At 39.2% G+C, this 143,840-nt stretch overlaps 5 protein-coding genes across 23 annotated transcripts in view; 3 read left to right on the top strand and 2 right to left on the bottom strand.

Moving 5' to 3' along the window:
- Positions 1–1,729: 1,729 nt before the first annotated feature.
- DARS1 (aspartyl-tRNA synthetase 1) lies at positions 1,730–44,587 on the top strand. Its single transcript, XM_042808463.1, has 16 exons — positions 1,730–1,912; positions 3,244–3,301; positions 9,336–9,428; positions 14,439–14,541; positions 23,057–23,159; positions 24,436–24,516; positions 24,971–25,030; positions 33,978–34,089; positions 36,081–36,215; positions 37,393–37,540; positions 38,523–38,669; positions 39,665–39,707; positions 40,399–40,479; positions 41,115–41,226; positions 42,108–42,179; positions 43,939–44,587. The coding sequence occupies exons 1-16, from the start codon at positions 1,823–1,825 to the stop codon at positions 44,028–44,030; spliced, it is 1,530 nt and encodes a 509-aa protein (XP_042664397.1). The 5' UTR covers positions 1,730–1,822; the 3' UTR covers positions 44,031–44,587.
- Positions 44,588–48,871: 4,284 nt separating this feature from the next.
- On the top strand, positions 48,872–64,732 carry MCM6 (minichromosome maintenance complex component 6). Its single transcript, XM_033003153.2, has 17 exons — positions 48,872–49,004; positions 49,730–49,876; positions 50,492–50,602; positions 52,014–52,263; positions 52,967–53,132; positions 53,219–53,364; positions 54,265–54,415; positions 55,070–55,211; positions 56,208–56,349; positions 56,494–56,601; positions 57,200–57,355; positions 58,424–58,552; positions 59,625–59,786; positions 60,910–61,045; positions 61,312–61,479; positions 62,408–62,547; positions 63,164–64,732. Exons 1-17 carry the CDS (start codon positions 48,886–48,888, stop codon positions 63,275–63,277), a joined length of 2,487 nt encoding a protein of 828 aa, XP_032859044.2. The 5' UTR covers positions 48,872–48,885; the 3' UTR covers positions 63,278–64,732.
- A 1,274-nt stretch (positions 64,733–66,006) lies between these two features.
- Positions 66,007–87,043, top strand: LCT (lactase). The gene is made up of 17 exons (XM_042783746.1): positions 66,007–66,670; positions 69,236–69,315; positions 70,356–70,439; positions 71,427–71,529; positions 72,178–72,256; positions 73,015–73,702; positions 74,086–74,731; positions 76,031–77,590; positions 77,928–78,196; positions 78,645–78,935; positions 80,032–80,230; positions 80,926–81,128; positions 81,562–81,671; positions 83,542–83,676; positions 84,740–84,963; positions 85,876–86,112; positions 86,818–87,043. Exons 1-17 carry the CDS (start codon positions 66,007–66,009, stop codon positions 87,024–87,026), a joined length of 5,781 nt encoding a protein of 1,926 aa, XP_042639680.1. The 3' UTR covers positions 87,027–87,043.
- Positions 87,044–87,963: 920 nt separating this feature from the next.
- UBXN4 (UBX domain protein 4) lies at positions 87,964–104,793 on the bottom strand. The gene is made up of 13 exons (XM_033003121.2): positions 104,650–104,793; positions 98,066–98,168; positions 97,163–97,191; positions 96,193–96,311; positions 95,561–95,723; positions 95,012–95,111; positions 92,675–92,729; positions 92,357–92,521; positions 91,437–91,564; positions 90,325–90,427; positions 89,844–89,975; positions 89,303–89,511; positions 87,964–88,580 (listed from the first exon to the last, which is right to left on the bottom strand). The coding sequence occupies exons 1-13, from the start codon at positions 104,729–104,731 to the stop codon at positions 88,442–88,444; spliced, it is 1,527 nt and encodes a 508-aa protein (XP_032859012.2). The 5' UTR covers positions 104,732–104,793; the 3' UTR covers positions 87,964–88,441.
- Positions 104,794–111,213: 6,420 nt separating this feature from the next.
- R3HDM1 (R3H domain containing 1) overlaps positions 111,214–143,840 on the bottom strand; it is an 89,155-nt gene continuing 56,528 nt past the window's right edge. For 10 of the 19 annotated variants that reach the window (XM_042783757.1, XM_042783750.1, XM_042783755.1 and 7 more), the window contains 19 exons: positions 142,536–142,644; positions 142,343–142,438; positions 140,868–140,905; positions 140,735–140,785; positions 140,352–140,578; positions 137,357–137,611; positions 133,817–133,971; positions 132,268–132,369; positions 128,252–128,512; positions 127,647–127,767; positions 122,776–122,930; positions 122,041–122,189; positions 119,661–119,764; positions 118,875–119,042; positions 115,606–115,775; positions 115,241–115,391; positions 114,428–114,510; positions 113,585–113,669; positions 111,214–112,632 (listed from right to left, as the gene is read on the bottom strand). In XM_042783757.1, coding sequence (XP_042639691.1) covers positions 112,256–112,632; positions 113,585–113,669; positions 114,428–114,510; positions 115,241–115,391; positions 115,606–115,775; positions 118,875–119,042; positions 119,661–119,764; positions 122,041–122,189; positions 122,776–122,930; positions 127,647–127,767; positions 128,252–128,512; positions 132,268–132,369; positions 133,817–133,971; positions 137,357–137,611; positions 140,352–140,578; positions 140,735–140,785; positions 140,868–140,905; positions 142,343–142,438; positions 142,536–142,644 — 2,857 coding nt within the window. In that variant the 3' untranslated portion in view covers positions 111,214–112,255. The remainder of the gene's footprint in view (positions 112,633–113,584; positions 113,670–114,427; positions 114,511–115,240; positions 115,392–115,605; positions 115,776–118,874; positions 119,043–119,660; positions 119,765–122,040; positions 122,190–122,775; positions 122,931–127,646; positions 127,768–128,251; positions 128,513–132,267; positions 132,370–133,816; positions 133,972–137,356; positions 137,612–140,351; positions 140,579–140,734; positions 140,786–140,867; positions 140,906–142,342; positions 142,439–142,535; positions 142,645–143,840) is intronic. The other 9 variants (XM_042783754.1, XM_042783761.1, XM_042783760.1 and 6 more) reach the window with 9 other exon arrangements.

Below are 143,840 nucleotides of genomic sequence, written 5' to 3' on the forward strand. Positions count from 1 at the left end.
GGTGGAGAATTTCGAGGGGTTTATTTAACCAGCTATGAAATAATTATTGTCAGTAATTATTCCTAAAATTAATTAATTTTTCTGTCTTCAATGTATTGTAGAATTTTATTCAAAAAACCTGTTTCCGCACTGCAAGACAAAAGGATCCTGGACAAATGACCTGAGAGCATGAACTCTGGAAAATGCTTCTTCTGAAAGTTTGGCAACGGAATAATTAACTACAGTGCCCTTTAAAGGGCATATTTTGTTTGGCCATGTTTTGTTTTCAGTTAACACCCTCATTATATTAAAAGTTTTTCCTTCAGAACCACCTTCAGGTTATTTGCCCCAGAGGAAATTCTCATTATGCTGTTCACTATTGGAAGGCTCCCAGCATAAAAATAAGGGCTGGTTTGTTTTGATTTAATTTCATAGCAAAGTCAGTGAAATGCCGAGAATTACAAAGCATTCTGTTGTACAGATGGTACTGTCTACTCTGTGGTGAGGCACAAGATTTGCATCTGTCTGTTAGTTAAGGTTCAGCAGTGGTTCTGCTCAGCCTTGTGTTCTAATTGACAGGTAACAGAAAAGACACAACTGACATGCTGCAAGAAATCCACGTGTTTTGTTACTGTTACATTAACGTTTAAGTACACTTCACAAAAACCTACTATTAGAACTTTGTTTCTTGTGGTGAGGAGGTATGAAAACTGACTGTGATTTGCCTTCCCTGTTACTGGATCTTAATTCTTTTCAACGGTGTTTTGCATAAGAAGAAAAGATTTTGTGAAAGCTATGCGGTCTTATGGTGAAGTGCATAGTTCTCTGAGACAGAGGCAGAAGGGGAACTTTGCAAGGGGATTCCCACGAGAAGAGATGCTGAACCAATGCAGTACAAAGCGCTGTAAAATAAACAACTGTAGGACAGGAAATGAAGAACTCTAATCGATACCGCAAGAGGGATTAGTTAGTCAAATGTGAAAATTTAAAACTGCAGTTTAAATCAGGACAGCCAACTCCTTCTCGTCCTGCACAAAATAAACAATCTATGGCCATTAGATTCAACAGCTGCTTGCAACTCTGATTTCTGTCGTTTTAAAGTTGGCACCTGCATCGAGCCCTGGCCTCAGTACCATAGCATTGATTTAAGCGCCCAGCTGGAGGGAAACACCTGGATTTGCACTAATGTTCATTCTCCCCAAACTACCCGACCTACTGTGGGTTTTAGCTAACTAATAATAAACAGTGAGATTGACGGGAAACTAAAGGGCTACTAGGGTGAGCACTGGCAAGCCAAGTTTGCTGGTGCGACAGAACAAAAGCGCAACTTGGCTCTGCTATCCGAGCCGAGCCCATTAGTGAGCCACCTCACAGCCCAACGTTACCTCAGGCCATAAAACGTGAGGGATTGCGGAGCAGGGCGGGCGAGGACCAAACCCACCCGCTGCCCAGCCTCACAGCCGCGGCCCCGACCAGCGCACCTCCGCTGCGGGCGCGGCAGCCGTTGCCTCAGCTTCAGCGCAGGGCCGGAGGGCGGGATTCATGACAGCGGCCGTTCCCGTGACAACAGCGACCGTTTCGGCCGCCGTTCTCCTTCGGAGGAGGGGACGGGGCGGCGAGCAACAGCCCCACACACCGCCGCCACCCCCTTCCCGCCCAGCCCTGAGGCGGCTGAGGGCAGCTCCCGCCCCTCAGCGGCGGCCGTTGCGCTGCGCACGCGCCGCTCTGTCGGCGCAGCTCTCGCGATAGGCAGGCCGGGCGGCGGCCGGTCTCGCGAGAGGCAGGCGGAGGCGGCGTGGCCGGGCCCACCTGCACCGTGAGGGGCCGTGCCGATCGCGGCGGGATGCCGAGCGCCGCCAGCCGCGGCCAGGGCCAGGGCCAGGGCCAGGGCCAGGACCGCCGCCCCGACAGTGAAGAGTCGTCTGCGTCCGATGTGGGTCTCCGCAGGGAGGGAGGGAAGGGGCGGGCGCGGCGCCGAGGCTGCCCGTCCCCGGAGAGGGGGAAGGGGCCGGGGCCGGCCGAGCGCGGAGTCGGAGCCGCCCGAGGGGCCGCTGCCGCCAGGCCCCTCAGCACGGGCCCCTCACCGGTGCTGATGGGGCTGGTGGCAGCGGCCCCTGCGGCCTGGGGGGAGGCCGGGCCCGAGGAGGGGGTTCGGCCGGGCCCGAGGGTAGCGCTGCTTTTTGTTTTTGCCGGGCCCAGCCGGTTCGCGGTGCGCTGAAGAGCTCTGCGCCTTCCCGGTCACACGACGGCTTCTGAGCCCCGCGGGTGTCCCTTCGCCGCCTGAGCGGGTGGGGGAAGCCCTGCGTGAGCGGCGAGAAACAGCGCAGCCCTGGCCCGCCCCTCTGCCCTTGCCCTTTGCAGCTCCCTACAGAAACATCTGGGCCGCTGCTCCGTAGCGGGCCACTTCTGCAGGGGCACCGGTGGCTTCTGCCGGCTTGGCAGGTGTTTCTTGTGCTTGAAGATCACCGATCAGTGCTGAGAAACTGCGGGCCAGTATTTTATCAAGAAGGGGAAAAAAAAAAAAAAAAAGTTTTAATGCCGAGCATCAGTTCATTCTGTTCTAAAATCAGTTTTGCTTGTTGAAAGGCCAAAAATGCATCAGCAGTAAGAATTCTGAGTATAGATGGCCTCTGCAAAATTATACATGGGCCACAATTAACCAAAAGCAGAGAAACAAAGGCACACACCCCCCTCCCCAATACAGTACTTGGAATGAACTGTGTTTCATATATTGAATACAATAAAATAAATAAACCAAGGCACTTTTTTTTTTTTTTTTTTTTTTTTTTTTTTTAATTTGAAAGTGTGTAGGCTTAGTTGGGAAACTAGAATTGTGATCTTTTTGATGAAAAGGCTGCATCCCCCAGTGTCTTACCTAGCATTCTGTTAGTAGTCGGTCAGGCTTGCTTTGGCTGTCGTAATGACATGCAGATGGCTGGATTTCTTAGTGTGCCTGAATATGGGAAGGAAATTCTTAGCAATGGATATACTTCTGTAGGATTCAAATATTTTTTTCAGGAGTAGGCTTTCTATTGAGATATTCACAGTACTGCATAGCAAATAATGATCCTAATGCATGTTTGCTGTTGTTGGAATTTTTTTTTCCTTACAGGGCACTGTTATGTCACTTGTGTATTTATGGGTCTAAACCACAATTTCTTGTCTTTAATATTATGGATAATTGTATCTCAGTTAACTCTGTAATGCTTTTGTTCATCTTTTTGTGTATGCTTCTTTGATACATATTTCTCACCTCCATTTTAGGATTATGCTAAGGAAAGATATGGAGTGTCATCAATGATACAATCCCAAGAGAAACCAGGTCAGTTAAAAAAAGTTTTTTAAAAGAGGTGGGGAGGAAGAAGGAAAAAAGAAGTTATATACTTGACATCTTCAGTACTTGTTTGAGAAATCATTTACCAAACTTTTTTTTAAAATCCTGCTGCCATTCTTTCCCTTTATTTGAACACATTTGACACTTGTGAGGCTGCATGTGGAGTGCTGTGTCCAGTTTTGGACTCTTCAATGAAAGGAAGACATTAACATTTTGGAGCCAGTCCAGCGGGGAGCTACCAAATCTGTGAGGGGACTGGAGCACAGGATCTCTGAGGAGAGGCTGAGGGAGCTGGACTTGCTCAGCCTGGGGAAGAGGAAGCTGTGGGGTGATCTTTTTACTGTTTAAAGCTACTTAATGGGAGGGTGTAGACAAGATAAAGCCAGACTTTTGAATGTGTGTGTTAATTGGACAGGTGATCATGGACACAGGTCAGAACACAGGAAATTCTGATTAGATAGAAGGGAAAAAAAAAAGAATATGGTTGGATATTGGAGCTGGGTCCAGAGAGTTTACAGAATCTCAATCTTTGCCCTTGCCTGGACTGTGCCCTACAGAGCTTGTCAGTTTTTGTCTCTGCCCATCACCCCAGCCTTGACTTTTTTTGAATTACTATTATTTATAATATACTAAGTCCTGAGATGTCAGGTTTTTTCTTTGTTTGGAGTAAGTTCTGCTACGTCTTGCTGCAACAACACTCTCTGAGTAGGATATCTGTCTGCTTATGCAGCCTTCATTACTCCTGCATAAGAGCCCCAAATCCATTAATATTATATATTAATATTTATGGGTTTTATCATTATTCACACCACTGTGAATTCAGGAAATCCTCATTTTCTACTGATAGGGAATTGGGATTCAGAAAGATTTGTCAGCTAGAGAACAATCTCCCAGGCCAACATCCCAGGAAATGCTAATCTTCATATTATTCAGTGCATGAGACAGGAACGGGGGACGGTAATAGACTGGCTTCTTGTAACTTGTTCGTAGTGAAATGTAAAAAAGGAACATCATCTGTGATGGGGTGATTTTTTTTCTCCTCTGGTTGTTTTGGTTGACCTTGCTTAGGAAGGGAAATTCAGAATGTAGGGAAGAAGAGGAGCCACAAAAGCAATCATAGGTTGAAAACAACTGAAGGGAGAACATTATGTCAAGAATGTAATGGGACAAGAAAATCACTCTAGACTATTAGCAGTTATTATTCAATAAAATACATACTAGCTGTCAAAGGGAACTAAAGTTGAAATCACATTGTAAGCCAGCTCAGCTGCTGGTGGCTGTTGTTTCCCTCACCCTGATGTTGGGTTTTCTGCTGATCTGTTTCCACATGCTGATAACAACTTTAGCCAGCTTAGCAAAGTGAAGGTTGGCTGGGGGTCTGGTGACTGCTGGAAGGGGCAGGAACACAGCCATCCATAGCTATATATAATCCACATTACAATCCATTAATTGGTGTGCAGTTGCAACCTAAAAGGTGCAATATTAAGAAAAAGATAACTTCTCCAAGTTAGCAACTGACTGGTTAACCCACGCTGCTGACTGTAGGATTGCCCTGTTGGATCTCCTGTCCCTACGTTCTTCTGTGATGGCAGTTGGCTCACTGTTTCTGCAAACTGTGTTTTCTCTGCTACTTTCACACCCCATAGCAAACAACTGCGTGGGAGACCCGAGCTGGCAGATTGAGATGGTGGATCACATCCTACTGTCATGGAGAAAGTTTACCCTGCCAGCTCTCTCATACTCTGAACACTCAGAACTACTGTGGAGGGAAAAAAAAAAAAAAGTTGAGAAGGAAAATCGTGAAAGCTGCAGGAAATTATATGAAAAAGGCTGAGTGCTGTGTTTAGATCTGTTGCCTGTTGACTCTCAGTCAAAAAATAGTCTCAGCCAGTGTATGGACAAGACTGAGAAGGTTTTCCATTGGGCTTAAAATACAACATGCAACACCCCTGCTATTCTGTTGTTTAGAAGATGGTTATCCAGAACACCAAAGTTAGGTAACGATAAAAAACAAAATGCCTATAATAAAAAAATTCAAGATCAGCGTAGTCCCTTCCTTGAGACTAATGCCCTCTTAAAGATTCAGTAGTTCCTGCCAGGGAGAGCTCTTACCAAAGGACTCACTGGAGGGTGAAGTCATCACTCAGCATTGGTAGTATACAAGTGCTTTTCCTCAAAGTATTCTGCTTGCACTGAGTGTCTTGGATCTGCTTGGGGCAGGGAATGGTGGGGAAGCACAAATGCGAGTGTTCCCATCTGTCTGTACTGCATTAACTTTGTTTCTGGAGTCTGCGTGAGTACATGCCATTTCTAAGTCAGAATAATGAATTGTGAGATGACGTGCAGATCCACATACCATCTGGTAACTGGAGCCAACAGACAATACAGACAGCACAGACACGGGTAGGAGCTCAGTTGGACATCTGCAGCACTGTTGCTTTTGGGCTGGCTGCAGTTGCTGCACTGTCCTGAGGACACTGCCTATACATGGGAAGTTAGAAAGCTTAGAGTGATCAGAGCAAATTATTTTTCCCTTCCAAGGGATAGGCTTATTGTCCTTTTGCCATACTCATAAATTCTTGTTCCTCTTGCAGGCAAATTAAAACTCTTCACGTATTTACAAAGTTGTTGCATATGTGTTCCACCAGCTCTACTGATTTTGCACACACCTGTGCCTTCATTCTTGGCCCACTTCAATCTTTCTTCTGCTAATGTTGGCTGCCCTGGCTATCTGATGTTCTCGCTTCCTGTTACATCATGTCTTTAAGTCCTTCCTGCCTGCTTGAGGCTATGGTTGCTAGTAAAACTATTTGCCTTTACCTTTTCTCCCTTCAGCCCCATTACTTTAATCTCCCTTCCCTGGAAGCTGCTTTCATCTTCTACTGCTTTTGGCTTTCAGGTTTTTTTATTAAACTTATCTGCTCTTTTTCAAATTTATCCAGCTTTGTAAAGATGATGGCACTTCACAAGACAGAAAAATATTGATCATAGTGTTCAAAACTTCATGATGGAAGATAAATGAATTTAGTGAACAGGTTGATGTGACAGGCAGGGAATAAGGGTCTGGGGGTGGAAAAGTGATTTTGTCTTCTTGTAGAACCCAGGCAGCTTTTTGGGTTTTTATCCTCTCCTCCCATGTTTAGAAGTTAGAGTTCTGAGAGAAAGATAAGGATATTTAATATGTTGAAAAGTGATTGTGCTATACATGAAGGAAAAGAAAAAATATAGTTTCCCCTTGAACATGATTCAAAATGGCAATGAAGGTAAGTGGCACGAATATTGAATTGGAGCTGGAAGTATAATTTCAGACTTATGGAGTGTTTTGTTTGAACTTCCTTTAAAATCTTTGTTCCTGTGTCTTCTCTGCAACTGTAGCACGATTTAAAACATCTTTTATTTTCACATTATTTTATTGTCTTTTTATATGGCAAGAAGACAGAAAATGCAAATATAGCTTACATTTTTGAAAGAGCAAGTAGGTGATAGCCTGAAGATTATGGTGGAAGGACCTTAAAGTTGAGAGCAAGAAGCTTCATTTGTATCATGGAAGAGATAGAAATGAACTGAAAGGAATTCCACATGAAATGATAGATGAGAGTACTGTGGGAAGGTTTGAGCTACAATGTGTTGGTTGGACAAGAGAAAATGAGTGACAAACAGTTGCTTACACTAACAAACGTAGACATTGTCATGAACTACTGGCATTTTAGAAATGAGAGGAAAAGTTTACTAGATTTGGGATGTGTTGAAGCAGAGAAACAAAGTGATGGGACAGTTGCTACATCTAGCTTTTTTCAGTGGAGCACATTGACAGGGTCAGAGACAATGAGCACAAACAGAAGGGCAGGAGGTTTCCTCTGAACATCAGGAAACATTTTTTTACTGTGAGGGTGACCAAGCACTGGCACACGTTGCCCAGGGAGATTGTGCAGTCTGCCTCCATGGAGATATTAAAAAAATGTCAGAACATGATCTCAGACAACTGGCTCTAGGTGGCCCTGCTTGAGCAGGGGGTTGGACCAGATGGCCTCCAGAAGTCCCTTCTAACCTCAGCCTTGCTGTAATTCTGTGATCTGCAGTTGGAAAAAATGACTTTATGATGTCTCTCTTTGGATATTGTTTTATTAACCTTTTTATGAAAGGTGAAATAGTTTTTAATAATTCACACCGTATAAAAATTTTTGTGTTAAAGGTGTCTTGTTTAGTCTTGATGAAACATAAACCATTGTGTATCCAAAAGACTTTAAAAAATATTTATCTAAGGCAGATGGTTCCTGAAACACTAAGGATTCATAAAAAGGGTAACACCTCATTCTGTCTTTATGCTCCTGCCTGAAAAATTTTTTAAGTTTCTAACAATACAGTTGACTGAGGTAATTTTAACTGTCTGAATATCAAACTCTTAGGAATACTAGAGCTTATGGGTTGTGCTGGTTGCATGTTTCCTATAGTGCTATCCTGATAAAGTTTGAACATCAGAAGTTGCTGACAAGTGATAACATCTTTATTCCCCTTTCTCCCTTCTCCAGTGCACTCATGCACATACACAGATTATTAATATATTTGAGTCAATTCCCTATCATGTTTCTGAGTGCTCTTCCATTCTGTTCTGGTCTTGATGTGTGTCTGTGAAGAAAAAACATTGCTCTGAGCATAAGCTAATAAACATTTTCAATCCCCTAAAATTCCTAGTGCGGAATAATTGGCTTGCAGAGCAAGCTGTGACTGGTATTTGGAGACAGAGGGAAGGAGTCCAGAACGGCAGATGGTAACCTGGGGTAGCAAACTTTGGAGAAGTTCTGGCGGGAAGAGTCTAGGGTGGAAGTGTCTTAGTAAATTTAATGTTAGTTTAAAACAAGGGGAAGTCTGTGATGAAAGGCAAAGAGAGTGGATTTGCTTGTGTTACATATCATAGAATATCTTGAGTTGAAAGAGACCCATAAGGATCAGTATCTCTCTTGAAGGTTTTTTTTTTCTAATAAGCAGTGTTTTTAACCACATATGAACTGTAAGTGAGTATGTGTAGCTATTAGAACTACTGAGGTTCTGTGCAATGCAATGTATATTCTCTAACTGATTTGTAGAAAGAAATAAGTGTTTGAGACCATGCAAAAATACATTTGGCCAAAAATCTATGGGAACATAGAATTAAACAAGTACATTTCAAGGAATAGTGGCATGCAGCCAGCATACTGGCAGTTCGTAATGGTTGTTCTGATTTATTTAAAAATATTTTCCTTGATAATTTTTATTTTTTTTCTTTACTATCCAATATCTGTCCTTTCCAAACCATGCATTCCTATTGTTACTTAGCTTTCTTGGATATATAGAATTTGAAGGGTTCTTTCTGATGAATCCTGGCTCCTACACGATGGCAGTGCTTGATCAGGTTGTCAAAGAGATTCTCTTAAAATAAATGTTACTGGTTTTACAGAGTAACACTCTTGTTGCTCCAAAATGCTATTCTTTTTATCAAAATAAATCTTTTAATTTCTAATGAACATTTATTTGTGTTTTCTTTCTCTTTATTTTAAATAATAATTACTTTATGGTGATACTCACCCTACTTAGGTAGATACAGAGAATAGTCTTGTCAGCTCTGAGCCTTTGTTTTGCTGTGTTCAACGTACCAACTTTCACATCACACAGTGGAGCAGGGCTGACATCCCTTAGCTAGCAGAAATCCAGACTAATAAGTGCAGGTGATACAGTGCAACACAATGAAGTCCTATCAAAAATAGTGTAGCCGTGCTGGATTCTGCCATCTGTGAACTACAGTAAGTCTTGCTTTTGTTTTAGTGCAGTTTGACTGCTATATAAGTCAAACAAGAAGCTTGAACCAATTTAAAACTACTTGATCAAGTACAATTCACTGAGAAAGGAAATGGGAATCTTCAGTGTGTTTTCAATACATCTATTATGCTGTAGATGCAAAAAATAATGTATTTGGAGTTTAAAGTGAAAAATGCTTTATTTAAAAAACCCCCAAGTTTGTTTTTTTTTTTTTTCCTCTGTGATTCAGATAGAGTTTTGATTCGAATAAAAGATCTGACAGTGGAGAAGGCTGATGAAGTTGTTTGGGTTCGTGGCAGAATTCATACAAGCAGAGCTAAAGGTGAGATGCCTTCAGGGGTTTTATTTCCTCATATTGTTAGTATAACCTGAATGTTTATTTTGGCTTCATGACCTGTTAATTATGTCTTGCATACAAGAAAACTTTGCCACTTGGTCACTCAGTGTTCACTTTGACTGGGTATTTTCTCTTCTTTCCACCTCTCTTTTCCCAGGAGGGGAAAAGGAAATTTTGTTTTCAGCTGAGTGGAAATCGGATATTACTATTTCACTGTAGTAAAAGTAAATTTTGGTTTTACTATATTACTAAATAATGTGTGGACAATTGTAAATAATAGGAATTTTAAAATATTAGTCATTCTCCTTTGGGTATTAACAACTGTGAGATAAAACAGTTACAAGCTTCTGCTGTAAAATGTACTTTTATTGTAAATGTATCAGTTGTCAAACAGGCTATATTTATTTTGCTGCATGTGAATATTTTCACTGTACCTTTTCTTTGATGTGAAACAAAAATCTGTGTTAAAATTCCAGAATTTTTCTTTCAGTTACCAATATCTGACAATATCAATTTGAACTTAAAATAAGAAACATCATCTTTCTTTAACAAGACAATGGGAAGATCCTTTCATAGGTTCTCAGTAGTGTGGGCTGTCATACTTGGCTGTCTGACAGTCATGTTTCTTCCCCGGAATCAGAAGTTCTCTTTGGAGATCAGTTTGCCATATGCAAACTTAAATAGGCTTTGGCCTTTTCGGTTAACATCAAATGCTGACAACTGTTTTACTGGTTTCGGTTATGTTTGGCAGCTCTGTAGTGAGGTATAAATACCTTATCTTCTCAAGAGTTGAAAGAAAATAGCATAAAGAAATTATCTTCACAAATGAAACCTTACAGTAGTCATAGAATTGGGAATAATGCAAATTAGGGGCAAGAATCCAGTACAGAATATTGTCACAGATACCAGATTAATTTCTATTTTTGAGGCTTCATTTTCTTTAAAAATGTCCCTCTTAACAAGTGTCTGTACTGCAGTCATTTAAAGCAAGGATCTGCATGTAAATATATAAATATAATGCACAGTATTTAATCTGTATTAGAATCTTTGAATTTAGGGAGTCTTCTGTGATTTCCTTAATAGTTCTGTAGTATGGTCTTAAATGGAATTCTCTCTTTGCTATGTATAGAAATTGTTAACCCCAAAAGTTGTGAATGCCTTGGTCATTACAACTTGAGGTTGTTCGGACAGGAGACGCTATCTAATTTAAATGTAACTATCAGTATACAAATAAGAGTATCTTTATGGCTTTTTCTTTTGTAATTGTAGGAAGCGTTCAGACTATTAACAGAATTTAGTGTATTAAAGATAGGTGTCTGTGCAGACTCTAAAACAATGTAAAGTTCAATGGTTGTTTATTACTGTCTCTGTATTGCATTTATATATGATATCTTGCATAATATATGCATTTACTTCAATCAGAGTGACATGTATCTAACATGACTGTTAACTTACAAGAAGCTGTTTGTAATCCTTCACCTGTGACCTCAGGAAAAACTAGTTTTTCATGAAATAACAGTGCTTATTTTCAAAACTCTAACACAACCTGAAGAATGAAAGCAAAAGGAGTTGATCATGGGCATGAAGTGTTCTCAATTTATTGATTGTGCTTCTTTTTCCTTCTTAATCTGACAACAGAGAACAATTCTGACATTCAGGGAATGCTGCTAGGGAATGCCATATGCTTGTTTACTTAGGCTTTGGGGAAAAGAATCTTAGAAGAAAAGCAAATGTTTAAGAGTGAAAAGTAATATTAGCCTTTCCCACACACATTGTGGTGCTATTCCTACCATTATGGAAAGGAAAATCTTGCAGGAAACAGGAAAATCTTATACAAAAATAGCTTTAGTTTTTCTCAGAAGCTCGAATTTGACTCCTAAATAACCAACATATCCTTTATGTAACCCTGTCTAGTTCTGACCAATAAACCAAAAATAATGAATGTGAACAACTGCAGAATCCAGCTGTCTCGTATAGGAAGCCACTCATGAAGTCTGATGGAAATTAACTGAAGGTTGTGTAAAGAATGGGGTGTTGGGAATTTCTGTGGGTTGTACTAAAATTGAAGTGCATGGGGCCCTGTGGCTTTTATCGTAGGTTGCATAAATGTTATTTCTGGACTTATTTTAAAGCCAGCCTAAACTACTGGTCACATTTATCATTGAAAAGCAGTTGGGAAATCAGACTGGGTTCTGCCAGGCTGCTGGGACTTGCACAGTATGTTAGACCTGAACTTGCTTTTTGTTTATGAATGCAAAAGTTTATAAAACATCAGAACAGTATGTCTGAAAATAAGGGTCCCATCAAGAGCAATTTAAATACTGGACCAAATTTTATAATAAACCATATGCAGTGTTCTCTTTGCTGACAGATGTCTGTAACTAGTAATGTGTTAATTTATATGACCAAACATTTTTTGCTCTTTATACAAATTCCTTTCTTACATCCTTTTCTCTCATAAGGTCTTGTGTCATTTGGTACTTTATCCAAGAAAGGAAATGAATTCCTGTTCTGTTTTATGTGCTTACTTTTGACAGGATTCTCTGTGTGTTGTCTTCTCTTATTTGTTTAGTGGCTAAAAGTGGCTTGCTTTAGACTGAGTCAGACCTTTTTAGCCAAATTTCTTTCGAAACTTTTAATCTTTTTAGTCATTCTTGTGGGACACAGTATTGTTTTTGTTTTATGGAAACTTGGAGTAGTTTACTGTTGAATGTGAGTAAAGTTGGTCTTATACTTTTCACTTAAATACCATGTAAATAGTTTGAAACACACGGAGAACATCCCGTAATCCAAATTTTTTTCTCACTCTTATGTTTCCTTTTTTCTGTCTCTTGATCTGGAAAGACATCTAATCATGAACTAGATTTGATTATGGCTTGTCCTTTTGATACTTTATTTTGCATGTCTTCAGCTCTTTTGGGAAAAGTTCTGTTTCCTCCTACAGTCTTTGTAACTGTGATATTTTAACTATTCCTATCAGTGAGGTTTTTTTGATCACTTATCTTCTGTGTGATTAGAAATGGTTGTATTCTACAAAACATCCTCTTTCCTCATGAAAACAGCTACTGTTACTCATGACAAAAAGATTTGAGTCCTTTTATAATGCAGATACTGATCAGACTTCTAGAGTTTAGAATTAAGTACACTGCCAGACTTCTGCTTCTGATTAATATGGTAGCAGGTCCCTCCATTTATTTCACTATCTTCTTAAATATTTACTAATTGAGTGACATTGTAGATGTCTTCAGCTATGTATTTTTTGTTTGAACACCTAATACATCATTGCTGAAACACTGATCATATTTTGCTAAATTATTTGTGACTGAAATCATGGAGACAAATACTATTTTCTAGGAAATATGGTATCAAACCACTTTGTAAGTAAGAAATTTTGAGATGTCAAAGATGTGAGGTACACCTAGCTTATCCAAAGAAACTTAGCATACTGTGTCATATGGAAAAATAGTACTTTGTTGACTTTCTGGATCTGAAACGCAGGCATGTATACCACTGAAGGTTCTGTTTAATTTCTGAAGCCTCTACTTTGCTAATTTAAATCTATGGCTTAAAGTTTGCCTGCAAGAAATACATACATCCATACCATATTAGCTTCTTTGTGGCCTCTGGAATACAGAAATAGTTGTACTGTATTTTCTGAAAATACGGAATTAATTTTGTTGCATGTCTGAAATCACAATTGTAGGATGAGATTAGTTATTTTCAATAATTATAATGTTATTTTTTTATAATATTTTGTAGTAGTTTTGTATGTTTGATTTTATTTCCATCAGATTGCGTGTCAGATGTTCTGCCTTTATCTTCTGTTATTTTTTAAATTATCTGCAGCTATGTGTCAGGAATGGTAATCTACCTAATTACAAATTAAAACTGCAACTGCCTTTTTAGTGTCGTTATTCAAGTTAGATACATATTGATTTTAATGTTTTGTAGTCTTAAGTCAATAATAACTGGGAAATAGCTATCTATAACAAAGCTTCTGGCTTCTTATTCTTTCTTACCATTTTAATGGAAATATAATGTTATGAGTTGGAACTTGGAATTAAAATTATATTGATGCATTTTATCAGACACTGATACAACAATGAAGTGTTTGTTTTTAATTTCTCTTTTTGAGGAAGAAGCATTGAAAATCACCGTATTTCCTTAAATCAGAGTAAATGATTATTAGAGATGTGAGGAGAAATATGAAATGATTGCAACTGTCAGCTAAAGAGATTAGAATTAGAAAGAGCTTTGTTGACTTGGAAATACTAATTTTAAAAGTCAACAAAGTGCATTATGTTCTTTGTAAATTATTATTAATTCCTATTAAGTTCTTTTTCCCAAAGCTGTTCATGAATAAATGCTCTTACAGGAATTTTGACTTGGGTCTTTTAGGTTCTTGTCATTCACCAGAATCAATACTCCTTTTGTTCCCCTTCATTCTGAATGTGTGGTGTGTTATAGAATGAACATTGTTGGTTTAGTCCCTGTGGTGCAAAATCAAGCCTATTCCTCTCAGAGCAGCTTTGTAAAGTGAACTGTACAGTTTTAATTTGAGAAGATGAGAAAAAGCTTCTTTTCAAATAATGTAGACTTGAAGTAGTTGTGAGTAAAGCAACGAGAAAAAGTATGATTTACTTCTTGCAGTTGAAGAACAATAGATACTTTAAAAGTTGTGATTTCTAATTTTTGTTTTGTCTAGTTATTTATCTTGAAAGGCTTATTGTTATTTTTAGAAAATGTCCATTCACATGTTTATAGATGTAAGGCAGAATGATTTGAATATCTTAGTGCTTGGTGTGTGTGTGTACATGCAGAACTGACTGGTTTGATGTAGTTATTGGGGTGGACGGAGGGAGCGGCGAGAGGCAAACACACACACACCTCAAAAAGATAAATTTAATATTAAAGTAGTAAAGCATTTTTTCTCATTCGTAAAGACCTCGAGTCACTTGTCCTTAATACACCTGCATTGTTTTTCTTTGTATTCAGGGAAGCAGTGTTTCTTAGTTCTGCGTCAGCAGCAGTTTAATATCCAGGCTCTTGTGGCTGTGGGACAGCATGCAAGCAAGCAGATGGTAAAGTTTGCTGCCAAGTAAGTAAGCAATTATATCCTGTTGTCAGAGTAAACAGTGGTGGGAACCAGGACTCCCAGGGGTTGGGACCATTTTCACACATTAACATCAATGCTTCGTTTGTTTTAAAATGTAGTTATTTAAATTGTCAGCTCACTATTGCGTTGAATACATTACACTGACAAAAGATAAAATAGAGAACAGGCTTGAAATTCATTCTGAACTGCTGAAGCAGCATTCTCTCGCCATAGACAACCTACATTTACTTTCAAGTTGTCTAACAAAAAGTCTGGCAAGCTTAGCTGAGTGGGACACTTCATTTTGTGTGTGGTGTTTGTGTGTGTATGCACATGTCCAGGGTTTTTCTTCTATAAGATGTGTAGTTTAGTAATACGTTTTATAGCTAGAACTGATGTGAAGAAGTTCCATACTGCAACTGGCTTACAGAGTTGAAGAAATTAAGAGTAGCTTCTGTGTACTGAATTATTCTTATTTACACCTTATTTTTGGCATTAGAATGTTTAATGAGGCATTTAAGTTACTTTTTAAAATATTTGGGGTGGGGGTTAGTAGTTAGACTTGCCAGTTAAACAGGTCTTTGTGGCAGCAACTTAAATTCTGGTATTGGTTTTGTTTATTGGTTTGGTTTGTTCTTAAAGATCAAAATTTACCTTTCCCTGCTACTTGCCTCAAGATTGTGCTTTCAGGTTGTCCAGTTCTAAATATGTTTGCATGACAAAGGAGTTTTTATAGTAGAGCTTTTAATAATGTATATCTACTTGTTCACAAATAGAAATGTGGATCGATTCGGTGCTTTAATACGTTTAACATGTGGCACTTGAGTTGCTTCTGTGTAGTTCTTGGCACTACTCTCATGCCTGGGAAGGGAGCCCCCACTAATTAGCTTTTGCAGCTACAGCCTTCAACCTTCAATATGTCAGGGAGAGGAGGGATTCATTATAACATAGACTTCCAGAAGCCAAGTTAAGAAGGTTAGGATAATGCTTCTGCTGATGAGGTTCAAGGCAATGGGAAAACAGAACCATCAGTGTTTGTTGTTTGGCGGTGCTCAGTGTTGGCAGTGCCAGTGTGAAGCATGCTGTTTACAGGTGTTTATGAGCCAAAGTGAAGTGTTCTGTTTCTTCATGAAATAGTTTGTTCTCTCCAGTACTTAGAATCTTTGAAAAGAATTAAGTGTATAATCCACTCATTCCTCAATTCATCTCCCACTAACCTACCAACAGTCTGCCTTACTCTCTTGATGAACTTATGCTACAGAACAGTGAAACAACTCTTACAGTTGTGATACTCTCCTATTCTTCATTTCTCTCCAAAATCTCTCTTTTTTAGTTTTCTTTGTGGTTCTTTCCTCCACAGCTGAATCTCTTCTGTTTTGTGAGTGGCAGAGCTGAGTGGTTCAGAGCCCATGACAGGGCCTTACTCTTTCCTTCCATATGCTGACTCTGCCACTTGTAAGCCTTCCGTGACTTTTTTTTTTTTGATCACTAATCTTTTTTTACTCAGTTTTCTGTCAGGTTAGTGATTTAAACTAGGTCATGGAGGTCCAGAGCTAACAAGGAGTGGTAAATAGTGGAAAAGGGTATCTGGAAAGAGTAGAGGGCAAAGCTCCTTTCTCCTCTGGCAGCAATGAGCTGTTAAATCAGATGGGAACTTATCCTTAGGTACTTTCCAACCTCCTGTTATCTCCCCACTTTCCTTGTTGTGATAGACCTCATTTCCTCTGAGTAGCCAGACTCATGATGTTTGTACTTCATTTTGACTTTTCATTCTGCTCCATTTTGTGACAGCATTTGCTAGCTCAAGCCTCCCTAATTCATAGCATGCATGTTTTACTCATATGTGCTTCTGAATTGCTTACATGCTTATCGTCATGTTCTTTGAATGATAGAACTTTCTCTGCTACAGCCTTCTGGATTTCTGGGTTTTCTTATCGGGGGTTTGCTTTTGGTTTTCTAACACCATTAGTTCAATCATCTTCTCAAGTTTCCTTCCCACCAACAAACCTATTTTATTAATATCCTGCCATGCTCTCACTTTTTCCAGTGTTTTACCTTCTACAATTTATTCTGATGTCACCATTGCGGCTGCCTCTTGTCCTTTAGAGGCTGCTGCTGTTCCCCAACTTCTGTGTGTAGTGTTGCTCACTGTGCCAGGAACACCTGAAGCACAGCAACAGTATGTGCCTTATCTTTTTACAGTAATTTTCCTGTTAGTTTTCACCTGCTGTGGAATGATGCCATTATCACTAGCAGATGAGGCTGGTCTTAGATGTCTAAAAATAACTATACTCTTTCTCTGCCTTTCTCAGTGTCTTGTCTTTTTTCATCTCCTCTTGTTTCCTACACATTAAATGAGGAAATACACATTTATTGAAGAAAACATTTAACTTAAATAGCTTAAATTTCAATAAAATTTTTAGACTTTTTCACTGGTAGTACATAAACCTTATTTTTCATGTGCTACTTTTTCATATTTTGATACTGGCTCTGAAACTTTTTTAAAAATAGTTTGTGAAATTCTGGATCTTGAATTCTTAATGAGAACTGATTAAATCATGAGCATTTTTTGTAAAAATTTTCATAAATAATAAACAAGCCAGTTCCTCCTTTAGATATTGGCACATGGAAACCAAGAACTTTCATAACTTTTTGTGGTCTAGCAACATTCATATACTGATTATCTCCAATATCATAAAAATTTGAGTTCTTTTTGGTGAAAGATACTTAATACTGGTTTAACTCAATTTTACATGAAAATTTCTGTGCGTTTAACTATGAAGAGTTTCTAGTTGAACTTTCATAACATGCATAGCCAGCAACATAGAGCCAGTCAAGATACTGGACTGGCAGCTGTGGAGTTCTTCTTACGTCTTTCATCAGTAAAAAAAATTCAGCCTAGTCCTGCAAGGGATGCTGCATAAGAGAAAAAATTAATTGTCTCTTTCAGCCAGCATGCCAAGTGGTGCAATTAGTAAGTTATGAACCTGCTTTTTTTCCACTGATTATTAGGTGGGGTCAGTTTTGGTTTTATTTCTATTTTTTTTTTTTTTTGTATCAGCATTGAGCCTTTCTTCCAGCCTGCTACCATAGCCACATGATGTGATATAGCAGTTGGGAGAGGTGGTTAACAGTTTCTAATTTAGCTGCCCAAACAATGTGCCCTCGCTCACGAAGTGATTTGATGACTCTTTATAGTAGGCTGGAGAATGAAAATCCAGAAAAGAGAATAAAAATGGGGGGGGAAAAAAAAAGATGGGTAAACCTGTATGAATACACTTCACAGTGTAGAAAAATATACATAAACTCATTAGCCTGATAAATTGGTAATATCAGGAAAACTGCTGGATATTGCAGAAATATTTTCTTTATGCATTTCTGTTTAATTTTTATATTGGTGATCTGGAAGAAAATGTCGAATCACAGCTGTTAAGTTTGCTGGTGATACAGAAATTGAAATGGTGAACTAGGGGCTAGGAGTATATAGTAACCGGGGTTCATTTAGAATAATCACTTTGGTGGTCTTCAGAGTGAATTTGTACCTTTGTGATCATTAGTTCAGATTTTGTGTATGTTCAGGATTAATGTGTAGGAACATAGGTGATGAGAAATGTGAGCTCATGATAGGTAACAGACTTAAATCCATGCAGTTCTCTTACCTACTGTGCTAGGAGATCTCTTGAGTTTTGAAATGGAGGAATAAAATGCTGTTAGAATAATATATGCCAGTCATTAGACCATTTATGGAATATTTTATCCGCTTTTGTTGTCTTTGTGTCTGAATATATGTCAAATTGGAAAAGGTTGATGGTGAAGCTGAAAGATGAAATTATGTGTAGTCAGGAAAATCTGCCTCTGTGAGACTAAAGAAAACTCTATTCTAACCAAGAGAAATTAGTAAATAATTTAAATCCTAGTCTGATGGTACCTATGCAAGAAGATTTTCTGCCAGTAGAGGGTTCTGTACTTTGCATATACAAAGGTATGACAAGAGTAATGAACAGATGGTGAAGCTAGGTAAATTAGGAAGGGGAACAAAGTGGAATGTTTTTTCAGTGAAAATGATTAAAAATGCGTAGTGGATTTTGTTAGTTAAAATCTTGAAAAGAAGACAGGCTTTTTTTTTCCCTAGGAGATCCTCAGGTTCATCCAGGTGTTAGAATGTTGGTATAGGAAACAGATGATTGTATTTTTAGAATGAAGAGAATAAGAATAGGTATTTGCTTGGTCTTTATGTATACAGTGTCAGTAAACTTTCAGAGGGTTTAATGGATGCTTACTGTATTTGTGCAGACAGTATTACAGTTGCTCTTATTGAGTTATGTATAAAATGTTTATCATTTCAACTGTTTACAAATTGAACTCACTTTTTTATACTATTGCCTTCAGCTTTCACTGACATCCAGATAAAGGAACATTGATTATTATGTTTTACATCAATTATTTAATATTTTTAGATTTAATAATGTATTAATACAATAATTTGTGCAGTCTTCTTACAGAAAACAGTGTTGAAGAAAACCACAAGAAAATGTCTGAACAAGTATAATGCTTCCATTAAGTAAAAACATTTTCTATTTAAAGTCTATGAATAACCAGGTTTCTTCCAATTCTTCAGACTTTTGATCAAGAAAATGTTGATTGTGATTCACTTAGGGAGGCCCGCATGGGGTTCAGCTTGCAACATGAAGCTGTTGATGAAAGATGTTGTCATACAGACTGCAATAATGCAATCCTGTGGTTAAAAGAGAAAGTCTTGGCTAATAGACATGCAGATAATTAAGAGGGACATAGGCAACTAGTGGACATTTTAGCAATTATATAGGAACATTACATATAAAGAAGCAGTTTGCTCTACAGAGGAATTTTTTAGCACTGGGCTTTATGAATCTATTGCTAAAATAGCTTCCTAAAGGATTAAACAATATAAAGATGTCATCTATCTTTTCTTAATGCATCATGCATCCCAATTTAGTTTCTAGTCCTTTGTAATATTAATTACAGGTATAAATATTGTTGTCTTTAAGGGAAATGGTGATAGCTTTGGCATGCTTTTCTGCTACTTGTTCACTTTTTTTTAGTTTCTATGGGGGTTTTTTGTTACCGAGGGGAATTTTATCAAAAAATCACCTAGATGACTTAGTGCTGCTGCTGCAGAGAGTTACCAGCATTTAATTAAAGCATCTTTTTTCTTGTCGTGACTTGAACTGAAATTACCATTTCAGTAACATTCTTGGAATTGTCTGTTGGGATAAGAGCAGTACCTTCTAGGTTTCTGTAGTTTACATTTGATGCATTATATTAGGGACTTCAGATTTTTCCAGCACTAGATCTTGCTGAGCATGGTTCAAACAGAACTCAAAACACAAGTTTTTACTTCCAGATTATACCAGATTAGATAAATAGTCTGAACGAGCAAAAGCACATTTTCTAATTATCAAATGAAAGTTTAGAGTACATGGTGAACATTTGTAAGTACAAAAATGGTCATATGCAGTAGAAAACTTGGTAGTGCTTTTGTATGCCCAGGCAATTATTTTTTGATACAGGAGTTTACATAGGTAGAAGCCAGGTTGAAATACATCTTAAAATTATGGCAAATTTAATGACTAAGGGATGTTACAGTTTTAAAGTGTATTCTAGACCAAGAAACATACCATTTTAATTGCAACTCCAGTTTAGAGAGAGAGAGAAAGCACATTTAATCACAAGTGCAAAGTTTTAAAGTTCTGTTATGCAAGTTTGCATAGTCATATTACAGTTACAATGATGTAAAAGTCAGTTTCTTCCTGTATTTTTAAACTGATCCCGTTTTGCATGTTTTTAATGCTGTGCAGGTTCTGATCAGGGCTCTATAATGGCTTCACTAACACCAGTTTTCAGCCATGGGATCAGTAATCTTATTATGAATCCATCATACAACACATTTACATTTGACTGTTATTTTCTTTTTCACAGTGCAGAGAATTTGCTTCAATAAGTTTAAAACATTATTTTTATTTGCAATTATTAGTCAGAGGGCTTTTACTCAGCAGATTAGAAACTTCTATTTTCAATGAAGACACTGCTGTTTGTGTCATTAGTAGTGTTTTCTGGTCATTTGCCAAAATGTTGACATGAAAAAGGAAGCAGGAAAAATAGAAGAGAACTGTTTAGGGAAAAAAATAGCACAAGAGTAAAACTTTTATTCTTTTAAACATTTACTTGTTTGAAAAGCAAAGGGAATTTATAGGTACGCTTAATAGTATTTTAGCATGATATATTCTCTGTGCCTTTCTTATCATCACATTGTCTTGCATCCAAGGCGTTGTATTGCAGCCTCAGTCTTTTTAAGGAGTTTTAAACAGATTCATTTAGAAGAGAGTGTACTTCTAAGCACTTAGTGTCATTTCTCCTTGTCTTTCTTGAATTTCTTGCCTCTGCTTAAATAATGGAGATGAATGGAGGCTCACCCTTAACTAAATGAATTCTGATTTAGGTCCTACTGTCGACCTCTGCTTTGTACAAATTTAGTCATTTGTTCATTATACTGATTTGAGCAACTGTAGCTCTTTTAAAGTGTAAATGTACCAGAAAAACATAGTATTCACAAATTTTATGCAGTATGTGCAGTTATCTAATGGTTAAGCAAGTCAAGCATATGAAGCACCACGGTCTGTAGAACTTTTAGAGCAGCTGCCAATGAGTTCTATCACCTGAAAGTATTACCATCAAAGATATAGTATAATCAACTGAAATGCTCAAATGTGGCTTTTTTTAGTTAATTGTAGTTTATTTATAGTGATGCTATTAGGTTTTGAGAATTATGATGCTTGAATTTTCCACTGTTACTTTAGTATCATCAGATTTTTCAAAACTTTGACCATTTTTACTCAAAAATCCTGTTGGATAACTTAAAGTTTGTCCCAGGTTAGACCAAAGATCCATCTAGCTTTTCATAGAGCTGATATGGATGCTTCAGGAATAGTAGAAAGCAGAGCAAGCAAGCAGTCCTAGTTAGGAACACTTGGTGATTTGTATCTCAGCTGCTTCTGGGTTATGCCACTCGGGCTTTGTCAGAGAAGAAAGCTGTTTCCCTCATCCACTAAAAAGAGAAACTTAATTGTTTATCTGGGTAAATCCTACTTGAAAAATGTGAGAATAACTAATTCCAAACATAGATACTTCAAAAGAGAAACTTCTAAATAATAATAATAAGTTTTTCATGTGGTTGTACTGTAGCTGTACAAAAAGACTGTAGGGCTAAATACCTAAATTTTGTTCACAGCTCCTTGACTTGGTCCAGGCAGTGCTAGATAAACTGATGGAGATGCAAGTGATTAGGGCTATAGTTACCATCAGCAGTAGCTTGTACCTACTTGTACTCTGTCCTTACCTCCTTTAACTGAAGGTTACTGCCCCTTAGTAACACCTCCTGTGCATATAAATATTTATCTCACCACCCTCCAACTTAGCTGTATGGGTTTTGTGGGTCAGGTTTTTTTGGGGCATGGAGAGGGGAGGGGTTTTACTAAAAAAAAAAAAAGCCAACCATGTAATCTTGAAGATAGTTAACTGCTCTTCGCTTTACCGAGATCAGACCTGCTACTTTCCTGCTTTCCAAGGGTTTATGTGGTCAAGTGATGTACATACAGTGCTTTCCAGTCTTTTCAAGAAGGCCTAAGAAGTGAAAGATAAAGTTAATTGTAACTGTTACTTTTCATAAAAAGGAAGGAAATATTTTCTGATATCTGGCCTTTCATGAGTAGGCTAGCAAAGAGACAGAGTGAAAATATATTTCTAGTAGGGGTGAGATTATCTGTAGATAATTACTGGTTTAAAGTCCAGTGCCTTGAATACCTAAATAAAGACTTCTCATACAAATTATTTTCTCACCTATGACCCTTGAGGCTTTTCTTAGTGTTTGCTTATAGCACACATACTTCACGTCATATTTTTGGAAGACTTTCAAGATGTTATATGGTGTTTTAATGTACTATTAGTGACTGTTATTGGAGAGCAATTAAGATGTCCTCTGTTGTAGAGAAATGACTTACAAGCATCTTGCATCTTTCAGTAACAAGTCATATAGTTTAAACAAGCTCAATCAGTTTTGATTTTTCCCCTCCAGATCTAGGGCTTCCTTTCAGTTTGTTGTTCTGCTGGTTAGGACACATCTTGCAGATAATTGCATCAGCTGACACATACAAGAGTGTATGTGGCCTAGAAAAAGAACTAGGCAACTTGTCAGTTTGTGTATACACACACAAAGAATGAGTAAGCACTAAGCTTAATCATAATCCTTTCCCTCCCAAATCTTCCATGCCCGTTTGAATTTATTGTGGCTGGGAATATTTTAGTAAAGTCCTTCACTACTCACTTATTATATATCTATAATAAGTAACTTTACCTAAATCCTTAATTCTGTTTTGTTGTTCCAGCAGTTCATACAGTACATGAACATCCTAGTGCTCAGTACTGAGTCTGGTGCAGTGTGCAATGAAATTTAGTAAGCCTCCTATCCTATCTTTATTGACAGCATCAACAAAGAGAGCATTGTGGATGTAGAAGGCGTTGTGAGGAAGGCACATCAGAAAATTGGAGGTTGTACTCAGCAAGATGTTGAGCTTCACGTTCAAAGGGTAAAATTTTGACCAAATGGAGCACTAGTTAATTGTTTGAGAGGTTATCTGCCTAGGCTGTCTGTCTATCTACATATATAAACTGTCAGTTAGCAAAGAGCATATAGAGAAATACAGAGAAATAAACTGCCTAAAACTACAAGTTTCAGTGTATTATATGTAAACATGAAACTTATCTGGTTTTAAGAGATCTGATTTTTAGAATTTCCTATTTTTATCTGCCATTTGAATTACAGTACCCAGGAAATCAAAGTATCTCACTAGAATAATTTGGCTAGGAATGCTTCTAATTCTACTTTTTTATTCTTAACTGCAGCAAACACTGTAAGAAAAAGTCTGCTTCTTTTTATGTGCAAGTCAGAAGTTTCTTCTTTATCAGAAAGTTACAATCTTCCCCTTAGTACAATGGGATGGAATATATAACTCTTAGCAAAAGTAAAGCACAGGCTTAACAGTATGGAAGCTCTTGAAATCTAAAATTCCTGTAGCTTGTGCTGTAGAGCTGGAGGAAGTGCAACTTTGTAATTTGTTTAAATAGAAAGCATATTTAAACCTTTATGTAATATCCTTTCCTTCTAAAAGTTTTCAACTAAGCTGTATGCCTACAGTACAGCTGAAACACAGTCACCTCAGGAGTAGACTACAATGGTTATTATGTTTATAGCGGTAAGGTAAATTTTAGCTAACAGCATTGGGGTAAATCTGCAGATTGTGAAGAAACATGTTTTAATATATGTGCAGATTACCATGTTCTTGATTTTCCTGAAAGAATGTAAAATTCACTACACCTAGACTGTAAAGCAAGGCAAGGTGTTTTTCATTCGTTGATGGTATTTTAGGTATGTCACTAATTTTGAACCTGAAATGGCTCTTTCAGATAAAATCAGACTGTAAGTAAAATAATATATTGACAACGAGAGGAACAGGATGATCTTGCTGGAATCAGAATCTAAAACTCTGTGAAATCTAGTAGTTTCAGACCTGGCATTCATGCCAATAGGCTTGTCCCTCAGGCAGCGTGTACTTGTTCAACTCAGTGCTTCCTGGAAGAAAAAAAGATACTTTTAATCTTTCGAAAGGAAAAGAAGAACTAAGCACTTGCAGTATTGTCATGAGAATGCACCCACGTATCTCAAGTATTTGAGTAAAATCACAGTGTTACAGCTAACAGTCTATGCAAACAATGTTTCAAGTCTATGCCAGAAATATCCTTTTGTAAATCACACCTCCTTTTGAGCTGAATCTCTTGCTATTTCTGTTCCTCTCTCAATTTCAGATCTATGTGATCAGTTTAGCTGAACCCCGACTGCCCTTACAGCTGGATGATGCTGTTCGTCCGGAAGTGGATGGAGAGGAGGTGAAAACTTTGCATCCTTAAATACTTATTATTATTTTTGTGATTTAACAAAAGCATGAAAGCCAGACAACTTCCTTAATGCAGGGATTTTGAGGGTTTGTTAGGCTTGCGTTTTACTTCCCTTACGTTATCCAGAACTGTTTAGGAATCTCTGTAGCTTTGATGTCTGCTGAACTGCGGTAGAAGGTCAAAACCAGAGGGTTTGCAGTCTTGTATGTGTCTCCTGGATCCTCATAGTTGGGTTCTGCCTGCGACCTCTGGGAGAAGTTAAACCTTAAGCTTTGCTATGCTACCAATGTGCTGTATGTTCTTTCTAGAATGAGCAAGAAATTCTACTGAACTTAGAAGTAGACCTTGGCTTTTTGCCAAAGGATGTTTGTCTCCACTAATTTTGTTTTGTTGGTGTTTTTTGGAGGTATATGTATTTATTATTTATTTTTGCACAACTGTTTAGGATGGAAGAGCTACTGTGAACCAAGATACAAGACTGGACAACAGAGTCATTGATCTGAGGGTAAGGAACATGTTGTGTATGCTTTCCTGCAAATGTTTATTCTTCACACTTCTAATCCATGAAGCAATAAAAATTGTGGATTTGGTGGAAGTGAATTGTTGACCAGAGGAAAAACAAACAACGTATTTTTCTATTTGTGAGTGGCATTGTGAAAACACAGGGTTTTTTATCCTAAATGTTTACCTTTGCTGACATTAATAGAAGAACATGTTAGTAGTTTAAAGGTGAGCATTTAGGATTTGGCACATGGATGTGTACATATGGGCTTTTTTATTTACAAAAGTCAGAAGTGACTGAATAGGGACATTTCTTCTCAAATGTTGTCTTTGATACCCCAAAATTAGTAAGAGCTTGGTTTTGAAATATAAAATGGAGGTTTTGAATTTAATGTGTAGTTGAGGTGCTGTAATGAATGTCTTGCAAGTGAAATAGTACTACTTCTACTATACAGGCTATGATACCAATCTTATTCTCTTTGTTTCTTCCACAGCTTTCATATATTTTTCTTTTTTTTTCTTAAACACCTTTCTTCATCCAGGTCATAGGGACACAGCCTTCTGTGAATTCATATACCTCCCAAATAATTGCTCTTTATGATCAGCAGCAAAAAACTATCTACTGAATCACTTAGAGAACTGTTGTTCTTTTTTAATGAAACAGCAATTAACACTAACTGTGTAAGTAACTAGCCATTCATACTGACATGAGGCTTTCTGGTCCTTTCCCATATTTGGCTCTCCACAAAAACTTTGATTAACTTTTCATTGAATGAGGAGTGTGCTTATCTTATGGTGTATCTAGTACTGCCTTCAGAGTTCCAATAAAGGCAGTTTCTCAGAAATGAAACAAAAAAGTCAGTTACTGGAAAATTTGGAAGAGTTCTGGCACTTAGATGCTTGAAGCATTTGAACACCTGATCTCCTTATTTCAGCAACTAAAACTACTTATGCAAATTATTTTACTTGGACCAAAGTTAATTGCTTTTCACTTGACCTTATATATAATACTGAGCAACTTCAATTTCTGATTACTTTTCAGGATATTCAGTATCTCATCATATTGGTCTTTTCATCTGTGTCTTAAATTAAGCCTTTGATTAAAAGAATTCTATACTAATGGTTGAAAGTAAAAATAATTTAAAGGATCAACGGCTTATGGTAGAGTAAGGCAGTGTACTAAATTGAAGGGAGAACTCTGGGATGCTCAAAGTGCAGGTTTTACTTGAACTTCTGGTGATGAACTAAAATACTCAACAGCGTTCCAGAGAAACCTAAGAAAATCCATTAAATTAATTAAATACCTGCATGATAAACTGGGAAGAGCCATGAACCCCAAAGAGAACAGAGCAATAATACAAAGGGAAATAACAGTTAAAAATACTGGCTGAAAATAATGTCACGAATGTGTCCTTGGATGTAATTCAGATGAGGTCATCTGCAGAGTAAAACCTAAAAAGGTGTACAGTAATGGAAAAAGAAGGAAAACCGTTACACCAGAATAAACACGAGATGGAACAGAAAGGGGTGAACTAAAATTCTTCCATCCCTGTACACATACAGCAGTCCTGCAGGACTCTCCCAATAGAATATCAGTTGTCAGTATTCTGCCTGGATGGTACAGCTATTGAGCTGAGTGGATGCTGCTGTAACCTTTTCTAACTTATTTGTCCCAACCATTGTTGGTACACCATTTCTTCAGCAATATTTGGCACCTTGTTTTGAGGTCTGAACTTTATTTCTGCCTTCTATAGAAGCTATTTTTCTCCTTGGCTCCAACAGCTGCCGCAGTGTGGTGCTAAACACCTCTTTGATGCTGAATGGGAATTCAGGTTAGCTTTTGATTAAATTGATGGAAGGATGAAATGTGAAAGCTCAGTGGCACTTCAGTGCCTTATGTCTCGTCCTCTGCATGCATCTGTGGCTGGATGTAATCTGGCCACAGCTTTCCCTTGATTAGGCTCAGGTATCTCTTGCGTTTCTCCTATGTACGGGAAAAGTTTCTAAGTTTCTCTCTGACTGTCACATTTCTGTGTGTCTTTTCTGTTGCATGTTTCTTATTTGTTTCAGAACAAAAGCAGATTATGTTGGAACAGTAGACTCATGCCTTTTCATCAAGTTTGCTTTGGAAAAGAAGATTCTAAATAATTATGTGTTACTTCGACCTGTTTTTTTTTTTTTTTGAAAGGGAAAGCTGAATAAGCAGAAAAGGTATTTAATGGAGAAAGGGTAAATCCCATTGAGAATACAGGTGCTTATATATAAGTATGTCCTAAGCACTATATGCAGTGGAATCACAAGAGCAGGGATACAAAGGCAGCTTGTTCTTCAGAGTAACTGAAAAAATCTCCCTCCAAAAGGTAGTAATTGATTTTCAGTTATTTGGTTGCATAGGCTAGAGCTGTAGTACAAATGGGACTTCAGAGAGCCCCTAGTGTTTCAAATGCACTGCATAAGTAGGCATGTTCTAAGGAAGATTAGAAGACATGATGTGTTAAAAATTCAGAGAGATATCTGAAACCATTGTTAGCCACTGCTCTCCCATACCTCTTCTTCCTTCTAGGAACACCAAATCCTGGGCAGCAGGGAAGAAATGTTAACAAAACAGTTCTAACAGAGATGCTGTGATGATCTGTTCCTGCAAGTGTGGGAGGAAGTCCAACCACAGATAATGTACCGTATAGTTCTGGTTTCCTCAGTGCCCCAGTTTTTTAAGGAGGTCACTGAACATCAGAAATAGCGATACTATTTTTTGGAGAAAGATTTAGCAAACTAAATGCGTAAATCTTGGCTAGACTCAGACTAAAAAAAAGTTCTTAGTATGGAACTAAAATTATTTTTGTCCATTTAAATATAGTTTTTAAAGTAATTAGGTAGTTTAACTAATTTTAAGTAGTGATTAACCAGTGAGCTCATTGAATAGGGCCAAGTCATGATAAAGTGGAGCTGTGAAACTCAGTTATTGCATAAATGAAAGGGACTGGATTTCCAAAAATAGCATCACTCCATCTGGCTATGATGTATACCAAAGAGAGTTTGATTATGATTCAGTAGAAGGGAGTGCAGTTAACAATAAGGAAATTACATTGGTGTAGAAGTAATATGCAAAATATTCTACAAAAATTGCGAGACTTCCATTCTTGTGTACATGTGAAAATAGACCAGATAGTGCACTGGATTTTTAACAATCTTGCATTTTGGTTGCTAACAAAGATCTCCCAGAGGCGTCCAGTGGGGTTTTTTTAGGTTAAGGATGGAAGTACTTAAATGCCAAGATCCCAAGCTATTGCTGTAGTTGTTATTCTGATGGAGGGAAAATGGTGATTATTTAGGGTGGATGTGTTTTAAAAACCCTTTCCAAGGAATGATGACTGAGGAAGAATTAATCTGTTTCTGATGGGTTAATTCATAAAAGACAGATGACATACTTGTGGAGTAGAAAAATTGGGGGTGTAGAGTCAAGGGAGATGGTGAGAAGAAAGCAGAGTCCTTATATAGACCAGATTTTCTTTCACGTAACCACAGGTGACCGTGAGGAAACCACTGTTGACCTAAGTATCTGTTTTTCATGATACCTTAATGGAAGTCAAACCAGCTGATTCTAGAGATGTTTGATTTACTGTTTCTTTATTGAAACAATTGAAAAAGACAAATGGGAGCACTGATTGTGTTCTTAAATCTTTACTTTTCTGCTGTTCTTAAGCTTAACTGAAGTATTGAGTGATGTGTAGACTTTCCATGTCTGTGAAAACACCTACAGAAACCATATTTCATGAAGATCTGTGGTAGATGAAAAACAATGAAGAAAAGACAAGTGAAACACAGATTTTGGGGTTTTGCTTCTTAGTTTGTCTTCCTCTGAAGAAGAAATCAGTTCAGGGACATCCAGTTTTAGCGATGGACCTGACTGATGTCCTTCCTCTGGCTTTTTTTTGATGTCCAGCAGGGTTTTTATCTTAACAGTATCTGTCCAAATTTAACTTGAATTATATCCATTTTGTAGTCCTGATGCTATAATTGTGTCTGCTAATGCACAGCTCACTGAGATCAAAGCATAGTCTTTTTAGGGTCAATATTACCCTGTTGAAATTGCTCAGGATAGAGCATAAATGTTAAAGTGTATCTTTAGTAGTTTATGGATGTCAAACTATGTTATATGGTAATCCAGCTGTACACTGATCTTAATGAAGTTTTTTTCAAAATACTGGATTACTTCAAGCTTGATTTCATTGTGTTGAATTCAATTTAGTCATTGCAAAAACTGTGTTTTTCCTGACTGAATTCAAGCTGTAATGAACAAGCAGATTTACAGTTTATTGTGGGTAGTGATTTGGTAGTGAAGACATAGTACAATTTTCCAGTTGTTTAGTCAACAAACTTTATGTTCGTATTTTCTAATACTGTAAGTAATATTGAAATTTGTTGAAAAGTTGACTTGAGTCACTTTGGGGCTAAAAACTCATTATTTAACATAAATCCTGTGTCCTAGCAAAACCTTAATTTCTCACATATATAGTAGAGGAATTGCAAAATTATTTACATTATTTAAAATAATGTATATTACTTAAAAGAGCATACATTACATTATTTTCCCTTTTTCATTTAACCTACTTTTATGTATTTAGTGACTGTGCATGGTGGAAGATAGGTAGTTACAGCATACAAACAGAAAAGCAAACCTGAGGTGAGAGTGGAACAAATTCTGTAGCTGAGGTGAGAGTAAAAAGGAAAGTTCACAACTTTGCACCTCAGTTGCACCTCTTTGAGATATGGTCATGTAAGCTGTTAACTGTCCTCAATTCTGTTGAAACACATTTGTTGGTCTCTGGCAACTTACATGGCTGTTATTCTAACACTGGAGCTCGTGCTGAATGAGACATGACGATTGTTTTTATAATCTTGCTTATAGTGTTGAAATAGGGTCTGTTCTATTATTATTAATATTTTCCTTTGTGGTATTTAAGTAATAAGCACACAGGTGAAATTAGAGTGAGATTATGACTGAAACTCATATTTCAGCATTATTAGCTAGACATTTTTTCTGCTCTCTGTAATAAAGGTGATTATTAAAAATAATGAGTTTTCCTGTAAAATTAACTCAGCAGACAGAGTTAAAACATTAACACTGTTAACTGCAATGGCATTTAAGTGGCATAACTTTGTTTCTGTTTCTGCTTAACACTTGAAGGAATGTTTACTGTCTCTGCCACAGTCTCAGATAAGATAGTTTGTCCATATGTATGTGAAAGAGTTCATATTAGAGTAAACACTACAAGAAAAGAATGCCATGGCAAAATCCTTTTTAAGGCAAAGGTAAAAGTCAACTAATTTTGACAGCTGTCTATGTATTTAGTTTGCTGTGTTGTACCTAAGTGTGATATCTCAGATGGTAACTGTGTTACCTACCACTGTGCCAAATGTGGTAATACACATACCAGCATCTCAGTTAAAGACAGGATAGCAGCTTGAATTATTTTCTGTCGTGGTTTGGGCCTGGTTGGCAGCCAACCACAATGCAGCAGCTCTCTCTCCCTTCCCCTCCGGCAATGAGAAGGGACAGAGAGCCAGGCTTGGGGTCCGAGATAGGACTGGGATGGGGAGAAAATTCCTCTTTATGGTCACGAGCAAAAGGCAGACTCGTTAGGGGAAGAAAAAAAGAACATACATTTATTACAGACACTAACAACACATAACAGAGTAGGACAGTGAGAAGCATTGCCACATCTTGAGAACACCTTCCCCCCACCCCTCCCTTCTTCCCGGGCTCAGCTCTGCTCCCGATATCTCTACCTCCTCCCCCAGCGGCGCAGGGGCAGGGAATGGGGGGTGCAGTCAGTGCTGCCACTTCATTCATGTTCGGTGAGGGGAGTGTCCGGAACTTGTTCCTCCTGCTCCATCGTGGTCCCCCTCTCACAGGAGACAGTCCTCCACAAACTTTCTCCGACATGAATTCCTCCCATGGGCCGCAGCGTTCCCCACACTGCTCCGTCATGGGTCACTAACTTCCTCCGACTGGATTCTCTCCCACGGCTGCAGCCCTTCCCGAGCTGCTCCGGCGTGGGACTCCCCCGCATGCTGCAATCCTCCCAGCACTGAATTACAGCAGCGGGGCTGCCTTTTCCCATGAGACCCCGGCCTTCTTCGGGCACAGAACCTTGATCATCTGAGCAGGAGCAACAGGCCATAAATCAACGTCTGCTCCACCGTAGATCTTCATGGGTGGCAGGGGGGGCCGCCCTGCTGTCTCCCCACAGGATACAGGGGGGTCTCTGCTCCGGCACACCTCCCCCCTCCGTTCTTCCTCCATTCCTCCACTGACCTTGGTGTTCATGCAGCTGCAGCAACTCCTCCTTACAAGTCCCCCTGCCCGTCACCACGACCCTTCTTAAATACGTTATCGCAGAGGCGCAGCCGATTGGCTCAATTTCCCAAACAGAAGTGGAGCTGGGGGAGCTTCGAGAAGCTTCTCACAGGGGGCCGCCCCTATAGCCCCCTCCCCTGCCACCAAAAAACTCCACCACTCACTCAACCCAGGACATTTTCTTCAGATAAATTCACTTTCTTTTTGTCCTAAACATTATGCCAGTGCAAAGGATGTAATTAAATTGGAAAAGTTTTGCTCCATGTGTAGATACAGAATCATCTTTAAAATCTTTGGAAAGTTGTAGTGGCATAAAACTTTTGAGGTCATCCATTTGATTCCACTGCACGTTGACAGTTGCAGTACTTCAGGAGCTTATCTCAGATGTCTTGTTGGTCTGTTTAATTCTTACAAGGAGACCGCAGTATCACAAATTCTCAACAGTTATCCTTGCTGGCAGTCCCTGAATGAGTGGGCACTGAAACTCAGCTACCTTTTGTAGAGGGAAGAGTGGTCTTGTCAGATTTGATTTGAGGTACAGAGAATTGCTGCTTGTTCTTTCTTTCGTCTGTAGTGAAGTAAAAGCTTCAGCGTTCAGTTCTGTGAATTTGGCTGTTGTCATAAATACTATTTTTTAAGCATAATTTATCGTTCTAAATGAGATTAGGAAGACAGAATCTGTGTTCTGCATCCTTACTAGAGCCAGGAGGAGTTACCAGCTGATGAATTGTTGTTATTGGAGAACTGTGTTAGTTATTGACTGGCTGTGTTTCTGTGCACACTTTCGGGCCATACCAAGTAATTGCTTTCAGATTGAGTTTAGCAACGGCTTTTCTTTTTCCTAGTGTATGATTTAGGACTGCATTCTTACCTGCTCTGGCACGAAGCAGGTGTTGGTTCATCAGAAGGGTAGAAGAGGCATTGTTACTATCCTGCTTTAAATAAATGTTACACATCTTGTCTCTTAGGATTTTTAGAAATTTGACTAGTTTATCAAAAACTGTATTGGTAAATCCAAATGTGGCTAAGTTATCATCTCTTGGAAAATGTCTTTCACTTTCTAAGTAGGAGATAGTTAAGGGAAAAAAAAAACAAACCACCTTTGAATCATCCCAGTGCTTTGATGTAACAGTGCCAAATTATGCCCAGAGCTCAGGCAAAATGTTAGCACATGTCTGATTCGGGGAGACCTGTGTAAAAAAGGTGAAAAAGTTTGAGGGTACTTTTGTAACTTGCTCAAAGCCTCATTTCCTTCATTTTCAAAGTAGTGGGAGTAGTGGCTGTGGTTAATGCTATCAGACAGTAAGAGCTGCTAGCTATTATTTGCTAGTCTGAACCACTTATACTCCTGAGATATTTTATCAGTCAGCTAAAATTGCGGGTAACTCCAAATTACTACAGATCTGCAATATTGTTACAATTTTCTCTTTTGGTTTTTCAGTGAAATGATATCTTTATCTTGCAGGGATGATGGATGTCGCTTTATTTCAGTGTATCTACTGACTGATTGCCTAAATTGGGTGCTAATATAATTTGTTTTGGTTGGGGGTGTTTTGTTTTGTGGTTTGGTAGGAGTCATGTGAAAAAGCCCACAAGGCTCTTCTTGCCCTAACTGAAAAGTTGGGTACCTTTCAGAAAGGAGAAGTAAACAGTGCTATGACGCACATTGTCGCAAAGAACTTTTCTCTTAGTTGTTTGCAAGAATTCGTTAGGTTTTATATACGCTTCTAGGTTGCTAACTGTCAGGTCTTAAAATGCTGCAGGCACAAAATCAGATATGGGTTCAGTGTTGACGTATTGGAGTGTTTTCAGCATTCACTAAGGGTTTTTTTTTTTTTCACACTAAAGCCCAAGAGTGTTACAGGAACATTTAGTGTAGGTAATTGCTAGCTTAAGTAGCTTAACTGTGTCACGTACATAAACAAAAAGATTATGATCAATTCAGTGAAATCTACTTTTGTTTTCAGCTAAATGTACTTTTAAAATAAATTTTGAAAAGAGAGAACTGCAGTTCATATGATTAGCTGTTATGTGGACTGCTTTAAATGCTGAGAGTTTAGACCTTGGTTTGGGGATGTTTTTGTGGCAGTGTTGTATATGGTTAACAAGTGGCTGCGTTTTTTGCATGAAAAACATTGTATTTGGTAACCTTTAGTACACACAAACATTTCTACCTTACATAAGCTATTGAGGGCTTTGCTTTTATCATGCACTGTATATTACTGCAACTGTTCTGGTTCAGTGTGCTGAAGGCTTTTTAATAGGTTTAGTGTTTTTTTTTCAATTTCTTAATATAAAACCTTTATTTGCAGAAGCACATGTCATAAATCAGTGATTCTTTAAATGTAGAATTGACTGTAGTCGCTCCTTTCTATCTGAATATGCCATAAATTGAAATGAGGAATTTATCTTGCTTCCTTTACTGCTTCTTTTTGTGTGATAAACAATTATCGATTTGCATGTTTCTCTGTTTAGGCAAATACAATAATCAGGTGTTCCTAAGGGAAGATATTTACCCTTCCAGCTATCCAAAAAAAGAAAAGTCAGGAAAAACTAACTTAGGTTTCGTTATTTTATCTTCTTCTTATAGACCTCTACTAGTCAGGCAATCTTCTGCCTTCAGTCTGGTATTTGTCAGCTTTTCCGAGAAACTCTTATTCGCAAGGGATTTGTGGAAATTCAGACTCCCAAAATCATTTCAGGTATTGTATACGTCATCTAGCAGCTACAGGTCTGGTTCTTTTACACTTGCTCAGCGTATCTATCTGCCAAAAATTTAGTAAGTTTTTATTTAAAAAGATAAAATTCTATTTCTAATTTAGATGCAACATAGCAAACTTTTAGCAGGTATCTATCTGAGTTGTTCTTTACTGTTCTCTTGACTTTGGATGTTAAAAGAATGACAAGGCAAATATTACATATATCTGATTTATGTAACGTGCGGTGCATTTACAGTTTTAATTTGGTTAAATACAGTTATCTGATCGTATGCATTGTTCTTCAAACCAGTGTTCTTAGTGTTAAGCACCACCAGTTCCATTCCCAGTATCCAAAAAAACCCAACTCTAATTTAGATTAAAAGCAGATTCCATCATAAAGAAGTTACAGCCAACATATCATGATATACAAGATGATGCCATTATATACAATATGTCACTTCTTTAGCAATAAGCATATGGCTGAATGGAAGTGGTAGATCATTTTTCTGAAAATGTGGCATAACAGCTTTAGCCCAACTAAAAGTCTGGAAATGCAGATTTGGATTCAAGTTCAGTTGTTGATCTGCTGTATGGTTTTCAAAACTCAAATTACTTGACTTACTGATGGATGTCTTTCTTCCATCTTATTGCTGTTCTTTGAAGTTTTGTTGATGTCACAAAGACATACAGCATGGAAAATGTATGGTGCAATATTTGTATTACTCTCACTGTATGTGCACTCATTATATGCATACTTTTGCCTACTGAATTTTATACTTCTGTTTATATTTTTGAAGGTAGTTCTTGACTGAGATAAAAAAAGGGCTTTTTAACAAAATACATGTAAGCAACTGTTCTTTCAACATGGAAAGTACTGTTGAACTGTAAGATTAGACAACTTCTTTCCTACAGAGACAGTTGAAACAGTATGAAACACTAAAGGCTCCCAAGTAGTTTATTTATGTAGGACCTTTGAGGAAGTGTGCTATTCTTACTGTGCAGTGTACCATTGAAAGCAAGCAAGCAAGCATCCTATTGTTTGAATGAGATCATATTTTGTAAAAATAACTAAGTTGATGCATTCCTACTAAACTTCAAATTTAAATATCATAGCTGTTCTAAGATTTGAGATTTTAAAAGTTACCTGTATTCAAGAATAAATGAAAATTTACCAAAACCAGTTCAGTGGGAGTAGGGGTAATGAAAGAAAAGAAACATTAATCTCAGTGGAATGGTTAGTAATAATAATAATTAGTACTTCACCTAGAGTTATCTTAACATTAGAACTTTCAAAGATTATTAACCAATCTTTCACTCCGGCATGCTTTTGTTAGGAAGTTAAGCAACTGTAACTCTCATAGCACACACTGGGAAATGGAAAGGTAAGGTGACTCAGCTGATAGTTTTGGTAGGCAGTTTGCAGTAAGGGATTCAGATACATGTGTTCTCAGTTCCTATTCTCTCAAGGCAACATTCTATGAAAACTGTCTCAAACTGAGAAGAAGCTTTATACCTTTGGCAGATGTCCTCTGGTAAATCTAGTTTTGGCTCTGAAAGATATTTATGCCTTCAGTTAGAGAGGATGGCCCTGGCAAAACAGGATATGCACTTTCATTTTGGCTTCTGCAGTTAACTCCTGGAAGTATCACTGATAAAAGATTGGTTTCCACAGAAATGTTGGGCTGCAGGTAGATGTGGTGGTATAAGCATGCATTCTCTGCTGCTCTCACTCTAAGGTGAAGGACAGCTGGAAATAGTAGCATTTTAAACTACCCCAACTAAATTTGCAGATTTGTAAGACAATGTGTGACAGTCCTGAGCAGCAAAACTTCCTTTAGCATTAATGGATACAAATATATCTTTTTCCTCTAATATGCTTTGAAGAAAAGTCTCCTTCTGGTCTCTGAATATAAGACCAATAGTCTTACTGTTCTACTTCTAATTTATCTTTTGATTTTTTATTTTAATATTTATTGCAAGCATTTGCTTTTCAGCTGCCAGTGAAGGAGGAGCCAATGTGTTTACTGTATCATACTTCAAAAGCAGTGCCTACCTGGCTCAGTCCCCACAACTGTACAAGCAGATGTGTATATGTGCTGACTTTGAAAAGGTTTTTTGCGTTGGGCCAGGTAAGAAAAGCATTGGTGTATCCAAAGTGTGAAGTGTGCAGTGATGGCTTTTAGCAGATGTGGTAGAAATAAGATAACATGCACACCGAAAGCTTTGAATGGTTTCACTTAATATAGTTTCGCTTACCAAACACAAATTTCAGTTGGGGTGACTAATGAGAGTAAACTTGACAGAGAAGTTGCTGGAAAAAAATTAAAATGCTGAAATATGGGTGGAATACTCTTCTGCAGTGCCTGCTGTTCTGTGAGGAGAAAGAATAGAGTTGCATTGGAAATTGATAATATGATGAAGTTAGTAAAACATGGAACACCACTGTGATTGCTGAAGCCACAGTTCCCTATTAACTGTGCCCAGTAGTTGCCTAGTTGCCCAGTAGTAAGCAGTTAAAATAGGCAAGCTAGGTTTTATGTACTTCATGTTGCATATCAACATATACTTATCCCTTGCTTTGTATGTGTACCAAACAGCTTTCTTTAGAAAACGGGTACTTTTTATGGGCAGTCAGTAAATAATAAAAATTATTAATTTCCAGTCTCGTGCTCTCTCTTTCTTAAAAGCTGATACGACATCGCCTCTTTAGGTAGTAATACAGCATTTTTTTCCTTAAGACCTCAAAGACAGGTTTAAAGATACAAAAGCTGGGAATACTGGAAAACAAGTTAATAGCAGCTTCTAAAATATAGAAAATATGCAAGTAATTCAGAAGATCTTAAATTTCTTGTTAATTACTAACAAATGAGTCATGGTTTATAGGAAGACATGTTTGTGTTAGACTCATATATATGAAAAGAAAACTAAACCAAAACATACACACACGTGCACAAGTCCGTTTCCTCTGAAAAAGGTGGTTTTCAAATCTGAAAGTTCTTGTGTGCCTGAAAGCTTGTCTGTTTTTTCCACTTCTGTCTGTTGGTCTAACAAGAGATACTGCCTCTCTGCAAGTCTTGTCTGTCTTGTATCCTTTGAGCACCATAGCTACAGTAATGCTGTCACTGTTGTTATAAATGATGCTCTGAGGCAGCTAGTTTTCTTCTTGTTTTTCAGTGAGAATTGTCATGTCTCACGACAGCATTGTCTGCCTGATCCAAATGCTGATGTGATTGATTGTCAATGTTATTTTTCAAAATGGAATGATAATTTCAGGTCAGTTAGAATTTCTGTTGTTTAATTTTACAGTCTTTAGAGCTGAGGACTCCAATACACACAGACACCTGACTGAGTTTGTTGGTCTGGATATTGAAATGGCTTTTAACTATCACTATCATGAAGTGGTAGATGAGATTGCAGATACCTTGGTGCAGATATTCAAGGGACTTCAGGAAAGGTAATGAGAGCGTTTTCCATTTCATGAGCAGCTTCATTTGTTTGAGATCTCTTGCACTGTGGTGTGAAATGGGTGAGCATTTTATCCTCAGCTTGTCAGATAATCATTAGTAAACTGATTTAAAACAGAACTTTGTAACAAACATTTTTGCTTCACTCTTAGCTATTTCTTTGTGCCTGATTTTTAAAGTTCACTCAAGCCATAGGCCAATAAGCTATTTTTAGCCTGAGTAGATTTTAGCCATCTCCTAGAGTGTTAGCTTGCACTAAGAAAACTTTTTGTTTACTGTTGAATGGACTTCCTATCAGAAATGGTCCATCATTAATTGAAAATGTCCTTCTTTTTGTGCCACCACAGGTAGACTGATTGTTCTATTTTGAAATTAATCCTAATATTTACTATCTAAGAAAGTTTTTCTGAATCAAATTTATTGTAACAGCCTGCATCTCTGCCATGAAAGCAACAAAGATTATTTTCCATTATTCACAGTCTAACTCATTAAAAAGCCAGGCCAGAAGTTTAGGAAGTGATTTTCATTTGCTTACAAATTAGATTATCTTGCCAGCAGAAATGCAAATCTTTTCATCTGTCTAGAAGGAAATGTCTCTTTTTTTATTTGAAATAGGATATTACTCCAATCAAAGAAGAACCCACGTTAATATTACAGATCAAAGTGATTTCTCTATGTCTTTACTGTGAAAATTTGACCTAGTCAATTATTTCTTACAAAATAAATCAATCAGAAGTAATAGTAAAATATTAACATGTGTATCATTGAAGTAGATGCATTAACTTACATGAAACATTTCATTAGGATTGTGCGGAATTTCTGCAGAAGTGGTTTAAAACAGTTTTTTATGTTGCAAGAGGGACCTCTTGTGGCAAAATTGTATTGCCTTTGCAAAATCATTACTGGGTGCCAGAAGAGTAGAGGTCTTGATTGTTTTGTATTTTGCTTCTGTTCTTGTTTCCTTGTGTATAGATTCCAAACTGAAATTCAGACAGTGAACAAACAGTTCCCATGTGAGCCATTTAAGTTTTTGGAGCCAACTCTGAGGCTGGAATACCGTGAAGCTGTGGCCATGCTTAGAGAGGCTGGTGTTGAGATGGGAGATGAAGAAGATCTAAGGTACTTTGGCAGTACACAGACGTGTCAGAGTCTTGTGAGAGTGGTAGTGAAGTGTCAGTTTTGTACTGTGCAACTGACAGCCCTCAGGAAGGAACCACAAGCTTTTGGAGGAATAAATGGTATTCATGTCCAGATCTCTTGACAGATAAATGAATGGATTTGAAAATAGCCCTTTCTTTCAGTGTAGACTATACGTACAAACTGAAATCCAAAAGAAAATTACTTACATCATAAAGTGAGAGTAACTTGAAGCTTCTAAGGATAAGAAGCATTTTCTAATAATTGCAGTCCTTCATGTGAATTGCAACATGTCTTTGAATAGGATTAAACAAAAAGATTCTTCAGTCTTAAGGTCTTTCTTTTCAGTAACACCTTCCCACTTCTTTCCACCTCCCAGGAAAATGATTAAGCAATTATGATCACATTCCCATTGATTTACTGGAAGATGGGTTTAACTAACTGATTATATACCAACTTTTCTGAAGACACTTAATATATGAAAACAGTTCTGTTCTTTCCCATAATATATCCAGTACCATAATGTCTGGTTTTAGAGTTAAACAATCTGTATCAAAGAAGCTTCAATTGTAAGACTCTGATAGAGGAAAATAATTTCCTCAGCAGCTGCTTACGGTGTTTCTCACTTATGGTGCCTAAGAAGAAATGGTTGCACAAGATATGCCAAGAGGAAATACAGTACACAATTCTTCAGTAGTCAGAATATGATGACTAGGAAATAGCTATATTAAGAGCAAGAGTATCTTTAGGTATCAGTTAGTTTAATGGATTTCTAAGAGCAGTACAAAATATTTAGGAACAGAAATAAATATACTTTATTTCTGAAGTTTGTGTCTGGACAGTCCAAAACATTCAGAAGCAAGTACTAGATTTTGTAAAGGGCAGCAGATCTGTCACTTCAAGTCTTTTTAGCTTTATGAAGTATTTAATCAGTACAAGTTAAATCAATTAATTTTAATGGTGATAATCTTTTTCAGCACACCTAATGAAAAGCTCCTGGGACGCCTGGTAAAGGAAAAGGTAACAATTATTTTAGAAAACGTAAATTTGTCACCAAATCTGAAATCTGATGTCGTTGGGTTATTGGGTTGGTATAAATGCCTACTTCTTTGTAGAACAACTTTTTACACACTGAAAATACAGTATCTCTGAACATGAAGAAGTTGTGAAGAGTTTAGGATTAGCGTAAGCATTTTCTAATTGTCTGACTGCATTCCCATTTTGGTGCTGCTTATTTCATCTACTTACAGTCTTGTCTTTATCATTAATAAGATGTTTCAAACCATTTTCAATCTTTTATATTTGTTTCTGTTGTCTGTTATACTGAGTACACCAAAAAAAGAACAGTACATTTGAATACCAGTTTTTATGATAATTAAAAAAAGAAAACAACAAACCAGATTCTAACTAAATCTGTAGGAGATGATGAGATCTCTGGCAAAAAAAATAAGTACCTGTTACTACAGCAAGGCATTTTATTGCTAAACATTTGTAAGTTTACAGTAGAAGTAGTATTGGAAAACTGAAAAATAATACACTGATTTTATTGATAACTACTATTTTTTAAGATAATACTGTCCAATTTGTGGAAAGTTATTGGGAGATACTTTTAAATTTTATTTCAAAGATGTACTGGTTGTGTCTTTCTCTTGTAATTTGTTCATTACATCATTTTCTGTTCTACTAACTGTTTTAAATTACCTTTGTTTAGTATGACACGGACTTCTATATTCTTGACAAATACCCTCTTGCTGTGAGGCCTTTTTATACAATGCCAGACCCAGTAAACCCCGTGAGTAAAATTCTTTGTTGTTGTCAATGGGTTTTTTTTGTAGTTTAAATTACTCTGTGTAGGGATAACTTGACAAAATAGATAAAGTATTTATATGATCTGCTGTTATAAATAAAATTCTGGTAACAAGATTAAGTCAATTTTACATGACTTATAAGAGGTTTACAGTTACTTTCCACTGGTGAAAACATACCAGAAAGAAACAAGTCTAGCTAAAATTGGGAGAGCTTTATGAAGAGATCTCCATGGTGAGAGAACTACTGCCGTCACTGAAAAGAGGCAAAACATTCATTCAGGGCAACAGACACTTTAACAGAAAATATGCTTTTTCACATGTTCAGAAATTCCCCAGTTTATTCCTTAATCCAAGGTAAATATCTGTAGAGCATCTTTTGACGGGGTAACTACATGCAAGTGTAATGGTTTTTCAGTGGGTGTGTGGGTGAACTTCAGGTTTTTAAATCAACTCCAGTGTAATGAGAGGAGCGAAAGGGCTGTGATTCCCGGGAAGACACTGCACTCTTACTGCACAGCTTTGAATATCATAAGTGAAGTTATTGAGAGGTGTATATTTGCCACCTAAGTAGGGATGGAGCAAATGTAGGCAGGAAATAAACTCATCTTTGTTTTTCCAGAAAAACTCTAACTCTTATGATATGTTCATGAGAGGGGAAGAGATCTTGTCTGGAGCTCAGAGAATTCATGATCCTCAGCTGCTGACAGAAAGAGCCCAGCATCACGGCATTGGTAACGAGTCAAACAACAAGAAGCTGAATTTAAAAGAATATAAATCATGGTTGGATTTGTTTCCAATAGAGGAAGAATGTTGGGCAGAATTAGTTATATGACAGTAGTGCTAAATTCACATTAGTGTTTTATTCTTAATTTATTTAATTCTGTTTGAACAACTTGATGAAAAGGAATTGTTTCTGAGTACTTTAGAGAGAATGTAATGCAAGAAATACCTTTAACAGAATGAAGATAGACAAACCAGTCTTGTTCAGTCGTGCCTCTCTGTAGTTTCACATTTTACAGAGTACTCTAGAACTAGAGTCTTGGTTGGCTGTCCTTTTTAAATCTTGAACTGAGAGAAATTAAGAAGTGTAAATTGGTGAAATTTTAAAAAATAAAAAGAAGACTCATCAGAGACAAGATCAGCTAATAGTAGAAGGGTAAAAGAGTAAATTAGGTGAAGATCAGAAGAGTAAAATGTAGATTAGAATTTGCTTTCAGTGAATGGCAAAGTGGCAGGTAGGCAGTAGCAAAAAAGGAGTAGGTCCCACTGTAGCAAGATGGAAAAATAGTTGCTAAATCTTCATTTTCTCACTGCAGTTTTTCAAAAAGTCACCATTCTCCATAAGTTACAATGAACAGTTGGGTCTGGCTCTTACTCAGTTCTAGAGTTTTTTCCCTGATTAAGATAATAACAAAATTATAAAAAAAACCCTGTTATAGTCATAATTTCTATGTAGTCCTGGACAATTTATATGTTTAATGAGCAAAACTTCACTGTTAGATTGTAAGATAAATTGGTAAGTTTTTTTGTTGTGTTTGCAGTCCTCTAGTCACTTGTATCTTTGGCTTGGTATTCATTAAGAAGGTGAGAAACATATCTTTTTTCTCTCTAGATTTGGAGAAAATAAAGGCTTATATCGATTCCTTTCGTTTTGGTGCACCTCCACATGCAGGTGGTGGAATAGGTAAGTATCTGTATTTTATTTTGTTATGTGTTAGCCTGAGCTTAATTTAAACTGCTCAGCCTCAAACAGTGTTCAAAATAAAATTCAGAATAGTAGCCTTGTTAGGTGAATGTGTGGGGCTGTTGATCCTGGAGAATTTAAGGAGAGACGCTAAAATGTAAGGGTCATCATAGAATAAATAGGCAAAATATTAATGGCACAGTCTGGCAAGTTTCAAAAGTAGGTGATCAGAAGAAAAAAAATGCCAATTTATTAACCAGGCACATCACTTTCAAATTTGACCAATGAGGAAAATTTAAGGAATCAAGAAAATACTGTATCATGTATGGATTTGTCATAGCCTACTAATAGCAGAAGCTACTGGTCTGTTAGTGTATTTGATGAAGCTGTTCTGCAGTGAGGAGAAATAAGCGATTGCTTCTGTCTTATTCAGTGGTTTGACTGAATGTCACTGATAGTTTGGCTGATGCTAATCGTTTCAGCAAAGGTGAGGCTTCGTGCCTCGGGTAAGAGTATTTTACACATTAAAATGAAAAAAAAGATAGGTCTTAGGCATCTTAATGATTACAATTTAGTTATGCACCTTGTTTTCATTAGCAGGATGAAATCTGTTCATGCATATGGAAATAGGATACTTTGCAGGTCCTGATCAATAAACACAATGATTTCTTTGATTCAGCCTTTCTGCATTTGCCTTACTTCTGTAAAGTATATTTAGTACATTCTCAGCATGTTCCCAGAACAACTTCCCAAGTATGCCTTCAGTAAATGCATTAGATCTGCAATCCTCTATTGAGACAACTGTTTTGAAATAACTACAAGATGTGTCGATGATCATGCAGTACTTGTGAGCGGAGGAGATGCAGCATTTGCAGCTGGTCCAAAATCATTTAGGCTGGTTAGAACTGACATCAAGGAAGCTGAAAGCTTGATGTAGCACATCTCTTCTGCAGAGTAAATGCTCCTCATGGCACATCCCAGAGATCAGGTCAAGTACCAGCTAAACAGGAGATGCTGTGACATGGTTAATTAACACTGGTTTCTAGCTGTTTCCAATGGAAACCTTAACATAGGAGGGCAGTGTGTGACCACTGGGATGCATCTGGGTTTCATCTCAGCATGGCTGTGGTGCACATGTAGCCCGACGGGTTAGGAAGTCTTTCCATGTTCCACAGTACAAACACAACCTCTTAAGATTTCAGGACGGAAGAACACTATGACCAGTGAAATGTTTACTATCTTAAACATATCAGCAGATAATTACTTTGGTATGTTTTGCTGAATCTGCATTGTTGTACTGTAGGAAGGTTTGGTATAAACTTCCCCAACTGTAGGTTTTTACTGTAGTTGCTTATGGCACTTCATGTCGCTTACTCTGAAGCTTTTAAGACTGGTTTGGACTATGCTTCAGTTCCTGTATTCAAGATACAGTTCTCCCGACTACCCGCACCCTGTTTCAATTTTCTACACCATCTTTTTTGGAAGACTGAAGTGATTCAGAGCCGGGTTGAGTCTCTAGTACCACTGCTTACTGATGCATGTTCCAAATGAACTCTGTATTGTGGCAGAAGGCACTGTATGTAAAATCTCTAATTTCTGGTTCTAGCTCCTCTCTGTAGTCAGACATGCTAATCCATACATCTCAGTCTTTGGTCACATTACTGCCTGAGGCTGGCTGTAGGTATATAGTACCTTCAGCTTCTTAAGACTTTTGATCAAAAGGCTGACTGTGCTGATGGGTTTTTTTCATTTCTTGTAGGGCTGGAGAGAGTAACCATGCTGTACCTAGGGCTGCATAATGTTCGTCAGACCTCCATGTTCCCACGGGATCCCAAACGACTGACACCCTAACCTGAGCTGCTTTTGAAAGTGTGAGATGATTTGCCCTGCAAATATGATATGATTGAAAGAATATCCCCTGCTACTGATGAACCTGTATTGATTTGAGCATTATAATGTGCAATAAAAAAAGAAAAAAATCTCATTTGCTAAAGTGCCACAATAATTTTTTTTATCCTTAGCTGTTTATTTAAAAGAAAATATTTTAACAGATCAAGACTCTTTGTATTGGCAACTGTACACATTTTTAATGAAAATGTGATACTTTGAGTTAGTATTCTAGTGTCACATTAAATTGTATCATGTTTTTAAACATTTTAATGATTATGCAATAAAAATTCTGCATTTTTAACTTATGTCAGCAAGATTGAGTATTCTGAAGTACAGAATTGCCTCAAAGCTAAAATAACTGGATGCTTTCAATTTAAAAATCAGGAGGAAACCAGCCAATTGTTAATTTACATGAGTGTCAGGTAGAAAAGCAGGTGAGAAGAACATTCTTAACAAAAAGTCTTCGTATGAAATTGTGAAAATAGATTGAAATAAATCTCAAAGTAACTTAGATACAATATCTGTCTTTCTGGTTTTTGCTTTGTATCCTCACAAGATAATCGTGAATTGATAAGGGCTGTGTTTTGTTTTGTTTTGTTTTTTTTAATTATACGATAACTGCCCAAAGTTTCACTTTTTTCTATGTTCTTCCTTTTTTTTTTTTTTTTTGAAAGTTATATACAAGATGCAGACCTGTTCTTTATTTTATGTTACTACCTGAGAATGAATAGAAGGTTACAGACACTCATGGAATACACAAGGGATATATAATATTATCAGAAAATAAATGGATGGTGAGTTTGAGAGTAGGTAATGTGTTTTCCTGCCTGACCCAGCCTCTAGGATAACAAACAAAACAAATCAGCAAGGATCTCATGTATCTATTGTCAATGAAAGAAAAGCAAATAACGTAGGACAGCCTATTTCAGGGTTTTTTTTTCATGTATAATGCTGTGAACAGCCCAACTGTTGCGCATTTAGAGAAATTGGTTATTTCTGTAAGTCGTAGTACTTCTAAAATTTTTTCTGGACATCCTTTTTCTCAAATTAATCACTTGCTTGAACCTCCTCAATTTGCAGTGATGCACAAAGCTACTTCTCTTCCTCTTCCAGCCCAAAGGATGTGTCCTGCATTTGGAGAGGAACCAGTGTATTTGAAACTTCCTTTTATGGACTGCATCTGATAGTTGTTTTTTAAATTTAAAACATTTTTTGTAAGTGTGGCTGCCAAAGAGCAAAGGGTTAAATTCCTTAGATGGGCACTGAAGTAGAGTTACTCTAATGTTCATACATATTTATAATTACTGACTTAATTATTGCTTAACGTTTTACATGATAAAGCTTTCAGCAGGAGGTATGGCTTAGACTATGTTATTGTTCCTACCTTGATTTTTAAATGTCAGAGAAGTCACATAGTGGTTATGCTACAAAAAGGTCAGTGAGGCTGTGTATAAATTGTGTAGAATTTCACAAAAGGGCAAACCATCTTTTGCAGCTGCCATTGAACAAGACTTAATTTTAATGTTTTGTGACAAGAGTTCTCCATTAGAAAACAATCATACTAAAGGTCAGTTAGGTAAAGTACTGGAAATGTAAAAGTTAAACTTTGTTTGGAAGTCACATAATTCAAGGAATAATATACTTTACAGCTTTGCTTATGAGTCTGGTGTAATTAATTTACCATGGAATCTTCCCCAAATTATGAACTTTAAAATCTCAGAGTGTACCCAGTTTTACTTTGCAAAGCTAAGTGGATTATAAACACAGTTTATCATCACAGACTTAGTACTGCTGAATCCAAGTTTCAAAACAGGTGTTTATTCAGCCAGTTGGAATTAATTTAATTTCTTTTGTTCATATGGAACTGGTAATGTCTTCTACATTGGAAGCGCATCCTTCTAGTAAGGAGCAAAATTTCATGCCAACAACAAAAAAAAAACATTGAGAACTATGTTTCTTGCTCTAGATTTGGCAGCAAATACATTCCTGTAAAAACTGCTTATGCCAGTTCTGTTAAAGAGTTATTCAAGCTCATGTTGTAGTTTGATTTATTCACAGTAGCTGCACAAGAACAAGAATTCGGATGGAGATCCCAGTTCCTTTGTATGTCGAATCCTTTCATGCAGTTTTTCTTAGCTAACCAAAAATAATTATGCTTATAAATCAAAATGCATTTGTCCTGGGTTTAATTTTAACAGGATACTTTAGTGGGAGCTGTGCATTGTTAGAACTTAATTTGAAACATTGCAAATAGTAATTTCAGAACTTTATGTGCAGGTAGCAACTCTGGTTTGGCAGTTATGGAAAAGTCAAACTTGTATAGTCCTTTCTTTTCAGTAACTTTCAGGAAGTTTAGCATTTAACATGGAATCCACATTGCTGCTGTTTCTCCACCAGTTAAAATTGATTTTGTTGTTTTTTTCTTTCATGATATATAGATTGTAATTTAAAAATGCAGTTTTTTTAAACTAAGAAACTTGATAAGGTGTATCCAGGGAATCATCTGCTCAAAACAAACACAAAGCTTCAGTTTACTTCTGAAGTTTAACTACAACATTTTCCTGTGAAAACCCACCTGTGTTCACGGAGCTCACTGAATCTGCCCAGCAGGAAGGAGGCCTCGAGCTGTTATTTTGGAGTGGAAGTGGTTCCCCAGGGCTGCACACCCCTGTTGGTGGTTAACCCGGGTGAGCAGCTACGCACCACAGCTGCCTGTTCCCTCCCCAGTGGGACTGGGGAGGAGGAAAGGAAGAATAGAAGCAGGAAAACTTTGTTCTTCCACCCCAGGCCAGTCAATTCTTGGTGTCTTGGGCCACCCCTGCATGTGAAAGCAAACAGTGGCCTGCAGCCTGGTGCCAAAGGGATGGAGGAGAAGGCATTGGCAGTGTCCACTGCAGCATGCTGCTTGGCTGCCTTGGTCTCCAGTCCATCCTGGGGTTCCAGCATGTCCTGTACAGAGGCACGATTTCATTCAGGCCATGAAGTCCACTGGTAACCTCTACCCCATACACCCTGCAGCCAGCGATGGGTCCCCTTTAAGCATGTTCCTGTGTGCTAAAAAAAAAAAGAGAGGGCCTGGAAAAACAGCATGTTTCTTGACAGCCTTCTCTAGAGTACACAACTTGCCCAAACATTTTAATTATTTACTATTCTTTGTTTAGGTATCTGCATGCAGGGTGTGGGTGGGTTGGTTTGTTTTTTTGTTGAGAGAAATTATAGACAACCAGCAGAAACTAGGATGATTTATTATTTCATTTAAAATAAATAAGCCTCACAACTTGTGCACGTTTTTGCTAGTGTGATCTGACAAAATATGGAATTTACTCACTGCAAGTTTTTAAAACATTCTCAAGTTCTACTATTTTTAATTGCATTCAAAAGAGGGTGCAAGCATAGGATAAATTGTAAACAGTTGGGTAGTTTTTCTGCTTTGCCACCTCAAGCCCTTAGCCATCTTCAAGAAGGAAAAAAAAGCAACTAAATAAACCCAACCCTCAAAAAGCTGCAATTATGTACCAAAGCACATCAATCTCCATTAAAATAATACCAACTTTCTAAAAAGACTAGCCCAGCCAGAACCTTTACTCTGACTTCTTAAATGAAAAGTGAGTGAACTATGCAGAGCTGAAGCTTATACCCAACAAACCAAGTTGCCAGGCAGCCTTTACCATGTTGCAGTTAAGACTGTTCACCATATGGCAAGTGCACCGTAACATGAAGTAACACTGCTGCGGGAAGCTTCTGTTGTCAGCACTGTTCAAAGGGTTTCAGAACTGAAAAAGGGTCAGCCCTTAACTGCCTTAATTACAGCAAAATTCCCAGTTTAGACAGAGATTAATGACTTTGCAGGTGGCAGAGCAATTCTAAGCAATTTTTTGTAGCTATTGAAACGGTTCCTGCTGGCAGGCATCGTGTGCCACCAGCTGCCACCCAGTAACGGCTGTCAGCCTTGGCATCACTTGGGAAGCATCGCCTGACACCATCCTACCTGTAAGCACAACATTACAAGCACAGAGTCAAGCATCTAAACTAAAGCCTGACCCTCACCTGCTTTAATTTAAACCCTTTTCACCTGAGGCTAGTCCTTCAGATGCAGGTGCACTTTCAGGTGCAGCCTACCTAGTGGGTCTCATTAGCCAGAGGCTGCCCGAGACCCTCCCACACACACAGTGCAGGGGCTTCCACGGCTCTATGCCCCCTCAGCAGCGCCCCGGGTGAACCAGTGTGGTTTTAACTCCAGTTACAGTAGATGGTCTGCTTCTCCTGGAAACCAGTGGCCTGCCCAAGTCCACTTGCAGCTAGAATATGCTTGCAGCATCCCCCCACCCTGCAGCAGCAGACACCTACACGCTGATGGGACACATTCCTCCACCGCAGGTTTGAGTCTTCCACAGCATGTACGAGTTTACTGGGAAAAACAAGCACAAAGGCCGAGGTGCTGACGGCAGGGCCCGGAGATGGTGCCCAGCATACCGTCCTCCCCCCTCCATGAGGCGGGAAAACCGCCCCTCACAGAGCCCTACTGACGCTCCCTAAGTCTGCCCCTCGACGGGGCAGGAGCCCACGGCCAACGGCCGCCCCGCGCGCGAGCTCCGCCCTCAGCTCCAGCGCGCCCTTCGCCTTTGGCGCGAAAACGCCCGTGAGGGAAGAGGCGGCCGGGGGCGGGCCTTGGCGGGCTCGGCGGTCGCCGATTGGCCGGCGGGGCGGGGCTCGGCGGGCTCGGCGGTCGCCGATTGGCCGGCGAGGCGGTGCACGTGAGGCGCGCTGTGGCGCGAACGGCGGTGGGGCCGGTGAGGGGGGGGCTGGTGCGGCCGGGATGGACCTGGCGGCGGCAGCAGCGGCGGCGGGGGACGCGGGCGCGGCTCAGCAGCACCAGCAGCTCCGCGATGAGGTGGCCGAGAAGTGCCAGAAGTTGTTCCAGGACTTCTTAGAGGAGTGAGTGAGCGGAGCGGGGCCGGGCCGTGCCGGGCCTGGCGGCGGGCGGGCCGCGAGCGCCTCGCGGAGCGGGGCCGCCATTTGGCGAGAGGGAGATTCCGTCAGGGCCCGCCGCGCCGGGCCCTCCTGTGTCAGTCGGAAAAGTTCTATCGTCTGGGCCCGCCGTGGGGTGCCTGCAGCGCGGGGGGCGCAGCAAGGGAGAGCAGCTCTCCCCTGGTTGGCAAAACCCTTCCCGAGCAGCTTGCGATGGGATTTTGTGAGGCGCCTTTGTCCCCTTTTCACCAAGTTTTGTGACAGCCAGGTTGAAAAGCCCTTTTGCGGCTTGGTTGTGACACCTTAATATATCTGACTCCCTATGTTTGTCTCCCGAGGGACCCTTCACCACTAGACAAGGAAGCTGTTAGCATCACCCTGGGGTACACAAAATAAACCCCGTTTTGCTGGTGCAGAGTCCTTGTTAAGCCATGAATAAAATTCTGCGTGGCAAACCATCTGTATGAAATGCAGATCCAATGTGTTTGTGCTGGGATGTTCGTAGAACGGATGTAACAAGGGATGCGGAAGGAGAAATATTGTTGAAAAAGTTTGCAAGGGACTGTGGGATGGCATCATTCTCTTGTATGCTCCTTAACGTGCGTGATCCTTTTCTTCTCTTTCCTGAATTCAGAAGTATTCAGTTGCGGCCTGATATGTAACTGTGAAACATTTTCCCAAATCGCTTTCAGGTTCCAGAACAGCGATGGGGAGGTCAAATACTTGCATGATGCAGAAGAACTGATCCGGCCAGAGCGGAACACGTTGATCGTAAGCTTTGCAGATTTGGAGCAGTTCAATCAGCAGCTTTCTACCACTATTCAGGAGGAATTTTACAGGTAAATTGTAGAGATTACCTGAGATCTGAGCAATGCTGTGGTCTCAGGCCCATAACATCTTATGTGTTATGTAAAAAATTAAAGGTTTATCTGCCTTCTGTATCCTGAAAGCACATACACTTAGTACACTTAAGGTGGTTTTTTTTGTGTTTGTGTTTTTTTTTGTTGTTGTTGTTTTGGTTTTTTTTTACCGAATTAAAACCTATTTTTTGACGGATTCCTCTCTGGAAACCATTAGTTAACTAGGCATTTGCATTTATTCTAGTAAAGGAGTAGCTGGTCAGTACAGAAATACAGAATACACTCTAGAACTCCTTGCTCTGAAAATATTTTATTGAGCCAGTGGCTTATTTTGAGGATCTGCTTCTTAATAGAAGGATACAAGTGTCATAAAATGAGACTTTAAAAAGTCTGTTTTCAGACAATAAAGCAAATGGCATTATTATGCTGTAATCTTATATTTAGTATATTTAGTTAGCTACTGTGTGTTCTTACATAATGTGTCAGAAAAAGCCAGAACCTGGAAATGTATGATACAAGCCTTTGATGTAATCTAAAGCAAAGAAGGCGTTTTGATAGCTTCTATAAAATTTGAACTTATTTTCTGTATTTCAGAGTTTACCCTTACCTCTGCCGAGCAGTAAAGACTTTTGCCAGAGACCATGGAAATGTTCCTCCAAACAAGGACTTTTATGTTGCATTCCAAGATCTACCTACCAGACACAAGTAAGATGATTATTAATTGGAGAAACTTATGCATTTTTACTACAGGAAAAAAGTGTCAAAACATACTGAAAATGGTTTTGTTACACAGTGTGAAATGTACAGTTGACTGATACAATTGTGAAGATGTTTCCTGATCCTGTGCAGCCTATTTTTTTTGAAACAGTTTTTCATTTGTGAATCATACTCAGATATTTGCATTCATCATATTCCACAAGCAAATGTAACTTCTCTAATTAAAAAAAATTATTTAGAGTATGTTGCTTTTGAAGTACCAGTGAAGTATTGCATTGATTTGTCCTTTAGTATTAATCAAAAAGTTTGTGTTAAATCATAAAATGTGATGTTATTCTAGTAACTTTGTTTCTTTTGTCTGTTACAACTGTTCTTTAGGCAGAGACTGGATGAAACATAGTTTCATCCTAGCACTTGGGTAGTACCCAGCACTAAAAATCATAGAATCATAGCATACCATGTCGGAAGGGACCGCAAGGCCCATCTGGTCCAACCTTTCTTGGCAAAAGCACAGTCTAGACAAGATGGCCCAGCACCCTGTCCAGCTGCATCTTAAAAATGTCCAGTGTTGGGGAATCCACCACTTCCCTGGGGAGATTATTCCAGTGGCTGATTGTTCTCACTGAGAAAAATTTCCCTATTATGTCCAGTTGGAATCTTCCCAGGAGTAACTTGTACCCATCACCCCTTGTCTTTTCCATGTGACTCCCTGTAAAAAGGGAGTCTCCATCTTCCTTGTAGCCACCCTTTAAATACTGGAACATGGTGATAAGGTCTCCCCTAAGCCTTCTCTTCTCAAGGCTCAAACAACCCAGTTCTCTCAGCCTTTCCTCACAGGGCAGGCTGCCCAGTCCCTTGATCCCCTTTGTGGCCTCCTCTGGACCCTCTCCAGCCTGGCCACAGCTTTTTTGCATAGCGGGGACCAAAACTGAACACAGTATTCCAGGTGTGGCCTGACAAGCGCTGAGTATAGTGGGACAATGAGTTTTTTATCTCTGCTGGTGATGCCCTGGTTGATGCAGCCCAGCACCCCGTTGGCTTTCTTTGCCGCAGCAGCTCACTGTTCTCTCATGTTGAGCTTCTTGTCCCCCAGGACCCCCAGGTCCCTTTCCACAGAGCTGCTCCCCAGCCAGGTACATCCCAGGCTGTGCTGCATTCCCACTTGTCCTTGTTGAACATCAGGTTCTCATTAGCCCATTTTTCCAGCCTATCCTTGTCTTCCTGCAGGGTGGCTCTCCTTTCTGTAGTGTCCGTTTTCCCACGCAGTTTGGTATCGTCAGCAAACTTCATCAGGGCACACTTGGTCCCGTCATCCAGGTCACTTATGAAGATATTAAACAGCATTGGGCTGTCAATTCAACTCAAGAATTTAATCCTTATGAATTTCTGTTTTAAACAGAATTCGAGAACTGACATCAGCAAAAATTGGCTCGTTGATGCGTATCAGTGGACAAGTGGTACGTACGCACCCAGTCCATCCTGAGCTTGTAAGCGGAACCTTCTTGTGCCTTGACTGCCAAACAGTGATTAAAGATGTGGAACAGCAATTTAAATACACACAGCCAAACATCTGCAGAAACCCAGTCTGTGCCAATAGAAGGAGATTCCTGCTGGACACAAACAAATCAAGATTTGTTGATTTCCAAAAGGTACAGTGGTGAGGTTGGGGGATGATGACAATATGATGTTCCTGTGATAGTTGAAAGCTGTTGTTTGTACTGCTACACACTGATGACAGTTAATTTTGGTTCTGTCAATATCAAGAAAAGACTTCCAGAAAAGGCACTAGAATTTCTGCAAAAAGTTTATTTCTGTCCATGGAAGGCTTATGTTTAAGCATGGGAAATGATGAGTAGTATCAAAGCAGTTTTGTTGCATAATGTTTATTGTGTAAGTAAGCCACTGAAAACCCACATATTGGAGCCATTGTTAGTCTCGTGTTGCAGGTATATCGTGTGTAGTTGTTTTATACAAGTATGAAAGGAGGTGTGTTTTAGTATCCACAGTCTTTTGCTCTTCCAGATTGATTTACTCTGCCAAACCCTTGGCACTTCACATCCTGCAGTAATATTTTGTGTTGGTCACATTAACTGGACTCTTCAAATTGCTTTTCCTAGCCCTCAGAATTGTCACTGTGGCCCCTGTGTATTGTCTTAATTTTCTCCAAGATTCCTTAGACACTGATTAGTGAAGGGATTCTTGGTTGTTTGTCTTATTGCAAGAGGAATTTCATGACTGACATGGATGGCAGCAATCAAATGCTACTTACTATATTTATTAGCGGCTTAACTTTTGAAGCAGTTTCAGATTTGGTGACATCCTCTAAGTGCTTGATATTCTCTCCCTCCCTAGGTCCGCATTCAGGAGACGCAGGCCGAGCTGCCGCGTGGTAGCATTCCTCGCAGCGTGGAAGTGATCTTGCGTGCAGAAGCAGTGGAGTCTGCCCAGGCAGGTGACAAATGTGACTTCACGGGATCACTGATTGTCGTGCCTGATGTGTCCCAGCTCTCAACGCCAGGTTTGTTGCCACCACTCTTGGCGTCGATGAAATGTCCCTCCTGATTGTTGGGGGAACTGCTGTTCTGACTCCCGCTCTAACGGCAGGGGTGCGCGCAGAAACCGGCTCCCGGGTGAGCGGGACAGAGGGCTATGAAACCGAAGGCATCCGAGGACTCCGTGCCCTTGGAGTCAGGGAGCTGTCGTATAAGCTGGTCTTTCTAGCCTGTTACGTTGCACCAACAAATCCACGGGTGAGTCTGGAAGGAAAATAGATTTGAAGCTATTGATTATTTCTGCTCTGTATGGTTTTGCCCCCAATTAGGGAGCTAGAATGGGTAAAGCTTTAAATGTATGTGTACCACCTTCCTGTGCATTTGACTGTATTTATATTCTGATTGGATTTATATAGCAAGATTTTTTCCTTGTCTTTATTGTTCATAGCAGTTTTCACAGATGTGATTATTTGCCAATGTTATCCATTTATTTTAAAGAGCTAACCGGTCCATTTATTTCCATTCAGCCTTCATCCATTTCTGCAGCATTTTCTTTTCCTCCAGGAAATCCTATTGCTTCATTTCGTCACAGGGAAAACAGTGATCCTTCTTGTTCCCTCTGGTTTATTACACAACATATCAGGATGTTACTACAACATAATAAGTAATAGTGACTATGTCTGAGGTTTAGCGTGGTATGATATTTTAATCTGTAATTCTGCTAGCATCTTCAGTGTTACATACAACAAAAATACCGTGTGTTATTTTCTAGGTGGAAAGGTTTCCTGCCTCATTCCGGAGTAAAGAAAGACCTTGTAAATTCCAGTTAGTGAGGAATGCTAACAAAGACAAATTTTAGCCAAAGGAAGCCATACTGGTTTTCTCTCTTTTTGATCTCTGGACAATCATCTCTGCTGGGTTTTTTTCACTAACTGAAGTTATACTCCATTGATTTTTGCCCCCTAGGAAATTGTCTATTGGTTTTTAGAGGAATAATGTAATGAGCTTCCTTAGCCCAAGGTGAGCTTTTCTGAATGTGTTCCTCCCATTCAGTTTACAGAGCAAGTTTTTGTAACCTGTCTGCAGTACTCACATTCAGTAGTGACTGTGTAATTACTTTTATTACTTTTTTTTTTTTTTTTTATTTCCTTTGTTTAGTTTGGGGGAAAGGAGCTCCGAGATGAAGAACAGACTGCAGAAAGCATTAAAAACCAAATGTCTGTGAAAGAGTGGGAAAAGGTTTTTGAAATGAGCCAAGATAAGAACCTTTACCATAATCTGTGCACCAGCCTCTTCCCCACTATCCATGGTAAGTGTCCAGTTGTTGGCTCAAAGAGGGAAGATTGCACTGTGAAAATATTAATTCTTTTTGCTGTCTGTGTAGTGCCATTTTGTGAAAGCATGAAAGCTCTATGCCAGCTACCACAAACCCTCCCCTCCAGTGCTGGTTGTGCTAGAAAAGGAGGATCTATTTCCTGAGTACTTGCTTTGTTTAATCATTAAGGCCTGAAAGACTGTTCAAAATGGTTGGATTTTGCTATTGGGTGATCTACTACTAAACTGTACAGATGACAGTTGGATATAAGCTTTATTTTATATGGGCTTCCTTTAAAAGGTTTAAGGGTTTGTGCACTGTTGAGCATGCATGTGTGTTTGCTGTTGTTTTTGGCTCAGAAGTAGTTTGAGGACTTAAGTTGATTGTCTGAAAAGTTTGATCAGCTGGATTTTGTCCATATTCTGAGCCACTGTAGCATAAAGGAATTCAGCTTTCTCAGTCATTCTTTCCCGAAACTGTATCGAGTACATAAATGCAGTTTTAGTGGATGTTTAGCAAACAGGTATATTCTGGCTGGATGTGCTCAAATGCTCTGAAATTCTAGTGGGCTGGAGTTTTTTCTAAATAGGAAAACTGTGATTTTTTTTATTTGGATTTTCAGTTGAGTGTCTCTTCTGGTAATGGCAGGTAATGATGAAGTGAAACGTGGGGTCCTGCTGATGCTTTTTGGAGGGGTTCCTAAGACCACTTCAGAAGGTACTTCATTGCGTGGGGACATCAATGTTTGTGTTGTTGGTGATCCAAGTACAGCCAAGAGTCAATTTTTAAAGTAAGCATCTCATTAAAACTCACTATTTAAATATTGTCCAATGTGGCTAGAGCTATAAATGTGTACTGCGCCTTTTCTATGTTAAACAGAGCAGAAGTAAAATATTTGAGAATGTTTTCCAGGAATTATTTGGATGTGGTTAAATTATTTGAATAGGGTTGAAGCAAACTCAGCAAGCCCCTGTGATAATAACAAAGAATGAAATAATACTTCTTTTTGTTCTCTAAGTAGTTACTAAAGTATGGATTTCCAGATACTTGCAAAAGACATTGAATATTAAAAGTTCAAAAATTATTGCATATCTTAAAATATCAGAGATAGATTCAGTGATTTTTTTCTTTTCAATTTTTAGCTTAGTCTAAATTGGTAGGTCCAACACTTTGAATAAAGAGACAGCTATTAACCTTGAAAAATATTTGAAATAATTATGTTTTATGCTATATCTTATGCTATAATGCTTTTTTATTTAAAAATCTATTTAATAGAGTTTTATTTTATTACGCTGCTCATTTACCTCTGCATCATTCTGCTTGAAGCTGAAGTCCTTGCAGCATACACTGCAGCTCAGAAATGCAGAAGCACCACAAAAGCTGCCTTAGGCTGCTTGTGGTCAATCTCGCTGCTTCCTGCTATGAAGCCATTTGTTCCCTTGTGCTGACATTTACCTGACCCCTAAGGAGCTGTGTTAGCTTGTGAAGTCAGCAGAAAACTTGTGGGAGGAGGTCTGGATTGTTTTTTTCTGCTGGTGTAACCACGGGTGAGTAACAGACCTGTGATAGACTGCAGTTAGATAAGGATTGGTTTCCAAGGCTTGCTCAAACATCATTAGAGGTGGGAGGACCTACCTAAATATTAATTGCTTCCTGAAGGAAGGAACGAGTCCTGGCCCTAGAGGTTGAAAGCAGCACTGCATTACAGTTATCTTGTTTCTGCAGGTTTTAATGTGACTGTTTAATTTTCTGAAGCACAATTCCTCTCTGTTATTTCTCTCCATAGGCATGTGGACGAGTTCAGTCCTCGTGCTGTATACACCAGTGGAAAAGCCTCCAGTGCTGCTGGCCTAACAGCGGCCGTTGTAAAAGATGAAGAGTCTCATGAATTTGTCATTGAAGCTGGAGCACTGATGCTGGCGGATAATGTGAGTCCAGGAACTAGAGAGGTTCCTGCCTCCCTGGAATGGTTTTGATTAATGAACAAGAGCCCCAAATTGTCTTAATGATGCTTTTTTTCCCAGAAGCAATTGAATTTGGGTAACTTCTTGTTTTTCATTCTTATGCTGCAGGGGGTTTGTTGCATCGATGAATTTGACAAAATGGAAGTGCGGGATCAAGTAGCCATTCATGAAGCAATGGAGCAGCAGACTATATCCATTACTAAAGCAGGAGTAAAGGTAGCTTGCACTACTCCTCTGGTTATGTAGCCTGTGTGATTGCCTAACTCTTACAGGTACTGATCTAGCATCATCTGTCAGATTTTTGTGTCAGCTCTGCAGCTGCCTTATTGTGTCAGGACAGAGATCACTTGTCTGCAAAGTTTTTGTGCCATATTCCCAAAAAAGATCATAAATGTTACTGAAAGCAAAAAAGAGATAGTAGTGAACAGGAAACAGAAAAGGGAAAATCCTAACCTTGAAGTAACCCCAGAAGAGGATATAGATTTGTGTGTGTTTGTAGAAGTGAGTATTTGCACTGTTAAAATCCAGGTGTTGTGAAAAGCAGTCTTAGGGGCTTGTTTCAGTATTGTTGGCAAGAGTGTAACAATGTTAGAATATTGATTCATCAGACTGTGCTTTGGGACAGACACCTGGTTAGAAAGGGCTGGTCAGAAGAGTTTGGGCTCCTTTGAGGAGTGATTGTTGTGATACCTACATTGAAACTCCATCTAAAAGCTGTCATGCTGACCCACTGACATCGTTATGAGTTGAGTTAGAAAGTGGTCACAGATATAATTCTTTTTTTGTTGTTGTGGGTTTTTTTCTTCATTGTCAGGCTACCCTGAATGCCAGGACCTCCATTTTGGCTGCAGCAAACCCAGTTGGTGGGCGCTATGACAGATCCAAGTCACTGAAACAGAACATAAACCTGTCAGCTCCCATCATGTCTCGATTTGATCTCTTCTTCATCCTCGTGGATGAATGTAATGAGGTAATTTTAAGGAACTGTAAAATAATTTATCTCAGAAAAGACCTCTGGAGGTCCCTAGTCTAACCTAACAGTCAGAGCAGATCACTGAGAATAGGTTGCCAAGACCTTGACCTGGTGAGTTTTGAGTATCTCCAAAGGTGGAGATTCTGCAGCCTTTCTAAGTCTGCAATGTTTGACAACTCTCATGTGTTTAAAAAATAATAATAACTTCTATATCTAATCAGAATTTCTCATGGTTCAGTTTGTGTCGGTTGCCTCTTGCCAATCTGTAGTTCTGAGGGCAACCTGGCCCTCACATCAATACTTGCCAACGAGGCAGCTGCTTTCTTTCCAAGTTTGAACAGACCCAGCTCTTTCAGCCTCTCTTCATACATCATGTGCTTCTGCCCTCTGACCATTTTGGTATCCCTCCGAAATCTTAGGTGAAGCCGATCTCATGAGAGCATCTTGCTTCTGCTTTTCTTCTGCCTGTGAAGTTCGAAACTGGCAGTACAAATTTGAACACACTCTGCTGAATAAAAGAATACTGCCTTTTCATCTTGTAGTGATTTGACCTGCAAACTTAACACCATTAGTCATTTTTACAAATGGCTGATCACTAAGGCTAAGACTGCTACCACCTGTCTATGTGGCATTTGCCTTGGGAACGCATGAGATACAGAGATTAATGTAGGTTCAGTGCTATTCTCTCCACTGTTTTGCTCTGAGCGATTGTCTAATTGAGAAAGGACTGATGAAAGAGACAGAGTAGGCTGAAAAAGAAGAAAGCAGTTCCCACGCTGCAAAGTGCTGCTTTCTGCCTGTTCTATGGCTAACTTGTAGCCCAAGTGAGTTCCAAGAGGTTATAAATCCTAAAACTGCCCTTTATCCCTTCTCTGCTATGTTTCCTTGTATTAAAAACCTCCAGGGCATTCTTCTGGACCTTCTGGCAGAGAGTCTGACTTCTCTAAGTACTAGCTCTGCCATGGAGTGCAAGTGAGGGGCAAGAATCAGAAGGAAGAATATAGCTGTTGTTTTGATATTTGGCTGATGTTGTGAAAATGATCTGACAGAGCAATAATATCCCAGGTTACAGATTACGCCATTGCCAGACGCATAGTGGATCTGCATTCCAGAGTAGAAGAATCTGTTGATCGTGTCTATTCATTAGATGATATCAGAAGGTATCTGCTGTTTGCAAGACAGTTTAAACCAAAGGTAATTCTACATTCTTGTATAAGTTGTTCCGGATGAGGAGGTGCAGAGGAATAGTCACTCTGTATTATGCTTTTTTTCTGGAAAATGCAAAGATGTTTAGTGTAGTGTTCTCTCAAGAAACAAGCCATAAACTCAGCTATTCTCTAGAAACCTCGCATAGTTTGGAGCCATTTACTCTTTTTTTTTGAACTCCAGATTCCCAGCCAGCCCAGCTAAGACTATGTTATAATCACTAGTCTTAACTGGTAGCTCTTAACCTCTGTCTAGAATGACTGAGGGGTTATTTCAAAGCTTTCTTATACCTTAAGGGCATGGGTTGTTCAAAATGGCTGCTGCAGAGATTTTTATTGTATTTTATTGACTTATTGCTTAATCAAGCATTTTTGGGTCTGTTTTAAAAGGGTACAGTTCCTCAATATTTCTTCGCTTTCTTTGTGGTAAAATACAAAACGTGGGAAACTGCTCTAGGTGGTCTATCCAGATAGCAGGTTGGGTGGGCTATGTGTTAGATTTTTCAGAAGTTATTCTAATGGGGTTCTCAAATGGAAGGAGAGGACACTCTCCCTTAAAGAGTTTTGAAAACTCCCATTTAATTTCCATGTGGTGGAGAGTTTGTCTTCCAGCTGGATCTGTGTGTGTGCAGATAGACTCAAATTAAAAAGCGTGTACACAAAGCTGTATTCAGTGTTAGCGTGTGGAGTGTATGTATGTGTATGTGTTTGCATGCAGAATGAAAGGTAAATAAATAGAACAATCTAGTAAAAAAACACTCGTGAATTATGTCTAGAAGCGAGTCAGTGGAACAGAAAAATAGAAATGATGAAAAATCTGTCAAAGAATTATGTATCAATGTACTTATTGTAATGCCATTGTTACTGTAATTATTACAATGTAATTATAACATAATATGATTGTCGTTATATTTATGTATGGTATGTATGATAGTATAGAATATTTCCGAGAAAAGCAGAAGCTAGTAGAGAAAAGTCTTGGAACTGCCGATCTAATGCAAGAAGCATAAACTTTAATACATTTAACATGGCTAACTGTCATACTGTCTTGTATCACAAAGATATCCAAGGAATCTGAGGACTTTATAGTGGAGCAGTATAAACGACTACGGCAGCGTGATGGCTCTGGAGTGACAAGGTCGTCCTGGAGAATCACAGTGAGACAGTTGGAAAGCATGATTCGGCTGTCTGAGGCTATGGCCCGTATGCACTGCTGTGATGAGGTATGAGGGTTTTGATGAAAGTTTGTATAAACGTTTATATAAACGTTGTAGGAGTTCTGACTTTGCTATTTCACTATGATATTGTACATGTTTAAATCCTGTGGGTGAGGAGCAGAGCTTGGATCATGTTTGCACTTGTGATTTGATCGTACCCGCTCTGAATTTGTATGCCAGAAATACTGTTTTTAAAGTATGTCTTGAAAAACTGAGATCAGCTGGTCCAAACGGAGACCGTGCATGTTCTTCCATTACAGTTTTATCAGCACTCTCAGCCTGCTACCTTTCAAATCGTGACAAATAAGAAGAACAGTCATCTATTCGTATCAGCCAGGACTGTTGGCAGTGTCTTTCCTAATCTTGTGTAGTTTGTAATCTCTCATAGCTCTCTTCCACCTGCAATTTAAAAAGCCAAAGTTCATCAGAGTATCTGAACCTCCCTAGGAGTACCTGTGTTTGTGATCTTAGCTCCTCCTCACATCAACCAATGTTGAAATGTATATTGTGTTATGGCTATTAGCTGTAGTATGACTATTATACATCTAGTCCTTGCTTTAAAACTCAGCAGGCTTTTTGAAATGTTGATCAGGGGTTACATGATACACGCAGTGATAGAAACTTGCTCACTGGTAGTGTAAGAAGCACACCCATTGGGTTCTTTTTAATTAAATTCAGATTATGAAGAAACAGGTAGCTTTTAGTTTATGGCTCAGCTAGAAATGTTTTTTTCAGTTTTTGCTTTTCAATTCTGCAGGAGAGTCTCATTAATTACTTTTTTTTTTTTCATATTGCTTCTGTTCAGACCCATTTTTTTTCATGTTTCTTGCTCCACTGATCTTTCTTCAAAATGTTCTTGGCTTAAGTAAAAATTTTATCACCTCCACAAGATCGCTAAAGCCTGAAAGATTCATCAGGCTGCTTATTCCCTCCATAACCTTATGTGAACTCAGGGTACTTGTATCAGGTTATAATTTGCCTTGCAGAGTCTTTACTGCTTAAGATTACTCTGGTGAGATGGGTAGAAAAACCCTTTGTCAGAGTCAGGGATGAGTTTCTGGAGCTATTGGGAAAAAAAATCCTTAACCACCATGCCCATTTAATATATCTCTTTTCAAATCTCCCCCAGGTTCACCCAAAACATGTGAAGGAAGCTTTCAGGCTTTTAAATAAGTCCATCATTAGAGTTGAGACTCCTGACATCAATTTAGACCAAGACGATGAACAGCAAATGGAGGATCAAGAGGACCAAGATGGAGTCAACGGTAAATCACTTGCAGAGAATTTTTTCAAAGGGGAAACTACTTCCAGCCTTTACAGCTTACCTTGTTTGAGTATATGCTTCTCTTCAGTTTCTCACCTGTTTCTCATCTAACAAGATCTAGGAATCTTGACTCCTGTTAACTGTTAATTCTTTAGCCTCCTTGTAGGTCCACTCACCTGCCTGGTCAATGCAACACTTTTCAGAGGCTTAGAGTATTAAGCAATTAAAAGATGTTACAGATTTAAACCTGGGCATGTGTCCAAACAGGTGAGGCAGAAGCTCCAGCTGGGGTTAATGGTCTTGTGAATGGGATCAATGGCCATTCTGAGGACGTGAACAAGGATGCTGCACCCAAAGCTTCTCTTAGACTGGGCTTTTCTGAGTATAGACGAATTTCTAATCTCCTGGTGCTGCACCTCAGAAAAGCAGAGGAAGGTAAGAATTTGTTGATTAAAAAGATGGCAGACCCTGAGGTCAGGGAGCAACTGTTGCTACATCTAATGCCGTTGTACTTCGGATTTTCATTTCTGCTGAGACACCAAACTTGTTAGGTCAGATGTGCCCTTAAACACATGTGGCTATACTACATCTGATGATAGAAATACGACTTCTTGGACTTTCTAGCTCTGGTATCTTAGTCGTTTATCAAAACCTGGTAAGGTCAGGAGCATGTCAACAGAGCAGATCCAGAAAGGGATTTGTAACATATGCTGGTTTAACCTAGCTAGAAGAGTCAGCAGCAATAAAAACTGTAGCAACAGCTTTGATGTATGCTAGCAACCACAGCCTAAAGTATATATAACCAGTATGTGCCAAATGGCTGTGTCATTTCTTGGGGAGATAAAATATTTCAGTTGCAATGACGTTACTCAGCTAATGAAATACAGCAATTGTCTCATAGCATATACCAATGGTACTAAGTTTTTGCAAGAGTATGGAGACTATAATATCTGTTCAAAATGCTGAGTATGTGTAGAAGGATGACTTCTTCAGCTTTGTGTGACAGTAATTTTCTTTTGCCCTTACTTAGAGGAAATTTGTACAAGTCCTTACAACTGCTTTTTCTTGAAGCTGAAGGCTGATGTGGTTGCTAAGCTGCTTATTTAATTTGTAAGTCATTTGGATGCATAGAACTAAAAGCTTCAATTCTCAATCTAAGTATCTCCAATTAAACCATAATACAACAGCCTCCTGTACAAAACATGATGGATTTAAGAAACAGAATAAAGTCTGATGTTTCTTAAACATAGTAAAAAGTATGTTTTCCTCTTCAGCATTGTAAATGTTAACATAGAAATATTTTTTTTATGATTTGAATAGTATCTTACTGCTGCTGTGTTTGTTCAAATTATTTTCTTTGCAGAAGAGGATGATTCATCATTAAAGAAGAGTGAACTTATTAATTGGTATCTGAAGGAAATTGAATCTGAAATAGAATCGGAAGAAGAACTAATAAATAAAAAGAAGATCATAGAGAGAGTCATTCACCGACTTACACATTATGTATGTATAGAGATGTATGGATAGTGAAAGAAAATGTTAACTTATATAGTGCAATGTGTAATGGAATACATTCCTAACTTGGGAAATGTGTTTTATGATTCTTTGTTATTGACTGATGCAGTATAAATGCCTTCTTTGTTTAATATTTGTTAAAAATAACTATAGAGAAAACACTGAAATAAATCAGAGGTGTGTATGAGTAAAAGTTCAAAGTGCCATATTATGTCCGTATAGAAGTGTAAGTGGTATTTTCTGTATTTCTATGGTATTAGTTATACATTAGAATACAGAAATACAAGCAACACTTTATTCAATGGATAGCTTTAAGTCACAGGGCCACTAGGGCAGTTTGGAGGAAAAAGTATAAAAATATAAAATACTGCTCATTTCTAAAGGTACAAAACCACTAGGTGGAAGTATTCCCAGAAAGCATACTACATAGAAGGAAATTCCACTGAAGGTAATTCTTAGGATTAGGAACATGTCAGAGACAGAGTTCACAATTAAGAGTTAAATAATTCATCAGTAAGAGGTGCTAACAGTATAAAAAGGAGATAGCTTTGAAACAGTGTGAACAATCTGTTATTGTTTGGAAACAAATTTTTGTCTGTTGCAGGACCACATTCTGATAGAACTGTCACAGTCAGGACTGAGAGGATCCAGAGAGGAGGAGACTTTTGATGAAGATCCATACCTGGTTGTCAACCCAAACTATCTGCTGGAAGATTAAGGGCTGAGAACTAGTTACATGTTGGAAAATGCATTCTATTCTGCGTTCTTGTAATGGTTGCTATATAGCTAACATCTTAAACTCCTATGAATGCTTTACCATGGAAAATGCGCCAATGTGTGGTTAGTAATATATGACTGCTCATTTACACTGAGTATACCTGGAAAGTTTTTTAAAGAAATGACACACATATTAGTTTTGTTATTAATTCTGGGTTTCACTGCTGTCATCCAGATGCAGACGTGAATCATTCAATCACTCTTTTCAGCATCAAGCTATGTAGATGCTTCTATTTTAAATGAGAGGAATTTTGCATTGTTCATCTATTGTATTTAGTAGACGTTTTATGCTATAGGTTTTTGCCATTTTTCTTATTAACATAAATAAAAGATCATTAAATGTCTGGAGATGTCTGGGGGTGGATTTCTTGTCACTTGTATGTGGGATTGCTATTTTCTATGCCTGTGCTTTGAGGCTGAAAAAATAGCGATCTAAATGTTTAATGTCTTAAGAAAGATTAGATTTCCTGGATGACAGAAGCTGTTTTTTAAGAAGTTTTTTAAACTTCCAGTAATGGATAATGAGAAACTCTGATTGCTTATCTTCTTTTTAGATGGACTAAAGATGTGTATGCTCCTGTCACATATATGAAATAGAAAATTGAAAATAACCAAGCCCAAAGCAAGGCTTTAAGTCAGGAGGTCAGAAACCCCCATCTTGATGAATATCTTGACTTGTAAGTGAATTGAAAACTGCCATCATTTGTAAGGGATTTTTAAGACTATATCTGTAAACTTGTTTGTAGACTTTTCTATACAAAAAAATTACTTAAATTTTTGTTGTTCTCACTTACTGTATGCTATGCGATTATTAATCTATTAAGAATTAAAAATAACAATAGTTATTATGTCAAACTGATACCAGCACCTAAGAAACATTTGTCATCGCATGAAAGATACCAAAGCTATATATTTTAGGTATAAATAAAGTGAAATAACTGTTTCTGAAGCAAGTCCAGAAATAGAGCTGGTTTGTAAGACAGTGTCCAGAAACAGCTGGTTTATAAGACAGTTGCATTTTTCCTGTTAGTCTCCCGCAGCTTTGGAAAGATATGCCTCAGTCTAACAAAGCATATCATTAAAGATGACAATTACCTTTATGGAATGGAAGGAATCCTGAATATTTGTCACCAACAACACTACCCTATCACTGGGCACTAACTGTAGATACAGTAACTTCTCTCTACTAATTTCTTTCATAGACTGCATCTGGCAAATGTTACATTTCATTAAAAATTGCCACCCACTTACAACAACAGTTTCATTTTATGCTGTATTGTTCAAAATTTACTTTCAGAATAAGGACAGGAGCATAGTTGCACTTCATTCTGTTTCCCCCTCCCCTCTCCTCCAATACTTTGTTTGATAATAAATACTTCTCACTTGGAGAAAGAAAGAAGTTTTTCTGTTTCTCCTTCCCTAGTTCTATATGCTTCAGAGGGTAGGAGAGGTGTTCTCTTTCTGAGCTGATACTGCTCTACTGAAAAATAAGCAGCAGGTGGTGCTGTAAAGTTCCTATTCAAACTTGTTACTCAGACATCAGAGGGGGAAAAAAAAAAAAACAGATAACTTAGTTGTTCAGAACAGCGAGCACAATATTTCAGCAAGCTTTTCAAGGCTTCCTAAAAAAAATAGTCACAGGGTTAACGTACACAAATTACAATCCCTGTATAAGCTATGAGTGGCTATTTGAGTAACAGCAAATGTTGAGAGATGTTTTCTACTGTAACTTAAATATTGCTTGGCAGAGCAGTAAGTCGCCCAGATGATTGCAGGTATGCTTTAGACAAAAAGCTGGTTATTAAAGGCAGTAAACTAGGAGAAGGAACCGACTTTTCAATATAGTTATGTAGAATGTTGTGTTTAGCTGATTTAAACATGTTCTGTATTTAGGCAGCACAGACAGCAGTTTCAGTTAAATGTTCTCAGCCCTTCAGTTTTGCTGTAATTGTATGTAGAATAGTCGAGCTGTCTCTTCCCTGCAGCAGCTCAGGTAGGTGATCTGTATGTGTCCACCCTGCTGAGAGAGCATGTGCTGTCACGGCTGGAGTACTTTGGAAAGCAATAAAATGATGTTGTTCAAATTCCTCGATGTTATCAGGCATGAGGACGCACATTGTTGCTGCTTCCTGAATTCACCTAACAACCACTTTCCCAAGGGGGGAGGATGTCACATCTCAGATTTCCTTTATGCCCCCCAGAATTACAGCATAAATGTGCTTCTTGCTGGCCTGCCCACCCTAAGCCATGGTGGCACCCAGCCCCAGCAATGCAGAGAACTCTGTTCTTGTTATTTTCTGCATCCAGAGTTGTGCTGGGGTTCCTCCTAAGCCAAAAAAAGGCCAGGAGGAGATGAGAAGCATTGTCTAATTATTTTATCTTTCTCTGGAATGGAGGCAGTATCAGCAAATGTCAATTAATGTTCGAACATAAAGGGGAACCTGAGCATCTCAGAAAATGTTTCCACATGACCTTTCTCCAACTAATTGACTGGGGTTTGTATTCGTCCTTTTGTTTGTTCATCTAGCGACAGAAAGTCCTGATGTGTTATCATTCTAGTGTCAGCTAGTTCTGGGACCATTTATCTGTATAATAGATAATTTCAGTTAAATATTACTTCTACTGTAATATAAGTAGTGTGGAATAACTTTTTCTGAAGCAGGTCCAGAAATGGAGCTGATTTGTAAGACAGTCACATTCTTTCTGTTAGTCTCTCCCAGCCTTGGGCTAGATGAACAATTTGCTCAGAATTTTATCACCATTGCTGGACCTCTACCCAGCCAGTTAATAACCAGATTGCATCTGCAGAGCCAAGTCCTACCTAAGGAAGATCGGGGCCCTGTCATAGCTGAAGCCTATGATTACCTGTGTCAAAAAGATCCTGTGGCTCCTGAGGTGCCCCAATACTTCTCCTACCTTCGTGAGATTGGGGTGACGCATTACAAAGTCTTCCTGCCGTGGGCACGCATTCTGCCGAAGGGGGATGCCAGGAAGCCAGATGAAGCTCAAGTACAGTGCTACCAGGAGCTGCTCAAGACCCTGGTTGCTGCAGACCTCAGGCCGGTGGTAGTTCTGCAGCACCAGCGCGTCCCTGGTGCTGTGGCCGCGCTGGCTGTGGGTAGGAAAGCCAGTGCTTTTGCTGACCTGTTTGTGGAATATGCAGAGTTCAGCTTCCGTGTTTTTGGGTACCTGGTTGATGTGTGGCTCACGTTCAGCGACCTGCCGGAGGTCCTTAAAAGCCTGCCTTACAACGAACCCCAGCACCGAGCCCAGGCCCTAGCTGCTGCTCATGAAAGAACTTACACCATCTACCATGAGAAATACTCACCAGTGGGTAAGGAGAATGGGGAAAGGGATTTTTTTAGATGGCTTTTCCACAAACATTTTGTGATGGGATTAAATGGCAACTGCTACATGTAATGTCTGTGTGAATTTGCTATCAGTGCTCTCAGAATTACATAGAAATCCTTGAGTAACAAGTTCCTTCAAATTCCTTATTTTAGCAATTGATTTATAATTTACTGGTAATTGCATTTGGCTTGAAATGATAGTAGTTGGGGATAAGATAGATGTGTATGTGTGCATATTTAATCTTTTAAGCATCAGGGGAGTATTAAATAGCCTCCAGTTAATTTGAACAGCAGAAACTAGTATTTCAAAACAAAATATTTTTATATTTTAATAATATTTTATCTTTTAAGTAATATTTTTATCTTTTATAATATTTTAATATGCTTTTTTTCAAAGGGCTGTTGTCCATGTGCTCTTAATTTAAAGACCAGCAGATACCCTCAATGAACTGTAGTCTCATATTTTTCATACACTAAACCTTAAATGTGTTATATAATTACAGTGGGACTGAGACTTAGAGGAAGAATCTTGCAGCCCAGAAAGCCAACCTTACCCTGGGCTGCATGGGGAGAAGTGTGAGCAGCAGGTCGAGGGAGGGGATTCTCCCCCTCTGCTCCGCTCTGGGGAGACCCCCCTGCAGTGCTGGGTCCAGCTCGGGGGCCCCCAACAGCAGAAGGACACGGAGCTGCTCGAGCGGGGCCAGAGGAGGCCACGGAGATGCTGGGGGGGCTGGAGCAGCTCCCCTGGGAGGCCGGGCTGGGAGAGTTGGGGGGGTTCAGCCTGGAGAAGAGAAGGCTCCGGGGGGACCTTCGAGCGGCCTCCCAGGGCTTAAAGGGGGAACAGGAAAGGTGGGGAGGGACTCGTGATCAGGGGGTGTGGGGATAGGACGAGGGGTAATGGTTTTAAACTGAAAGAGGGTAGATTTAGATTAGATGTAAGGAAGAAATTATTCCCTGTGAGGGTGGTGAAGCGCTGGCCCAGGGTGCCCAGAGCAGCTGTGGGTGCCCCCTCCCTGGAAGGGTTCAAGGCCAGGTTGGACGGGGCTGGGAGCCCCCTGGGCTGGGGGAAGGGGGCCCTGCCCGGGGCAGGGGGGTTGGGACTGGTTGATCTTTAAGGTCCCTTCCAACCCAAACCATTCTATGATCCCTGCCCAGTCACCTGATTTTTAAAGCCTATTACTTATTTCAGTGTCACTGAAAACTGGGATTGCGATTGCTTCTATTTCAGCTGAGAGGAAGATCATGCCATCAGTCAGTGGCTCTGCTAAAATCTCTTATGTATGATGGATGCGGGTATTTTAATTCCAAGACATCATATGTTCCCAAAGAATGCAGCTTTGAAAGTCCAGATCTAGCTGAAGGGTCAGGTCAAATTCGACTATCAGCCTTCCACCCAAAAGATCTTTGCAAATGTATTGACAAAATCCATTTCAGCAAAACTGAACATGGTTTAAAATTACATTTCTCATTTAATCAAAGGGAAATTATTTTATTTAACTTTAAAATGTTGATTTTAAAAGTTAAATAAAGCAACGTGAAACAAAATATTTACTTTTTAGTGTAAAATGAAAATTAATTTTCTCTCAGCTACAAATTACTTTAACATTACTCAAATCCAGTCCTATTTTTTTCTGTGTACAATGACGAAGTCATAATAGTCAAGCTATTTTGTAGATGTTAATGTATTTTTGTGTACCTCTTCCTGACCCACAGAGGAAAGACTACAAAATTCCTGAAATGTACTTCAGACCATGAAGAAAGAAGGCATAAGAAGTCTCCTGTGAGATAATAATAGTGTGAGGAAGTCTGCAATGTCCTTTGTTTGACTTTCCTCATTGCAGACACTGAGGTTTTAAAGTAATTAAATCTTAACTCCGTCCATGCTAGACAGAGCAAGAGAATTTCACCTCTTCTATGATGGATACCTGGGATTTTCTAAGCAGCTGTCCTCTTGGGTCTGTCGCCTCTGGGCCTGGAGTTTTTCTGTCCGAGGCAGACAACCAGTAGTTCTGTCTGAGTCATATTTTTAAAAAATTTTTAATTAGTTAATTTCCTTTGAAGTCTTGTATTTATCAGGAATACTTTGCAGTACAAAGTTACCCAGCTTCCCTCCCACATCACCTGTCCCCCTAAGTTCCTGGCACCCCAGCATCTCAGCAGCATTCAGCAGAGAATGGATTTTAAAAAATAACCACTGTAGAACTGCTGCAAAGGCATGAAAATGAAAGATATTACTTATAATTATGCATGGAGTGGAAGGGCACCCACTGGAAAGCTGTATTCATATCCACCTTCCTGCAAGCAAGAGTGCTAAGATGTTTATAAGCAGTCATGATAGGACAAGATTTATTGACAAAGACTCCTTGAACTCTGCCTTTCAACTCTGCTTTGAAATCATAGTGGGTGTTCTGAAAGCAGCTACTTAGGGCACTGTCTGGTGTTCCGTATCTTCAAAAATTTCCAACTAACTTTAAAATAATTACAGTGAACTGAAATTTTTTATTTGTCCTTAACATGCTACCAGTAGACTACCTCTTTTTTTTCCCAAGGTGGAAAGCTGTCCATTGCTTTGGAAATGGGTCATGTCTTGGATAACGCTTCATCAGAATTGCTTTCAGCTTCTCTTCAGGTAACGCCTTAACAGAAATTATTTCCAGTTATGTAAATTTGATTCAGTTTAACTTGATTTTTATGTACAGGATTGAGTGACTTGTTAAAAGTTAAATAAAATTTTTGTAGGTTTACCAGTTGACCAATTTTGTAAACTACTTATTTGATTAGTCTGATCATTTGAAGCTTGCTGATTTTAAAAATGACTTCAGCATCCCTTCTTGGCTAATAACCACTGATTAAAGTATATGGAGACATATTTGCTCTCATAATTGGCAGTTAAATCACAATGTGTCTGCAAAAAGTGTACAAACTCTCTGTTAGTAGTTGTCTTAACCTGGAGGACGTTGATGTAGGATACAGTGAACAAATGACAGTGAATGTTTTTTCCTTCTATTCACAATGCTTCAAAATTTAGTGATAGGATAAGCAATGTTGTAGGCATGACATTTGAAGGATATAAACAAGGTGTGGTTTATAGGGAGAGGAAAGATGTTGTATTAGACGAGCTGACTAGACTAGAAGAAAACCTTGGACTGAAAAATAAACTGAAAGCTCATCAATTTTTTTCTAACTTCATCAGCTGGTTTACTAAAAGAATATGATCTATTCCCTTGAACTTGATTACTTCTAGTGGGATAACGCTTGTAGTTTGGAATTATTAAAGATTTCTGAAGTGGACTTTCCCCAAAGGATTATTGATAAGACCTGCCTGAGCCACATAGTTGCAAAGGTTTCTCTGTCTGATTAATCATAGACAGTCTTACTAATTAAAAAATCAACTGTAAATCATTAATATTAAATTCATTAAATACACCTAGAATTTAATTTAGCTGTTTAAATTTTACTTTGTTTAGAAGGAAAGATACAAAATGCATCTTCCCAGAGTATCCAGTTTGTGCTCGTTATGTTGTCCAGGGCTCCCACATAGTTGTATGGCTTCTCACTCCAGCAATGTATCTTTGTCAAACATTTCACAAATTTTATATATTTTTAATGTAATATCTGCAAAAAATACATTTTAATCCAGGATTATTCTTTTCCTTTTCTTGTTTCCAGAATTCAGTAGACTTCCTGTCTCTCAGCTTTCAATACTGTTGTGGAAATGAAACAGATTTCTACAAGAAATTGAGTGAATTCCAGGTAACGTTATGCACATTGTTAAAATTATAGCAGCAGACGACAGACCAAAAATAGAAGGGGAATTTCATGTTTCTTGATGCATGTCTAAACAGTTCTGATTTACTGTGAGAGCTCAGACAACAGCTACACTAGGAAACAGCTGCGTAGTGCTCACTTACTTCTCTGTTGTTATTCTGACTTAAAAACAGGTGTTTGAAAGTGCTGGAAAGAATCATCTTGGTCAGTGCTCATCATTAATATATAAATAACTGGGATGGCCTAATCCTTTTGTACAGGACTGAAAAACCTTCTCTTTTACACCTTAAGTCTTTGACAATCTGTCAGGCTAATACCTTTACAGAAAAATACACTATTTTATTCTAGCATGGGTTCTGCAACGATGGTACCAGACTTCTCAACTCCTCATCAGTAGAGGCAGTGCTAGAAATGTTAATGAGGATGAGTTTGCAAAAGGATCAGATCACATGGCAGCAACAATGTCAGTGATGCTATAGGCTAGTACCTGATATTAAACCTCTGCTAGTGAACTGCATCTTAAAATATGTAAGATGAGAGTCATCCAGCAACTGAGTAGCAGAATGAGGAGCTACCCCTGTGACTCATTCTCTTTAGGGTCCCAGCATGCTGCAGCTACTCTAAAAATCTGAAGTGGGTCAAGCATTCATGGCAACAAATTCTTACCAAGTAAACTTTCAAAAAAGGATGTAGTTCCTTGGGCCTTTTCAATGAGAGGTCAAACACTGAAAGTTTCTGGGGTTTTATGCTTTGATTTGCATTGAGCTTTTTTTGGAAGCAATGAGAAATAGTGGGTGGTAGTTAATGCTCATTCTTTTGATTTATTAACATAACTTTGAAGAACTTTATCACCAATTCTCAGTCTTCTAGGTATTTCTTATTCTGTGTTAAAAGCAACAAATGCCAAGAGCATGATTTTAGTAGCTGGCTGATGCTTTTTTTCATACAAGTCTATGATTTATGGTTTTTCAGAATGTCTGGAAGGACACAGAGGTCTTGGTTTTCAGTCTAAAGTTCCTTGATTGTGGTTCCATGGAAGAGAATCCTTTCATACCAGTAGCCGCCATTGTCACGGGTGAGTGATATATTTCAAGAAGGAGAATTTTTTAGCTATCCTCTGCATGGCAAATTGTAGAGGAAATTCAAAATTGTCCAGTCCAGACTGCTGTTATTAGATGAAATAACTTTATAGTTTCTTTCAGATCCATCTTGGAAAATTAAGGGTGGATGGTGAGTGTTGAGGGAGGGGAAGCATGAAATCTTCCCCAAAGCTTTTCATAATTTTCATCAGCCTCAAATTGCTCCAGGGGAGGTTTAAATTGGACATTAGGAAAAATTTCTTTCCTGAAAGGGTTATCAAGTATTTGAAGAGGCTTCCCAGGTAAGTAGTGGAGATACCATCCCTGGAGGTTTTTAAAAGACGTGTAGATGTTGCACTTAGGAACATGGTTTAGTGGTGGGCTTGGCAGCGTTACTTTTACCATTGGACTCAATAATCTTAAAGGTCTTTTCCAACATAAATGATTCTATGACTCTATGTATATTTTTTTAACATGAAATTGTGAATATCTAATAAAAGCCCAACATATTTGGTCTAAGAAAATTATTAGGTATGAAAAGCACCTTGTTTCTAATGGTGTAATTATATAAACAAGTAATGTCATGTAGTCCATGGCATCTAAGTTGTGACTAAGTCCATCACTTTCCATTTGTTTGTTTTCAGCTATTAATAAAGAAGAGACACGTACAATTGGATATGATGTTAATGAGTTCTTGGACTTCTCATCATCTCGTGTTTTAAGGTACAGTTTTTGTCCCTTAAATCAGATACTGTAATAAAATGGTGTCTTCTAGAAACCTATGTGCAGGCAGACACAAGTCAGTTCTAGTGGTAAAGTCTGATATTAGTTGATGAAAGGACTGAAAAGGAATGTCCTTCTGCTGAGCCCAGTCTCTTGCAATTACAGGCAATCCTCTATCCTACTATTACAGGCAACGTAATCCTCTTCCACTCTCTCATCCTTGGTTACCCAGATTATACCTTCAAGCCAACAGTAACAAGTACATTTTCCAAGGCTTCTGTTCTTTTCAAGAGCAAAACAGTTAAAATGAAATTAAATGAAATAAAATAGAGACTTTCCTAGGAGAGAAACCAATTGTGCCTACAGAAATCTAGATATCATTGTGCAGGGAAATGTTGGGGATTACTGAAGCCGGATTGATTAGTTTTAGTTTATCCCATGGAAACTTGTGAAAATGCTACACGCTGCTGGGATTTTATTTGCACCTTTGACCTAGCTGTAATGAATTATGAGAATCTACCTCTAAAGGAATGCATTAGATATCTTGAGCAGCTCTGAAGTTAGTTCATTGCATTCCACTTTCACCTGCTAGCTGGATGGCAGGAAGCTGGATTGATCAGATGACAAAGGAACTATACCCTAAGTGGCTTATGTCAGCTGAAAGGGAAGCAAATGATTCTTCTGTCCTCTATATTTGCAAGTTCTGTGGCACTGGCATCCATCTTGGAGATTGTAACTTCTTTTTATTCTATTTCCAGCAAAGCAAACACTCTACAGGAGAACCTAGATGCTGCTCTTGCCCCTCGCTCTTCTTATCAAACAGTTTGGGAAATGTTTGCTAAACAGTCTGAATTGGAGAGGGATTCTTTTCTTCAAGATATTTTCCCAAGTGGTTTCCTCTGGGGAATATCCACAGGTGCCTTTAATATTGAAGGAGCATGGGCAGAGGACGGGAAAGGAGAGAGCATCTGGGATCAGTTTGGGCATGCAGGTCATGTCTACATGAACCAAACAGCAGACGTGGCATGTGACAGCTACTATAAAACCAGCTATGACCTTTACCTACTTAGGGGTCTTCATCCCCAATTGTACAAATTTTCTGTATCCTGGCCTAGAATTTTTCCTGCTGGCACCAACAAGACCGTCAACTCCAAGGGTGTTGATTATTACAACCAATTAATAAATCAGTTACTAGACTCTAATATTGAGCCCATGGTGACTCTGTTCCACTGGGATCTCCCACAAACCCTTCAGGTTCTTGGTGGCTGGCAGAATGACAGTATCATAGATGCTTTTGTAAACTATGCAGACTTCTGTTTTGCCACTTTTGGGGATCGGGTTAAGATCTGGATTACTTTCCATGAGCCTTGGGTTATCAGCTATGCTGGCTATGGCACCGGAGAACATCCTCCAGGAATCACTGACCCAGGAGTAGCATCTTACAAGGTAGGGATACAGCAACAACTAGGATCCTGCAGCTACCACTGTTGTGTTGTTTTCCTCTGATGGTTCTGTACCTTATGTTCAAGCCTGGTGTGGCCTCTGAGACAACTACTTGCTTGTTGGATTTATGATACTTGCAAAAAAATGGGGTAGTTAATGGATGCTAGATGCCTTTGTTTATTTTTTCTATTCTGAAAGCTGGCATTGATGGATAGCCAGATTCTTCTGCTTAATCCAAAACCTGCTTCACTCTGGCTATGATTATTTGCTTTGTCAAGGTTTCTTCTTTTGGATGGAGATGACATTCTCACATTACAATAATTTCAATGCTTAAGAGTTCTTGTGCAAAGCAGTGTGACACACATTCTTCTGCTTTCTGTCCCCAGGTGGCTCACACAATTCTCAAGGCTCATGCCAAGGTCTGGCACCTGTATAATGACAAATACCGCTCTCAGCAACGGGGAAAGGTGGGGCTGGTGCTGAACTCGGATTGGGCTGAACCCAAGACCCCAACCAATGCTGAGGACGTGAGGGCATCTGAGAGGTACCTGCAGTTCATGCTTGGCTGGTTTGCTCACCCCATATTTGTTAATGGTGATTATCCAGATATCCTGAAGGCTCAGATCCAGGAAGTAAATCAGCAGTGCTCCACAACAGTTGCACAGCTGCCTCTGTTTACAGAGGAGGAGAAGTCCTGGGTGAAGGGGACTGCAGATTTTTTTGGTCTCTCGCATTACACTTCCTACCTGGTCAGTGCCGTAACGAACGGGACCTGCACGCCAAGCTACGAGAGCATCGGAAAATTCTCCTTGCATGTAGATCCTTCTTGGCCACAGACTGCCTCTTCTTGGATCCATGTGGTCCCTTGGGGATTAAGAAGGCTGCTGAAGTTTGTGTCCCAGGAATATACGGGGACAAAGATCCCAATTTACATAGCAGGAAATGGTATGCCAACAGAAGGCACTGGGGATCTTATTAATGACACTCTGCGAGTGGATTATTTCCGCCAGTACATCAATGAAGCTCTAAAAGGTATGGAGAAATAGTTATCTATTTATGTATTTATTTATTTATCGGATAGTGGCAACTAGTTACTCTATCACTTCCATGGTGGCTAACTTTAAAACATCACCACTTGCGTAACGGCATGAGGTCAGCTGCCTACTGTGTATGTAGTGTGACCTCATATACTGCAACCTATCTGGTGTCCAGATATGGAACCCTCCATTCTCTTTATATACAGGAATAGGTTTTTCATATATATAGGTAAATGTAGCCTGGACTCTAACATCAGTTCCTCTGTGAGAACATTGTTCAGGTACTTCAGCTCTCCTGAAAATGATTTTCCTGCAGGCGAGCTCTTGCCTACAGAGATCTCATAGATTAAGAGTGGATGATGGCTTTACTGATGAGGCAGATCTAACTGTCAGCATCTTGTACCATTTTGGGTTAGAATCTTTTACGAGATATTTATATCTCAATCATTTTGAGCAAGGTCCAAGGTATGGTTTCATCTTTGCAAACTGTGTACCAATTGGCATAAAAATAATATTACTGACTGAAGTTCTGGACAGGTATAGAGATTTGAGATTTCAAATAAAGTTTTGCCTGATAAACTCCTGAGATACACATATCAATACTGTCAGGAAAACTTTATTAAATATGCTGTATTAAATAGGTTGGTGATCTGTGTACAGTATTTGATCTTCTTGACCTAGTTCTCAACCTACTGATAGAAGTGTTAGTAGAGCTACAGAAAGCACAGTTTATCATTGCTGTTATGACTCAGCAGAAGTAAAGAAGATGGGAAGTGAACATTTCTGGAATGAGAGAGATTTAGTGCTTTTTTGTAGGCAATGTGAGAGAGGATGCTGGACTTGCCTCTGCTGGTTTTGGATACACTGTTCTGCTAAAAGAAATTCTCCTGTGCTTGGGGAAGATAGGCAAGCACTAAATACACGTAGTGTTTCAGATTAACTAACTTTCAGATTAATCTAAAAGTGCACCATATTCCTAATTTGATGAACTGTGCTTGAACACAAGAACACAGAGAAAGGGATACCAGTGGCACAAGTGTCCTGTACTCAAATAACTCTTGAATAATATTTATTTTCTCATGGATTTCTGTCACTAAGCATTTGACCATCTCCTATTACAGTGCTGACTGCTTTTCTTGACAGGTACTCTGTTTTTTTTTTTTTGTCTAAAAGACCATTCATAGATATTTGGCTTGTCACAGTGTTACTCTCTGTTGTGGTGCTTATGTTGTGCTGTGCTGTGTTTATAAAATGTTCAAATGAATAACAGTGTCTTGTACTGTTTCTGTGACAGCAATAAAACTAGACAAAGTTGATGTTCGGTCATACATTGCTCGATCCCTGGTTGATGGCTTTGAAGGCCCAGTGGGGTACAGCCTAAAATTTGGGCTGCATCACGTGGATTTTGAAGATAGCAACAGACCAAGGACTCCCAAGGCATCTGCTTATTTCTATTCCAGTGTTATTGAAAAAAATGGTTTCCCATCCAAAGCCTTGGAGAGATTTTCTACACCGGTGGTGTTTGACTTACCTGTGCCATCAAAGTTGCCGAATTTACCAGCATCAGAAGTTCCTTCCAAGGCAAAGGTTGTCTGGCAGAAGTTTTCATCTCAAACAAACTTTGACAGGGACATGTACTTTTATGGGACATTCCCAGAGAACTTTACATGGGGTGTGTCATCTTCTGCCTACCAGGTAGAGGGAGGTTGGGATGCTGATGGCAAAGGACCCAGCATTTGGGATAATTTCAGCCATGTCCCAGGGAATATAAAGAATGATGATAATGGAGATATAGCTTGTGATAGCTACAACAAGGTGGAGGAAGATATTTACCTGCTTAGAGCCTTAGGGGTAAAGAACTATCGTTTCTCCCTGTCCTGGTCTCGAATTTTCCCCAGTGGAAGGAATAACTCAATAAACAGCCATGGAGTTGACTACTACAACCGTCTCATCAATGGACTGGTCGCAAACAACATCACTCCAATCGTCACTCTCTACCACTGGGACCTGCCACAAGCTCTCCAGGACATTGGTGGCTGGGAGAGCAGCACATTGATTGACCTGTTTGATAGTTTTGCGGACTTCTGTTTCCAGACCTTTGGGGACAGGGTGAAGTTCTGGATTACGTTCAATGAACCCCAAGTCATTGCCTGGCTTGGCTATGGCGTTGGGACATTTCCACCCAATGTCAATGACCCCGGCAGTGCTCCCTATAGGGTTGCCCACATCTTACTGAAAGCTCACGCCAGAGTCTACCACACATATGATGACAAATACAGAGCGAGTCAGGGAGGGGTCATTGCTCTGTGTCCCAACATTGACTGGGTTGAGCCAAAGACACCAAGCGACCCCAGGGACATAGAAGCTGCAGACAGGTACCTGCAGTTTTTGGTGGGGTGGTTTACACACCCAATTTTCAAAAATGGGGACTACCCTGAGGTCATGAAGTGGAAAGTTGGAAACAGGAGTGAGCTCCAGAACCTGCCATCGTCTCGCTTACCGGTTTTCACAGCGGAGGAGCGTGAATACATCAGGGGTACAGCAGATGTTTTCTGCTTCAACAGCTACACCTCCAAAATTGTAACCCATGCAACGACCCGGTTGAAGCCCTTCTCTTATGAATATGACCAGGAAGTTTTAACAAAGGTTGACAGCTCCTGGCCTTCCTCGGCTATTACCAACCATCGGGCTGTGGCCTGGGGACTGAGGAGGCTACTGAACTGGATCAAAGAAGAATATGGAAATCCCCCAATATACATAATTGAGAATGGAGTGGGGATAAAGACCAAATCAGATGTTGATGACAATGCCAGGATATTTTACTACAAAACATACATTGATGAAGCTTTAAAAGGTACCGGTGTTTGCTTTTGTTCTGTTGGTGTTGGGTGTCTCCTCTCTAGCTTTCTGGTTACTTTATTCCTCTGAAGAGTAGTTTTTAAAAGTGATTGATATCAGTCTTTAAATATTCTGAACACAATATAAACATAGTGTTTCTTCTTATGATCTCTTTTGCATGGCCATTTGTACTTTGTATCCTCCAACTATGGAGAGTCTCTTAACAATCTTAGTTGACCAGTGCCAGCTTTATGAAGCTAGAAGCATGTACGTGTTTGCATGCGAATTCCTTGTGGTTCTTTTATTATGTGATTACACCACTAATGCTCTTTCATTTGTTTCTGGTCTTTCAGCTTACAAGTTGGATGGTGTTAATCTGAGAGGATACAACGCTTGGTCTTTTATGGACAGCTTTGAATGGTTGAATGGTTATGATCCAAGATTTGGATTGCACCAGGTTGACTTTGTCAATCCCAACAGGCCAAGGACCCCAAAACGCTCTGCTGTATACTATGCAGAAATCATCCGCAATAATGGTATCCCATTGCCAAAAGAAGATGAATTTCTATATGGACAGTTCCCAAAGAACCTTTGGTGGAGTGTAGCAACTGCAGCTTATCAGGTTAGGAAACCGAGACGGACTCTTGAAATATCTGTGGACAGTTAATTTGTTTTGGATGAGACACATACAGCTTTTGTAACATCAGGTTTTACCGTAATTGAGGGTTAGTGTAACAGCTGCTGTAAAAGGAAGGAATTTGGAGATATTTAAGGGCATGGTTATACCGCAGGAATTGAGACAGCAGCTTCACAAGAGCTGGCCAACATGGAGCAGTGGGTGAACTGAAACAATGCCTGTTCTGTGACATTGTACTTTGCTAATACATCTTGCCTTGAGGCCCAGGAGGTCTTACTAGTTTGGTACAGCAAAAACTTTGCTATTTCTGGTCTTAAGCTGCCAAGTCAAAATATTGTGTAGTGCCCCAAAGACTAACAGGATAAATTCTTTGCTAGGCCAAGACCTAAATTTGGGGTTTACTAACAATTTCTCCCCCCATCTTCAATTACAGATTGAGGGAGGATGGAGAGCAGATGGGAAAGGGCTTAGCATTTGGGACCAATTTTCTCACACTCCGTTGAAAATCAGCAATGATGACACTGGAGATGTAGCTTGTGACAGCTACCACAAGATTGAGGCAGATGTGGAAATGCTGAAGAGCCTCAAGGTGTCTCACTATCGCTTTTCAATCTCCTGGTCCCGTGTTCTCCCAGATGGGACCACCAGATACATCAATGAAATGGGACTGAACTACTATGAGAGGCTTATCGATGCTCTTCTGGCAGCTAACATTATGCCTCAGGTAATTAAAACCAGTAACTTTTGGGTAATTAAAAAAATAGCAGAAACCAGGTCTGATGCTCAGAACACATGTTGTGTGTTTCTATCCACGCCCTCCTTCACAGACAAATTGATTTTCATTGTGTTCTTCAAGGAAACGTGGGTTTTGCATAAGAAACGAACTGGGAATATAGTGTTATGTTAGAAATTACTACCCAGAAAGATCACAATAACCTTATTGTTGGCCATTTCCAAGTACCTTCTCATTCTTCACGCACTTGGAATTGGATTCCACAAGGACCTATGCAGTGATCTTTCCAGCCTGAGGTGAGGATGACCAACCTGTAGTTCCCAGGATCCTCCTTCCTGCCTTTCTTGGAGATGGGTGTAACGTTATTCTTTTCCCAGGAGTCAGGGAGCTCCACTAATCAGCACGGTTTGTCACATATAATAGACAGTGACTGCATCGATCAGCTCTTTCAGCCTCTTGAGTGAATCTGACCTGTCCCCATAGACTTGGACACATGTAGCTTTTTTCTGCCTCTACCCATTGCTTCCTCACTGCTGGCTGTCCTTCTCCTCCCCAAACCATGCTGGCACATGCAGGGAATGCACATGGCTGTACCAAGTGTTGCATATGTGTGTGCTCACCACGCAGAGGGCAACCCAGGAATATCTACACAAGCATCAGATGGTGCCTGAGCAAACCTGTGCCTCCGTGGCATTGCTCCTGAGTGGTCCAGTGGGTGTGCCAGCCCAGACAGGCATTCCATGGGGCTGCATTTCATCCAAGAGTCAGTGCAGGTGCAACAGTTCTTTACTGATGAGCTCTTGCTATCACAAAGTTGTAATGTTTTTTTGGTAAAAGCTTCATCTTTGCCATCAGTCAGTCCCTAGAGCTCGAGTCATTTCCCCATGTACTAAAGACACTGAAACACTGGCAAAAAGGTATCCTGAGTGCACAAGTGATCGCCACAAACTCAAATACCATTAGGAGCAGGTAGCTGTAGATTAAAGCACAGCTTATTTATGTTCATAAATGAGGGTGGATTACTCTCCTTATTTCTGAAAGTAAAAGTGACTGGTTGAGTCCATTTTTTTGCTGTCTTTCCCCACAGGTAACTCTCTATCATTGGGATCTCCCACTGGCGCTGCAAAACGTCGGTGGGTGGGAGAATGATACTATAGTTCAGAGGTTTAAGGAATATGCTGAGCTACTTTTCCAGAGACTGGGAGATAAAGTGAAATTTTGGATAACCTTCAATGAACCCTACAACACTGCATATTGTGGCTATGGCGTCGGAACAGCTGCTCCAGGTAAGACTGCTGGGCATAACCTCAGAGCCTGCACAGCATGGGAGGCCCAACTGTTTTATGCTGCAGCAGAGCAGATGCCAGGGGCTTGCAAAGGTAGGGCGAGGCAGACGGTGTGGTGGGGATAGATGGGGTTTGGACTGCTGTGGTATGGTGAGCAGGTCCTTCTTTCACTTTGCCTGTCCCCTCCAAGACCCACTCTCCTTCTTCCACTCCTGTAATCCACCCCTCCCCTGCAACCTCCGGATTACACTTGCTGTCTGGAGCAGACCCATTTCCAGACCAGCTCCAGGGGCTGGAGAAGGGTTGGGGCTGGAGGAGGGCCAAAATCAGCTGTAGGGTAGAAGCAAGGGAAGGGGAGGAAAGGGAGCTGGCCTGAACACACAGCTTTCTGCTCTCCATCTTGGTGGCAGCAGCCTGTTGCCGGGGCTGGCAGCCCTGCATGGGCAGAGAGCCAAACCAGCCCATGTCCCACCGCCGGGGGAGGAAGGGGCGATGCGGGGTGCTGCACAGCCCGCCCACCACAGCTGCACCTTCAGCTGCCTCTGCCAAAGCAGTGATTTCAGCCCAGGGCTGGGCCTGAGGGCACCAGGTGCTGCACATTTATTCATTTACTTGGGAGGGCAGTTCTGGGTGTTGTGTTATCCCGAGAAAGCTGGGAACTGCTGCTCCGCTGCCTGTGCTGTGGCTGCCTGCAGGCATCTCCGTTCGGCCGGGGCGAGCTCCCTACGTGGTGGGGCACAACATAATCAAGGCCCACGCGGAAGCCTGGCACCTCTACAATGAGACCTACCGGGCAAAACAAGGAGGATTAATCTCCATCACCATTAATTCGGACTGGGCGGAGCCAAGGAACCCACACAACCAGGAGGACATCAGAGCTGCCAGACAATATTTGCAGGTACAGGGACACCTGGTCACAGCTCTCTCTGCTGCTCCTGGGTTTGTTCATGGTGGTGCCCCCTCTCTGGGCGCTGGAGGTGCCCAGAACCCAGGTCAGCATCTCACTGAAAGAAAAAGGATGAGCTAGAGGCGTCACTGCAAAGAAATGTATCATCCTTTCCTGGTGGCTGATCAAGTAAGCAACAGAAATGAGACAAAATATGGTTGCAGTGTCAAAAGCTTATTAAATTTACTGCTATTATATGGGCATCCCCGATTATCTCCATGTGCCTGTTAATTAAGGTACTACCTATAAAGCAGCACATGAAGGAGAAATGGTTAGATCCCTTGTTCTGTTACATAATCTTTATGTAGCAAAATTTTTTAATTTTATTTTTTTAATAATTTTATAATTTTTTAAAACGTATTCTCTCCTCTATTTCCTGGCTTAGTTTCTTCTAGGCTGGTTTGCTCATCCCATTTACAAAAATGGTGATTATAATGAAGTGATGAAAACAAGGATTCGGGAACGCAGTCTGGCTCAGGGTCTGACCCAGTCCAGGTAAGAGCCCAGGCGCGTGTCTCCTTGTTTTACTTGCTGTGCTTAAACTTGCTTTTCTGATAGAAGTACTAAATGTCAATGATTCTATTGCAATGTTACTGTAAAAGTCTTACTGCATCCTCACAGAAAAACTCTAGTGTACATTTTGCCCGTTCCCTGTCTTTACCTCTCTTGCAAATTAAGTTTGCTAATACAACATATCTTTGGGGTAATAAGTTGACAGCTCAGAGTGATATAGTAAAAGCTATGCATTAGACACAATATCTAACCTGACGACCATGGTAAATGTGTTTTAACTTTTCTTAAGACTACAAATTGAACTCGAGCACTGAGAACACATTGGTCCCTCTGAATTATGTTTCTTATTTTCCATTCCCATTAATTATGCTTAAGGTTACTATGGTAGCAGTGCTCCATCATGAATGTTTGTCCTTCTCTCTCCCTTTCTAGGCACATATAAGGAAAGCGCTTTTTTCCTCTTCACTTTATTAGCAATTTAATGGGGTATATTAGATCTGGGGCTATTCCCAATCATTCTTCTCTGAAAATGTGAAAGATTACTTGTTTTGAAATGAGGGAGATGGAAGAGTTGGGGTGTGTTCTGCAGCAAAGGCAGGTCTCTTCAGGATTCGAGCTATGCTTTTATATGTGCTAAAAACACATTCTTAGGCACTTCTTTTGGCATGTTGTTTCTTCTCTGGCAGTTGCTGCCATTAATAAGGGAGCAAAGTCACACGTGTTGCTTTATGAGGTAACGTGTCCAAGCATCCCAATCTGGGGAAGATGTCCTGTCCTCAATCCGAGACTGCAAACTCTCAAGCGTCACCAAATTGCCAGGAGCACTGGCTGCATTTTCACCAAGGCTTGTCCAGGGATCCAGTTCCCAGAATTTTCTCCCTTCTCTGACTAAAACAGACTTGAAACCTCACTCCTTGGTCTAGGGTACTCTGGATGTCCCTGAATCTGTTTCTTGCTCTGTGTATGGCTGCAGATCCCAAAGGGTGATGTTTTTCTCTGAGGAGACTTCCCGTTTGAAGGGAACCAAGCACTTTGGGATTAAGTGGTAGAGTCCATACAGAGCCTAGTTCCCAGTTTCTCCTGGATTTTCCTGTGTTCCTGTAGAAGGATCATGGTACTTCCCCTTGTGCTTGTGCTGGTACCAGAGATACCCATGTTACACAGGGAGTGTGGATGCTGAGGGGAAAGCTCAGAAATTTTTATAGTTTCCCATGTAGAAGCCAAAGTTTGAGGCAATGCTGTATCAGCCTCTGCCATGACCTACCAAGTACTATTACTGCCGCACAGAGAAGTGCTCCTCTTGCAGCAGATGCCTGCTCCCCTGCTGCTGTGAAGCACATCTGGGCCCAGATGGCTGGCTGCACTTCCCGTGCATGCAAGCAGGAGTTCAGTGTTTTGAGGGGTCCCTTGAGCGGGACCAGGACCCCCCTGATGTCACTGGCTGCTGGGAGGCCCCATTTCACACTTCCCTCCCTCACAGCTAGTCCTGCTCTTGCAGGCTGCTGGGCTGAGACAGGTCGCACACAAACACTGCAGCTCTGGGTCTCCAGAGGGCTTGTGGAGGGCACGACAACCCAGGCAAACGCTGCTTCTTGTCTTATAAAGCAGGATGATGGCCAAACAAGAAGTCTGACCATGAGCAGCACCTCTAGCCATCAAGTGTCTCTTCTCTGGTCAGCGAAAGGTCTGCTCCTCTCTTGGCGAACGTTAGAGCAGGCAGCATGAATTGTATGTTCTAGTAAAAGCTTAGTTTATACAACAGGAATGGGGAGGGGTCGAAGCAAAAGAAGGGGAAATCCTGAGAAGACTTAGATTTTGAGGGGTTTACGCTTTTCTCTGTTTCCTATTGCAGACTTCCAGAATTTACTGAAAGTGAAAAACAAAGAATTAAAGGCACATATGACTACTTTGGACTAAATCATTATACCACAGTTTTAACATACAGTATAAACTATCCTCCTGGTGTTCTGTCATACGACTCTGATAGGTAAGAGATGAATGTAAACTATTGGTCAAATAAAATATGCCCACCTGGAGCCCTGGCCAACCGAGCGATGTAAACTGATAGCAAATAAAGCTGTGAGATGGGTACTTTAAGCTGTGATAACCAATACTAGGGAAAATATCCCCAAACAGTGCCTGTGGTGCTGTTATTGTCTCACAAAAGTCCAGCAACAGCCCTTTTTTTTACAGACCTGGTGATAAACGTGAACATTTAAAGCTGAACAAAGAAAACTAGAGGACCTACTAAAGGAAGTAATCTGCACTTATAATTCTCCCAAATTGTTTGGGATCAGCTGTAAACAGTATTTATCGTATTTCCTGCCCTCAGCCTGCAGTCTGAACTGCTAGAGTATCCTGGTTTATGGATACTGCTCCATTTGCTGTTCAACAGTTGTTAGTTCCCTCATCACATTGGATAAATGTAAGTTCAAAGCCTAAATAGCTAAATTACTTCATGGTTAAGAATATATATCAGGTTTTTTTATTTACATAGCAGTTTCTTTCCCCAGCTTCAAAAGGTAAACAACGGTTTACTGGGGTTTTTTGATGAGAATTAAGGTAATGGTGGGACCAGGCATGGTGGTGAACATGGACTGTTCTCTGAAATTTTTCCACAGAGTATATGGAATTATTGTAACTTCCCTCTGCTGCTGCATCCCAGCCCCTGTGCTTTAGCCTTGCAGGACACTGGGCTCAGTCCTGCATTCCTGTACATAGGTGTAAATGGCAGTTTTGCGTGCTCAAACACTGCACTGTGCATCGAAGAGTAGAAATGGTGTCAAAGGACAAAGGATGGGAGCCAACATCCCATCCTCAGCTGTAGCTGATTTAAGCAGAATACGATGATCAAGCAAAGTACGAGCAGTGTTTTCTAGAGGCCCGTGAGCACCAGCAACCACCTCAGCACGATGTGGCCTCGCCAGCTTGCCCCGGTGTCACCTCGGGCTGTGTTTTTCTCAGAGCCCGCCCCCGTATTTCTCAGCCCTACAGTGGTGAGGTGCAGGCGAGCGGGACGGCTCCCTTCATCGCTGTGTCCTCCTCCGCAGGGGTGTCGCTTCAGTGACCGACCGCAGCTGGCTGAACTCTGGTTCCCTCTGGCTAAAGGTGACGCCCTTTGGTTTCCGAAAGCTCCTGAAGTGGATAAAGAAGGAGTACAACAACCCTCCCATTTACGTGACTGAAAATGGGATCTCGGAAAGGGGAGCCTTCCACTTCAATGACACTTGGAGAATGCATTACTACCGGAGCTACATTAACGAAGCACTGAAAGGTAGGAATGGTTCTTTAAATCCGATCATCCAAATCTCTAGAGAGCAGCAGTGTCTTGTCACAAGACTGATGTGTATAAAGTAAGTTGTAAAGAGCTGAAAGACCACTGCCATCACACTTCCAAGTTACACACTCGCAGGGGTTTGCTCTGTCCATCCCTGAGATCCTTCGGGTTTAGCAGAAACTGTCCATGGCTAGCCACGACTTTGCAGGAAAAAGGTCTAAAGGAAGAACAAACCTTGGTTTCGTAGGTAACTGCAGCTTCCTTGTATTGCTGCATCTGGCAAGAGAATTGCCACTGCTACTTGATGAATACAGATTTTGACTTCTAGTTTGACTACTGTTGTGTCTAAAAACGGCATCTTTTTAAAAAACAGAAAACAAACCAACTCCAAACTGGTTTCCATTACAGCAACGGTCAAGCAACATTGAGGAAGGGCTTTTTCAGTTTGCTTCCCTGAGGCACTCAGGGCTGCCAGCCAGATGTTCAGAAAGTGCTCGGTTACAGCCTTGTAACAGAGGCTGCACAGGCACTTGGTTAAGTAACAGCTGCATGTTGATGGCTTTTCTCCTCCATTCTTAACCCTTTGTTTCTGGAACAAAAGCTTTGATTTTGGGAGCAGAGAAAAGCCATCTCCAGTAACTGGCAGGCTGCTTGAGCTACCCTGGTTGCTCCTTAGCTGTAAGCTGGCAGCTGAACCACCTCAAAGCCACTGAGCTAAGGCAACATGTGCGAGAGCTGGGAATGCAGAGCCAGTGGGGCCGAGGCCAAGGTGGTAACAGCCTCAGTGCCCCCGGGCACCCTGCTGCTCTGCAGCGTCCCGGCGCATCTTTGTGCCGCTGCTGGCTGCGCGGGGACACCTCCCGTCACCCGGCTGCACCACCCGCCGGCTCTCTCTGGTCCTGCTCACAGCCGCTGTGCTCGACGGTGTCGACATACGAGGCTACACGGCGTGGACGCTGATGGACAACTTCGAGTGGGCAGTGGGCTTTGATGAAAGGTTTGGGTTCTATCACGTGAATTTGTCAGACCCCGACTTGCCACGGCGCCCCAAGGCCTCTGCCAGGTATTACTCGCAGATCATAAACTGCAACGGGTTTCCAGACCCGGCAACAGGTCCCCATCCCTGCCTGGAACCAGAGCCTGAAGGTAAGCGAGGTAGCAGACATCGTGCTTGTGTGCGTATCTGACTCTAATCCCAAAGGATTCCTATAATCTAGAGTCTTTAAAGACATCACCACTTTCTGCAAATACTCTAAGGGCTCCGGTAGCACACTCATTGTCAGACTTTGTTATGACCAAAGACATTCAGGTGGAATGATGTCACTTCTGTGTGCCAAACCAGAACAACTACACTCTCTGCAAATGCAACTTCAAAATGCAGCAAAAAAGTTATTCCGGTCTATTTTTCTCTGATCAACAGAACTGCCCAAGATGTTTTCCAAACCACACACATTCAGTATTCCCACACCATTTTTTCTAAACAATTTTGAATACTTTTTATGAATCAGTGTTTTGAGTAAGCTGTTGGAAATACTGATTCTCTTGTCATTTACATTTTCTGAGCTAGAGGAGTACACTGAAGAGCAGCCAGGGCTAGGGTGGGGTTTTGGGGATGAGCACAGCTGCCAGAGAATACTCATCTCTCAAGAACTGCACTACCAAACAGCCTCATGTTGTGCCTTTACTCCCAGTGAGAATTGTGTCAGTTCCTGATCCCACAGAATTCCGGCTACTGCCAGAGGAGGGAGCAGCAACAGCGAGCGCCTGGCGGGGGCGGGAGGCAGCACTGCACGCCTGGAGGAGCTCAGCCCGGCTGGGTACTAAGCGTTTCTTATCGTTTTCCAGGGACAGTGGCACCACCAGACAGCAGCCCAGGCCTGGCTGACAGCGTGCGCTTTTTGGGATTGGATTTAACATCACAAAGTGCAGAAGTAGCTCTGTATGTGCTGTTGGCTTTTTCTGCAGTTGGAGCACTGGGCTTGGCTCTTTTTGCATTTAATTACGGAAGATTATCCAAGAGATCCCATAAACAATCACACATGAAACTTAGTAAACTGTAAAGTTTCCACTTGCTAAAGCGTTGTGGTTTTTATTAAAGCCTATAGCACCAAGAAAAGAAACCCAGTGCTTTTACTACTGCAACTTTGTCTTGCCTTAGAGATGGTTCCCCATAATTTTAGTGTTTGATTACCAGCTTTAATATATAAATGGAAATTTTTTTTCCTACATCAACTCTCTCTCTTCTCCCCAGATATTACTGATTTGATTTCTTAAATACAAAAGTAAAATTGTTTGTTCCCAGCTGTGTAAGGATTCTGAACTTCAACTTGCCTTTGTTCTTGCTTCCTCATCTCCGCTTGGATGATCCAGGTCTCTTCAAGCCGCTAGGAGCTCTACTGCTCCTTAGTGTTTTTAAGACAAGTTAGTGCCTACACTGGTGAAAACTGATCTAGGAGAATACACTGTTCTAGCGCAGCTACTCTGCAGATTGCTTCCTCCCTTAATTCAAAAAAATCCTTTATATGAAATAATCTAGCATAAATTATTAAAAAAAATTAAATGGAAGTGGTCCTAGTACTACGCATTCCCATTTGAACAGCGTGATACTTAAATAAATCTCCTTTAAACAGGAAGGTGAAGCAGCACAGAACACCTGTAAGATTTAGGTCTCTGACCATGGGAGGCACAGAATAGGGGGGGCGGGGAAGGCTGATATATTTCCCAAAGAAAGGCTTCCAGGCTCTTGTATTGCAGCTCCCTGCTAATGAAATTTCCATTTGCTGTGATAAAGACAGACCCATCTTTTTCCTTCTTGTGCCAGAGCCTGGACCCAAAACACTACTTAAGATATGTTTTACCAGATTTTAATATGAACAAGGTTATTTCAACTGGAACAAAAACTTTGTCCACTGTATTTTAAATTTCGGTGTGTGATCGTAACTGCTTGCTTCCTTGGGACATAAGCACTTCAGAGGAACCAAAGAGAAGACAGTTACATTTTCTGGAAAATAGTTTATTGAGTGCTTGGGGAATTAAAAACTACAAGGTTTGGCTTGCAGTTGCAGAAGCAAGAAAAAAGTTAAACATAAATTAGTTACCTGATTTGCTACTAATAGTGCTTCTGAAACCCTCATTTTAATCATTGCCTACTATGACCTTTATATTAATATCTGGCCCTTAAATTTATGTAGCAGAGTATTTATAGATTAAAAAGTGCCTTTCTAGGGCAGTAGGGTAATGATTACGAAAGCTGACGGAGATTTTCAATCTTCTTAACTCTTTGCTTCTAGGCCTCAGCTACACCCACTCGATTTTTCTGACTTAGGTGACTTTATTCCATACTCCACTGAAGGAATAAGAATGAAGTAATTCAGTCAGTGTAAAACAGGCCCCACTTGTCCAGAAGCTTTAGTTGACTTAGATCAAATAAGAAAAAACAAAAAAGCCAGACAGTGATTACTGCAGTTACTCAAAACTACATTTGTTGTGTAGAATTTCCATTCCAAGTATTGTTTTCATCTTCTCCATCGTCTTGAGTCCTCAGTCTATATATTTTGCCTTCTTTTTTGAAGTCTTCCCCCCGCTTTTCCACTACTCGTTTCCTGACTGCTTGCCTACAGCACAAATGACAGTGAGGTCAGACAGTTTCTCTGGTAATAACAATTACACAAGTGAATGCAATAAATGCAAATCATGCATCCTTCCTTCCTCCTCTTATCCCCAATACTAGTTTTCTTCAGCCTTTTGTTTCTTTGGGAAGCAATACCCAGCTGGAAATCTGTCATTTAGCAGCCAGCCAAACTGACAGAACCTTGTTTCCCCTGGAAACCACCTGTCACTGAGTGAGACCTGGCTGCTTCACGTGGCACAGCCCAGCCACTTGCCCCGCACAGGGGCTTGCTCCTTCTCCAGGCTGTACAAAATCAGTATCTGACTAGTTGCTTGACTTTCTGATACAAGCGTATCATCACAATTTCACACCTGACTTTCAAAACTGTTATCTTCCAAACAGTATCAGCTGCAGTCTACATTTGTAGTTACAGCTGAATTCCCTATTCATAAAGGACTGCAAGACAATGCTTTTTCTACTCTGTCACTGGAAGCTGAAGCAAACGATAAGGAGCTTGCTTAATCACACATGTGAAAACCGAGCAATCCCCATCAGAGCTGCCATGCAGTTTACCAGCCACCAGGTTAACCCTTTTAACCAGATGGAAGGGTGGTGGCCAGAAACTCCAAGGAGAGGGCAGCCGTTAATAGACAGATACAGTTCAGTTCCCCTATACAAGATTAAAACAACTCCAGCAAGCAGTTTGAGAAAAACAGCTTTGATTACCTGCTTTGCTCAATGCTGCTGGATGCTGAAGGGTTTGAATGGTCTTGCTGATGAGCTGATCTCACAGTAGACTGTGAGGGGGGTGGACTCGTAAATAGGAAGTTGCTAATAAATCTCCAAACCGCTAAGAGGGGATAAAGTATTGTGCCCAAGAACTTCCACAGGTCACCGCCCGAAGCCTGAACCACAGAAGTAGCAGGTCTTCCCGCCTGGTCGTGAACACATAAAGCAAACTTGTCAGGTATCAGTTGTGCACTTGTAGACAGAGTATTTTATCCATAATTTAGAAATAGCTCTGCAAGAGAACTCCCTTGGTTACACATTAGACAAATATCTATGCCACCATTTATCTGCTTCAGAAAAAGCCCTCCTCCAAATCAGCTCTGGCAAAAATTAAAGTAATTTTGCAATCTGTCTTAGACACAGAAAAGACCAAAATTCAAGCCAAATATTATATTGGCTGACTAATAACAAATATACAGCTACAGTACTGCTGTTTGCAAGAAACTGAAAAGCAAACCAACCAAAACCCAACACCTACCGGCAGCAACACTACCGAAGCACTGGGTGCTAACTCGAGTTCCAGTAACTTCTTTCCATAATCTTCTTTGGTAAACTCCCTTCTGGGAAACATTGTCGCCAGTGAAAAATTGCCGTAAGCATTACCAACCGTCTGAGAAAACATAAAGAAAACATTTTACTTATAAAGGCTCATTTTCAAACAGCTGCCGATTTGCCAGTTGAGCATGCCTTGCCAGACTGACCCGAGAGTTCTGTATCAAACTATCATTTATCTTCATAGAGAGAAATTAAAGATTTTTCATATCCTACTATCTCTTACTAACAATACGCTGCAGTAATACAAAGGCAGCTGGTGGCACTGGAGAAGGCTGCTACCAAAATCCCCTTCAAATAAACAAAAAGGAAAGCAGTTGATGACAGTTCCACCACAGTCAACCCCCAGTTGATGCTACACCAGGTCGAAATCAGCACATAACTGAGAAAACAAAACACCAATTTACCTGCGCAGCAAACTGCCTTGCTTCTTCCAGCCGTGCTTCAGATGGGAACTGGTTAGTAAAGGAAGATCCATCTGGGAGGCGGAACTGAATCCTGGCTATTGCACTGCAGGACACGTATCGGGTCAGTCAGCACATGAACAGTTACAGACAAATGCTCCTGGGCTTTAGCTTGGTAGCACTGACGTGTGGGAGAGAGGGACAGTCGTCCTACTTATGGCAGTGCAGAGGGGTTGGTTATACGTTTGGATCCACAGCTGATAACCAGCTGCTTAGATCTCACAATGTATCTCCTCTGTTTTTTATCAGAGTCCAAGACCCATCACCATTGAAACTATATTTACACTAATCATGCAAAAAATGAATGAGTGACTGAAATATAAACCATATTTCTCTTGTGTAGCCTATATTACTTTTTCTCTTTTTTCAAGAAGTCGTACCATGAGGCCACAAACATTTAAGCTGGCTTAGCAACCATATTCAACTAGCTGTGGCCCAGCATTACTGTTTCAGTTTCAACACCAACACAGGCTGTTGCTCCCATGCTCGCCCTCTGTTCACAGTGGCTCCGTAACTCCACGTACAGCCTCCATACGTTAGAATAGTTCTTAAAGCAGTAGTGTTGGGCAAAGCAGGAGCCAGCTCTGGCACGGGCAGCTAATGACCCCCCAGCTGGACCCAAGCCAATTGCACACACAGCCGAAGAGCTGGGCCAGCACTGTGCTCCCCTGTGCAGTTCTGACACTGCCCGGTCGTTACCCATCCCATTCTCACCTTAGCTAGTTCCCTACCTAGCCTCATTATACATGTTATTTAAATCAAAGATCAGACAGAAGAAAACCCCTCTTATCTGCCTAAAATAACACACAAGGAAAGGTCACTAGTGTTTCCTAATCAGTAATGTCAAAAGGAAGAAAGTGATCAGGGGACATAATATTCATATAAATAGCTACGAATAAATATTATAAAGACAGCCAAATTTTTACGTCACTATTTTAACAGTTCAACATGGCATCAATTAATACATTAGGATATAGGTTAAATATCTTAAAAGTTTAAAGTTTCTTTACCTCTCTCCCCCCAAAATATACACCTCTTTCTCTACAGCAACTCACCTTCGCTCCTTTTGAGACGCTTCTTTTCTGGCCTCTATTTCAGCCTGTTTAGCCTGGAGAGCTGCAGCTTTTGCAGCTTCTGCTTCTTCCTTCGATTTTGCAAATCGAGCTGCTCTCTCAGCACGATCCTGTCAAAGGACCACACAGAAACCTCAGTTTTCACCATAAATTGTAGCTTATTATTCATGAAACCAGAGACCTATGATCTGTACCCGGCCACCAACTACACAGATATAAGCAGGCCATAGGGAGAAGAGACAGTAGTGCTGCAAACAATTATTCACTGCCAAACTGCACAATTTCATGTCATTAGCCAAGGTGACACACTTTGCAATGCAAATAGTTAACAGATGATCTCCCCATGCAAGTTCGACACTCCAGTGAAGGTGAAGGGAAAAATCTTATGACAAGTTACACGATTACAGTTCTAAGTGTTCCAGGCCAAACCTAATGAGGAGGTATTTCAATTGTTACAAACTGTTTATATCCATATATGTACACACACGTATATACCAACTTAGAAAATAATCCTCACTGCCATTTTGAGATCAGTGTTCTTCCACATGTTCCACAATTAAATACTCCCTATTCTTCTGTTCCAGAACTATGTTTAAATTGCAATTATTTTTATGTTTAAATAATTTTCCACTGGATTCAAGCAATATGACAGGAAAATGGGTATGTTTGTTCAGATAGAAAAAAAAAAAAATCATGAATATGAACACAGAGCTTCATTTTATACACAGGAAATGCTACATATACCCCAAACACAGAAATTGTTACAAGGCCACAGGATTCCAAACAGAGAAGTGGACAATCTTCCAAAGTTTCACCGAACGAGAGAATGTTTCCTTTCAGTACACCAGTGGCCCGTGTGAGAGCGAGCAGAGGCAAGCTATCCTCTGAAATGAAAAATTTACCATTGCAATCTGTTGTCTTATACGCTCTCTAGCAGCCTTCTCTTCTGCCTTTTCTCTGTTCCTTTCCTCTAACATACGTTTTGTCAATTCTTCTTCTTGTCTTCTTTTGTACTCCAACATTTCTTTACCAGTTTTTCTTCGCTCAATTTCTTTCTTAATTTCTTTCTGAATAAACAACAGACACATAAAAATTGGACCGCAAAATTGCATTGGACAAGAGTAAACCAAGACTGAAGTACATTTGTTTAGAAAGGAATTAAGCATTTATTCAAATAAGGATTAAAAAAACCTGCAAGCAGTTTTACATTTTTGTGTTACCTGTTCTTCTTCTTTCCTTTTCTCTTCTCGTCTTTCTTCAAGCTTTTTTGTTATTCTAAATTTAAGAATGAAGTGAAAAGTATTAAAATTGCTGTATCTATTAGTAACAGTTTAAAATTTTAATGAAGCATTTGCAAGCACTTGCAGAAGAACAGAACACATGAAAATGAACATGAACTGGAACGCAGTGCTAATATCTAGTGTAACAGTAATGATTCATTCACATGCGGGTGCACCAGCCATAAAAAGATGAGCTGGTGATTCACCACCGAGTTTTCAATTTTTAACGGGGTTCTAACATATTCCTTCTGTCCTCTTCTGCTCAGTGGCAAGGAACTGAAGGAATTAATGCCTCAAACACTCATGGACACAGAAAGCCTCAAGGACAAGCTGTGGCCTTTGTGATTAGTCTAAGGAACACTGCCCAAGGAAGCATGGAGCATATCAAAGGGTTCAAGGCTTCACTCCCTGCCCTTGTATTGCCAAATTCCCTAGATAAGCCCCAAAGCGAGGGGAGACAGAGTGAAAGCAGATGTTGGTTTAATGCCTGCACTTTGATTATGACTATACCCTTGAAGAAAGGCTAAAAAGACTGATAAGCTAGAGGCCAGACAATTACCCAAGAAGAAAAAACTGAGGAAGAGGTAAAGGCGGTGTGGGAGAGCACGACCACCGACTCCATTGGACAAGGGGGTTGGTGCACCCCATTCCCCCTCAGAGCAGATGCAGAGCCCACGCTCCACCTTCTCCTCGTCTCTCACGGAAATGAGTTTGTGGAATACCTGCCTCTGTCTAGCACACCGGTCAGCTGATAAAGATGAACTTAAAAGGCGACAGAAAACTTTGCTGTGTTGGCACCCACCACCCAAGATAACAGGACCCGAGACAACGCTGGAGCCTGGGTGGTGAGCCGAAGTCTTTTCCTCTCTCTTTGTCCTTTCCGTTCTTTTCTTTCTTATAGATTTATCAATAAGAGATCACATCACTTACTATCCTTTTACAAGTTTAAGTAGTTTCTACCACAACTAAAACATTTTAACCTGTCTTTTGGTGTCACTTCACCTTAATTTAACCCGAGGGGATCACAGAACCTTTACGATTCCCTGGGCTCCCAGTCTGGGTCATAACATCAGTAAATGATGAATCTTACATCTTCCCGTTGAACCAACTTGTAAGACATTCAATAAGCGAACACTACTTATGATCTGTGGTAACAGAAACACTAAATTTCAATCCTTCCTCAGCTATTCAAGCCATCTGGTTTCTTCTGCACATCGCTTCCTAAAATGGAAAGTAAATAATATATAGCACTGACTTAGATGCATACGCATCTGCCTCATCTATCCAGAAAGGTGCCTCTGAACAGAGGGTTCGACTGACCAAGAAAACCAACATAGTAATTACCACAGAGCTTTGCCTCTGTTCTCCCCTGAAATGCTGTAGATATATGCAAATATGGTGTAATTTAAGATTAATGTGCATTTTAGGAGAATTTTGGTATTTATAGTAGAATATAGACTGAATTTTCTTATTAGAAGTAGAAATTATACTTATTGTCCAACATCTTTGAAAGAAAACTGAAAGTAAATGTGAAAAAGTTAAATGTATTTTAGCAGTGTAAATAATGCTATTTACTAAGTATACGTTTCTGGCTTTAGGTAGGATATTACAAATAGTATCAGTCTTACAGAGGCTAAAAACCAATTTTATACACTAAATCTTGTACTTAAACCCAATCAATTTAATGAATGAACCATGTAATGAACCAGATGCTTTCATCAGCGTACTTTAAAATACTAGAACTAGCATTGTTCATCAGACCTCATCACTGTTCACTGATGAAAACAAGAGTCTCAGAACAGGATTCCTCTGGCTTTTTCAATATGCCTAGACTACAAACAATCACCAAATAGACAAAAAAAAGAAATATAATGACATCTCTGTACAAAAACCTACATTAGCACTTTATTACCCCAGTTTTAAGTGCTTTCAGTTCAATGTTTTAACTTGTTCAAAAATTTGCAGCAAACATACTGTCTGTATTCAAGTTACATCAGAGGTGAACATTTAGTTTTCCAGATCACCCCTTTCTTTCAGAGTACGTGAAGAATGACATTAATTTAAAAGCTGGTTTTGTATCAACCCTAGTATTGTCACAGATATCTAAGCAAAAACAAGACCATACAGATGTCTGTCAGATAAAATGAGCACCAAAACCCTGTAAAATTAAGGCACTTGTTCAAAAAAAACCCAAACCAAAACAAAAACACACACAATAAAACTGCCTCCTGAGGAAAAATATACAATACATTAGGAACTCTGCAAAAGACGACTTACCTTTCTACTTTGAGTGTAAGATCATTCACAGGCTGAGCATCACTCACTTCACCTAAAGAATTCGTTGCTTCCTGACTTGCTTGACCTGAATTTGCTCCATCTAAGTGATTCACAATAAAGTAACACAAGAAAAATAAGAGGTGTATTTTTTTCATCAAAATAATTATTATTCTCATTGTTACCTGTAATTCTCAGTAACTACGATATCTCAAGGAGATACAAGGTTCTGCTATTTAGGCTTCCCACCCCGCCCAACAATTTGGTTTCAGGTTTCTAACCCAGAGAAACTTTTAAAATTGAATCTTATTTCAAGAAAATATGCATAGCTTCTGTTGTAATACAAACCATGGATTTCTCATTCATTAAAAATGAGCAGAATGAGAAATTACTCTTCCTTCCAGACTTGCAAGAAACATTCTGGGATACCCAAGTTTTTCCTCAACAAGATTACCCAATATATTGCCTTTTAGGTACCATCATATAACAACTTAACAAAAGGAAAACTATTTCAAAAGCAAATTAGCTAGCATCTGTGTAAAAATACATTACCAGCAGGAGGTCTTAGTGTTTCAGACATAACAGACTCAGGAGAGTCACAAAACTCTACTGCTCTGGATTGTGTATTTTCTGGAGCACCATCAGATTGAGAGGAGGGACAGTGAGCAGATGACTGACTTCCATTTTCCAAAGGCTGCCCTTTTACTGCATGCATCTATCAAATCGGGGAAAAAAAACCACAAGACTATGAAACTTTGAATACTTTCCACAGGTTCAAAGGTCAAGACTAAACTATTTTTGGAGAATCAGTCCTATTTAAAATATAAAATTAAAATTATCACATATCATTGAGTATGATACAATCATACATTTATTTTCCCTGATTTTATAAATCCACATTACAAAACAATATTACAAAACCATGTATGAACTGAAAGAGTACATATTTCTTCAATATTGTAGGTGTTACACAGATTGTCTATGTAGTACTTCTGCACAGTGCTTTCAAACTTGTTCAATTTGTGTAACGATTTTAAGTTTGCATATTTTGTTGTTGGAAGGATACAGAACTCATAATTTGTAATTTCCCAAGGCACGTGCTAAGGGCCAGGGACATCTCTTGCCTTGAGTACATGAGCACACCCAACTCTATCTGAAAGATCCAGTCTGTTCTCAAGCATTACCTGTTTAACTTTATGGATTCTGGTAACAAGCTCTTCAACAGAAACACTGCCAGCAATTACTTCCAAAGGGATTCCATTGTCTCCTATAAAAAAACTAGATGGAACGCACACTACAGGATCTGCACAGCAACAGTTAAGGGCAACAAACGACACAAGTTTATAAAGTAACTTGAAAAGGAAAAGCAGAAGTCCTTCCTACAGAAGCTTCTAGCCCAATATTCCATCTCCACCTGGTCACCAGTAGTCAGTGCCAAGGGAAGAAGAGAAAAGACACTAACAACAATGCTGGAAAACATTACATACAACTGGTCAGTATTTCTGCTTTTCTTTGAAACGGTTTAAGCAAAATTATTTTTCTCCAACACACACATATCTGACAGTAGATTATGCTTTGACTTGAGAGATTTTGTTTTTGTGTGAGACAACATCTTACGCAGACAATAATGAGTTCTTTACAGCATTACGAAAATCCACATTAAGATACTGAATTCCCTTTCTCAGGATCATACAGAATTTGAGCTATATGCAGTGACCTACTTAAGGTAGGCAGATGCTGACCTACCTTCATACCTGTTTATCTGACAGAACTCAGTCCACTACTTGTTTTTCTTCCTCTGTAACTCTGAACTCCAGCTGCTAATAATTTAAAGCATTGCTTGTTTGTTTTCTAATGCTGATTAGTAATACCAGTGTGTTACTTTGTTTACATAAAGCTCTACATAATTTTCTATTTGAAGAATTATATAGGATTAACGTTAAAAAAAACAACTCGTTCACTTTCTCCAAGAACTGACAGTAAGTTGAATACACAGATTGTATCTTAACTACAGAGTTTATTGCATATTTTTGTGCCGTAAGAAGCATTTTTAATAACGCTGCTTGTAAATATTTGTCTTAAGAACAGTATTAACTTGTAAAAAGCAATTACCTGTAATCATCATGTAGCATCTAAATTCATCTCAAAGGATACAAATTTGAGAAAACTGCAGGCATGCTTCACTGTTTAAAAGAAAAGATTCATTTAGGAGAAGCAATTACTTCGCAACAACTTCAGATTAAGTCTTTCATCACAAAAATAACTGTCCTGTTACCACACACAACACTATTTAAATACTTGAGAGAACACTAGAAGCAAATTTGCATTACATCTTCTCATTAACGTTTTGCATAAGTGTTGACATGGTGACAATCCCTGATTATCACAGTTGACTACATAAGATTTAGGAAAACAGTGCTAAGCAGCAATTCAGGAAAATGACATCTAGTCTATTGAGCGCAAATAATACAGAAAGTCTAATAAAATGTCTAAAGCATTTCAAAATAATGCCGTTTTGGGAAATGTCAATGCACTTTCTGCACATGGACTGGAACACTTAAACGTAACAAAAATAGCAGAGTAATTTACACAGAAACTTCAATGCTTCTCTATTCTGTGTGTTACAATGGAGACAAGCACATTTTCTCTGCAGCTTTACACATTTTTATCTTTCTGTATTCGTGAGAATTTTAAAATTCATTATGTAACTCGGCAAATCCAGAACTGTCTCAAGAGTATTTGCATTTTGATTCCAGTTTTTTTACATAACTTTTGTGTCTCCTCCCATTGGAAAAGGACAACCTTAAGCATTCTTTTACTAGTACTGAAATACAGTCCAAAACACACAACAAATATTCTGCAGAACACAACAGCAAATTTTGAAATTTGGAATTTTCTTCAGGCTCTAGTGGCTTCAGTATTGAATTCACTTGTGCTCTGGAATCTTGTATTTCGACTACCTCCAGATCAGGGGGAAGACTTCAAAAGCCTCTTACTCTCATCATCATCAATGAAAGATTATTCTTTCAGAGAGACAGAATTAGAATATGAACAAACCTTTTGGTGTCTATTTTAATAGCAACAAAACCATCTGAGGCAGCTTCAGTCACCTTCTCATCTTCCCACCTTGCAGCCATTTCAGTAGATTGTTCATCCTCACCTGCAAGATACAGCACACGCATGAAGCTAAACCCACCACAAATTACTGTTTCTGGTCTGATTTTTAGCTTTCCTTCAATTGCTGGAAATCACCTTTGAAAGACACTCCCACTATTATTTTAAAGTTCGTTCATCTTTTTTTTTTTTTTGATAAACTGGAGACAATTGACTCCGGCTGATTCGCCTGACTAACATGCCAAAACCCTAATATACCAAAAATCTTCCAAGCCAGCAAGCATGTAGCTTTCACAGCCACTCAATGGCACGGTGAGCTGGTCCAAGGGATCAGAAGGGACTGGACCACACAGCTGGAACAGAGACAGAGGAACTGGAGGGGATGGCAAGTCTGAGGATTTGCTGGATTGCATCACCTAATTGCGTAACTACAAAGGACCTAATTTTCATGTTACAGTGTGCATGCTTATGCTTCAGTACAGTCTCATAATATGCAAGGAGATCCCACAGCACAGAGGGAACCACTGCTTCTCCCTGACATTAAACCTGACCTGTTAAACTACTAAAACCATCCACTGCTTACCCCTCATTATAAATTTAATTACATATTGGTACACCAGCTGCTAATCGGTAAAGCTGCATTTTCCACTCCTTGTAAATACATCATTCAGCAGACAAAGTTTCACAGTTTGACGGTGTTAAAAAAAAAAAAAAAAAAAAGAAACCAAGAAATGTTTATTTGCAAGATTATTTGTAACTTAATTTTGTGTTCCAGTTCCTGATACGAACAGTAACAGAAGGATGGGAGGAAAAGATGTCAGGAACAGATTGGAAAAGGAGTAACAGTAGAGAGGAGCTACTTAAGTAAGAGAAACTGAAAAGGTGCTCTGGGGCCACAGATTCAGAAGTGTTATTTTAATCAGATGAAACACATCAATTATACATTTATCTTCCAAAGCACCAGTTTAATGAGGATGTGGGTTAATAAATAGATTCCGATGAATATTAACTATCTTTCAACAAGTAAACTGGCCTGCAACCATTTGTTTATCTTCTATCTGTATTACTTCCTAGCAGTTTGGAATCAACTGTACTCTTGATGAAGAATTTCAGTCACAAGTGTAGAAGCATAGTAGTCCATTATTCCATGACAACAACAAACCATTTGTTCATTTCATCCCAGTTGCCATTTCACACAGTATTTTTCACTTGTTAAAGATCAGGAGTTACACGTGGAGTCCCAGGGTGAAGCACTGCTGCCTTAAGGCCCTCACTGCCTGGCCACGATGATTCACAGAGACATGTAGCAAAAATACACCAATTTTGGAGGAGTACTTTCCAACCATACGTAGTGATTTTTCCCTGGAAGTATTGGAGCAAGTAACAAACTATTAATCTCTATTACTATTATTCTATGTAAGAAAGTCAATGTTTAGGATATTTTATGTAGGAACCTTTCTTTTTCCTTTAAGTGCAGTGCCTCCAACTGTGGTCAGGGGATGCAGCTGTTCTGCCAAGAGTGGTTCAACCTCCTCCCCCATGTCCAAATGCTCAGAGACAGACAGCTGCTCCACCACACACTTATTCAAAATAACATGTGCTCATCCGATTAGGCTACTAAAAATACCTAATACTTGCCTAACACTAACTTTTCCATGCAAACAACTGCTGTAACAAAAGAATGCTGAAAGACACAAACAGGTCAGAGACTGTTCACAGTACAGTCTCCCGAGAGATGTGACCCATGAATGAAAATGCTGATAACTCACATTTTATAAAGCTCTATGCTATGAAGCACAGTTTAATATTGTGACTACCCACAGAATAGTTGCTTATTCTCATACATCTTATTGTTTTGATAACCCCTTCTCATTTGGGGGTTAAGGTTCATTTATTACAGTTTTGTAGTAGTAATTATATTCTGAAATGAAAACTGCCAGGTCAAAGGAAAAACATCAGAAAAGTCAAGAAGCCAAGCTGAACAGAACTTGACATAATTCATAATTCTGCTAAACACTGAGCTATCACAGCCACCTCGGAATTCTAGTTCCCAAGACTCTCAGATTTCTTATGTTTCTCAAAACAAAAGCTTCACTTTATTTCACTTAGCAGAAAGGCCCATACGCAATTAGCAGTTATACTTGCTCATCTATTGAATTTGGTCAAGTAAATTTAGAGATCTACATAAGGAAAACATATAAATTTCTTGAGTGATTCAGATAGTTGGAAGAGATTATTTTTCTGCAATGATTTATTTCCTGTACGAGCAACTTATTCAAAACCATCACAGGTTGTCAAAGGACTTCAATTCCCCTCTTTGTCTGCACACAGTCATCAGGGAAAAGTGTTTTCCCTTCAGAAGAACAAATATAAGTCCAGCTGACTTAATGTCCAGCATTTCATAACTACTCAGTAAGGATTGCTCATTCTGGAAATGACAGAAAGCCAGGCCATTAAGCTGTTCACCTCCCCCTCCTTAGCATCATTCCCCATACTTAACTTGAAAAGTGCTTTGATACAGCTTGGCTACAAAATACTAACAAATAGCTTGTTGATTGCAAACCAGTGCTTTGTAAAAAAATAACCTAAAGTTATGAACAAAGGAATTAGTGCTTCTACAAGTGTTACTTAAAAATAAACACAGATATTTTAGCTTGAAGGTTTTGTTTTTTTTTTTTTTTCCTCCCCTCTTAGTTTTTTCACTTCTGAAAAGCATTCTTCATGAGTGACCCGGTATTTTCCCAATCAGAACATGTCCAACTTTTGGAAAGCACAATCTTAAATACCTCAATCAGAACAGATGAGGTATCTGAGGGGGTTTCATATCAATCAAATGAACAATTAGCTTTAAATTCATAACTCAAATAATGAGAGGAATGTTTTGGTTTTTTTTTTTTAACTCTGCAGGCTAGAAAAATCACATACAGAACAGCTACTAACAAGATACCAAAAGACACTCACCAGACCTGTCTCAGTATCACAAATATTTTTTCCTTGTGCAGCAGAACCTACTAGCAATTATTTGATGCCACAAAACAACACGCCTGGTCTCCAAACACAACTTTCTTGCTTTGTGTGTGTGGAAGCCCCTAATCTAACATCTCACCTGAATATTTAAAATCAGTTTTGTAAGGCAGACACAATTCATCTCATGCTCCCTGGATAGTACGGAGCAACCCCTTTTATTACAACTTCCCGTGAATTCAACAGGATCTTTAATACACTTACACTACTGCATCACCAGAATATGCTGTGAAGATTTTAAAAGCTGAACTAAAAAATGTTAGTATTATAGCTGCAAACAAAAATGTTAAAGAAAAACTCATTGAACAATATGCAACTGCAGCCACAAACACCACCTCATTGTTAAGATAAATAGCCACATTATTCCTTGCTGGACTGGAAAATATTCTAGAATCAGAAAGAATAATCCAGTTCTTCATTTTCTAGCGGTTGTTTAGAGAAGTGCAGTGAAGAGGGACAGAGGGACAGAAAGATGGTAGCAGAAACCAGAGATGGACCTAGCAGAACGCAGTAATTTTTGTCAAGGCTGTATCTAATAGCTATCCTCCACAGTAGCCACCCTAAAATTACAGTTAATTTAGATTTTCCATTTCTCTTGATTTTTTTCCTTCATTAATTTTTGTCCCCACATACATTACTGGGTGAAGTCTACAAAACGAAAAAAAAAAACCTGAACCCTTCTGAAAGCATTTTCCTGCTCAGAGAGCTGCTTTCAAATGCTCGTCTCTGATTCCTATAGGCAAGCATGTAGGGTGAAGACTCAAAGCTACCATCACCACCAACCGTGTGGTTTTAAACATGGATCTACACAATCAACAAACCCAATCACTGCTGGCATAAAACCTCCCTTCAGAACGCGGCATCCTTCAAACACACCATCTCAAAGTATGTTCTTGGGCTTCCCAACTCCCTTTCCCAGCGGGCACAACGGCACTGCTCCGCGCTCAGCTCCGTCACAGGCCAGCTGCCCCGACCCCACTGCTCCCAGGGCAGGCCACAACTAGGCACAACTCTCCAACTCCCAGTTTGGAGATAGGCCCACCCTAAATAGCACTCCCCCTTTTTCTGGGCTGATAACAAACAAATCGAATCCCTACAGCATACTACGTCAAAACATAGTTATATCCCTGCAATCATAAATTTATCTCCATTCTGTAGATATACATATTCCTGTATCTACATATTCCTACATCTACGTGGTCAACCAACATTCACATCTAAAAGAGATGCTGAGTTTTGGGCACAATTTTAGTTTCATAAAATATACTGGAAATAAGTTAAAGTGCACTTTTCAACCCCCGATACATATATGTCAAGTTCAAAATACATACAGGTACTGAACCGCTATCAAAATACATCTTTGTGGTGGGTTATCTTTAGCTGGATGCCAGGTGCCCACCAAAGCTGCTCTGTCACTCCCCTCCTCAGCTGGACAGGGGAGAATAATATAACGAAAGGCTCATGGGTCAACATAAGGACAGGGAGATCACTCAGCAATTACTGTCATGGACAAAACAAATTCGACTTGGGGAACAAACTTTATTTATTACCAGTCAAATCCGAGTAGGGTAATGAGAAATAAAACCAAATCTTCAAACACATTCCTCTCACCCTTCCCTTCTTCCTGGGCTCAACTTCACACCTGATTTCCCCTCCAGCGGTGCAGGGGGACGGGGAATGGGGGTTGTGGTCAGTTCCTCACCCCTTGTCTCTGCGGCTCCTTCCTCCTCAGGGGGAGGACTCCTCACACTCTGCCCCTGCTCCAGCGTGGGGTCCCTCCCCGGGCTGCAGGTGGGCATCTGCTCCCCCCTGGACCTCCCTGGGTGCAGGGCACAGCCTGCCTCGCCATGGGCTGCCCCACGGGCTGCAGGGGAATCTCTGCTCTGGCCCCTGCAGCCCCTCCTGCCCCTCCTGCTTCCCGACCTCGGTGTCTGCACGCTTGTTGCTCTCACATATTCTCACTCCTCTCTCCAGCTGCAGAGTTTTCTTTTCCCCCTTCTTAAATACACGATCCCAGAGGTGCTGCCACCGTCGCTGCTGGGCTCGGCCTTGGCCAGCGGCGGGTCCGTCTCGGAGCCGGCTGGCGTTGGCTCCATCGGGCACGGGGGAAGCTGCTGGCAGCTTCTCACAGAAGCCACCCTTGTGGCTTGCCACATAAGCCCAATACAGACATTTGAAATATCCAAGAAGTTCTGTAGAGAACTTTTAACCCTGGGTAGGAAATTGGAGGGAAGATCAGAGTTTATACGAGTCACATCACATTATGTTTCACAGGTGAAGATGCCAAGTGATGCAAAACACCCATGTCAAGAAGTTTCTTGTTGTTTACCACCTGGCTTTCTATTTTGTTTATATACAACAGACTAGGATCATCTCATTATTGACTATAAAGGCAGAAAGTTACCTACCTGTAGGTAAACGTGTTAAAGTATGTTTATAAAAAAAACCTGTTAAAAATGCAATGGTAAGAGTCTTTCATAATATAGCACCCACCTGCCATCACGATTCGTGGGCTTTAAAATGCAGCCTTAAAACCTAAATATACTACCCCATCCCTTCCTCCAACACCAACACAGTATGTTGTGGGCCAAGAAGATCTTGATTTCTAGCAATATGTTTATTATTCAGTAGAAAATGCTGTTCTCCAATTCTGTCAACAAAGGAACTTAACCAAACTTTTCTGTTTGGGAGTGAACGCCTCCTTGAAGCTAAGCAAATCCCAGAGTTCAAAAACTTCAAGCCACAAGCATTTAGGGCAATAATAAAAACAAAAGAAACATCACAAACACGCAGAAAAACACAAGAAGAAAGTTAGAGTCTCTCTAATATCTTTCTTTCTCTTTACCCATTCTAACTTTTCCAGATAGAAAGGCAATATCCGCAAAGCCAATGCAAGTTTCCGTAGGTTTCTTCAATTACCTTTCAGCTAAAGAACAAACAGTATAGGGAACCTGGAAAGTAAAAGGACACTGTATACAAACAGCAATAAGAACGGAATGCAGGCTTACACAGGGATATAACGAACGGAGAAGCGAGACATAGAAACAACTCATTTCACCACCCTCGAGCAGCGCATACGGCGCGACACGGCACAAGGAGGGCAAGGCCGGGGGCTTGGGCAGCTCTGCAGCAGGCCCCGCGCCGCCGGGCCGGGCAGCAGGGACCCGCACTGACACAGCAGAAATCCCGGCACGGCGGCGAGGCGGCGGAGCAACAGCTGGCGCCGCGGAGCAGCGACCGGGAGAGCCGGCTGGCAGGGCCGCGGGCTGGCTGAGCACTCCTCCCCTCCCGGCGGGGAAGGCTGAGGGCAGCGGCGGCCTGAGGGGCAGCGGCGGCCCGGGAGCCTAGCGCTGTCCTGGCCGCCCTCAGGGACGGCACCGCAGCCCCGCGGCCTGCCTGAGCGGCAGCGGCTGCCCCCCGCTCTCCCGGCGGCGAGGAGGCCGCAAGGCGCTCTGTCTGTGCAGTGTGTCCACCCCACCCCACCCCTCGAACCGGGCTGGTACCTGACACGAACACGACGAAGACCGAGCTCCGCTGCTTGGCGGCGGCGATGGCGGCCGGGATGGACCCGCCGAACCACATCATGGTGCCGCCAGCCCGGGGCGCCGCCACCCGCCGCCAGGCGCATGCGCCGCCTCCACCCCAACGGCCGCCCGGCCCCGCGCCTGCGCGCGGCCAGCCCCCGCCCTCGGCCGTGCGCGCTCGCGGGGCGGTGGCTGCGTCCCCTCAGGCGGGCGCCATCTTGGTGCCTAGGAGCTTCGCGTGTTCGCGGGGCAGCGTGGCTCCCTGCGGGGGGGCCCTACCGCGAAATGGCCGAGGCGGGCGCGGGAAGGCTGCAGGGAGAAAGCGGCCCGCGCACCTCATGGCCTGTGAGGACAGGGTGGCTCCAGAATCCACCCTGGGGAAGCCAAGTTTGCGACAGAGGGAAAGAATGATGGAGGAGGTACCTGTTTGACAGAAATCCATGATAAATGTGTTAAAAGTAGACAGTGTAGCATGCGCAGGTAGTCCACGAGTGGCCGGGGCATCCTCCTTGCTCCCTGGTGAGCCAGGCTGCCCGAGGGGCCGTGCTGGGACAGCACAGCCTTAGCAGGGGCAGCCAGAAAAGGGTGGCAGTCTCTGGTGGACATTTCACAGCTACAAGGACAGGACAATTTCTTTCAGGTGTTCTGATGGTAACATTTTAGACAAAATGCCGCACTTAAGTTTCTCTGAAACACAGGGTTGTGACTGTGTATTCTGGGTAATTATTGCTGAGGCAGACACTGTCAAACATTTGAAGGACAAAAAATACACGAGTCTCAGCCCAGGAAGCTTTTCACGGTTGTACTTTGTGTAACCCAGAGTTTAATTAGAAAAGTCACTGGATAATGACAACTAAAAAACCCTACAAAGCTACAGTCAAAAGAGGCAAATCAATGTTAGCAGTAAGAATTGTTTTACCTCTCAAGGTGCAGCGTGTGGAAAATGCATCAACAGTAATCCTGCTCACTGGGTAGGCCTTGCATACATGTATTGTGCTCCTGCAGGTTGCTTAAGTAACCGGCTGAATACAAAAACTTTTATGCTGAAATGGTGTTATTTTTTTGTATTTTCTTTCATCATGGTACAAAACAGATGTAAGAACAATGCCAAAGGTCTGATGGTATTAAACTATAAATTTTTTTGAGATAAACAAAAGTACATGCCTGTTAGACATGCACATAGAGAGGAAGAAGTTAGGTTGTAATGTGTGTTAGTATCTTAAGCTCTGAAAAATTTGGATGTGTTGCACTAATTATCATGGCCCTTCCAACAGCTGTAGTTTGCATTTATTGCATCTCATTTGAAACCCTAAATTGGAAGCTGGGTTGCATGGGAAGGGCAAGTGAAGTGTTGAACACGGTATTTTTTGGAAATTATTTTGCAAATATAATTTTCAAAAATCTATACATCATTTCAAGCAAGGAAGAAACTTTGCTTAAACATAAAAGTGGAAGGTCTTACTAATACTGGATAGGTAACTTTTGTGTGGGTGTACAATCTTTCACATCATCAGGAACTATTTAATTACATTCTCAAATAATTAGTATTTAAAGTATAATTCTCTAACTGTAGGGTCACCGAGTTGCTGCTGTTGCACATGCTTCTACTCTAATTAATCTGAGATCCCCTAGAGTGGGTGTCCCTGGGAAACAGCAGAGGTGTTCAATTCGTTGGCCTAGGAAAAGGGAGGAGTAACAAGTGAATAGGAAGTTCTCTCAAAAAATAAGAAAAAACAAGTTGATAGCTGCAGCATTACCTGGGATTCAGTTCCTTGGTGTGCTGCCAAGTATCTGGCTGCCTTAGGCAATTTTTTTGGGGGGGGGTCGGGTGTGTAGTACATCTGTTACTGTTGTGGAAATTGGAAATGTCAGCTAGTTTGTTAAAATGAATACACAAAGCCAAATTCAATAATCAGTATGGGAAGCAATGCAAGACAGTCGTTTACATTTTAAAAGAGTTATTCCCCCCCCCCCCCAAACCAGCACAGATCTACTTGGATTAAAAAGGTAAATATTTTTATTAGTGAATTACTTTTTAAAATTGCATTGTTGGTTCACACTAATCAGTGGTTCATTAACAAAGTATCAGTTTAAGCCAAGTAAAAAGGCAGTATGAGTAAACATAGAGACAAGCTCTGATGTATTTATTAGTGTGTGTAAATCAGTGAGATAGCATTATTAACTGTGCTATGGTAGTTTGTTTCTTAGAGTAACTAATTTTGAAACCATAAGGAGGTCAAGGCTGTGCTGCATACACCCTCCCTAATTAAGCTGCAACTAGTTAAGATACTAGAAGGAAGCAGGATGCCAGTCTCCCCTCTCAAGTTCCAACCCAGGTCCTCTGTAATTCAAGTATGATGTGTAATATTGCTTTTTTTTTTTTTTTTTTTTTTTTTAAGTTAGCTGTCAATTTTATGTACTCAATTGTAACTGATCACCTAGGGCTGAAGCTAGTCCATATTGCAGCCAGTTTCTAGCACGCCTTCCACCTCTGTTGCACCTGCATCTGAAAAATGTCACTGCTGGCAGCACAATGTATTATCAGTCCTCAGTCTAATTCAGATTCTCAGTTAACTAGGTCATGGGAACTGAATTAAGAAGAAACCTCACTGTTAAGCATTATCCACAGCAGCACAGTTTATTTTTATAATTTATACCAGTTTTAAAAGCATACAACTATCAGCAACATACAGATTTTCCTATATAGCTCTTTGGTTTACAGCACTAGTCTTGTCTGACATTCAAGTTTCCCTTCAGAAGTGCAGAAACAGTTCATTACAGTTGCATGCATCCTATATAATGACTAGGCTTGTGTGCTTTACGAGTAAGACTGAAAAATGAGAAAAAGCAGCAAATGTTAAAGTGTTAGTGCCCTGGACCAAATTTTAACACTTAATCACCTCTTAAGCAAGATCCACTTTCAACCTGACAAATTTTGACAACGGCAAACATCGCAAAACATCAAGTAGTTACAAGCAGGATAAAAAAATAAACCTTGCTAATAAGGGGCTGCCAAACAGAGTCAGGTCCAAACTCCAGCCCTACAAGCCTAAACACACAAGGCAGATGTTGACCTAAAAGGAAGCTCATACAAGTGGTGATAAGAACGTGATTGCATACATTTTCAAGTCAGCCAAGAGGCAACTTAATTTACACTGGACCTTGGATCTGAAGTTTTCAGATGTGAACAGTGACTTTGCTCTCAGGTTTCAGAATAAGAGAACTTAAAGGGACTTAATTTTCAGAATGTTTTGGAAATTAGGCCCTTTTAAGGGTTCTGGTCTCCACCCAAGAAATAAGGCTTCCAAAATGAAGTCACATTGACGTTGTGCACTTTAAGTTTATATTTGTTGACATGAATAGTCAAAAATCCCCAAAGCCAAAACATTTTAAATGTGAGTAGGAGCAGGATATTTAGTAGAGGCAGCACATCAACCTTCATGAAGACTGAGCTATAGAAACATTTCTCAATGGGAAACATAAAATTGCAGCTACAGTAATTTTTCGTGACCTGTAACATAAATGTGGTTTGATCAATTATCTTCGAAATTTCATATAAACATTCTTTGCCTCAGGTCTAAATACAGGAAATTACAGAACAATTTTCTAAGGAAGAAATATGTCATGGAGCTAAAATAAATATTTATAAAACTTAGTTGCAATTTTGACTCCCCTTCAGACATCACAATGTTAGTACAAGATTAACTCAAAAAACCAAACATGTCAAATGTGAAGTTTTAAGGCACAAATGAGTGTCATAGCATGAGGATGTAACTATGCCATGTTGAGAGGAAAGTGGCTTGAATTACTAGATAGGAAAAGGGTATATAGCCATTTGACTAGTGCAAGAAAAAAAATGGATCAAAGGCATGTTGCATATCAAAGTACCTTACTTGATTCATCAAGCTAAACAGTTCTTCTCGTGCTTTGATAAAACTGAACTCCCATCTACATACCGATGTCCTGTACCACCTGGATCTTGAAACATAATGTGTGTTTACAGAAGGCCAGTAGGATTGGGGGAGGGTTGCAGGTAGAAATACCTGAACCCTGTAGTCTTCAGTACACCACAGTGCTACATTTCTTTCTTTGTAGATTTTCCACTACTTTTCTTCTTAGGTAGTTTTCTAAGCGTGCGAGTGAAAGAAAAGGAATTTGGATTATAATAGGTTAAATCTGCTTAGAGAGTCTCAGATAAGATGCAAGATGCCCATTACCAGCATTTCACTTCATACCAATCCAGTGTGACCGAAACATGAGGCATGTGAGGCTGGAGTTCAGCAGCCACGTGGAGGCTGGAAGCAGATTCTTGGGTGTGCTGTTACTATCTACCCCAATCCAACCTCAGCTCCATGTGGTTTTAAATGTTCCCAGAGCATAAAGCTTAAATTTGTTATCTTAATTCTGAATTAACATTTTCACTGTAATATCACAAATAACATCGAATCTGTTCACAGTTCAGGGATGCATTCTACACAGTAATATAACTGTATGAATTAAAAATTAAAATCAAGAAATAGTAGTCTTTTGTGGAGTAGGTAATAGCCAGATTTGTTTGGCTTTTCTGGTTATTCTGCCAGTGCTTTTTCCTCAGCAGTAAAAGTTAAAAGACATGTTCCCAACCAAATGAAACGTATAAAATTACTGCAACATAATTTAAGTTACACTTAATCCCTTTGCCAATTTTTGCTTTAAAAATGCCTGCAGTGTTTTAAGTGCATTTATTTGCTTTCTAGAACATGATCCAAATATGTGGAACAAATCTAGTGCCAGGGGTTTTGTACACAGTCCCAAGGCTTGAGAGTTTTAAGAAACCAAAAGGGGCAGAAATGTAAAAACCAGGAAGGTACAAATGGTCTTGGCTAGACGAGTTTACACCTTGATCATTTACTAGAGACAGTATGAAATAGCACAAAATCAGGAATGAACAAGACTGTAAACCAGAAATATTTGAATTCTGTGTGCACTGTAGACATCAGAGGCATTCAGTGCTTCCAAAGTCCTGTTAATTGTATCTGTGCGGCTTGTATCAGGACATCCAGATAAAAAAAATGTACCTGTCCCTGTTTAACACAGAGGAAAACATACTCAAAGGATCATCTGCCTGTAGTAATTGTAAGTAAGTATCTGATTCAGGATTAGAACACAAGTGATTTAATAAATCTTCTATTTTTTTCTTCTAGGGCAATTTGCACTCAAGTTAACAACTTGATAAAAATTAAGTATTTGCTGGGCCTTGTTCCTAATCACTGTATCCCACCCCTCCTTTCATTTGGATTGCTTCTGTTCTCCATGCTTACCTCTCCTACCAAATTTTCTCCGATTATTATGGGGAAAGTTTATTAAATGAGGCAAGTCATGCAGCATCCTTTGGAAATGGATTTGATGTTAGATTTAGTTCTTAAGTTGTTTAGAATAGACGGAAGCTCTCAGCTGTTGACTACTCATCTACATCTGTGGAAAACCTTGTCCTGGAATGTGTTAGCCATAGGAGGCAGCTGCCTCCTGGGGTTGAAACAGCTGTCATTACAGACCTTTAATTTGTTAACTAATTTTACAGGATTAAAACCATAATCTTAAACTAGCACTGGAAGTCAGCAAGAGGCAGCGACAGAACCTGTGTTAGTCGTTATCTTTGTGCTGTTCAGAGGAGAATATTATCATCGACAGAAGGTGGGGCTCTTACCATCTTTGGTTTTGGGGCAGTGAACTACAGCAATCCAACCTGAGGAGGAAGAAATATATCCCCTCATTTAAATAGTATTTTCAGTCAAATAGTAGCATAAGAACTTGAATGCCATGAAGTACCATCCGTTTAGAAAAGCAGACAGCTGAGTATTTCCCCCCTTTTCAGGGGATCATCTGAGTGTAAGTTTACCTTTAGTCACCTAAATGCCTGTTGCTGCAGCATTTTGCAGAATCAAGTCCCATAGACCTAATGTATCAGGCTACGTTATTCCCAGACAGGTCAGTTTTCTTCTAAGTACTTCAATTCATCAGATGAAGGATTTAAGAATTGAATATGCATAGGACTGTTCTTGCCCTTTCATGTGTTTGATTGTTCAGGGATAGGGGTTTTTATTTACAAGATAAAAATTAATGCTTGTTTAGGCACCTAAATTCTTTACTTCTCCTCTGTAAAATATGTTTTTAAACATGTTTACCTTGAGTTCCCACTTAGAGAAGTTACAAACGCATCTTTTACAAAGCAACAGCCTTAAGTAGGGAACAAGTAGTTGCTCACCTACACAGCAAATCAATGCCTGTGCTAAAAATAAAAAAAAAAAAACAAAAAACAAAACAAACAGGAGCAGTCTCTTATGGTGTCTGACTTCTCTTTTTACTTATAGGGAACCATTTAGAATTTATGAAGGGCAGGATAACATAAAGAAATGCTTCAAGAGGAATAGCAAGAGCGGTTCTTTGAGAAGTTCTAGTCTTTGTGTTATTTTTCTCTTCTCACATTTGAAGGGATCCAAACCATAAATGTGTGTTCATCCAGGTTTCAGAAGACTAGAAGTTTAAACAAGTGCACTGAAAAAGTTTGTTTGTAAACATTTATTTTCTTGAACTGAAAAAGGCTTGCATCAGCACACATTGTACAGCCTTGCAAATTACACAAATTGAAAAAAGTTTGTTTCATTTATGTGCAATGAATCTTTAATGTCCAGTGAGCATCTGCAAATGATGAAAACTTAAACCATTAAAAAGGTTTCCAGCACTTAAACACAATTATCTTAGCGTGAAAAGGAAGAGAAAGAGATCCATACTGGTGGGAACACAATTAAAGTGCAAACATTTTGCCACTTGTGAAGATACATTTTAGTTTCTTCACATTTTTCCTAAAAAGAATATTAAAATGTGATTCAGTGAACATTCTTTGAAACCTATTCACATTTCCCTTTAAATAATTATTAAACTTGTTGCATCAGAAGGAAATCCTTCAAGTGTACAACCTATTTGTAGTTTCTTTTGACATTGCTTGAATGAATCTCAAAAGAAAATAATCACCTAAGGAGTTAGTTACTAAAATTACAGTTATTTATTTTCTTACAAAAAAAGAAAAAAAAACAAGGGACAAAGAACAGGTTAACTTCAAGATTTGGGGTAGCTTGCTAGAAAATGAGTGTAATTCCTTGAAAATGGTTCTCTCTTCCCCTTCTACCAATCCTCAGGTTCCTGCCTTGGAATGGACAGCTGTGTGCTGGCTGTGAAAAGGGATTATAAAATACAAATCTGAATATGGATTTTTATGAACGTTTGCTGTACAATAGAACTTTGGATCTGATACAAGAATTCAAAAATATAAAACAAAACTACTATAAAAGTAGGGGGCATTTCAACAGCATTCCGTGTAGAAAGCTGCCTGTCTCAAAGATGAATCCTTGCTATTGTGTGGGATTATCTCTTTTTTTTTTTTCTTCATCTTGCTGGGTCACTGGGTTATTTATTCTTCAGTGGCTAATGTCTATGACAAAACATCCCCGGAGTCTCTATGAAGAGAACAGAAACCCCGTAACATCAAGCCAGTCAAGGAGCGGAGGACATGGAAGTAGTAAAGGCTGAGTGTCCACTGATGTAACTGCTACTGAGAACTAGCCCTTTCCAGAACATGAAAGTCGTAGTGCTTCTTGCTTGTTCTCAGCCTGAACTTGTTCACTGAGGTACTACTTTGTTTCTTCAATGCATTCTGAGCAGCTGACATTGTAGGGAACGTAGCTAGAACCGTGTAAGTGGAAGCCAAGTCACTAGGTTTGGATGGCTCAGTGTTCACACTACTGCCTCCGCTGCCACAGTAACGACGGTGGTGCTGCTGCTGCTGCTGCTGCGTTTGTAGACACTGCGAATCCCTTAGCCACCGGATCTTGGCACCAACTTTTAAAAGTTCTCCAAATAGTTTTTCTGCTTCCATACGAGTTATGCCTTCTGGCAGCTCAGTAATTTCTAGAACTTTTCCCACAACTGAAACAAGAAAAACACTGAATCTAAATTGGTCATTGTACTTAATGATACAACAAACACAATGGAAAATGAGTTATTTCATACTTGTATCTCTACTTGGCTGATACCAAATACACAGGCATTCCATTTCTGGTATTCTACAGCCTTTTGCTTTCACATTTAGCACTGCTTACAGCTACAAGTATACAAATAAAAGCTGAGAGTACAGAGAGGGCCCTCAAAAGCAAGAGGAAAAAATACTCAACCCCTAATTTTGCAGCAGGCTTGAGAACTCAGAGTGTCTCGCTGGCTTTGCCTGTTAACTCTTTGCACATTACTGTGCTAAAACACTGGTCTGAATTCTCTCAAAAAATACTCTCCAGTAAACTGTTAGAAAAAGCTGATTTATCTGTAACTTTCTGTAAAGAGTTGATAGTAGGCAACACTTGCAACAAAAATTATTTCCAGTAAAGATAGATGATGTCAGGTTTTATTTGGAAGACATCTTTACCTACTACAAGTAGCTAATCCGTAGATGTCCTAATATGTCCCCCAAAATCCATGTGCTTAGATATATCAGAAGGGAGGAGCAAAAAAAAAAAGGCACAAACTAACTTGTAGTTTGATTTCACATTTCATGCAAGTAAAAGGAAGCAGGGTATGTATATTTAATGTAGCAATATAACAGAACTTACATGCAATAAACTGACAAACTTGCATTTCCTTTTAGTACTGTCCAGTCCCGATCTTCGCTGGTCTTTTCTCCAGCCTTCACAACTACATTTTTCTCATTTAACCTCCCTCCTTCCCTCTCTCCAAAATCAAGTCTTCCTCACCATCCTTATGTTTCCCGTGTTTGCCATATCCTACTCTTCATTCTGGCCCTTTCTCACCTGTGCTTTTCTTGTTACATTCCCAGCCCATCACCATAACTCATTTTTCTGGAGGACCGTGTCAATCAGCAATTCTATACCTGGTTCTCCTGCACCAAGATCTGCTGAAGCAGCCTTCTTTGCGGGTTTCTTTCCCCTGTTTCCATGTCTGTTTCCAGGTTGACACTGGAAAGATTGACATAAATGATGTACTTTAATGACAATGCACCAGTATCTTAGAATTTCTAGGTTAGCTCAGTGAAAAACAGTGCAGAGGCATGTCTGGAAAATGACCTGTGCTACCATGGTACAGAAAAGCTATTCATGTCCAATTTTAGTCTTGGAGATTAGCAATCCTGAAGTCAGGCACATTCAATCCTTGGCTTCAGAAGAAAGGGAGGAAATGATAAAAGAAAAAAAGAAATCACCTTAAATCTTCTTCACTCACCACCACCCACCACCCCAATCCATCACATCATTTGGCTGATCTTGGGTAGAACTGAGCAAGGTGTAAGTAGAGGGTCTGTGTGCCTGTCCTAAAAATTAAATAGATGGCAAAACTTTCTAGTTTGCTAACACTAGTATTTCGGGTTTATTTTTTTTATAAATACTCTTTGTTTAGAAATACCCACATGTATTTTAATCCTTTTTGCAAATGTTCTCTCTGTGATTTTTGGAAGTGATGGCAAATTGCTTAAAAAACCTCAATATAAACTACACTGTGTCTAAAGCTAAATTTCAGAAAAATGTTTCTCTTTTTTTTTAATACAACAAACAAGAACAATGGGAAATATCAACACAGAATTAAACCATTATTGGAAAGCAAGCACCTTTCACTCATTTACGTTTCTAATGTGATAACATATGCCCCTGTTCATGGTGGTTGTAATGGTAATCCTGAATTGTTTTTTTCAGTGTTGCCAGGAGACTGTTCTCTTCAATACCTGTTGGCTTGTTACTTGTCCACGTAACAAAGATGGTGGATTGTATTGCAGGGGTTGGCCAAGCAATGGGTATCTGGCATCTCCTTAAAGAGAAAGGTAATTAGAAGGGGTTTTCTGTTAGATGAAAAGTTCCTCTTACGATGTATATCTTACACAGAAGAGAATGCAGAGTAACTATGCACAGAGTAGTGTATTTGGCTAGACTAACAAAGTAAGATTTAGCATTAACTAAATGTAAGTCACATACCGATCACAAGGTGAAAAGGTACAGGCTTTCTTGCATTTAAGGATTACACTGAAACAGACAATACGTTTTCTTCCTTGCAGTCTTATCTAAATCCTCTCATTTCAAAATGAGCTTAATAAAGCTAAAGCTCCTCTCAGCGTACTAATTTAATCTTTTTCATGGTTATATCCCTGATTGGAGACACGTACATCTTCACATTCCTGTTTGCTCCAAGGATCCACAGAGACAATGGAATACAAGTTTTTAGTAATCACAGAAGAGTAAGGAAGTTGAGTATTATACTTCACTACAAGCAACCTGGAATTTTTACAATCACATTGGAATACAAATCAGTAAATAAATAAATAAATGTTACGCAGTAGATAAGACAAAAGACATTTTTTTGAGAATATGGGGAAGAGAGAGAAGGTGAAATTTTACATGATGCTTGAGTGGATTATTTTGATGATCCTGCTTCAATAGCAGTATTACTAGAGCCAGCCACAATTTGTCAGAAAATCCTCATATAACTTGTATTCTAAAACATTCAAATAGAAAACATACATTTTAGTTAACTAAAAATATACCTTGACCAGGGACAAAAGGTCTAGAAAACTGGGACACAATAGAAAGAGGTGTCAATGTGGGACGGATGTTCTTCATGTTTGATAGCTGAGCTGGTGCTGGTGATTGGGCCGGTGAGGTGACAGGACTACCTAGTTGAGGACTATGCTGCAACTGGAATAAACAACAAGTTAGTGCTTTAAAAAGTACCTAGTTGAACAAGCTAAACACCACCAAAGCATTCAAAGCCTGAAGTAAAGTTAAAATAACTATATTAAGTATTCTCAGAGCAGATTTTTGTTCCCCAAAAAGAGCTTTTGAAAAAACATGCAAAGATGCAGTTTATACAAATTAAGTCATCCTGGAAAACAAAACAAAAACCTCCTACCTGTGCAGCACTGTCTAAAGTGCTAAGTTCTGTGGACTTCTGCCCTCTTTGATGATCACAGTAATATTTATTCTGTTTCCATTGCGGAGGTGAATGGTTGCGAGGCTGAGGATTGTTAGGTATATTGAGCTGCATCATTACTACTCCTCCACCTGGTGGTGGTGCTACCGCTACAAAACAAGAAATCAGCAGGATACAGTTAGTTCATCGTACATTTGTTTTCATTTTAGCAGAACAGATGTGAATTTAAAAAAGGGAGAAATAACATAATGAATGTTTTGCTAAATAAGCTGCTGAATTGTAGAAAACCAGAGCAGTATCTTCTGTAGAATTACATTTCCAGTATCAGATAGATCTGCGATAGTTAACTTACAGAGGGCTTCCCAGAATTGGAAGAGATAGTGGAACCACTGAGACTTGTTACTGAGGATATTTTTGAAAGAAATAATTTTATTTAATAGTAGTTGAAAGTATTAAATATTCACCATAGTTACTGTCAGAGCAATGTGTTGAAGAACATGTGATAGTAAGCAAAAAACATTCTTTATTTAAAAACTGAAGTTACCTAGTCAGTCTTAGATGACATACAGCAATACAGACTCAAAATGTTCTCTCTGATACGCTGGCATACATCTGAAAGGCCTGCAATCAATCTTTAGTCTGAGGCAAAATTACCTTCATTTACAAGTTCTATATAGGAACGTTTTTCTGGGCAGAGACTGCACATGGATCCCCACATCCTGCACCACTTGGCTGGCTGCTGTGGTAACTACAGAAATGCCAAGCCAGGGAGAACAGCTCCACAGCCAACACTGTTCCACAGGGTTTTGGCATGAGGGGCTGTGACGAGAAACTGCCCGGGAGAGAAGCTGTCTGCTCCCTTTGACCTGGCTCTGTCCCAGGTAACTTATATAACATCCTGTTTACTTGTAAATGGTTGTTTGCAATTTCCTTCTCTGCTTTACCCACTCTTTACAACATTTCTCAGAAACCACGATTAAAACACATGGTATAAACATCATTTAATCATCCACCGTTAAAAGAGGAGTCTACAGTATTCTCAGTTTACCACCTATGTCATAGCATCAGTTAGGAGAAGTCAGATACAAATTATAAAATGCATTCATCTTGTGTTTTTTAAAATGGGCTATTGTTTTCAATATCCCTGGACTCCAGAAAAAGAATCCCTCAAAAAGCAAACTAAACAATGTAGAATAATTAACTCCTAATATGAAAACTATATTAGCTTTTGTAAATTGTATGGTGAAATATTTACTATATTGATATTTATAAAAATAAAGGAAGGAATATTAGCAAAGTTTTCACATCTGTACTTTGACAGCAGAAAGTTCTACCCATGTGTTACAGATTGAAATGGAGTTATCAGATATCTGGCCAACTTTAGCAGAGAATATAAATTTAAGAGTCCATGCTCTGTCCCTGTAAGGGCCACATTGCAAATATTTCTATTTTGTTATGCAGCAAAATAAAATACAAAACTCTGTTTATGGAAATCTACATAATCAGAATAATATAACACAACAGTTTCCAAGTGGTAAAACCACAGACTGATATAATCCATAAATGTAAACCTGAGCTGTAACAGACAAACATCTGTATACACACTATGTTTTACACAAGAAAACTGATTTCTGTTTAATTTTCATGCATATACTTATAAATAGTATAAATGATACTTATTTACGTATTACTGTTATAGAATATCATTATATTTTATTATGTAGCACTCTAGCATTTTCTTTTGACTTATCTCTGTTCTGTGAGAACTGAACACCCAACAAAAATATGCTTGTCTTTTGAAACCATCTACAGCACCGTTTCTATAGCAGTGTCACAATCTGAAAACACTACTTAAACTGCAAAAGAAAATTTTGTACATCCAGAAATACTTGTTCTTTCTATTACTTCTAGTTCCACAGCATTTCAGTAAATTAAAATAATGGAATTATTTTCCTAAACAAGCATCCTAACAGAATGAAGTGTCATAGAACACGAGTCAGTCTGCAGACATTTTATCAACTGTCAAAACCCACGAGACCCAGGGAAACCCAGAAGAAATCCTTGAAAGGATTCCCACATTTGCAGTCTGGTCCTCTATAACCTTTTCAAATGAAAAGAAACACAACTCTGCTGCTTGTCTGTATATGTCCTCATTGTCCTTACCTCAGTGGCCTTGATTCATCATCTCATTATCACCAACCAAAAAGCATGCTTTTCTTTATTCTCTCAAAATTTGTTCTCCCTATGTCAGAGGGTTTCCCCCTTCCTTAAACTTATTTAAATTGCAGTTTAACAGGTTTGAACCAGGCCTTCAAAACTGCATAAAACCAGCACTTCCAAGAGAGATTAGGAGGGTAGAAGAACAAACTAGCACAAGAGCAATTTTAGACATCCTGAAATGATAGTCTTCCAGAATTAAAGCCAAACAAACTTGAAGCAAAATGGAAATAAAGCCAAACCTGTCCACGAACTGTAATACGCTGCTAATGCAGCTATTTCACCGCTTAACTGCATGTTGTCTATTTACTAATAAACAGGCTCTAAACATATCTTAAGAGATAAATGTTTGTAAGAAACACCACATCCATAGCGGAATTTAGGTGATTGAACTAGGGTTGTTTAATCTGTTGCTGGCTTGCAAAATACTGAGATAGCAGTATTTGAGATTACCCCTTTTTGGCCAGCCAAACCTCTAGTATATCAAATTCCCTGTTGGTGAAATAAAGACAGTACCGCTGTGATCACAGGATTATTCTGTGACCTCTTGTTTGGAGGCTAACCCCAGGGCTCTTGATTTCCTGATCAATTTTATGGTTGGAAATTCAGAGTTGTTAAGTGTTTGGATATTAACATTTATAAACATTCCATGGATATGACAAGCTCTATGTCACCACTGTTTTCACATGCCGTTGATGCTGCTATTTATATACCTTCTAAAAATTACCCAAATATTTCGTAGATCAAAACATTCCGAACCTTATTTAAGTGCTTCTGCTAAGTGACACTTATCTGCTGAAGCTGCCTCCAGGCCGCCCCCATGAAGCTGGCTATTTTTTCACTTAAGTTCTAAGTTGTCATTAAAAAAAAATCCCAATAGCAGCAATTCAGATGAAGAATTATGAAAAAAGTATTCGCAGAGATGGCACTCAAGTTGCAATTGTTCTAGCAGTTAGCCATGAAATCAATCTTATAACTGACAACAGACTTCTAGACAGAATGGCTTAGATGAAAATCCCAATAAAATATACCTTTTATTGGCTGCATGATGGAAAGACCAGTGGGCGAACTTTTACATGATGAGGGTGGAGACACTATGCTGTAGTGCACAATGGAAGCAGCCTGTTGTGGCTTTGACTTTGATGAAGGTGGCAATAATGTAGGAGGTGATGGCTTCTGACTTGAATGGTTGCTATAAACTATGGAAGTAAAAGCAGTAAATAAGGCTACCGTAAAACCAAAACACCCCACACAGCTTCGGAGTATTTCATTTAGCTTTTCAGCAGGTCAAAACGCTACCTCTCCTCTCTATCCAAACCCAGAATGCTTACAGTTCTCACCCTCTTCTTAGGAACTCTCAAGGAAACCACTACTCCTACTGCATTAAGTGAAATCCTGAATGCTTCTTGAGTAGAAGAGCCATATATACTGCTTCCTAAACGTACCTTGCTCGTCCTATCAAATGTAAATCCAAATTTTAAAAATTTCAGACCCAAGTAGCTATTCAGGCAAAGATGGAAGTCATTCTGCTGACAACGCATAGTTCCCATGTCTGTCTCAACTCACAAGCAGACATGTCAGGCATTAGGATGTATGTTATGTAATTTTAAGGAAGTAACTTGAGAGCTTTCAATGATAAACAAATTGAAATGTCAAGTTAATCTGCCACCAATACAATTTCAAAAATGGAACACAGAAGGAAATACAATACAGTAGTAAATTCTAAATCAAACCCTTAATAGCAAATATCCAATCGCCCGGCATAACAATAGCTAAACATTTTTGAAGTCTTTCAATAAAAACTTTATTCCCCCAACCTGCACACTGCTGTCCTTGAAGCTGCTGCGAGTTGCATGGTGATGATGTTCTAGGAAACTGTATCTGTTCTGATCCAGGAGGCTGCAAATATCCTACTGATGAACTGTAATAATAATAATAATAATAAAAAGAACATCACTAACAGGCATTTCTGGTACACATTTATTTAATCATGACTGCTGCATTTGCTGGCTACACATATTGCAAATCAGTGAGATACTGTTAATTTTTAAATCAATAACATTCCCATCTACCGCCAAATCTACTCATTCTTCAGAAGACTGAAGTTTCACATCTCTTCCTTGTTAAAAACTTATGCTTTCCATACATTAAGAAGCTGTATGTATTCACCTATTTTGATTTGCTATTTTTGTGTTGATAGTGCTGTATCAGTATAAAGACATGTAGAATAATAATAAAAAGACAATTTGTTGTCTTGCCCAGTTAACCAGAATTAGGTCTCAGTGAAATGGTCCCCACAGAACCTGCCACGAGGAATTCAGATGCAGTCCCTCAGCCGGAGGCTGCCCCGTGCAGCTGCCAGCTTATTCAGCATGCCAAACAAGCACACCTCTGCTTCAGTGTAGAGTAACACAGCTTAAAAAGAAGACTGCCTTGCCATGGCGTTACCAAATAGGGTGTGGGAAACAGAAGATGACTCAAGTTGATAAACGACTTTTAATTTGTTTGTAATACGTAGGAAAAGGATAACTTTAAAAATTTATTTATTTGAGATATTTTTCAGGGCATTCAGGGGAAAAACAGGTACGTAAAAGACACAAGCAAATTCTATCATACCACTAACTGATAATACAGCCAGAGCCAAAACATCAGGCTGGAGGACCACGATCAGAATGGTGCCTATAGAATCCTGTACTTCATTTCTGGACTAACAGATAAAGAAAACATTCTGAGGGAATGAGAAAAAAATTATTACTTCAAATTGTGGAAAAAAAAGTAGGTGTAATCCTGTTGGACTCCCCATTTTTACCTCATTTTCGTCACAAGAAGTTTGTTCCATCCTTTGTTCCACAATTCAATTATACAGTGTGAAATTAAAGATTCCCTTCCATAAAAACCCACAAAACTCAGTGAAAACTAAACCAGATGGTTTTATATCTGCATGCGATGTGTGCTATCACACAGCTTCTCATCTGTCTACTGATGACAGTTTTCAATAGTGACCTGCAGGTTTGACACTATTCGGTTCCTGCAGAACAGTATTCTGCTTTCCTTGTCAAAGTGCTGCAATGTACCTATTTTAATAAAAGCAAGATGCAGTCATTAGTTGCTAGTCTGTGCTGAATTCCTAACAAACGTTTCCCTGTTCAAAAGAGAGGGACATTCTAAATGACGCAAAAGATCAAGCAATACAACTTACTAAAAAGAAGCCTGGGATTATGTCTACCTATGACTTCATTGAACCTCAAATATAACCACAGAAGAATAAAAAGAACCTTCAGCTACAAAGAATAAGAATTCAGATTTAAATAGATGAAGCCATGCAGCGATGACACAAATACTATTTAAGTCTCTGCACTTGCAGAAGGATGAAGCAAGCTCCATACCGTCACTGCTTGTTTAAAAGCTGCAAACAAGTTATTTTTAAATGATGCACATTTGTGAGTTCAAAAAACTAGAGAAAGAAAAATTTGTAACAAGGATTAATCCTCATGATTTTTTTTGGGTATCCGCCTATCCGTTCTCTCACAAGTACTCGTGTTGGGGACACAGATGTATACACATACACACAGGGAGATCTCTACATGTAGACCAATTCGCTGTTACCAAGGCAAAAAAAATAGAAAAAAAGCAAAGCTATTTATCAAACAAAAGCTGAGTATAGGAAAAAGTTCCTATACTTGTTTCACAGAGATCTTTGAGCCAGCAGGCCTCTTTAGCAACACAATGCAAACTAAGCTCCTTCCAGACAAAGCTCCAAAAAGGAAGAAAGTCAGTCTTTTTCTGGGATTCAAATTCTCTTTTCTCTACACCTTAATTAAAGTAGTATCTTTGACAAAACCAGTGAATAAGGATAGTCATCAGAAATGTTACTGCCGAAAGGCATTGCTACTGAACACACTGGTGTTTCATGTCTAAGAAGAAGAACGCAAAAAACTTAAGATGTGAAACTGTAGTAAAGTATTGCTGAAAGTGATACGGAAACAATGTTTTCCAGTCTAACAAGTATGTCCCAATTAAAGCAGTACTGGTTGTTTTAGTTAATTGCATAAGAGCAAAAGTAAATAGACAATAAGGTGTCTCTAAGTCTGCGTTTAAACTACATTTTAATATATGCAATACTATAGCTGATCTGTCAGTTATTACAAGGCAATTAAGCCTAGGTGCTAAGAACTCAAGTAACCAAGTTAAACTCACCTTAAATTATTCTGCTGACCTGATGGAATGACACTGTAGTAAACTGGCATTCCTGTTGTGGGCAATCCTTGATTGGACTGACTGGGAATTATAACAGGCTGTTGATAGGTCTGCTGGGGCACTGCTTGGGAACCTTGAGGCACCGAAACCTAAAATGGAGAACATATTAAGATTTTCTTCTGCAGACAATGTTTCCTCCTGCACTGTTTATGTAAGAATTAAAAAACCAACCAACCAAACAAAAAACAAACAAACAAAAAAACCCAGAAACTGAAAGATCTGGAGTTCTTTAACTCCAGAAGACTAGTGATACCAGTAGTTCAAATAATAGTGCTTTATTAAGAAAAACCTTTTTATTTGCTTCCCCCAAAATGAAAATGTTGGTTCTAAAGGGCTCCATCCATTAACAAAAGACATTTTTTCTACAATAGAAAGCAGGATGGTGGGGAGGGAAAACTTACTGAGCTTTTTCTTCCCCATCCTCTGAATTGCAGTTAACACAGTATTTGACTTTCAACAGGACTAGAACTTGCACACTTGCGACAGATTTTCTTTTCACTTCAATTCTGGGTTTTTTTGTTTGTTTGGTTTTTAATTTCTGTTCCCAAAGTCACATTTGACACCCGCTTGCAGCCTTCTACCATTTACAAAGCAATGCACTTAAAAAAAAAAAAAAAAAAAAAAAAGACTCAAACACACAGAAGAATGACTGGAAGTTATGAATACATTACCCACCTGATAGGATGGCACTGAAGGATATGGAACAATCACACCTTGAATTTGATTCCCAACGTTGTTGTGTTGGCCACTGACTAGATTTTGATTCTGAGACTGCTGAACTCCAACTAAACCCTGGTAGTTTTGCTGCTGGTTAGGCAAAACCTGGTAACCTGAAATTATACATTTAAATCTTATTTTGAAATAATGAACATACTTTATACACAGTTGCCTATGTGAAAATGTATGTGTAGCGCTTTCCAAAGGCTTTTTAAATCTGACAACTTCATAAGAGTTGAACTTATCATGCATATAAAAAGAAGCCAACATTACAATTACCAGATTTATTCATTTGAATCCAGCATGAAATATTATACATACTATTTGCAATGCTGCTCTCATGCTTGCAGTATTTATTTACACTCTGAGTTACATGCATTAACACCTTGATTTGATAGGTGAAAGCTGGAAGCATCTGAACAAAGCATGCTAGATAATATAAAAAACAAATAATTGTCTATTATTATGAACAAGGCCATTCCAGGTACTTCAGTTTTGAAATTCTAGTTATGCTAAATTCTATTAGTACCTCAGGTGCCCTAGGGATGAGAGCATTTTGACCATGATTCAAAACTGCATCACACTTCAAGGAAACTTGTGTAAGGCATGTGTGCAAATCTTTTTAAAAAGGGCAATTTCTACTGAAATCTGTAATGCTAAAACCAACTAGGAACTGAGAATAATCTTCCAGGTAAAAGCCATGTTCATATACAGTGGAAGACATTTTGTATTCAAAAATACATCTTGGGGGAAAAAAGGAAGATGTTCATATTTACCCCTCTATAGTGCCTCTACAACAATTTATTATTGCTTAAACTGGTATCCTCTGCTAAATTTCAGAAATGGCCTAAAAAACTCCTCAAAAACCATAAGATACCAAGCGTAAGTGCCAAACAGGAAATCTGTGCATTTATTAGGTCCAACCTTAATTCCCACTTTTTTTTTTTTTTTTTTTTTTAAAGCATATAGTAGTAACTGCCACCATGATCAAAACACATGCAGAACACAAGTAAACTTCTTTTTGTCATATTCTGTTATACAGGTATGTGCTACTTACCACATCAGCAAAAACCATAACAATCAGTGTTTCTGAGACAAACCCAGTTACTGCTCCAGAATAACAAAACTGGGCTTGTCAAGATGCACTGAGAGCAAGAAGAGCCTGTATTTAACTTGGACACATTCACATTCTACTGACCTTGACATTCCCCATGCTCCCTACCTGGGTATGGAACTATAATAAAGCAAATATAGGTGCAAAAACGCACTTGGGTATCTTTTTAAACTGTGTTTAAAGAACTGTTAATATAATCAAATATTGCTTCAGAAAATTTAAGAGAAGAAGGTGCAGTTTGTTAAAACGAAGAGAGCTATTCATTAGAAACACACAACACACTATAAATGTTTTCAGAGTACTACACAAAACTTCAGAACCATGCATGCTTGAATTCAGCCTAACAACTAGAAATTTTAATAAAACTGATTTTTGTGTACAATTCAGACTTAAGTCTCCTATCTGTAATAAACAAAATACCTATATGTAGTTCGTTACAAAATTATCTATGGCATCTAAAAAGCAGCAGAATGTGAAGTTGTGGCATATGACAGATCCAATCAATACATCTGCAAGCTAAATCCCTCATTTCCCAGAAATTGCAATGAGGCTGTGTGTATTTTTCAACTTTTTCTGGTACTTCCAGAGACAGACATGCTTAAATTGGCAAGCAGAGAGAACTGGAACAATATAAATTGACTGCCAAGACTGTTCCCCACAGCGTTCAAGAATGCTCTATTTTTAGCTTCACAATTTCACCTCTGCATAGAGTGGTCTGACAGAAATGCAACACTCAGCAGAATACCCACACCTGCCACAGCACATTGTCTCATTGCACAGAAATACTCTGAAACAGTAGATAAAAGGAGAAGCATGCTTCTTAATATTTACATAATTAAAAAGAAATCACTGTTAATATAAGAAAAGTTAACTTACAGAATACAGAAATACATTTTCTGAATAACACATTAAGAGTGAGAAACAGCCTTTATTCAAGAACAGCAAAGCAAGTACAATTGCTTGGTTAACAAGCTATGAGTATAGCTTGATTACAACAATTATAATTACAGCTATTTTTACAACTGTAACAGTCTTATCACTGGCCATTCTGAAGCAGGAGCTAGTTGACCTTCAGCTCATGTTCCTACAGTAATCATAGTTCAGGTAAGATTTTTAATCACCCTGTAGGTAGGTCTCATGGTAGCTGAGCCCTCATTATCACAGCAGTCAGAAATGCCTTTTTCTTAAAGAGAGTTTTCTTCTCTCAGCATCTTTTGGGCAACCAAAGCATTTTCATTTCATCCCCCCATATATTTCACCTGAAACCCCTTTAGAAAGGAAGCCAGGAAGCAGCTGAAAAAGAGACCGGTTCACTGTGAGAAATGTAAACCTCTCAGACAGTGTTACGGCCCCGAATCCAACAGCTCATAAATAAATTCAGGCCACGCCATAATATGAAACCAAAAGTGGCTTCAGTTGCCATGCTCTCTGAAGCTATCATCTTTCATCTATATTTGTGTTTGGAAAGTTATTTCATTGTTAGTAACCACTTTATAAGATGAATAAAGCTCACGGCTTTACGTAATACAAGATTTGTTAATTCCTATTTTTCACCAGACACGTTGCTATGTTAGCCAAGTAACATTCTGCCTTTTGTCTTCAAAAATAGCCGTTGCTAATAGACATCAACCGTTTCGGATGTAGCTCTGTGTCAACTTAATACAAATATTTATGGTTTAAGATAAAACTACATGAGAGATAATTTCAAAATACACCATCTCACAAGCAGCTTGCAGAATAGAAAATATGATGTGGAACCTTCCAGCTCGAGAATGCTGATTCAAATTTGCCTATAAAGCAGTAAATGAGAGCCAGCAAAGGCCAGGCAGCAATTTGGAGATTTTTGAGTTAAACACTATTATACAGTTGCTAGTAAAATACTTCTCTCTACCACTACTGCTAGTAAACACCAGGTAACCAAACAAGATTGAATGGAATTATTGTCTGGACCACCCCTTCACTACTTAAACATGATCCCTTGATGTCAGGGTTACAGATACGTTATCAAAGCAGTAAAGAAGCTGTCTGCACAGCTTTCTTGTTTTATTTCTTCTAGGACACCAAGGGAGATTTTAGCTGCTGATGCTTTTCACACTGTCCACATTACAGGCAGTGAAATTCAGTTAAAACAAAGAAATAAAAACATACAAGGAACAAATTTACTTACCTAACAGCAACTGATTTGTCTCTTTGCACTGTCACCCCATGCTTTTGAATTCAGATTTTTTTGTTTAGCTACATATATACACCAGGCTCTTTCCAATTTAGAGAGTTTGTGTGCTGTTCGCATAGGGTGTCCCTGTAATTTGGGCAGTAACCCCAGCTGAGCCTCACACTTTTTGCTTTTAAGTGGTCTAGGTATTAAAAACTCAGAGGAATGAAAGCAGGTTGAGTAATACAGTTGGATAACACCTCTTTAACATCAGTGGATAAAACAAGTTGTAAAAATGAGTAAATTGTTTTCCCTTGAAAAATGTCAATATACTTTCACTTCTGAAGAGTGAGAAGTGGTGATCTATATTGCAGTAAGCAGGTACTAACAGTACTCTAAAACGATCTGACAACCCTTCCATAAGTGGGCATCACATCTTGATGATTCTGCAATGAAATAATCCCGCGTAAATTTGTGAACCGAAACCTGAATAACAACTTCAAGTGTTGCTGATATTGGAGCACTTCCTAGAAGAACTGCAGAAGAGGGAGTTATCCCTCTTACAGGCTGCTTCGTAGAACAGCTATAAAGAAATCCAGTTAATATTTCTAAAAGCTGATCTTCCATCCTGTTTCTGTGGAGCAATACATAGTTTGGGGCAGAGGGAGAAATGTAAAAAAATCCTCCTTCCTGAAGGAAACTCAAAAGGACACCAAATATAAGTCATCCAACTAAGACATGGCATAAAAGCCTGATTTTTTTTTTTTTTTAAGGATCTTTGCCTCCAAACATCACTAGTTACTTCTGAAAGTTTCGACTGAGTCAAGATATTACTCAGAAGTAAGTATGATTCAGGAATCCAAATCTTACTGAAGAAATCACAACAATGTTTTTAAGTACAGATTATCAGAATAATGGTAGCTACAGTTACAATTTGTAAGGAAAAAAAGACAATAGGAATGAAAGGGGACAGAAATACAGTTTGATAACATTCATAGAAAGGAAACTCAGAAACAGTTAAAAAGTCTTTGCTAAAACCAGAAGGAGCAGAAAACTGATTCTAACAACTCAAGTCTCGTTATATGTTCTATTCAATACCTAGATACCTTTAATCATAGGACAGAAAGACAAATTAAACAGCATCACCAGTACCTTCTGTATAGCGCTCTTGTCAGTCTACAATCTCTAAAATTAGTATCTTTTGTTTAGAACTTTCAGTTAATGAAGTTTTCATTACATCATTTAAAGGTATTAATTCATCTTACTTGGTTAACTTGTTACTAACTTGCAAAGTTACAAGTTTTTTAGATTATTCAGTTCTAAATTTAAATAAATAATATCCTCCTATAATTAAAGTCACAGCATGAGCCACTCACAGTAATGGCTCGAATCTCAAGTTTCATGAACAACTGAGTAATTTTTCCACATTAAGTTAGTTACACTTTGTACCCCATATTTGAAATTTTTTATTTGAAATTTTACAGCAAAATAAGTTTCAAAAACAAAACCAGGAGAAAACACACAGGAGGTGTTCCAATGAAATGCTGAAAGAGTTCAACAAACCTGTCTGCTGCCCAGGCTGTGCCAGTGGCTGGTTTTGCTGTGGGTTGTAATGGACAGAAACAGGTCGGTATTGTTGACTGGAGTGCGGGTACTGATTGGGGGTACAATAACAAGCTGGCATCTAAAAATGAAGAACAGTTAAAGATTCACTACCTGCAAGTTTATAGAGGGCAGACACCTAAATGCAAAAACAATCACATGACAAAAGATGCAAAACTTCCTAAAAGGGGCAACTAATGTTAAATAGTTTACCAATTAAAAATAAATAAACTATATAAATTCCCTCTTTAACAGCCACTTCTGTCTACTTTCACTGTAGAAGTAACAGTTTCCAATTTCCACAAAGAAGCATCTGAGACACTAGTGAACTATGCAGAACATGAGTTTCACCAGCTACAGGAAAACTTGGGTGATTACTACTCCTCAAGTAAACTGAGGTCATTCATTTCAAAGCACATCAGCCAGAAAAATCCCCTAACCCCAGGATAAATGTACCCAGCTGCAGTTTAACAGGGAGCCTCACACTATAAAAAAGCTCATTAATAGAACAGCATGATCAAATCTTAAATACAGCTTGTGGGAGAATGGAAACAGAGCCCTTGTACCTGTGGCACAGGTTGCTGCATATATCCCTGCTGCTGGAGTACTTGCTGGTTGACAGGGTGGCTGGCTGTCGAGTAGCCTGGAGCAGAAACTGGTTGGCCAGAGGGTGGTGGAGGTGGAGCAGCTGCGATGATATAACCGGACTGCTGTGGGGGCTGCAGGACTACGGTGGACTGGAACAGCGCGGTAGGAGGTTCAGCTGGATCAGAGGGCGGCTGGCGGGCAAGACTCATATGGCTAAATTGTGATCCTAGGTTGTCTTGCTGTAATAGTTAAAAAAGGGGAAAGTTATATTCACAACTGTACATTGGAGGGGGAAAAAAAAAAAAGAATAAAATACCCAAATATCTCACTAAAGTTCAGATATGCGTGTCTCAAAATTACTGTGCACTCGCAACATCAGCCAAAGAACAAGCAAGAACAAGATGGAACACAGTAGTAAATTATCTTCAGGGCTGACAGCAGGAGAGAACATCCACATTGAGAGACTTCATTCATTTCACTGCAAATATTCCATATTTGGATTACATCTGCCTCTATCTACTTATAAGAACTCAACTGTCAAAAATAAAGTCAGATTTTTGTGTCACTAACCTTTTCTGATTGGACTCCAAAGCCTGAGTGAAAACATCTAACCCCAGTTAAAATAGCAGAAGGTGTTAGTATTGCTAAAGTGATTTTTGATTTTAAGAGCTTAAGTTAATGAGGCTCTAATCCTGAGTAACAAGGCACATTCCTCTAACTTGGTATTATACTACATGCAAGGATTAATTTTTTTTTAGCCTGAAATCAAGTAACAGCTGCAGGAAATATGTTCTAGTGGTTATCTACTATCTGTATTTTAGTAACATGTGAAACGACGATACTGATTACACCGAGCACTGCAGGCGTCGGGTGAAATCTGAAACTTCTATTAGTATAACCCCAAGCTCCTTTTCTTTACAAGCAATTTAGCATGAAATTATCAACATCCTGGAAATTAGAAGTGATCATTAGTACTGTATTCGTCTGCTAAACTGGAAGATTTGGTTCATATTTCAAAAGTAGACTCTCCAAACATGGAGGAACATTAAAAATATTTTAAGACCACCTGATCTTCTCTTAGATCATCCTGAAGATGACAGAAGTTAATCAAGAAAGAGTTAGTGCGAGCTCTATCTTACTGATTAGCTATGCTCACATTTTATGAAGAAGTTTTATCGTTCTCTGGCTAAAGATACTCTTACTTACCACTGGAAAGATGAATTTGCACCTAAAACTTTATTTAGAATACCTTTACACAGTTTAAGAAGCCATCTTTTCATTAGATCAACGATCTAACTTTGCCTTTGACATTTCATTCTTTAATGATGCCTATTAATACAACTATAATGCTTTTCTACATTGGATTTTACATTCTGCTTTTCATAATACCTAGTTTAGAGAGGAGATACTCATATTTAATTACGAGTTAATATTACCTCTAGAAATGTCTAAAGGATAAACCCAAGCAATACACATTTATTTCTGTTACACTACCAATATGAGCAAATTTTGATATGGTCAGTTTGTCCTACAGTGCTCTGTAGAGTGCGAGCATGATTAACCACTGAAACACGGTGTTACCAATAAATGGATAAAGCAAACTTTTCCGGTACCAACTGCAGATGTGTTGCATTTAGATTACGAAATAAGACCATCAAATCCTTTTCACTATATTACTTAAGTTACCTACAGAAGGAATAAATTTTTGAAACTGCCAGCACACTTGGTGTTTAAATCCATTTTCTGAATGTGAAATTCTCTGAAATTATTATAAACCGGGAAGAAGTTTCACTCTCTAACCAGCATGTCTAACAGCGATTGTGAGTCATAGCGTAGACACCTGACCTGCTGCTACTATCAGCAATTTAGTCATATGCTAAACTCGCATAGGAAGCTGACATTGGTTAATTAAGCATTTTCATTTCACTACTAAGGAGGTAAGTTATACTACCTGTAGTCCACAGGTATTCAAACTCTAAAATAACATGAGAAACAACATCTCTAACAACAAAACACCTTCCGTGAGGTGCAATTCCTTTTAGAATTTTATACCTAAAGTACAGATAACAGTTACAATGTATTTATAATTATATGCAGGCTGTGAATTCAGATAAACCAGTATCTATTATTAGAAGTTAATATTTCTTATTAACATCAAAAATAACAACAAAATAAAAAATCTGAATACATACTAAAATAGCTATTGTATAACACTGTGGTTCGTAAACATCCTGCCAGTTCCTAGGTGCCCACAAATCTCCTCTATTACTCCCCAGTCCTTAGCAATACAGGGGGAGAAAATAAGATGAAAAGCTCATGGGTCAAAAAAAGGACAGGAAGACTGGTCACCAATTACCATCATGGGCAACACAGACCCGACTTGGGGAAGATCAATTTAATTTATTGCCAATTAATAACAGAGTAAAATAGTGAGGAATGAAAAAAACCCTAAAACAAGCTTCCCTCAAGCCTCTTGCTTCCTCCCAGGCTCAACTTCACTCCCAGTTCTTCTACCCTGTCCCTCTGAGTGTCACAGGGTTCACACTTCATCTCTGCGGCTCCCTCCTCCTCAGGGGGAGGACTCCTCACACTCTGCCCCTGCTCCAGCGTGGGGTCCCTCCCCCGGGAGACAGTCCTCCATGAACTTCTCCCACGGGAGTCCTGCCCACGGGCTGCAGCTCTTCAGGAACTGCTCCAGCGTGGGTCCCTCCCACGGGGTGCACCCTCCAGGAGCAGACTGCTCCAGCGTGGGTCCCCCACGGGGTCACAGCTCCTGCCAGCAAACCTGCTCCAGCGTGGGCTCCTCTCTCCACGGGGCCGCAGGTCCTGCCAGGAGCCTGCTTCCAGCCTGGGCTTCCCACGGGGTCCCGGCCTCCTTTGGGCACATCCCCCTGCTCTGGCGTGGGGTCCTCCCCGGGCTGCAGGTGGGCATCTGCTCCACCTGTGTCCTCCATGAGCTGCAGAGGGAGAACCTGCTTCACAATGGTCTCTGCCACAGGCTGCAGGGGAATCTCTGCTTCAGCACCTGGAGCACCTTCTCCCTTCTTCTGACCTCGGTGTCTGCACAGTTCTTTCTCCCTCCTCTCCCTCACAGCTGCTGCGCAGAGTTTTTTACCCTTTCCCAAATACATTATCACAGAGATGCCACCAGCTTCAATGACTGACTCAGTTTTGGGCAGCGCAGGGTCAGTCTTGGAGTTGCCTGAAATTGCCTCTGTGTGACATGGGGGCAGCTCTTGGTCTCTTCTTGCAGAACCACCCCTGCAGCCCCTTTCCTACCAAAACCTTGCCACATAAACCCAACACAAACGTGTATTCATTAGAGCATCAGAGCAGTGTAGGAAGTTGGAAAGGAAGCCTCTAATTTTTGACCTGGACTCTAGTTCAGATTCTGCCTTGGATAACTCTTCTCCTTTATCAGGTTTCAGTTTCAATTTGTGTGCGGTTCTTAATTTGCTTTCTATGTTAAACACAAAAGACTACAGTATTTCTTTTCCAGCTTCTACTTATTAAACAAGGGATGCAAGGCCTGCTAGTGAAGTTGGAGTGATAAGAGTTCTGGCAAAGAGACTAGAAAAAGGTAATCTCAAAAACCAGACCAGTGATCCCTCAAAATGTATTAGCGTTCGGCAGAAGAAACAGCAATCAAAGAAACATGAAAGGATGGAAAGAGGTTAGTCCAGAGACATAAAAAGGTACTGACTGGCCAACAAAACAACAGCATGGAAAAGCGGTTCCTTTACAAATGGAAATAATATATATCTATATTTAGAGACCTATAGATACAGCCCTAATTGTATACTTTCCTGCTGAACTTGCAATACACATTAAACTCAAGAAGCATTTTCCCCCACTAAGGTAATATTTTCCTGTGACTGAAAAGCTAGCCAGTCATTACACTGGTATCACACACCATTCACAAACAACCAAGCAAAGGTCAGCACCCACTAAAGATTAACCCGTGCAGAGAGGAGATGAACAGATGATATAATACCACAGAATATTGCTGTGTAGAGGAGACTGGCAGGAGCGGGGGTGGATAAGAGACTGCAGAGTACTGAACAGGCTGGGAAGAAGGCTGCAGAGGCCGCACAGGCTGAAGAAATAACAGGTTTATAAACATGGTTAACATCAGAGTGAGAGAAGTGAAAACAAAGTCAAAGTCTTTTGTAATAGAAAAAAGCAACTACACTCCAGAAAAGCAACTATGTTCCATTACCAGAAAGGGAATGGATGCTTTTTTTTTTTCAGCTCAAGACTGCAGGAAACTAAAACGGAAGTAGTTTTCAGTATCTCAGTCCCCCAGCAGAAATACATTTGCTTTATTTGTTATACATTATATTAGCTATGAGTCACCAAATGGCTTTTATTTAACATTTACTGTTTCTTTCAGAGAGATTTTTCTAAATTATAAAAGCTACACATGCTTTCTAAATACATGTTATTTCAAAGCATTTAAATACAGAATGAATTTACTACTAACCACAAATGAAAGCATATTACTTTCAGTTATTTGACAATACTAAAATATTTTCCCTAGACTGTGGTTATTTGAACATCAGAGAGGTATCACTACTGATAATGTTTCAGGCAGGTTCAATTCCAGTATCCACGAGAAGGCAATCATAGAATGAGTAAAGAATTTGTAAAGAAAACTGCAAATACCGCATACACGCTTCTACAAACTAGACAGGGAAAATGAGTACAAATGAGCCTTTTTCAGAACAGACCATCTCTACTGTGGCGTAAGATTTGAACAGGGAAAATGAACAAAGATAAAGGTTTAGATGAAGTTCTATAAATAACTTTTTGTTAAAGTTTGAGAACAATGCGAAAATACCACAGGAGACTATAGCCAATAGCTTGGTGCCTGAAATAGCTACTGTGAAAAGAGGCAGAACCCTCCCTTCTGCTGCCCATGCACACTCTTTGCTTTTCTTTTCTTCTTCAAGGGCCAAGGTCATCTTTAACCTGGCCTGTTTTACTAAATTCCTTTTGTACAAGATGAGGCTAAAATACACCCCATACTTCAGTTACAGTTTTGTGAGTAGAATAAGCCAAAGAGCTACTGAAGAGGTGTATGTACTCTACCAGTCCTAAGCCACCTCTTTTGTGCCACGAGTACTGCTTGTGCAGTACAGCCCAAGAATTTATCCAGCTGAAAAATAACCTTAAGGCAAAGAGACAAGGATTTCAGTTGGATTAACTCTCTTCCCAGATTTCTGACTATATTACTGTTAATGCCAGGGGTAACCACACAGTGTGACTAAGGACGAAAGCAGAGCCTCTTTTCCAGAGCAGGTATGTTCTTGATAGGGTAACATTTTCATACTGAAGTATCGTTTATGTTTTTAAGAAAAGCTGCCTACCATGTTCAGTTATTAGCAGAACTGATAGTTCTGAAGTTTGAGGGGGAAAAAGTTGTTACCCATACCTGTGTAGCTATTATTTCTTAACCTATGCTTCAACAGAACCAACCTACTGATCCCTCGTCATCAGACAGCAATATGACACCACCAGTATCATGTATTTGACATGTGCACCTGTGAGAGGATGTGATTAGCTGCTGGCTGTTGCTGAGGTGGTGCGGGAAGAGGTGGCTGTTGCGGAGGTCCAGGCACTTGGGTCCTAACAGGTTGCTGAGGCATAGGAGGATTGTACACAACTGGAGTGCCATCTGGATTGAGGAATGGCTGACCTGAAAAGGTGAAAGAGAACAAACACAACCAAATGACAGCCAGCTGTATCATCTAAGTTTGGAAAAAATAAAGACAAATGCATTCACAGTAGGCAAAACAAATAAAATATTAAAATTGGAAATAAGCAAAGTCATACTGTTTTATATGACAGATTTATGCTATAGCCCCACAACTACATTTACAATCACAAGAGTCATTTGACAAACCACATGCAGTTAAACCCCAAAACATTTAAGGTAAAGATACCACAGTCTTTACTTAGTGAGCACAAATAAATATTTGCTCTATCCTGCTTGTCTTGAAAGCTCATTTTTAATTAAGTGGATTGAAAAGGGCAGGAGTAATAAAGGAAACCCCTACTAAAAATACTATATTAAGGGCTTTTAAAAATGAAATTAAAGGAATCTACTTTAATCAGTTTGCATATCAATCAGTACAAAGGACAGCTTAAAGGCAAATATTAAAAAAAAAATATATATAAAACAGTAGCTGCAATGGTATTCCTGTAACTGCTAATGAGATTACTGTTAAAGGACTCTTCCCCTATTCATAGATGAATTGGCCTTCGGCTTTCAAATTAAACAATGTAGTTTTATTCTCCTATTGAATAGTTTGCAACTTCAGTATTACAGGAGCGGACTACTGAAAAATAATTAAAAAATAAACTACTTAAATGTAAATTATAAACAAACAGTGATTTATTTTGGTGCCTGGGTTGGGAAAAAAACTAGGCAAATCAAAGGAACACTAGATTAGCTAGCAAGGACCTGTGTCTAGCTTCTTATTGACACATCTTGCACTGACTTATTTTGATGCTTAAGGTCCAAATATTGATGTAAATTTTTCTTTCCTCCGGTATAAATATTTTCTTGTCTGAGAGTCTTTCCAGAAAGGTATAAACAGACTAAAGCCTTTGCACCCTAGCCAGTGTCCTGTGAAAGTACACTAATGCTCCTTTAGACTTCTTTGTTCCACCATATTTAAATGCAACTGGCCAACATAAAAGCATAGAAGTGACTGAAGAGACGACCGAGGTAATTAATGCGAGACAGGAAGCATGAACAGACTTAGAAACATAAGCTACATACCATAGAGCTGGACTGCAGGTGAGTAAGCTATATTCCATTTAGCTTAATGGATTTCTCTTTAATGCTTAAGAATTCGGAATGTTCTCATAAATAGGGAGTCAGATTTTCTTATTTCCTTCTACCACTTCCTGGTAATTATGGGAGCTTAACTTGACAGGAATGTCATGGCTGAATAAGAACTGTATCTTCCTAATTACCATCTTCAACTACTGAGAAGAATGACTCTCTTGACCTAAGGTCACGAGATGCTCTGTCAGAAATGCTGAGAAACTAATCTATGTTTTTTTGAACTCTGACTGTCATTTGGAACAATAAAGCTGGATGAACAGTTACAGAAGATGATGATTTGAGTACACTCTAAGTCTAAAGTTTATCTGACCTAGCTAGTCCTTGTTCTGGAAGTTTATCTTCTATTAAACACTCATTAGATATTAACATAAACTTATATTATGAAAGATTATTGATGACTTGTTTAGATACACTAAAAATGGATAAAATATAGGAAGAATGACAATTTAAAAATCAAGCTAGTTTTCATGAATATCAAAGTCAAGTCTGCCTTTTCCGAGGGGGGTGTAAGTAAAGATGCTTTCAGATGAAAAGCCCTCACAATCACATTTGCTTCTCTGCCCTTCCCTGTTGCTATGTGGAAGCCCCATCAACGTAACAGGGAAAATGATCAACAGTACAGGAGGAAGAAAGTGAAACTCATCACATGCAAAATATTGGCAAGCACATAACTGAAATGAAGATGACTCAAAAGCTGCTATTTTTTTAAATGACAAAACTGTATCATGTTTTACATGAAATTACTCTCAAGCTGATGGTATTGTTTCAGTGCCTGCAATATCTGTTTTGCTGTACAGCAACTCTAAAGCTTTTAGCATGGTCATGCTATAAACTCATAATATGAAAAGTGACAGCCAACCTTCTTCATATTTAATGTAGAGTATAAAGGACTCTAGTGTATACAAACACTAAACCCACTTAATTTTGTTAGCTAAACTTGTTCACTAATTATCATATTTGTCTTCAGATGGTCAACACACACAATGGAAAATTCATGTGTAAGATGCACAACCATCACATTAGAACTAGAAGAACTAGGTCAGTCAACAGTGCTATTGTCCAGAACCTAAATCTAAGACGACAAAGAGACCCTCCTTCAAATCCAATGGCTACCTATGAAAATTAGATGCTACAGCTAGTCATCTGTAACAAATTTTTTGGCAGGATTATCTTAAATTATTCGTTTACACCGTAAAGCATTTAAGAGAAACCTTAGGCATCACAATGCGTAGAATCATTAATTAAAGAAATATAGAATTTTGTATACAACAGCAATTGATTTATATTAAGGAAAAAGATAAGTTTATCTATTTCAGTGTTAAACCTTTTAGTTATAGAAGAGAAATAACTTAATAATGGATCATTTTAACAACCCCAATGAGAAAAAATTAGTTTAAAACATCACATGCAGTTATATTCCAACACAATAAAGTCCATCTACAGAATGACGGGAAATATATCCTGAAACATTTTATTTTCTACAAGGAAAATAAATTTTAAAACTAAAATTAAAATATAATTTTCCAAATATTACAATGTGTTACATAAAAGGTGAATTAAAATTTTCAGGATTTCTTAACTTCTACAATAAATTTTGCCCAGAGAATACTAATTAGTAACTTAATCCAGACAAGTACTACATTATGAAGTATCAATTTTCTACTACTTACTAAAAATATCAGTATTGGCAAATTACACCAATATTGATTTAGCATGTAATCTCATGCTTATTTCTTTAACTCATATTAAGTCAGTGTCACGAGCACAGACACAAGAATATGCTGTGACAAAGAAAATGAAGGATGATGAATTCTTTCAAGTCAATATAAATACTTCTTCAGGCTCTCTCATCTCACCAAAACTGTTTTACAGTAGAACTGGGAAAGACATTTTCCTCTCCCCAAAAAAGCTAAAACATTTAATTTAACTTATTCTGCATTCTGGATAATAAATCATGGGATCTTCATGTTTTGTACAAGTCACTCATTAAAATTTTACATATGTTAAAACTCTACCAGAGAAAAATCGAGTGAGTTTACTTATTCCTTTGATCCTACAGCCATGCTTTCTTTTTAAATTAAGTGCACTGAACAAACACAATCACAGGAAAAAAAAAAAAAAAAAAAAAAAAAAAAAGGACAGTACTGACATTCAGTCTTATGTAAACACTCGTGCATTTTTCTCCAAGTTCTCAATTGTAACAAAACATCCACAAGCGTGTACCAACCTGTTTGAGGGTTGATCAGAATACTGCCAGGCGGTATGCCTGCCGCTTCCAAGGGAAGCAAAAAGAAGCTAGTGCTAGTAGGTGCCACTTGCCCACTTATGCCACCATCAAAGGAAAGAGAGTTACTAGTGCTGGCAGTTGGATAGACGGCAGGCGTGCCATGCGAAGGCTGGCTTAGAGCTGGCACTGGAAGAGGCTGCTGGGTGTGAGAAAGAGAACCCGTGGATGACCCTACACTACTAGAAGACTCTGAACCTAGGAAAGGAGTAATGAGAAATTTTTTTTACCTAGAGACAGAAACATCATGCTCACTTAAAATATATACTTGTAAATGCTTACCCTTAAAGCTCAGTGTTAAGTACATTATTAAACAGTAGCCTTTTCAATGAACTCCCCCTTCATCTCCCCTGGAATTCCATTACAAGATTCCTTATGTGAACCAAGGGTCAGTTCAGCACTGCTTTGCACTGTAAAGTGAGGCTTTCATATCTAGCTCTGATTTTCTGGACAGAAAATACATGCCTGTACGTATGTAGATGTGTTAATGTTCAGTTCACCCGCAATTCATTTAAGTGATTCGTCACTTATTACAAAATGGTGCGTGCACAGGTATCAGTTGGATACCCCGAAGCAGTGAACACACAGCCTACAACTACTGTGTACGTGCAGGCCGTGGGGTAATGCAGATGCCGTCTGTCCCTTCAGATACGCTGGCTAAATTCACATGCTTTGTAGACATAGCCTGCATGCAAGGAATGACCATTTTCTTTTTCCTACTAGATGTCAGAGAGCTTCTCTGACTCACCTGCTGGACAAATTGCAGAATACTAAAAACCCCAAAACTATTTTTTAACTCTTCTGACAATTTTCAGATGGAAATCAAGAATACAGCTGGAAAAAATTATGGTAATATGGTAGCTTTAGCCTAGTTTTATGCAAAAATTTTAAGTTTAAAAGGAGTATGAAATAGCTGATTGAAAGCAATCTTTATTTTACAGATATGAATGACTATAAACATTGCAAAGCAGTGGAGAACCAGACCCTGAGCTTTCTGAGAGCCAATGCATGCAGCTAAAGCAATATTCCGAAAGTCCAATATGAAGAGGCCTGTAGAATGCACTGTTCCTAGATCACTGTATACCTAGATCTCTAGGTAGACAGTTTATCGTACTTTGTTTTAAATTTTTGTTATGGTAATTGCAGTACTTGGAAACAGAATATAGTTTTTAAATTTATGAACTCTTCATTAGCAGCCTCTATACAATCTAGAAGAGAAAGCAAGACTCGAAGTGCTGTGATGAAATTTATCTACCATTTGAAGTTACTTTGCAGTCCTTCATAAAAATTTCTATTTGTAGCCCTTTTACTTGTATGTACGAAAAGACAATATAGCTTGAAGCATTTGCTGATGCTGACTACTAAATTTTTTTCTACTGCTAGATGAAGTGAAATACAAAGCTATTCATTGTAAACCAGGCAAAATAGCATATGCCAGCCCTGTAAAATAAACTTCACCTGACCAGAGTTACTTTGATTAGATTTGTTTACAAGTGTATCCACTTCTAGATTATGTAGAGAAATTAGGCTGAAGCCATCATAATTAAAGCCAATTACATCCTTGATCAAAATGAATAAACAAAATCAATCTCAACACATGCAAAATCACCACAACCTATAACTGCAGTGAAGCAACAACCAGTAAGATAGGCATTCTGAACTTTGAATGTTAACTCTCAGAATGCCAAACTGAAGTTTCCAGCGAAATTTTAAGAATCCATTTATGTTCTTGCAATTTAGAAAACAAAGATTTCTAAGAAAGTATTTTATATATACACTATTGTGACATAGCTTCTTTTCAAGCTGTGCCAAATAGTACTACTACATTGCTAAATGAAATAACTTGGTATGATGACACAATTTTTACAGCATATGCAGAAGTACCTTGGAATGTATTTTTTTATACAAGCATACAATGGGCAAACAGAATTTGTAACTGTTTAACTACATTAAGATACAGAATACCTATAAGGTAGTGGTGGTTTAAGGGAAAGCAAAAAATCTGAACATACCCTTATTAGAAACAAGTTTGGTAAATAAGATCAAAGCCAAGCATAAAACAGGCAAGCAATAATATTCTGCTTCTTTACAGTTCTACTTCAAATTCTGATGTAGTGCATCCATAACCCATCCATTACAAGCCTCAAAATTTTCCACAACCAAGATTATCTATTGGATCAAATTATGGTGGCATTTGGAATACAAATATTTACTAAACTTCAACTTGTCCCACAGAAGACTAATATCCATATTTTCTGAGATCTTGTTTTAACATTGATTACAAGTTAACACACGTTTGAAACCCAGACTCTTACAAAATTAGCATTTTCCCCCAACATTTCTGAATCTTAAAATTAAACAGTACACTTCATTCCACTGATCTGATTTTTCATCAATCTAAAAATTAAATAAGCTTTTTAGCCATGTTAATTTAAATTTAAAAATGGCACTGAAAGATAACACAGTAAATGTAACTAATAATTCATAGACTTTAATGGTGTTTTATTCCTAGGTAGTAGGATAGCAGCGCAGTTTCCTAAGACTGCACAGTGCAGCTTTGCCACACTGAAACTAAAGAGTTGAACTCTAAATTTTCATTTCATATAAAGTGCTTATGTTGATAAATGTTTTCAAATCCTTTGTATGAGAAGAAATGCATTTAGCTTAAAGCCATCTATAATGCACTTAAAGATTCTGCTTCCAAAGTCAAAAGTCTTAATTGGTTACGTGAATTCTAGGTCTCCAAGGCAGTACCAGGGCTGGGGCTTTAGCCAGCCTCTGTGTGCAGGACCCACTGGACCCCGAGGGAGCTGTGTGCATGGAGCACCTATGAGACTGAGGCCTCTACATATGTGCACATCTGCAATACGCATCAAGTAGCAAACCATCAGGTATTTCACTGCTATGTAACTATGTATTTGTACAGATTTTATTATACCTGTCTTAGACAGCCTGCCTGTGCTTTTGCTGCTTCCAGAGCTATCTCCTCTTGTCAGAACTGATATCCCACTGAAGCTGCTGGCTTTCGTTACAGCTGGCTTCAGATTGCGGATGGAGCTATCAGAGTCGGTGCTGCTCCAGGGACGGGGTTCACAATACTTCAGCTCATTCTCAGTACTGCTCTGATGGCTGTTGGCTGATCTCCCTGATGTTTCCTTATTGATTCTGTAAGTTATAAACTAAACTTTTAGCACAAGCATCAATTGCAAAATAAGGGAAAATAAAAAAAAAAAAAGGAAAAAAAAAAAAAAGAAAGAAAAGGTGAAATGCATGCAGAATACTTTGGGATTTTATTTTTTTTTTAAAGAAAGCATCAAATACCTAAGTATCTGTCGTCTTTGTTGTGTACTATTAGTTTCTTCCTCCTGGATTCTGTTGACATTTTAATAAGATAACTTAATATTTATGAAGGAAATAGGAAAATGAAACAGAATTAAACTGCAAATTGTCTTACCTTTTATCAGTGAAATAATTCTCTTGGGAACACAGGGACTGAGGGGCAAAGAAGTGTAGAAATTAATACGAATGGCATCTGGAACCCCTACTACAGCACAGTAACAAAACATGCTGCAATTTGGAGACTTTTATATTACACATGGACTTTCAGAGCATCCTCTTTAGATTAAGCTGCCTGAAAACTTAACCTCTTCAGTGGATAATTCCCATGTTATAGGAAAAAAAAAAGAACATAAAAAGGACCATCTGCAGGAAATAAAAGTTAGCATTCAAACAGTGACAGTGCTGACCATTTCATTTATATCAGTATTTTTCTGAAGTTACAATTCTTTCATTGGGCCTTCACTGCCTTATGTAACTTCCAGCTGATGTGTGACTTCACAAGTCTGTTAGCATCACCTGAGTTGCCTTGTCTTCTGCTTGAAAGTGTGAAATAGATGATGACGCTGGCTATTGCAATAACTGTAGTGAATTATTTGGGTATAAGTACACATATGCTAAAAAGCAGACAGAATATACAATCAAAAAGGCTATTATTAATTTCAATTATGTTGGCCCTGTGACTTCTAACATTTGGAACAAAGCTTCTAAGGGTACAATACATGGTAAATGAGTATGCAAAAGGAAACAGTAATTTTATATGCAGAAATCCATTCCTTTTGTTCATAACCAAGGTGAACAAAAAAAACGCTTTTGGAAAATATTTGGATATGGCAAATTCGTCTCTTAGAGCTCATTACTGTTTCTTCAGAACAAGAATCTAGTTTTGGATGTGTAAGACCTATAGATAAACGTCAGGAAAAGTGGATTATTAGAAGCAATGCAAATTCTTTTAAGACATTTTTCTGTTTCACCCAATATAATTAAATGTAATCACTACTAGTGATTGAATTATAGTTTACAATATTGTCCTGCTTGATATCTTCAGTCAAGAGAGACTGGACTTCTCGATTTCTGATTGAAATTTCACATATGGGAATTCACATCATTTTACTGTGACCAGTCATAAGATTTGTTTGATATAGACACAAGTGAGAAAAAACCCCAACATTTTTTTTTGTTTGTTTGTTTTTGTTTTGTTTTTGTTTTTTTTTTTTTTTTTGTTTTGTTTTGTTTTTTTTTTAATTATTGCTTTGAACCACAACTGACATGATCGCAGTACCAAAACTCTGTAACTTACATTTCAATAAGGGGCAAAATAATGCACTGAAATAGGTAATACTAGATAATGCATCAAAATAATTCTTGAATGTAGTAGTAGAAAATAGTAGAATGTAGTAGTGATGAGAGAAAACAGAAGATTTCTCAGTAACTTCAGTAACATTTAAAACTCACTCAGGCCATACTAATGGCTATCTGCTCAGTCCCCTTCAGAAAATTTCCTGGAAAGCAATATCTTAACAAAAACCACATGTGCATGCACGTGTGTGAAGTATTCATACAAAGCACCGTAAGATTTTCTTTGATACATACATCTTGTGCAAATATTCTTTCTCTAGCTCTCTGATATTCTTCTTCACGTTCTTCTATGGATTTACTTCTTCTGTCATCTTTTAATCGTATTCTCATCTAAATTAAGTGATACAGTGTCAACTTCTACAGGAAAATAGTATAAACACACAGTCAAATACACCAAGTAGAAGGAAATAATCCATATATATTTTACCTGGTTGTCATCTTTGTCTAAACTAGAATTATCTCTTTTAAGGATGTACCGCTTCTGGAAATCATCACTCTTCTCATCCTTTATATGTTCACAAAACTTTTGGTCAGGTCTGTGAAAAGTTGTTAGAAAGAAAAGATTTATGGTTTTGAAAACATATACTATACAGAGTGGAACAAACTGAAATATACTCAAGATTAATATACTTAATATTCTAACCGAAGTGATAGATTTTGGTTGTCCAGGCAATGCAAAAGGTACCAAAACCAAAAGATGATGTGTACCCCTGACAAGTCCTGTTCTTGAGGCATAACAAACCTGCTTTTAAAAATCTCTTCCTCCTTCAAAGCTTTTGCTTCAATTTCCAATTAAGGTGGCAAGCAAACCACATGCTCTTGGGGAATCAGAAGTGCTCTTGAATCCGGACTGGTGCCATGCAATGGATATTGGGCATGCATGGAAGTGAAGAGAGGTGCTTTCTGCTAGAGCTGTAATACCTCAGAATTCATTTCAAGGGAAAACAGAAGATAAGATAGGGGAGAAGACATTGAAACTTAAACTTCTAAAACAAAACTAGTTAGAAATAAGCAAGAGAAGAACAGTACAATGCAGGCAAGCAAGAGCTTCATAAAATCACAGTGAAAGGATGGAGCAACAGATTATATATATTGGTTTTGGCATTTTGTGAATGAAAAGGAGGTATTTTGCAAACTCTTGTTATTAAAAATAGATACCAAGTAGCTAGACAATAAAACTTCTACTATCATAAGAGCAGTTCTCAGACAATCAGGAAATATTTGTCTAATAAAAGACAAAACATACGTATACTCTCCTCTATTTCTGTTTCTTTATTTATTACCCAGGAGATCTGTATAAAGTCAGGAGATCTTTTTCTGTATAACAGCCAAGCCTAACTATTAGTTACTGGATGCCCAAACATAATTAGCAGGCATTTCAGAGAACCTTTAGACTGTCTTACCTCTTTCTTTTAAAGGTCCCTGAATTTACTGCCCTGCAATCACCAACTTCCCACTCCACTGAGACGTCCCAGTATGCACTGGGTTGTTGATGTCAGTAACATCACTGATCGGCGATGGAGCCGGGAATCTGCCTATGAGGAAAAGGTAAGTTTGGTTTTATTCAACATGGAGCAGATCTCCAAGGTTTTCTTTCTAAATTCTTATTTTATATCCAAAGCGATTTAAAATAAGAATACTGAAAACATTAAGAATCTTAATGCCTGCAGGTTAGCTGAAATGCCTGCTAATTAGTAACTACACCTATAGGGGGCTTCCAGAGGCCACAAAC

This window comes from Tyto alba, unplaced genomic scaffold (assembly GCF_018691265.1).
Source record: "Tyto alba isolate M040663 unplaced genomic scaffold, T.alba_DEE_v4.0 Super-Scaffold_7, whole genome shotgun sequence".
Taxonomy (NCBI): Eukaryota; Metazoa; Chordata; class Aves; order Strigiformes; family Tytonidae; genus Tyto; species Tyto alba.

Coding starts and splice junctions, on each gene's coding strand:
- DARS1 (XM_042808463.1), top strand. CDS start 1,823: ATGCCGAGCGCCGCCAGCCGCGGCCAGGGCCAGGGCCAGGGCCAGGGC. Junction 9,429..14,438: donor TCATACAAGCAGAGCTAAAG/GTGAGATGCCTT, acceptor CTTTGTATTCAG/GGAAGCAGTGTTTCTTAGTT. Junction 42,180..43,938: donor ACATGCAGGTGGTGGAATAG/GTAAGTATCTGT, acceptor CATTTCTTGTAG/GGCTGGAGAGAGTAACCATG.
- MCM6 (XM_033003153.2), top strand. CDS start 48,886: ATGGACCTGGCGGCGGCAGCAGCGGCGGCGGGGGACGCGGGCGCGGCT. Junction 49,005..49,729: donor TTCCAGGACTTCTTAGAGGA/GTGAGTGAGCGG, acceptor AATCGCTTTCAG/GTTCCAGAACAGCGATGGGG. Junction 56,602..57,199: donor TTACTAAAGCAGGAGTAAAG/GTAGCTTGCACT, acceptor CTTCATTGTCAG/GCTACCCTGAATGCCAGGAC.
- LCT (XM_042783746.1), top strand. CDS start 66,007: ATGGAGCTGATTTGTAAGACAGTCACATTCTTTCTGTTAGTCTCTCCC. Junction 70,440..71,426: donor AGAAATTGAGTGAATTCCAG/GTAACGTTATGC, acceptor ATGGTTTTTCAG/AATGTCTGGAAGGACACAGA. Junction 77,591..77,927: donor CATTGATGAAGCTTTAAAAG/GTACCGGTGTTT, acceptor CTGGTCTTTCAG/CTTACAAGTTGGATGGTGTT.
- UBXN4 (XM_033003121.2), bottom strand. CDS start 104,731: ATGATGTGGTTCGGCGGGTCCATCCCGGCCGCCATCGCCGCCGCCAAG. Junction 92,522..92,674: donor AAAGGAAAGAAGAAGAACAG/GTAACACAAAAA, acceptor TTGTTTATTCAG/AAAGAAATTAAGAAAGAAAT. Junction 88,581..89,302: donor AGCAGCATTGAGCAAAGCAG/GTAATCAAAGCT, acceptor TTTGTGCTGTAG/GCAAGCAGTCAGGAAACGAG.